At 43.8% G+C, this 144,179-nt stretch overlaps 2 protein-coding genes across 3 annotated transcripts; both read right to left on the bottom strand.

Moving 5' to 3' along the window:
- Positions 1 to 41,574: 41,574 nt before the first annotated feature.
- COG3 (component of oligomeric golgi complex 3) lies at positions 41,575 to 98,934 on the bottom strand. Its single transcript, XM_082675528.1, has 23 exons — positions 98,649 to 98,934; positions 89,940 to 90,086; positions 87,622 to 87,683; positions 86,405 to 86,570; positions 85,546 to 85,620; positions 84,336 to 84,428; positions 83,539 to 83,664; positions 82,177 to 82,257; positions 81,001 to 81,044; positions 80,407 to 80,533; positions 79,721 to 79,812; positions 78,466 to 78,605; positions 76,881 to 77,041; positions 73,995 to 74,106; positions 69,689 to 69,813; positions 66,466 to 66,555; positions 62,726 to 62,846; positions 59,872 to 59,960; positions 59,628 to 59,762; positions 53,730 to 53,805; positions 49,115 to 49,242; positions 48,200 to 48,298; positions 41,575 to 43,453 (listed from the first exon to the last, which is right to left on the bottom strand). Exons 1-23 carry the CDS (start codon positions 98,820 to 98,822, stop codon positions 43,424 to 43,426), a joined length of 2,493 nt encoding a protein of 830 aa, XP_082531654.1. The 5' UTR covers positions 98,823 to 98,934; the 3' UTR covers positions 41,575 to 43,423.
- Positions 98,935 to 117,046: 18,112 nt separating this feature from the next.
- On the bottom strand, positions 117,047 to 143,267 carry SLC25A30 (solute carrier family 25 member 30). 2 transcript variants are annotated; one of them, XM_082675582.1, is made up of 10 exons: positions 143,175 to 143,267; positions 131,363 to 131,484; positions 129,692 to 129,839; positions 125,740 to 125,834; positions 124,734 to 124,819; positions 122,853 to 122,948; positions 122,037 to 122,161; positions 120,627 to 120,765; positions 119,192 to 119,272; positions 117,047 to 118,256 (listed from the first exon to the last, which is right to left on the bottom strand). In XM_082675582.1, exons 2-10 carry the CDS (start codon positions 131,424 to 131,426, stop codon positions 118,215 to 118,217), a joined length of 876 nt encoding a protein of 291 aa, XP_082531708.1. In that variant the 5' UTR covers positions 131,427 to 131,484; positions 143,175 to 143,267; the 3' UTR covers positions 117,047 to 118,214. The 2 variants fall into 2 exon arrangements, with proteins under 2 accessions (XP_082531708.1, XP_082531709.1); XM_082675583.1 differs by lacking the exon at positions 119,192 to 119,272 and having other exon boundaries at positions 117,047 to 118,235.
- Between the last annotated feature and the right edge of the window lie 912 nt (positions 143,268 to 144,179).

Below are 144,179 nucleotides of genomic sequence, written 5' to 3'. Positions count from 1 at the left end.
GGCACGTGCGGTAAGGGCTGTGGATCGCTGGTATCCTTCGTTCTGCTCCCACGAGCCACCACGAGGAAAACTTAGCATGTGCAGAACAAGGAGCTTGATTCCTGGTCAGCTTTACTCCAAACACAAGCACCCGTCCAATCTTTTATTCGTATTGCAGCTGAGTTTGTTTCCTGTTCTTTCCCGGGGCCCTGCGGGGAGCCTGGGGCCTGACCTGTGTCTGTCCCTGAGCAATTCAGCTTGCCTCCCCCGAGTCCAGGTCTGGGCCTGGGGGTGCTCAGAGAGGCCCTGGATTTTCCTCACACAAGGCTGCTGAGAGACCAAACCCTCCACAAACCCCTTTGGGCAAGAAGGGTCCCACTCGTGTTTCTTTGCTAAGGCAGGGGGGATGGGAAGGGACCAGACTCAGGTCAGGTGTTTCATGGGTCCCTTGTAAATGGGAAGGCCCCCTCTTCCACATGCGTCCCCAAGGTCCCCAGGCACATGCCAGGCCCCTTCCCCGCTCTGAAGCGGCTGCAGGAGCAGGCCTGGGATCTCGGGACAGGGGCTCCTGCTTGCAGCACCTCCGCATCGCCGACGGGGCAGGGAGGTGGTGTTTGGCCAGGCAGGCTGGAGCCCCAGTCCTGCTTTCCGGGTGCTGAGGCCACAGCAGAGCTCTGGCAGGCACCCCAGAAGCCCTGCAACGTCCCAGCCTGGGGCACGCGTGGCAAGGAGGGTGCTGGGCAAGTGTACATGAGCATGGAAATGACCAGAGCGGCCCTCCATGACCTTAAGTATAATCCCTGTGTTTGTCAACAGCTTTGATTTGTCAAAGTCCATCCATGGGGACCTGCGTTATCTCCTTGGGTCCCCGTGGGCACCTGCTGAGTAAGGTAGGACAGGCATTATCCCACCAGAAGGAGAAGGAAACTGAGCCCCGGGGGGTCTCCTGATGTGGCCTTGAGGCCTGGAGCAGGGCAAGGATTGACACTTGCCTAAAAAGCTCCCCCTTCTCCACTAGTTGTTGAGCCCTGTGGTCACTTGACCTGAGACCAGAGCATCTTGCCACTTGCCCCCGGGGCCCCTTGCTAGTGGCGCATCCTGAGAACACAGCTGCTCTGCCCCAGCCCGCAGGCTGGCACGGACCCTCCCCCGGGTCCCCTCGAAGTGGCACAGATCTGCCTGGCACTCCCAGCAACGCTGAAGGGAGAACAGCTTTCTGGCTAGAGCAAGTTACCTCCTCTTCTCTTCCTCAACTCTTTGCCCCCAGCCTCAGACTGCGGCCCCTCTGCCCCCCACCTCCGATCCCCGCATCAGGAAACACTGACCCCGACAGGGAACAGGCCCGTCTCATGAAGGGCCACTGAACTTCTCATTCTCCCTCTACGAACGACAGCCAACACTGCCCACTCTCGTTTTGTCCTCACCTGTGCGGACCTGGGGGAGGGGGTACAATTACCGAAAAGGTGCGGGAACCGAGGCACAGAGAAGTTAGGTTGGCTCACCCAAGGTTACTCCACTCTAGCGCAAGAGCCAACACTTCAGCTCGGACCGCCTGACACCAAAGTCTAGGTTCTTTCTGCCGCCACAGTCTCTGCCCACTGACAGGCCGGGCATCTCCCCTCAGGCCTGTCTCTGCCAATTGGGCCAGTTTCCACGAGATGACTTCAGGGCCGAAAGCCCCTCTCACCCCTCTGAATCACAGGTTCTTGTCCCAGTTAAAAGGCAGAGATTCCTGAGGAAGGACACGATGTAGGTCGGGGTGCTGGGTCACCCCTTTTGATCCTGAGCTCCCGGGTAGCAGGGCCTGCGCCTCACACCCAGCGCCCTGTCATCAGACCCCGCGGAAACCTTTCTCGAAGATGGCGGTGTGTGCAGTGGGCAGACTAGCGGGGACAGACGTCGGTGCTTGGTTTGAAGCGGCTGCTGATTTTTTCCGCTCTGCCTGAGGCAGCTCTGAGGCAAGAAGGACGACTGGAATGAGCAGGGTGGTGAGCCAGCAGGGACACAGAATGTTCTGGAAGGTTAGACTGTCCGGCACGGAGGCCTGGCCCATTGACTGGCCTTTGAAGGCACCCCCAGAGCCTGTCACTCTAAGTGAAGCTGCGCTTGGCACCCAGAATGGCACACAGGCCTATTTTCCACGGTCCACAAGGTGGTCCCTTCCAACCGGTGACAGTCACCACCAGGGACAGGCCGAAGTCCGCGGGGACTGGGAAGCAGCCGCCGCCACCACAACCTCCCCACAGGCCACAGCTCTGGGTTCCTAACCCGACCCCTGTCTGGAGGTGGACCGACCCTTGCTCCCCTCTGCTGCTGGCGTCCCTCGGGTGACCACCTTCTTTGCTGTCCCTCCTCCCACCCCCTGAACCTGCCAGCAGCCAGCTTCTCCTCAGTGACACGATGCCGTCTACATCCTCGGTGAAGCGCGATGGAGAGTTCCTGGGCTTGCAGGACAAGAGCACGCAGACGGAGTGGAGCTGTGAAAGCCGGCAGGGTAAGGGACCCCACAGCCGGCATCCACCTCGCGGCCGGGCTCCTGGGGGCTTGGGGAGATGTGGCCTTGCGGGCGTTCCGTGGATGTGGAATATGGAGGCTGGAGTAGTGGCCATTGGGCTGATGATGCATATACTGCTTCCTGTGCCACCCTAACCCTGGGACCCCCTTCCTCATCCCAGACCTCCCTCAGAGAAAGAGCATCTGCAAAGTGCTAAGACAAACACCTTCTGTGATCTTCCCCTTGTCCCTTCATTAGTTTTCCTGTTCTTTTTTTTTTTTTTTTTTTTTTGCAGTACGCAGGCCTCTCACTGCTGTGGCCTCTCCCGTTGTGGGGCACAGGCTCCGGACGCGCAGGCTCAGCGGCCATGGCTCATGGGCCCAGCCGTCCGTGGCATGTGGGATCCTCCCGGGCCGGGACACGAACCCGCGTCCCCTGCATCGGCAGGCGGACTCTCAACCACTGCGCCACCAGGGAAGCCCAGTTTTCCTGTTCTTGTTCTATATGAACACAGGCCCTATTTCCCTTGGGGACACAGGCCATTTCCTTCCCAGATTACAGGCTGGTTCCCTGAGGAGAGAGGCCATCTCCGAACAATCACATGGTGAAGGGACTGGGACCCACCCAGACTCTCCATCTCAGCGTGCAGTCAAAGCCAGCCCTGGTTCAGAACGAGCCAGGACCATCCGCAGGGGGAACTTCTGTGGCCACAACTAGGAGACACTCAAGAGACAGCTGGGCAAGACTGCACTGAGGATCTTAATCCTCTGCCCAACGAAGCCCAAAGGTTCCTCGCCCTAGGATCCTGGGGGTGCAACACTGAATGGCATTTCTCGCCATTATCAATAATTTAAACCCAGCCTTAGTGAGACTGACCATCACAGATTCACACATGCGTTTCACATCTGTAGTCATGGCAGCGGTAAATTAGATTCCCGACCAGCACCTCGCTCCCCTGCCCCCATCCGTGCCTGCTACATTTTGTAGCTCAGATGTGGTTAAATGAAATTAAGAGTCAGAAACCCTACGAGGGAGAATGGAGTGGCAGAGGCAGGCCCACACAAGCCAGGAGTTCCATGGTGCCGGCTGCCAGCACGTGACGAGGAGTGTTTTACAGGCTAAATCGGTTCATGTGGGATTTTTATTAGTGTGTGTGCTCCGATGGAGCCCTGAAAACAGGAACCATTTCAGAGTCAGTAAGTATGACAGCTGGAAAAAATCTGAGCGTTTATCTAAATATTCATAAGCAGGATCTCGAAGTCATTTACTGGGTAATCGCCTGAAAAGTGCCAATGCTAAGCTTGAAAGGATGTGGGAGAGGAGAAAGAGATAGGAGAAGCCTGGGGTGTGGGAAGGGAGTCACCAGAGCCTGTTCGTACCACTATGCGCCCACCTCCAGAGAGAGACCCTCCGGAAATCACCGCTTCATTTGCCGTGTTCGTTCATGATCCTTTTGGTCCCCAAGCTTCATTTCCAGAGCCAGTCACGTCTGGATCTAATTTAGGTTTTAAGCACTCTGCTTAAAACCGGGTTCCTGAGCACGGTGGATGCAAAAGAGAATCTGCTTTTAGCCCAGGGCAGAAGCCACCCATCCACTTGTTGGAGAAACACAGTCAATCAAGGCAAAAGCAATTCAAAGTGCTGACTGAGGGCCCCCAGGAGTGAGCGGAGGTGAGAGTGTTAGCAGTGTTACTCCTCTGGGTCCAGGACTGTGCATCCCCAGCACACGGTGCCCGTAAAGACGCAGATTCCCAGGCTTTCTTATCACCATCCCTGCCTCGGCCTTAACGAGATCCCAGAGGATTCCAGGCACAGGAGTGGTGGAGAACCAGAGAACCTCTAGGATAGAACAGATTTCATGGGTGCTAGTTTCCTATTTCTAAAGCATTTTTTATTACGGGACTATTCAATTCCAGTGCGCCAGAAACAGCATTTTACATGGACTCTACAAACAGCACTTTGAACCAAATATGGAGGTGTAACACCCAGATAAATAAATCCTTGAAACGTATTACTACAGAGAGTGGCAGGTCTGACATGGAAGGAAGGCTAAAGGCACCAGGAATGTCTCGTGGCTCGTGTGAGGAAGCAGGTGGAAGGCCAGAAAGACTAGTTATGGCCTCAGGTGTCCACCCAGCCAAGCACAAAGCAGGGTCATGAACAAAGTACACCAGAAATTCTAACACAGAGCATTATAACCCTGCTTGTAGGAATCCTCAAGACTTGGCGTCCTGCACACAGTAAGCGCCTGTAAATATTTGTCACATACTTGCGGAACTGCTGCTGAATCCTCAGCAGGCTCAAGATCAGCCATGGTGATGAGAAGGTAGATGATGAAGAGACAGTCTTGGTTAGAAAGGAGCTGTGGGGCTTCCCTGGTGGCGCAGTGGTTGAGAGTCCACCTGCCGATGCAGGGGACGCGGGTTCGTGCCCCGGTCCAGGAAGATCCCACATACCACAGAGCGGCTGGGCCCATGAGCCATGGCTGCTGAGCCTGTGCGTCCGGAGCCTGTGCTCCACAACGGGAGAGGCCACAGCAGTGAGAGGCCCGCGTACCGCAAAAAAAAAAAAAAAAAAAAAAAGTGCCAAGTAGTGTTTGCACAGAGTTCCTTTCAGTGGACTCGGATTTTGAAAGATCACATGCAGAGGTTAAAAAAGATACGATTGTTACCTACGATAAAAGTAGGAAAATGTCTCGAACTTTGAGAAAAGTGTCAGGAGAGCAGAAGTCCAGGGTAAATGTATTCTTACCAAAAAGTAATAATAATAATACTGCAGGCAGCAACAAAAGAAGGGGGGCCCTTTTCAAATATGATTCGGGCAAAAAGTAGATCAAGGCACACAGAGCCACTGTTTAGTGCCTGCTGAGGAACGAGTCAAAGAAAATCATGTTCTTCCACCGCTACTGAATTCTGACTTCTCTGTGAAAGAAGATGATCTTCAGATTGAAAAGGGTACAGCAAAGTTAGGCAAGAAATAGCAGACACCGGGAGGGCTTCCCTGGTGGCGCAGTGGTTGAGAATCCGCCTGCTAATGCAGGGGACACGGGTTCAAGCCCTGGTCTGGGAGGATCCCACATGCCACGGAGCACCTGGGCCCGTGAGCCACAAGTAATGAGCCTGCGCGTCTGGAGCCTGTGCTCCGCAACAAGAGAGGCCGCGATAGTGACAGGCCCGCGCACCGCGATGAAGAGTGGCCCCCACTCGCCGCAACTAGAGAAAGCTCTCACACAGAAACGAAGACCCAACATAGCAATAATTAATTAATTAATTAATTAACTCCTACCCCCAACATCGAAAAAAAAAAAGAAATAGCAGACACCAAAGATTGGTGAGAAGATCAGAAAAGAATGGTAACTGCTGTGTCCTGACCGAGATAAAGTCTACCCCAGAATATCTACAGAGAGAGAAAAGTTTAATCATGTTTATGGTTTTTGAAGAACTGGGGAAATGAGTCTGTGACCAATCTGGGGCAAATAACTGAGAGCAAAATGACCACAAGGAACCAGCATAGGATCAATAAGAACAGATCAAGTAATACTGGCTTTTAGGTCACTTTTTGACAAGGTTATTAGATCAGGGAACCGTGGAATTTGGAGGCCCGAATTCCAAAACACATTTCTTTTCCAAAGCCTTCCTCATGTTCCTATGGACGACATAGACAAATACCAGGTAGATGCTAGTGCAAGACAATGGCATGATCGCTATTGAATAACCATCCAGAGATACTGTTTAAGGATCAGAGGCAACCCAATTTCCAGTCAGGAGCCACAGGGCTCTGTCCAGTCTGTATCCACAGACTCGGATACAGATGTAGGAGGAATATTTATATCTGTACATGAGTGGCAGCTGTTGGGTGATGCCAATAATGTGATCAGATTCTAAAAGTTCTTGACAGGCAGAAACATTGGATCAGGACTGGCTAGATACAACAGAATGGTAATTTAGATTAGACCCTGCTCTTACGCCCACAAAAACAGGATGGAGAAGGACAAGGGGGGAATGCCCTGTCTATTGTAGATGATTTACTCAACCACAGGCTCAATAAGTCAATGGTATGACTGGTGTGACTACCAGAATAGTTAATATAACCAAGAACAATTAAAAGGTTATGTAGAGGGAGACGGGTCCTGCTCTAGCCTGCACTGCAGAAGCAACCCTGGGGCCGCTGTTCACTTCGGGGGATCCCACACTCTATGAGGGTTAGAGGCAGACTGGCCGGGGCTCGAGGAGAGGGTGGTGTTAGGCCAACCTGGAGACCACATCGTACAAAGAACTGCTGAAGCAAATGAGGGCGTTAAGTCTGGAAGACACGTGACTCTGAGACAGGATAACTGCCTTCAACTACCTGATGATCTGACACACAAAACCAAGACCTGACCTCTCCATCTGCACGGAAGGGCTAGAACAGGGCCAGCTTGAGGAAAATTAGTTAAGAAATAGACGTGATTCCCAACAGTCGGAGCCATTTATGGTAGGATGCGCGTCCTTCGAAGTTGGAGAGCTCCCTGGCTGTGGAGGGCTCGGGCTCAGCTGAGGCACTGGCAGCACTGATCCTGCCCAGGTGGGGAGGCTTCTCATCACAGACCGAGCTCAGATCCTGCCGCTCCCATGAGAGGGGAGGGGGCAGCTTGCCTCTGCTTCCTTGCCATTAGGAATGGAGTGTGTGTGTGTGTGTGTCTGTGTGTCTGTGTGTGTCTGTGTGTGTGTGCACGTGCGCACCCACGCATGTGTTTGGGAGTAGGGATAGGGACAGGTAGGGGTGAGGGAGCAAAAAGGAGCAGGGATCACAAAATTCTAGAAAATATAAAACATGGGTAACCAAGAACTTTACAGAAGTTCTCAAAAACCACAGTAGCCTCTCGTGGCATAACCCAGTGCATCTGTACTCGCCAGCCCCCACGCTTCCCCGCCAGCCCCCGTCATGCACCTCTCCGGGAGCTCTTGAAAACAGAACACCAGAGATGCCCACTTCCTACAGCGACAGGCAGATGCCATTATGAGTCTACACGGCCTTGAGGCCACTTGGCTCTATGGTTCCTGCAGCTCTTCCTCCTACAGAAGGAGGAATATCCCTAAGGTCTCCCCTCAATCCCAGCCATCCTCTCTGTCCTGGGACCAGAGAAGAAGAACACCGAGGGCCCACATTTCCCAGTCACTGTTCACTGCAGCCCCAGAGTAAGTCAGCAAAGCTAAGAGGAGGAGGCTGGCAGAGGGAGCGTCCAGCAGACGCCAGCAGTGCCCTCCAGCCCGTTTTCTCCTCTATGGATCAGCCTTGGGTGCCAAGAAAGAACCTCAGACCCTAAGCGTCCAACATGAACCCCCTGGAAAGTATAAGGCTGAAATTGTTAACGGCCACCCTCTTCTGTCTTTTAACAGTACCTTTAAAATCAAAATCTCAAACAGAGGAAGACTCAACAACGATGCTAACCCCCTTAAAGTCTGATTCACAAGGTATCATTTTAATTTTATAGTTCTACGATGATTTTAAATGACTCCCGGAGGGTACGAATCCATCTTTGAGATGGGAAGAAGCACAGAATTAGCACACCCTGAGCCAGAGAGAGTCCTCTTCTGACCATTGTAGATTACGGTAGCCTTCATTAAGGCCAGTGGCCAAGGCATTATTTCTAGAACGTGGTGTCAGGGGTCAAGGCTCAGGGAAGAAACTTGGCCAAAGGGTAAAATGCTTTTAATTTTGAATTAAAATTGAGTTTTGAAAGGGGAGGAAATAATATCTACCACTGGAGTTAGGAGGGGAGATAATGGATTATCCATACTCAGTTCATTCCGTGACATGTACTGTGCATCTACTGATATTTACTGTATACCTACTGTGTACTGGGCAGTAGTCTGTCCATCTTTATATGGACAAAGCCATCCTACCCTCTCAGAACTTAAACTCTAGTGGGAAAGATGAACTATGAACAGACGGAGGGGAATCAACGTGTGCTGGGCATAAGCTACAGGCCTCCAACCGCTGACCGTCATGGGAGCCTGTTACCCTACAATACGCAGTCTCCACCCTGGTCTCCCAGACATTTAAGGGTTAACAGTTCACCGAACCACATCCTATTCATCATTTTTCCTATTTGTTTTCAGCCTTTGTTCCCACTGAAGAACCGGAAAAGGCAGGAAATGGTGAGAGTCCCACATAACCTATCCAAAGATCCCTGCTCCCCGCAGAGCAGCCGGGGCTGGGGATAGCGCCCTGGGCGGGTGGGTGCCTTGCTGGTCCAGCTGGTGCCGAGTCCTAGAGAGGACCGAGGGACATGCTGGGCACACAGTCCCTGAACCTATATATGTTTCTCTGTCCTTAACTGTAAAAGGGAGCTAGAACAAGAAACAGAGAGAGGGTCTCGGGAGCGAGACAGAATGACTTGGGAACGGCCCAGAGGTCCATCTCTCTACTCAAGCTCTGTATAGGGACGCCCACATTTAAAGAGGGTCCAGTCGGTCAGTTGCTAGGTTCCCTGAAGTCTGGTCAGCAGGGCTTGACTGGGATGCATGGGCCCCTCCAGACAGACTCATTCGATGGTAGCTTGATAGGGAATGAATTAGAGCCCCTCAGATGGTACCCTTAAAGCCTGATTAAATTTTTATTAAGGAGGGCATAGTTGAATTCTATGAAGGGGAAGGACGGGGGAGAAGCCTTTTGGCGGCAGAATCCCAACCTGCACACATCACTCCACAAAAGCCCTGCGATTAACCAGACCCATCCTATTAGAAACAACGTAGGGATGAGGACGTGCTTGCTGTCTGTCAGCATGGGGGCGGGGGAAGAGGGGAGAATCAGGGTTACCTACACAGGTGGCTTATCAAACTCCTCCCAACTCTAGACTATAAAATTTTCTTCATCTTATTTCATTTCCGGGGTGGGGGGCGGTTGGGGTAGAGCACTGCTGCTCGGACTTTAATGTGCAGAGCGATCACCCGGGCATCTTGTTAAAATGCAGATTCTGATTCCGTGGATCTAAGACTGCATTTCTCACAAGCTCCTGGCAGCAGCTCGGGCCGCTGATCCACGAAGCACACTGAGTGGCTTCAGAACAGATTACAGATTTGTGCCCGTAGCAGCTGCCAGACCAGCCCATCGTTTATCCTTGATTTAAGGACAACAAGGAATTCAGTACGTGCAGGGTGGAGGAGGTGAAAACAGGACCGAGTTTCACCTGTGTGCTCTTTTCTCAGAGCCCACCCAGGGCTAGTCGCCTAATGCTTGTCCCCTCCCTTTCCTCGTTTATAACGTGGGGATCTGCCCTGCAGGGCAAATACACCGGACTCAAACATCTACCCCAATTCAGGAAGTATGCTTCTGGCAAGAAAAAAACGTTACAGGAGAGCCACTGATCGGACGGGGGAGAATTTAGATTTGTTCTTCATCAGTCCGGGACAGGCACACTCCACTTCAGGGAATGCTGTGTGCCCGGCGTTCACTGCATTAGCGCCGGTCCCCTGAGCCACCCTGAAGATAAGCCTTATGGTCCCCATTACACAGATGACGGGGCCAGGGTGCGAGGGGACTGAGTGACAAGCTGGGAGGGGCTCGAGTCCTGGGTAACAGGGCCGCCACTTAGGAACCTGGCCTGACACCTGCCCCCTCCCCCAGTCCCCCCATAAAGCAACTTCAGGGGAAGATAATGATCTCCCTAGAACAAAGGTCGTGGTTGACAGAAATCCCCAAAGGGAAGGTTAACTAGGAATAAAGCTCTCCCTGCTCATTCTGCCCCAGTTGCGGCTGTGCTCCTGCGGATTTACTGGGCGCCTCCGGACACGCAGACGGCGCCTGTTGATGTTAAGGTTACTGATTATGTGGGACCGAATGCCTCTGAACACTGCTGCTCTGTATTCATTCACTCCTGCCAACTCCCCTTCTTCCTTTGACAAACACCTACTTCTTTTTTTCCCTCGAATTAACTATCTATTATTCAATAAAGCTTACTAAAATACAGCACTCACAAATCATGGGGATTTGCTAAGCTATCAGGACCAGAGCCGGACTCCTCCATGTTGGGCCGTCACATCCTCAGAGACCCTTACGGGAGGCTCTGCCACCCGCTCTCCCCAGACCCCTGTTCTACCAGTTCCTCCATTTCTCTCCAGTGGCAACCAAACGGAGCTTCCCGAGGTTCTTGCCTGAATTCCCAAGGATTCTTGTGGGGCTTTCCCAACAAGAAGTTTTAAAACCTCTCTAGGCCGCATCCCTGGCAGACAGCCTAGCGACACACAGTGTTTTGGAATGAGCGGAAAGGGCCCGGTGCCTTTGCCAGTTGTGAGCACCCCAGCGGGGTGGTGAGTGCCTGGCGGGAAAGAACTGTGGGGGGACTCGCACCACACAGGGGCCACCGAAAGGAGGCAGGTTTCCACCAGGAACAAGCCAAGGCTGGGGTAGGAGGTCTGCAGGCAGAGAGGCCCCTGGGCCTGGTGTCAGTACAGGCAGACGCAGCTGAGTGGAGTTCTCCATCCCCCCAAGGGCCCAAAGGAGTCAGCGTTTTCATTATTGAACCAAAGTTGGGAAGAAGTGCAAAAATAACGTGCGTGTATGGAGATCACGAAGAATGCCCCTTCTCTGCCCCCCGAGGCCCAGCAGGGACACACATCAGATAGAATCGGTCGGCCCAGTGCCAAGCCGGTGGATTTTCAGGGCTCTCGGGATGGCCCAGCGTGGAGGGGCTGATGTCATCCTGAAGCTGAGACAAAGGCCACCGTAATTTCCCCGGGGGCCCAATTACTGTATGGGAGCCCTTCCCCCCAGCTCTGCCTCGGGAGCCACACCTTCCCGGGAGCAGGGACTCCAGGCCCAAGTTGTAATTATCAACTCCTCCATTCGGTCTGCACCCCGTCGACACGGGAGGTTTCCAGCCCTCTCCTGGCCCAGGGTCACCAGGCTGTGGCTGACCTTGAGAACAAAGGCATCTGCTATCTCTGAGAGATTTTTTTTTTTTTTTTTTTAGCTCACTGGCTTGGCGATTCATCTTTTAGGCTTTGATTAGCAATTACGAACCATGTGCAATTCTGGAAATGGGCAGTTTTTGACAAAACGGACGGGCGCTAGGGATATTTCTCAGGATTTCCAAGAGAAAAATCACACTCAGGATAGATCTCTCTCGGAATAAAATCTAAATTCCTTCCCATGGCCTACAAGGTCCTCGGTGAGCTGGCCCTGCCCCTTCCCATCTCCCTCCTCTCCGGGCATATTGTGCCTCTTCCAGTTTGTCAGATATGTCAACATGCTCCCACTCTCTCTCGCCTCAGGGCCTTTGCACCTCCTTTGCTCCCTGGCAGGGATGCTCTTCCCCAGCCATCTGCCTGCTCGCTCCCTTGCTTCATGCAGGACTCACTCAAATGTCACTTTGTCAGATGAATCTTCACTGGCCACCAGAAACACACACTCACTTTCTTAAGTCTGTCACTGAAACTGACCTTTTTATTCCGATTTTATTAATATCCCCAAGTCAAATTTTAAGTGATTTGATGAATTTAAAGTCTTATTGATGACATATGCATTTTTATTCAAAAGCGCAAGTGTAAATGCCATAAATCTATTTCTCTTTTTGTTTTTGTTTGTTTCTTGTTTTGGTTCCTTTTCCAAATGCCTCTCCTTTTGCTGTGCCTTCCAAAATTGAAAGCCGAGGACTCTGTCTCTAAAGAGAGCTTTTGCGATCGTACGTTAAGTGATCCCACTGGCACACTGGAAGCCGAAGACTTCGAAGCCAATGTAAGTTGGATAAAAACTGGAGAACACCTGGCTCTGAATGTCAGAGCAGAGTGGCCCACGGCCAGCCGGACACTGCCTCTTGAGCCCTGGGATTCACAGCTTCACTACACTGTTAGCACAGCCGAAGTGAGCTTTTCTTAAAACAGGCCTAAGTGTAAATGACATACGTTAAACCAAAGAGGGTCAGAAGAAAGCCAAGTATGGTACCACAAGGCCCTGCTTTCAGTAATATGAATAAAAAACCCTCAAGATTGATTTTGAAGGCAGCAAAGCTAAAAACAAATCATGTAAGCTACCTAGATACCTAGATATCAAGGCAAATCGTCCTTTGCAGAAACCCTATGTAAAAATGAAGTTGGGACTGCCCTGGTGGTGCAGTGGTTAAGAATCCGCCTGCCCGTGCAGGGGACATGGATTCGAGCCCTGGTCCCGGAAGATCCCACATGCCGTGGAGCAACTAAGCCCGTGAGCCACTACTACTGAGCCCACAAGCCACAACTACTGAGCCCGCATGCCTAGAGCCCGTGCTCCGCAACAAGAGAAGCCACCAAAATGAGAAGCCCGCACACCGCAACTAGAGAAAGCCCACACGCAGCAGCAAAGACCAAACACAGCCAAAAAAAAATGACGTTGGATTCTGGAAAGGTGGACTAAATGTAATTTTCCCACTAAGTACAGCTTAAAACCCTATACATTATATATAAAACAAACACAAGAAGCTTCTAAAAGACGGAGAGAAGAAGGCAGACTGGCTAGGGACCTTGGGACCCAAGGAACGACATGGCGGTGAGTTTCCTGAGTTTTCTTTTTGCTTCATTTACCCCTGACTGGGTGCTCAAAAGACAGTGACCAGAAACCCCAACAAGCACAAACAAAAGCCCCAAGAAAAGCCTGCTGTCTTCAACTAAAGGACCAGGCCTGGGGCAGCCCAGCAGGGCAGAAACTTTGGACAACAGCGTCTGCAGTGCAGACACCGCAACAAAGAGCAGTGGAGCATCTCCCCCAAATCTGAGTCCTGCTCCCACACTCTTCAGAGGGGCACAGAACCAGCCCCGGAAGTTTAATAGCTGTCCTTTCCGAGTTGTATCCAATAACCAGAGACACCATGGGAAGTCCCAATTGTCTGAATAAGCCTTACATCTACAGCATGTTGCATTGTCTTTACTGCACAATATATATATATATTTTTTTTTTTGCAGTACGCGGGCCTCTCACTGTTGTGGCCTCTCCCGTTGCGGAGCACAGGCTCCGGACGCGCAGGCTCAGTGGCCATGGCTCACGGGCCCAGCCGCTCCGCAGCATGTGGGATCTTCCCAGACCGGGGCACGAACCGTGTCCCCTGCATCGGCAGGCGGACTCAACCACTGTGACACCAGGGAAGCCCTACTGCACAATATTTTGCCTGCCTGTACAGGCTTGTGGCTCTAATTTCCTGCGTCAACTTACCTCTGACACTTCCAATGCATGTTGATTCAGGTTATACATCCTTTCCCCTACAACTAACAAACTTTCTCAGGACTGTAGGTATTAACTACAATCACAAGAATGAAATCTTGTGTCCCTGGAACTCAAGATTAAGCAGATACATTTTTCTAAACTTATAAAAGAAAAGGGGGGGGGGAAAAACCCCTAGGCATTTATACAGTTTTTGCTTTTATTTTAATTGGAAAAATTCTCTGGTCTCAGTTCCTATTTAGCCCTAAATTCCTTACTTTCCACACATGCTCCTATACACATTATATGAATAAGAACTGCTTTTCAAATATTGAAATACCATGTCAAAGGGAGGAAAAAAGATTACTTGAACTTTGATTCACCGCACTGGATTTACTAAGACAGGAAAGTAAGCTCAGGCATTTTAGAAAGATTTTTCAGCAAGAGTTGAAATTGAAAGGAATTGTTTTAATTAGACACAAATTACTTGGAAACCTTCAGCGCGCCTGTCAATTGAGGTTCTGCTGTGTCTGGCGGAGCTGCAGCCACAGGCAGAGGGAACATCTCCCACGGAGCTGTGCAAGGTTCTGGATGAGACCAGACGCTGGGAGGGTTCCGTGCGACAGGCGGCCTGTGCAGGGGAGCCCTGGTCACAAGCACCACTCCTTGCCGCCTCAGGGGCTTTGCCATCTCAGGGGCTTTGCCATCTCAGGGGCTTTGCCCAGGTGACAAAGTAAGGCAAAGAGTTAGGGGGATACTTTCCCCCTTGCTGTCTGTACCACTCTGCTTCCAAGGATCGATGCTTAGGAGGATAATGAGGCAGCACCCACGGCCCAGCTAGTGGCAATCTGCGGATAGGCAGCTGTCCAGCCGGGGAAGCACTGCTTCTCTAAGCAATGCCATAGGCGGCCGCTGCGGACACATGGGGCCAGCGAGCAGGACAGAAGGAATGGAGTCAACGCCACATGGCACCTGCAGCTGGGCGGGGGACACCACAAGCCACTGGGAGAGGCGGCTGAGGCCCCTGGATTCGGATGCGGCTATCACCCTAGACTTCGGTTATTCTGACAATTCAACCTCTTGGCCGCTCTGAGTTCCCTATACATGTCTGAATTGTTTGTAGGATACACGCGTGCATCACACACCTGCTGCGCAAACGCTCTTGGTTGGAAAAACCAGAGACTCACCCAGGAGCAGTCACAGGGCATGGGAGAAGTCATCACTTGGGGGCCCAAGACCCCTACCGTGACCATAAGGATAGCTCTCCAGAGGCTGGGGAAGCAAACGGGATGAGCCTCCGAGGAGGGCACATGCGCTGGAGCGGGGTAGCACAGCCTGGTTGGGACGAGAACTTCGACCAGGCCCCGCCAGCGGGAACCATATCTTCCGGTGAACAAATCATGGAATCCAAAGGGCTGGTGAGAGACCACTGGCCTGGGCCAGCAGGCCATCACTCCACCTCAAGGGAGGGATGGTCAACAGTGAAGAACTTAGAGGCAGAGGTAGCCACACCAGAGCCTTCACCTCAGCCTGCCCTGAAGCACTGACTCATTCCCGTATGAAAAGATAAACTGAAGCCTATTAAAAATTTGAAGCGGGCTTCCCTGGTGGCGCAGCGGTTGAGAGTCCGCCTGCCGATGCAGGGGATGCGGGTTTGTGCCCCGGTCCGGGAAGATCCCACATGCCGCAGAGAGGCTAGGCCCGTGAGCCATGGCCGCTGAGCCTGCGCGTCCGGAGCCTGTGCTCCGCAACGGGAGAGGCCAGAACAGTGAGAGGCCCGCGTACCGCACAAAAAAAAAAAAAATGTGAAGAGTTTATTTGAGCCTGTGTGGATCCAAATCGGGCAGCACCAAACCGGAAGTGGTTAAGAGCCCTCCACCAACAGGAGCTGGGGAGAGACTTACAGGGAAAATGCAGAAGCAAAGCAAGGAAGTTATTGATTGGCCGCAGCTTAAAGCCTGCTGCTTCTGATTGGTTGTCCTCGGGTTTTGATTTCCTAACCTTGAGGCATTTATGGCCTTAGGCTTTGGTTTGCTTACTTAGGGCACCACGGCCTTACAGCCTCTTCAGTCTGATGGCCGCCGTGTTTCATTAACTGAACACCAGCAATGCGGAAAGGAGCACGCAGAGGCTGGGAGTCACACAAGGCAGACCTGAGACGCCCCAGCTTTTCCCCAACCTAGAAAACCCAGCCAATCACAAGCTCCATTCTTGTATCTGCCCCAGGTCGCATGCAACTTCGGATCTGTGGTCTTCCACTTACGATAGAAGGCTTGTAAGTGAATGGCAGACTGCACATCATCAGATGCAGAACAACCACCATAACAACCTCGACCTGTAGGTGAGCAGGGCAACATGACAGACCCAGGGTTCTCCTGGACGGCAAGTCAAACTTCACCTTCGACCAAAAGGGATCCAAAAGAAGAAACTCTTGTGAGGACCCACCTATGGGTCAGTCCTGGTTAGCAGCATGGACTTGGGATAGAATGATCAAATTTACAAAAATAAAAAAGGAGCTTGCAATGTCATTACTTTGGAAGAATCTTTAAAGGTAGAATCATCCTCTACAAGAACGTGCTAGGTGCTACCCTGCTTTCCTGAAGACTGTTATCCTTCACAATGAATAAATAACCAACCACTGAGAGCTTGGCCATTCCTGGAACTCAAAAAGGCTGTTATGCTCTTAAGGCATGGAAGCACTTTTACGTTCTAGAGCCATCTCTACATTTGTCAGAAGAGGGTAATTTTATGCTCTCAAACGATTTCTTGGTATGCTACTATTTAAAAAGAATTCTTGAGGGAATTGGAGAACGAGAAGAGGGTGTGACCGTAATGGAAATAGTCTTTGGAACCAATCTTGCTAGCCACCCTACTGTTCCCACTGCTTTTCTTTTTCGAATAACATGTTGCAATCTCCTCTGGCAGCTTAGAGAGTCACAAAAGTGATCATTAACTAACTGTTAATTCCCATTTTCTGGCTACTTCATTCTGTGGTCCTTTTGCAGGTTGTGACCACCTCCTATCAGTCAGTGTTCGGGACCATGCTCAGAGAAATGGCGGCTAGCAGTGAACTGGAGGAGGATATTAACATTCCCCTGACCCGTCATCTGGAGAGAGAGACCAGAAGGAAACTGGGAATTCTGTAAGTGACTGGAGAGATGGAGCTATCGGTCAGTAGGTGCAGGTAGGCCAGTGGTAGCAGCAGGGAAAGTGTAAATTGGGTCATCAGAGAATAGAGTAAGGCCAGGGTTGGACAGGTCCCCTGAGTCAAAGGGCAGGCACAAGCCATGCACAAGGACAAGGGTAAGATTAGGGGTCAAGGGGACAGGATGGTCCAGCTGCCTGCCAAAACTCAGGAGCAAAGAAATCTATGAGCAGGGGATGTGCAGGATAGGATCAAAGATGGGCAGTGACAGATGCTGGAAATCCAGGGCAGGAAAAGTCTTGAAGGGACCGTGAATTGTACGCAAGTCTGGGAAGCAAGGTTCAGACCCCTGGGCCTTTGAAGTGAGGGGACAATGGAGGATCAAGTTCATGTTCCCTGAGGGGGAAAAGCCCTGAGCCTCACTGCCCTGGGATTCATGGCAAGAGCCCCTGTTGGGAATGGGGAATGATAAGTTTATTGCAGACTGCTGCTGGCACCCAATCTTTCTAGTTGGCATGACTCCAGGTCTCAAAATGTTCCAGAACCCTGTTTGTACATCCAGACTGGGGTACATGGAAGCCTGGACTTTCACTTATCCAGCTGTCAGAAACCTTGATGAACAAGGTACATGGTCAGACATCCAGGAGGTCTATGGCAGACTCCCCAGCAGTGGTTGAGGATGAGGCTGTGAGGATGGGGTGCCCTGCATAACCTCCTTGGTGAATGGAGACTCTCACAAAAATCAGGGAGAGACTGACTGCCAGCAACTTCTGCTCTGGGCTCAGTAGAGTCCTAGGGCCAGAGAACCCTAAGGCTTCTCTAGGAAAAGGGAAGGCAGAATACACAATGCAAAACACAAAGAACATCCAAGCTTTCACATCCTCATACAGCGGCAAAAAACAAATCCCAAATAACATCCCTGTAAGGTACCCTCTCTCATATGTTACATTTTCTCCCCTTCTTTCCCATTTAAGCCTATAACGGAGGCTCATTCTAACCTAATTGCACTCAATGAATATTTCATGAGCACCTCCTGTGTGCCGGTCTGTACAGTAGTGTGTAACCCAGTCTCTACCACTGAGGAGCTAGCTAGTAAGGATTCCACTAGCTTGCAAAGGTGGGCAAAGAGCTAAGGGAGGAAACTTCCCCAAAGGGCCCTGGATGCCTCTGGCTGGATCCCCTCACTGGAATTTAACTCTTGTATGCACATGGCATCGTGCTCTCAGCCGGCCGGACAGGCTTCACCCCACCCCCTCCTCCGTCCTTACTCTTTCACAGGTGACGGTAGGCAAGGTAACTGCTTCAATTCCATTCAAAGTGCTTGCAAATAAATAACACTTGGTACAAATGGGCCACGAAGAGCTCATTCTCCAGTTCCGCAATTGCTCCTAAAGTACAAAGAGCAAACCTCTATTTTCCCCCAGACAAAAGAGTCCAGCCCTTTCCAGCAAAGGGTATGAGCTTCCTAAGGCTGCTTGGGGTTAAATTATTATGCTCTCTTCAAGGACTCTGAACTGAGAACTTAAAATCTGTCTTGTCAAAGGCCTTTCTCTCTGATCCAATTAAGCCTGGGAGGCTCACTCCTTCCGGCAGATTCCCTTCCAAAAGGGCTCTGATCTGAGAACCAGGAAAGGCAGCTGCCTCTGGAGACCACCCTTATTTGGAAGTAAAACAGTCCAAGCCACTTTAATGCCAGGATGACTCCCTTCGTCTATTGACATGAGAGGGGGGTTGAGGGCGTGATCATTTTGAAGAGCTGTGCCTTAATGTGGCTTTCATGATAAGTCATTTTTGAGTGAGTGTATTTGAAATTTTCCTACTAAATGCGAAGGGGTTTCAGGTGGCTCTGTCCGGTTCGCAGACAATGCTGTTTCTCTAAGCTATTTCCAAACAGCCTTCGCTGAAACAGGCACAAGCCGCAGGGAAAGCAAGCTGCACGAGCTTAACTCACAGAGCCAGCCGTGCATTTGGGCCTCCCAGCCCTGGCCTCGCTCCCAGGAGGACCCCACTGAATTCATTTTGAAAGGTCTGGGGGTCAGCTCAGGGGCCCAAGTTGAAGGCCAGTCAGAGGCCAGGAGGGACGCACAGCACCATGTGCTGGCCCTTAATTCCTGAGTACAGACTGGAAGAAAGCTGGGTCTGAAGGCAGAGCCTTCCAGCCCGCCCTCCACCTATGAAAAGGCTGAGCAGGCCCTAGCACGGTCTACGGTGCAGCATGACATGGAAACATGAATCCAGTCTCAGCTTCTAAAGATGAGTCACGTTCCTTTTAGGCTGAAGAAAAATTTTGGAAAATATAAGGAAACAATCCTCTGGATTATGAAGAAACGTGAAAGTAAGAACCCTCTCCCACCTTCCACCCCCGCTGCCCGGCTCTCCTGGGTGCGTCTCGCTGTCTCCCACCTTCTGCCGTGTCCGTAAATGCTTGTTTCCTCACCCGAGCATCTACTGGGCTAATACGGTCTCAGCTGCTGGGGATAAAACACAGAGCAAGCCAGACAAAGGATAAACCTCGAGGGGTTCATCCTTTGATTGTGCTGGGGGTGAGAGGGAGGGCAGGAGGTGAAGACAGCCAAGAAATCAGGGAATTTGCACATAAAACGGTTGATGGTATGGTTGGAGGGGTATACTATGGGACCACACAAGAAGGGATCTGACCTAGATTTGCCTGGGGGGGGGCGGTGTCCAAGAAGTCATTAACACAAAGTTTAAGAAAGAGCCCCTTTACCAGATACTGAAGGCATTTGAGGTCCAGCTGTTAAGTTGTGCCAATCATGGAGGTTGCCCGTTTTTTGGGTCTAATCAAAAAGCCTAAGAGCCTAAGCCATCAGGCTACTTAATTCAGAAACTCAAAACCACCACATGGAACATCTTTCAGACGACCAGATCCAACTAACGTAGAAATGGCAGCAACACCCACGGCAGACACACCTAATCAATCATGGTGCTTTTTCTTGCTGAGCCAGGACGCAGCCCCAGGTTCCGTCTCAAGGAAGAGCTCCTGTCCCCATACCAGTGTAGGCCCCTGACCTAACTCCTATGGAATAACTGCTGCGGGCCAGTTATCGGATTCAAATTAATCTTCAAAACCATGTGAAGATGGGTAAAGAAACTTAGGCCAAGAGAATAAGTGACTTCCCTGAGATCACCCAGCTATTGTGTGGGCATGAACCACACTCAGGCCCAAGACCCCTCAGGTCAGACCCAGGGCTCATCTCCATGACATGTTCAATGAGCAACAAAAGGCAAGCGTGTCTGGGGAAGTAAAGGGCCTTCTGAGCCTGAGTCTCGTGTCCCCATTGGAGTTAGAAGGCAGGCAGAAGAAGGAATGACCACCTTCAGTTTCTAGAGCGGGCAGGCCTACCTCCCACCAAGACTCACACAATGGGGTACCCCCCAAACAAGGAGGGGGTTTCAGATGTTCAACAGCCAGAAACACAACAAATGCCTGTTATTATTTCTGTTCCCTTTGGGCCAAAGACACCTGTGTCTTTCACTCCTTGGCAAGGCACACAGTAGGCACTCAATAAGTGTTTTTGAAATGGATGCAGGTATGCATGAGTTTTTCCTCCTTTTGGGAAATGAAGGCCTTTCAGGATACTCTACGTCACATGCCCCGGGTAGGACTTCTAACTGGAGAGTGAAATTCGACATGACCGGATTCCCCATTTGTGCCTCACCATCACCCCTCACCCCTGCCCCACTCCCTGCTCCTCTGAACACCTGAGGCCTACAAGGTTTGAGCTTTTTATGCAGAAAAGCAACACATTTCTAATTGATAAGAGGCATCCCCTCCGTGTTCAGGTTGTAGCCAGTCCCAAAGAAATCCCGCAGCCTCCTTTGAGATACAAACTCATTTCCTTCCAGGATCCAGACCACTATCTGACACCCCAGGCACACAGCCCCACGTCTCTGAACTCTCCGATTTCCAAGCCAAGGCTGGCGTCGCAGGCACATGACCTGCAGGCACACAGGTCCTCACACTTAAGGCCCTGCGCTTGCTTTTAAGGCTCTGCTGTCACTGTCTCGAAATCCTTAACAATTTTAGAACAAGGATCCCTGCATTTTCATTTTGCACGGAGACCCTCAGATTAGGTAGCCTCTCCTATTCAGAGACAGCTCGCCTGGTGAAAAGAAGGCGATCACTACACAGCTCGTGTCATGAGCCATCAGAATCCACAGCTCCCCGTGTGGAGGACACAGGCCTGTTGCCCTTCTATGGGGCAGCGGGCTCCGTGCCGCATCATTTCAGAGTAACCTGATGGGTCTCTGCAGGCAGCATGATCCCACTTTAAGAAAACTGAGGCTCAGAAAGGCAGCCTAAAGCCTCCCCGCTAATAGAGACAGAGCTGGATAAACGGCACAAACCAGAAACTCCATGATTTTAGCATTCTGACAGGAGAAAAACATAAGCACGTCCATGTCCTCTTTTATCATTACAGTTCAGAAATGCTTTATATTAATTTCTAATTGATACTCAGAAACAGCAGCTGGGCTCACATCTGCGTTTTCCCCGGACAAATCATTTCCACTCTGGAAGCAAGCACTGGAGGAGGACTCCTCGGAGGGAGACTGAGGTCCGCTTCCAAGCTTCCCACAAAGGTCTTTTATTGACTCTGCCCCCGCCCACCTCTCTTTCACTTTCCTGAGGAAAAGCTCCCCCTGTGAGCTCTAATGAGCGGCCCCTTTAGTTCCTCAGGTGCACACAGGTGTGGTTCTCCTTCCCCACCCCCACCTCTCCATCCTCACTGACACCACCTCAGACACCCTCATCTCCCTAGTGTCCCTGACTCCTATCCTCTCCTTTCTCAGTCCTTTCTCCATATTGTTTCCAGCAAAATCTTTTAAAAACTCTTCATTGGCCCTCCACTGCCTCCAGGAAAATCCCACATTCCCCATGTGGCTTAGAAGGCCCTTACTTTTTCCTCTCCAGACACACTGGCTTTTTGGTTATTCATCAGGGCCAGGCATCCCTGCCACAGGGCCTTTGGACGTGCTGTCCTCTGCCTAGAGCACTCTTCATTCCAATACCCTTGTAATTTGCTCCCTCACTTTATTCAGGTCTCTGCTTAAATGTTACTTTCTCAGAAACAGTTTCCTTGGCTACCCTTTACAAACCAGTGCACACGCTTGCACGTGCGCGCACGCGCGCACACACACACACACACATCATTTTCCATCCTTCTCACCTGCTTAATGTTTCTTCAGGGCACTCCTAGCCACTGGCACGTGAAGTTTTTATCTGTTCACTTGTTTAACACCATCTCCGCTACTAGAACAGGCAGCAGGGAATGTGGCATCCCCGATACCTAGGACAGTTTCTGGCACATGAGTACACAACAGATATCTACTGAGTGAATAAAGGAATGCTCTAGCCCTGCCTGCCTCTCCTGAGTCGCCTGTCATCACTAAGCCGGTCCCAGACCAGCCTTCAACCATGTCATGCTTACACTAGGAATTCTGCCTGGCACACTAGAGAAAACTTCCACCAGGAGTGTCCTCGACCGCCAGGCCTGGATACGGTCCCTGTGAGCTCTCATGGTGGTAGATTACATACCAATCCTCTGTGTTGGTTCGCAACCTCGGGGTCCCCCGGGTGAAATTCGAAATTAGCCCCCGTAAGCAGAGGGCAAGGAGAGACCGAAGAAAGAGGCAGCCCGCTCCAGATTGGTAGGTGGCAGGTTTAATAAGTAAGAGAACTTAACATTCGACGCTTGTCTTGGACGGCGCAAGACTTGCAGATTTCCACCCCCGCCCACGAGAACCTTAAAGTTTAGATGGAGGCCTTACCTGGCTTCAGGCACGTATCCCTCCAGATGGGCTCAACAGCACACTGCTCGCAACGCTGCGTCCTTGAAAAGGGCTCGCACTGTGGGAACCGTGGGCAGAACGTACATTCCAAGGACGGGGAGGGGCTGGGGAGCCTTCCATTGCCCCGGCCAGCTCGCTGGTCGAGAGGCGGTCACGTTCTCTCCGAGACCTCCTCCAACACTGTGTTGGCCCCAGTGGTGGGACAACCAACCTCTCTTAACTGACCTCCCCCAAACCTAGTAGCCGAGGGAACCGAGCCCTCTTCCGGGGAAGAGCGTCCTGACTGATACCGACCGCGCCGGAAGCTCCTCCTACCACTGCGCCCCCTGGTGGTCGGACACCCACCAAGGGTCCCTGGGAGCGGGGATTGTTCCCCCGGTGGTCCTTACGGGTTTACTCCCCAAATTCAATTGTTATAAAAATGGACCAAAATGAAGATAAAAAGAAACTTGCTGTTGCTGCGAAAACTAAGTGCAATACTTTTAAGATGACTTAATAAGAAAATAGCTTGAAAAAAACTGCTTTGAACAAGATGTGGACCAAACATACACAGAAGATTGGGGCATATACAGAAATTTTTTTGAAGTCTACAATTCTGCACTCAGACTATGTAGAAATTGCCAAAACTGAAAGTTACAGATAATAAATTATGAATGGGGTTTAAGCAAAAATGACCACAGAGCCCTGCACTTAAAAATGATGTGTTGGGGCTTCCCTGGTGGCGCAGTGGTTGAGAGTCCGCCTGCCGATGCAGGGGACGCGGGTTCGTGCCCCGGTCCGGGAAGATCCCACATGCCACGGAGCGGCTGGGCCCGTGAGCCATGGCCGCTGAGCCTGCCCGTCCGGAGCCTGTGCTCCGCAACGGGAGAGGCCACAGCAGTGAGAGGCCCGCGTAACGCAAAAAAAAAAAAAAAAAAAAAAAAATGATGTGTTAGTACACATTTCTGTTTTAAGTTAAAACAAGCATGTTTCCTTTTTTTTTAATGACTCCCCACTTTAGCCTATTTTTTCCCCATTAACAGAATCAGCAGCCACACTTGTTACTGGCATGTGGCTGGTGTGTCACCCCTCACATCCCCAAGCCTGGACCGGGTGGTCTTCACCGTGGTGTCTGGCATCTGGCACTAAGCTGGCACATCATAGGCCCCTGATAAATGTCTGCTGAATGAATGAATGAAAAAAATAAGAGAGCTTGGGGAAATATGGCCAATATCCCAAATCCTCAAGCTCTCTTTGGTGCCCTGAGAGAAACAGATCTAAGTTTTCTTTCTCTTTTCTACCGAAGACTTACCTAACCAAAGGGCTACGGAGACTACTTTCACATTCGATGCATGTAATCTACCACCACAAGATGAGTCTGAGAAGGTAGTCAAACAATCTCGTCGTCTCGTCCGCCGTAAGAAGACGTTAGAAATACACACAGGCTGGATAAAGAGCAAGATTAAGGTAAGTGTGGCAGTTGGTGTTTGCACTTTGCACAGGGCTTTTTTTTTTTTTGGCCCAGGTAAGACACATACACACACCATCAGGGAGCTGTCAGGACCAATACACAACATGAATACAAACAAGAAAAATACGTCCCATGTATAGAGGCACTCCTGAGTGTATGGGTTATCACAGACTCACTAGGACTTGTACTAGGGGTTGTTGAGACTCTTCTCCTTGTAGGGCCTACGTTAAGCAATTGGGTGGGGTTGGGAGTAGAGGAAAGGAAACATATATTATAATATATAGGTCCCTCCCCTAACAAATTTAAAATCTATATCGAAAAAGCAATCACAGAGGGACTTCCCTGGTGGTGCAGTGGTTAAGAATCCGCCTGCTAATGCAGGGGTCACAGGTTCGAGCCCTGGTCCGGGAAGATCCCGCATGCCGCGGAGCAACTAAGCCTGTGCGCCTGTATGCCACAACTACTGAAGCCCATGTGCCTAGAGCCCCATTCCCCACTCTGTCCTTCCCTGGAGCTTTTGTTCCTGGAGCATCTGTCTCCCAACCAATTTTAAATGTCCTTCCTGCAGCCAGGGGGAAGGTCCTCCCCGAGATCTCTAAGCAAAGGATCCTGCCTAACCCACCATTCACGTACGCTGCCCAAAAGGCCCATGAGGAGTGGGACATTTGGTTGTTTTTTGTTTTTACAAAGGGGCAATAAATTCCAAGTAGTTTGCTGAGTCAGGTAGCACTGTTTATAAGTGTGTGCTGGTGTTCAGGCAAAATCCAGCCCAGCCAGCATCTCTGCAGCAGTCAGGGAGAGATCACAGACAGACAGGAGCCAGGGAGAGCTCAGGGGCAGACAGAGAGACAGCAGTAGGGAGAACTCACAGACAGACGGCAGCTGTCTCATAGCTCAGGGTCCTGCCTATAAGGCACTGTTTTCCCTCTAGTAGAACTGAAGGAAGGCCAGAGATGTAGTCTCTTCTCTATTAACTTTTAGCTCTTAACCTCATACTTTGTCCCCAAGCCAGTAGTGATGAGATTTGGGCTTTTAGATGGGCTATTTATGATATATTTCCCAGTGAGAGAAAATGTGACAACTCTACCTCTGTGTCAGAGATTTTTCTTTGCCCACGGTGTCCTTATCATTAGGAAAATGTCATTCCATGACACGTGAATTTGACAAGAAGGAAGCATCTTGAGAAATTCCGGCTTTCAGGTGGCTTTTGAAAATAAGACCTAAAATACAAAATCCTCTCCCGTGAACATTATCTAGAAGCTTCTTACGAGCTATCAATAAGGAAGAAACCAACCATGGATATCCTTATAAAGCACTTTTTTTAGGTTTAAAAAAAAAGAGAGAGAGAGCAGAGATTTGCAGAGTAAATGTGCCAGGTGGCTGGGAGCTTAATGGCTAGAGTCAGTGTGTTTCCATGGGGGTGGGGGGGAAGGGATGGGAGGCAGACTGTGGGAGTCTGGCTCCCCTCTCACTGGATAGGCTTGTGTAAGTCAGGTAGCCTCTCTTAAACATGGATTAATGACAGTGTCTCCTCCATTGGGTCACTGTGTCATGGAAGTAAAGTGCTGAGCGCAGTGCTGGGTAGGGACAAGAGCCAGTTCCAGGATTATCATCATCACCTCACAGAGAGATTCCTGGGCATTTAAAGGCCTCACCCTGCAGAGCCCATAGCAGCTCCTCAACCAGCTGCCCCTCTTTCTTTCATTGTTTCGGATTTTGGCATCCTGTTGTGAGCTCTCTTGAACAAAGGATTCTTCAACTGTTAAAATTAAGAGCTCGAAAACCACTGATGTGACATCTATTTAGAGTAACACGGGACACAAGATGACTTCAAAAGGCGTCCTGCTACAAACACCTGGGAAACTTAGACAAAATGTTAAAAGAATCCTTTGAAACGCAGAGTGTATAAGAAAGTGCGGGAGATAATACCAGAAATAGAAACTGGAAAACGAGAAGAGTGAGAGCGAGAAGAGTGTGGGTGAGGTGGGTGTGTCCTGGTGGAGGGGAGGGGTGGGAAGCAGAAGAACTGTCCTGATACCCAAGGGCTTGGGTTTTAATGCCTGATGGGGACACGAGGGAGTTGGAGGACAGGCATCCTTCTCAAGCACAAGTGAAACAGCTACAATAAGTGATGACACACTCGGCCACAAAACAAGTCACAGAAAACACTAAAGAGCTGATGCCATATAGACTCTGCTCTCTTAACCCGGTGGATTTTAATTGGTAATAATAACATAGCCAAAAGCAACTGGTACATGTGCAAATTTTAAAACACTCTTGTAAATAACCTGTGTGTCAAAGAGGAAATCATATCGAAAATTTGAAAGGAGTCAGAATGAAATAAAAGGTAAGTATCTACACTTGGAAGAAAGAGCTAAAACAGTATTTTGAGAGAAATGTTATAGCTTTAAATGCTTATATTAAAGAAGAGGAGGAAGAGGATTGTGAAGAAGAAGAAGAAAGATGGAAATCGACGAGCTCAATGTTCAATTCAAGGAATTAGAAGAAAAATAGACTAATATAGAAGACCCACAGAAAGAAGACGTGTGTAGAAAATAATGATAGGAACAGAAATTGATACACTAGAAAGCAAAGAAATAGAATAAACAAACCAAAAGTCTGGCTCTTTAAAAAGACTAGTAAAACAGGCAAATCTCCAGGCAACGTTGATCCAGAAAAACAAAAAAGAAAAGGTATAAATACTATAAAGAATGAAGACAGGGCTTCCCTGGTGGCGCAGTGGTTGAAAGTCTGCCTGCCGATGCAGGGGACACGGGTTCGAGCCCTGGTCCGGGAAGATCCCACATGCTGCGGAGCAACTAAGCCCCTGCGCTACAGCTACTGAGCCTGCGCTCTAGAGCCCGCGAGCCACAACTACTGAGCCCATGTGCCACAACTACTGAAGCCCGTGCGCCTGGAGCCCATGCTCTGCAACAAGAGAAGCCGCCTTAGTGAGAAGCCTGCGCACCACAACGAAGAGTAGCCCCCGCTCACCGCAACTAGAGAAAGCCTACACGCAGCAACAAAGACCCAACACAGCCAAAAATAAATAATGAATAAATTTTAAAAAATAAAATAAAATCTGCACACACACGTGCACAGAGCAATCCATCTCAGCCTGCTTGTCACATAGACAGGTAAACCCACCTGGAATCCCCAGCAAGTTGGTCGTGGTTATGGGTGGGGGAGTGATGGGTGGGTGGCACATGGGAATCAGAGAGTAAGTAGACTGATCTCAAGCCTTCTAGTGACAACACCATGCTCTGATTAGGGACAATCAGCCCCTGCGAACTTTTCACAGGCTTGTCTCTTCTTCCTAGGTACATCAAGGTGATGCAAAAATCATTCTCTACCCCAGTGAGATTGTCTTCCAAATTCTCTTTCCTGATGGATCAGGCCAGATATAGTATCCACTGGAGTGCAGGGACACATATGATGTCTGAAAAGTCTGTGATTCGGGGCCGGGGCATGGGTTTTACTGGGGTCTGCGTCCTCCGCAGGGCTCTGCCCTCTCCAGGGGACCCCAAGGGACTACTTGTGCCTTAACCATCTCCCAGTTATCCATCAGGACACCTGGCTATGCTCATCCTCAGTATAAAAGAGGGAAAGTTCACATACATCATTCTGGAAGACAGTGAAAATATGTGTGTCCGGGCCCTTATCAACAACTCTGGCCATGCCACCTTCTATGATGAAAATGGAAACATCTGGTAAGCTTGGGTCATGAGTCTTAAACACCCCTCCCCGAGAAGAAGCAGTGTGATTAAGGTTTTGATTCCCAGTCTGCACAGCTGTCCTCTCTCTGGGTAAGCCTCTCTTTCTGTCTCTCATTCACTTATGAATTCATTCATCCGACTCACACATGGGGAGATGGGTATCATGATGGGCCAGTAAGACAGGTCCCTGACCTCAGATGACACACTATCCTTTTTGCACCACTGCTTCCCCGCCAGGAAATAGCAATCACGGACCCAGTAAGGTGGGACCCTTTTGGTTTCAGCTCTCTATATCATTTAAGAATCAAACTTCATGAGAATTACCTTAGAAAGACCCAGTGACCCTCTGTTCCAGGTGCCTCTAAGAGGAGGGTATGGTGAGTGCATTGGAGGGGCGTGTATTGTATTTTAAAAACATAACTTCTAAATATTTCATTGTAACTAACTTAGTTGTTATGTTCCCATTTCTGGTAATGGTGGGAAACCTCATCTTACCAATTCCAGGTAATTCAGTCACTTCAGAATTTTTCTCCACCTCTTTGGTTTAAGAACTCTGTCTTTTCAGGATTTCTCCCTTGCCTTCTGCTCTAATTGGTCATGGAGTGGGAAATGCATATTGTCTTGAACCAACTTTATACTTCTTGATAGTCAAGGCCAAAATTTTTTTAATTCCAAAAAAAGATTTTCATTCTCAGGCCTTGGTTTTTAAGAATATTTTCTCTGCTATGAGGTTTTTCAATACCATTTCCTAGTTGACTACTTTGTTCTCAGGGGTATCTGCCCTTCCTGGAGGGCACTTTGTATAGAAATTGATGTCTGAAATACTACAAAGCTACAGTAATCAAAACAGTGTGGTATTGGCACAAAAACAGACATATGGATCAATGGAACAGAATAGAGAGCCCAGAAATAAACCCACACACCTATGGTCAATTAATCTTCAACAAAGGAGGCAAGAATATACAATGGAGAAAAGACAGTCTCTTCAGCAAGTGGTGTTGGGAAAGCTGGACAGCCTCATGTAAATCAATGAAGTTAGAACACACCTTCACACCATACACAAAAATAAACTCAAAATGGCTTAAAGACCTATATATAAGACATGACACCACAAAACTCCTAGAAGAGAACATAGGCAAAACATTCTCTGACATAAATCATAGCAATATTTTCTTAGATCAGCCTCCCAAGGCAAAAGAAATAAAAGCCAAAATAAACAAATGGGACCTAATCAAACTTATAAGCCTTTGCACAGCAAAGGAAACCATCAACAAAACGAAATGACAGCCTACAGACTGGGAGAAAATACCTGCAAATGATGCAACCGACAAGGGCTTAATATCTAAAATATACAAACAGCTCATAAAACTCAATATCAAAAAAATAAACAACCCAATCAAAAGAAGAAGACTTAAATAGACATTTCTGTAAAGAAGACATGCAGATGGCCAATAGGCACATGAAAAGATGCTCAACATCACTAATTATTAGAGAAATGCAAATCAAAACTACAATGAGGTATCACCTCACACCAGTCAGAATGGCCATCATTAAAAAATCTACAAACAGTAAATGCTGGAGAGGGTGTGGAGAAAAGGGAACCCTCCTGCACTGTTGGTGGGAATGTACACTGGTGCAGCCACTATGGAGAACAGTATGGAGGTTCCTTAAGAAACTAAAAATAGAGCTACCATATGAGTCAGCAATCCTGCTCCTGGGCATATACCCTGAGAAAACCATAATTCAAAAAGAAATATATAGCCCAATGTTCATAGCAGCACTGTTTACAATAGCCAAGACATGGAAGCAAACCAAGTGCCCATCAACAGATGAACAGATAAAGAAGATGTGTCATATTTACACAATGGAATATTACTCAGACATAGAAAAGAATGAAATAATTCCATCTGCAGCAACATGGATGGACCTAGAGATTATCATACCAAGTGAAGTAAGTCAGAGAAAGACAAATATTATATGATATCACTTATATATGGAATCTAAAAAATAATACAAATGAATTTATTTACAAGACAGAAACAGACCAAAAAAACAAACTTATGGTTACCAAAGGGGAAAGGGTAGGGGGAGAGACAAATTAGGAGTACTGTATTAACAGATACACACTACTATATATAAAACAGATAAACAACAAGGATTTACTGTGTAGCCCAAGGAACTATATTCAATATCTTGTAATAACCTATAATGGAAAAGAATCTGAAAATATATATATAAAACGGAATCACTTTGCTATACACCTGAAACTAACACAATATTGTAAATCAACTCTACGTCAATGAAAAAAATTTTTTTAAAGAAGGGAATTGATGTCTAAAAGGGGGAAGAAAGTACTAGATACAAGAAGCATCTGGGAGTGGGGACCAGAAACTCAGTCAATTATCTCCAATAGCATCTGCTACATACAGTAGGGCCTCTTCTCCCTAACGACACTTAAATTTTATGGCCACAAGAGACCTAGGGAAAATCTACTTTCACATTCTTATTGAGGAAACTTAGGGACAGAGAAAATGATGAGTCGTTCGCCCCAAGCCATACATAAAATCAGAGGTGAGCAGTTTTATGGAATTTTGACCCAGCCTGAAGTAAAGCATTCTTTTAAATTATCAAATAAAGTTTGCAAGACAAACAACATCTTATCCCAGCGCATCAAAACCCAAGGGGAACGATGGTGCTCAGAGCTGGGGAATGGCTGCCCCCCGCCTTGAGATTCTGATTCTGTAGGTCTGGGGCGGGGCCTGGAGATCTGCATTCTTTAAAAGCTTCCCAGGGGATTGTAGGGGTTGGCTGGTGCTGGAGCCCAGGCCGGTGTGCCCACCCGTCTCCCAGGGCTGTGGCACCCACTCGGGGCTGTAAGATAAAGACAGGGGACTCCGAGGCAATACATCCCATCCCCTCCAGGGGGCGGCTGCTGTGTGACACCACAGACCGTTCCTGGGACTCCAGGACAGCCTCAACTCCATGAGGAAATGGGCCCAGAGGTCCTGTCCTGGGGGAGATCAGTGACCAGTGGTTCAACCTCTCTTCCTCTGGGCAGCCCAGCTTCCAGGCCCAGGCACTCGCCTCGTGGTCCCCTCCTGGCCCAGGAGCCCCTAACTTCTCATCTCCCGTCTCTTTCCTTGGGACCTGCAGACCTCTTGCCTTGGAAGTTTTTCGGAGATTGTGTTGACCCCTTCACAGCTCCTGATTCTCCAGAGTGGGAGACATACCTCCCTTTCTAACCCTGGACTCCTCCCTCACGGGGAAACTGGGCCGCTTACAACCAAGAGGCTGTGGGATGTTGAAAGAGAATCGGTTCTGCTCAGAGTGCGCCCCGAAAATCTTAGCAAGGGGCCCGGGCAGCATCCTGCCCCCAGGGCCACAGGCCAGGGCCCGGGCCCCCGAGGGCCTCCGCTCTCACCCGCCGCCCATCAGGGGCCCCCATGGCAGGAGAGCCTCCACAGACGTGTCACTGTTGCTTTTTCTTGCCCTTCCTTCTTGCTGCTGGCCGGGCAGACTGAGTGGGAGAAGAGAAGCGCTCCCACTCCGACTACCCCGACAGGGCTCGGCTGCTCTGCGCACAGGCCGGGAGGCCCCAGGCGGCTGCCCCGCGCTCAGCTGTAAGCAGTTCATTGCCAAGGCTTTCTTACTGCCTCTCCCAAGGGCAGCTGCATCTTCTCTCTCTGGGTCAAGCTCTCATCTCATTTGACTTCAACCAAAGTGGCTCCACGGATGGCATTTCAGGCATCAGAGACCTGGATGGGAGAGGGACTGTTCCTGTGTAAAGCCTCACACCCATCACACCTGAAAGTTCACACCATGGGTCAGAGCTCCCCAAGCTGCTTCCGCCCGCAGGGGTGGTGGCACCCGAGAAGACTGTTCCCACCGCAGAGGGACTCAGCCCCTGACGGACTTCACGGTCAGAACTGCAGGCCCCTCGTCACTGGGAGAGAGATCCTGTGGCAAAGGCACTCCAAGCCATTTGGGAACATTCAGCTGCTGCACCAGGGCCCCGCCGACCCTCATCACTGCGGGGAATCCCACCTCTCCCCTGGTCCAGCCCCGCCTCCATTCCTCCTTCGCATCACAGGCCCTGGGAAGGATGGAGCGCCAAGCTGATTGGAGGACTGAATACTTCTCGGGTCATTTTTTGATCCCATCTCCTCAGGGAAGACAGAAGGCATGGCTGAAGTTTGCCGGCTGTGTGGAAGCTAAGCATCACCTCCACCCTCCAGACCCACGCTTGAGGAACCGCAGACCAGGCCTCCCTCCAGAGCTCAGGGTCCCACACAGCAAGGGCCCCAGACCTGCCTAAACTCGGGGTCTCTGGTGGTGGGTCCCGCCAGCTCCACAGTTTGGGTCTTTACACCCCCTGAGAAGAAGCCTTCAATTTCACACCATTCCTGGGTGTTCTAGACGCCAATTTCTTGAGGGAGGCTTAGCCCAGAACTGGATACGTCCAGGCTGAGACAGATCCTAACGCTGGGAAATGGGGAGGGCCTCGTGCAAAAATTCTGATGGGAGCCTTCAAAGGGTTAGAAGCTAGCGGGTATCCGCTCCCCTGCAGAGTGAAAGAAGACTCCTCTTTGCCCTCTCCATCAATGATAATAAGGAGATCCTAATGTTCAACGACTTACTGCTTTGTACAGGCACTTAATCCTCACAAATACCCTATGAGTAAAGCACTGTTATTATCTGCATTTTACTGAGGCACAGAGAGGTTAAGTAACTGGCCCAAGGTCACACAGCTTGCAAATGGCAGAGCCGAGCTATGAACCTAGAAACTCTGGCTCCAGAGCCCAGGTTTTTAATACATTACATGCATCACAGCCTCTTGTCAAGGTAAAGAGGGATGTGGTTGGACAGGCTGGGCCCCATGGTGAAGGGACTTAATAGTTTGCACTCGGCTCGATGGGCAGTGGGAAGCAACAGGAGGACCTAGCTCTGGGGAGTGACCAGAAGAAGTTCTCCTTATTGGAAGTGAACAAGGCAGCCGTTAGCAGGCCTGAGCCGGCCTCTCCCTCCCAGCGTCCTACAAGGCCCCTGAACACCCCAGACGAGGCCTGACAGGTGGTCTGAGTAATCCGGGCTCCCCCAAACCCTACCTTCTCCTGACTAACCCAGGTCCCAGATTCTCTTCCCTTCTGCATTTGACTCCCGAGAGAAGTTGCTACCCATCAGCACCAATTCTCAAGACGGCCCCGGTGGGATTCAAAAAGCAGAAGCCAGGGCAGAGGGCTATGGTGGGCTTGAAATGCCAGGAAGGGACGGCTCAAAGGAGAGCAGGGCCTGGGCTGAAAGAGGGAGGAGCCCACCACCCCTCGCTCACCCACAGCTGTTTCCGCGGGCGCCAGGCGCAGTGCGGGGCAGGGGCCACCCGGGAGCCAGACAGAGGTGGACCCTTCCCTCCAGACCACAAGTTACATTTCCATTTTAGTGGGACGGACGGATGATAAGCAAACCCAGTCGATTCTCATTATTCGAGATAGTTCTGTTCTATAAGGTCTGCAGAACATGAACTAGCAAACCCTGAACCATTGCTCCCAGGGGAAAGATGCAAATGCACACATTTCACATAGAGTCACAAACACGCACAGAGCACTGAAGGATTTGAGTTGCCTGATGTGCACATTCCCAGCTGCTTTGCCTTCTTAATTCAGCTCTTGACGAGGGAACCAGAGGATGGAGCCAGGAGGAGCAGGGCACGTGGCACCAGCAGCTTCAGTTCTGGGGCCGCCGGCTGGAATCTACCAGGATGGGTTGTTTCTAGTATGTACGGTTATCTATGTGATATATACACACACCTATTTCCCCAGGGAGCAGTGGTTCAGTATTCGCTAACTCTGTGTTTGAGGCAACTTTACAGAACCCAACTACACCAAATAAAGGGAATCAATGTGTATTAGTAAATCATAGGAAGGAAATTAACAAAGAGATGGAGATAGTCATATCGGGACTCAGGGGGCTTCAGGAAGGGCCTCTCTGAGGAGGTGACATTTAAGCTGGGGCTTACAGCATAAGCAGGAGGGAACCACGCCAAGCAGGGTGGGGAGACCTCTCCAGGCAGAGGGAACAGCACGGCAAGGCCATGAGGAGTTCGAGAGCATGTATGACCCGGGAACCGAAAGGAGCAATTGGGTGTGAGGGGCCAGGAGCACCAGAGGAGGCTGAACATGGACAGGCCAGGGCCAAAGGGCTGCACCTAGATGGGTTCACCTCCTTGTTGGCATTTCTCCCACCTGCCAAGGCCCCACGTTGGGGGGAAAGAGCACGGGTGGGAGGGGAGGAAGGAGGGGCAGGCTTGCACCCCTGGGAGAGGCTGTGCCCTCGCCCCCGGGGCCCAGTGCTGTGGCTGCCTGATGCCTTCTTGGTCTAGGTTGAACCTGAGCCCAAACCTGGGATACTACTTCACCAGAGACAAGTACCAGAAGGCCTGGAACTGGTGGGATCTGAACCTCCACATCCATGCACCCCCCATCCAGCCCATCTCCTTGAAAATCAACCAGTACATCAAGGTACAAATAAGGAGCCAGGATAAGATCATCTTCCGCTTCATCCACAAGAAGCAGCACATTTGCTTAAACCTAGGCACCAAGTACAAGGTAAGGTCTCAACTCCCCACGTCTCCTGCCAGGTGGGGAACTACCTGCACGCAGCCACTGCTGGCTTGAACTGGTCCATGCCCAGGCCTCCAGGCCATGTTTTTCAACACTCCAACTCCTAGGGAAATGAGGCCCCCTTCCCTGACCTGATGCTTGACCATATACAAAGCAATCATTTAACTTCCGAACACTTATCACTTAACATAAGATTCGGAGCTGAGGAAACTGACATTCGCATACCAGCCAGACCCAGACAGGCTCCAAGGGAGCCCCAGATGGATGTGGGGCTCGTAGGCAGACACCGTGAGGGCCTCACTCTCCTGCTGTGCTAGGGAAGCCAAGGGGAGAAGCTGGACGCCCCCAGGAGGGCACAGCCTTTGGAAGGCAGGTCACACCAGGGCCCAGCAGCTGGCCACCCTTTGGTTTGGGGTCAGGTTGGGATGTGGCCACGGGCACAGGCCAAGTGCGTGTCTTGGGGAAGCAGCAGCAAGGTTGCTGGTGGTAGGGCTGGGTTCACAGATTCGCCCTGGAGAGTGACGTTTCCAGGGAAGGTTCAGTCATGGCCACAGGGTCCTAATCCTGACGCGGGGGGAGCTTGGCGCCCAGGTAGCATTAATCCTCACGAGCCGCCTGTGAATTCCCACAGTACATTACCCCGGCAGTGCTGAGCGAAATGAAGAAGGAAGCAGTCCTGGAGATGGAATTCAGTTCAACGGCTCGGAAGATCCAGATCCTTCTAGGGAAAATGAGGACGATCCTGAGTACACTGACCACCTCTGATTTGGAATGCTTCATACAGGGCAGCAAGATCTCACCAACAAGACAATATGAGTTGGAGGAGGAACTCTCATCTTCCAAGCTGGGGCAGTCACCAAATTGTGCTGCTTCGGCACGTGCTGAATGTTCCCGGGAGGTGGAGGTGTCCAAAGCCCCGAGGAAACCCCCAAAGCCCTAGTTCATATCTTGTGGGAGCTGGTTTGTAATTTGGGACCTATCACAGCTCCTTGATTTGGAGAAAAAAAAAAAAGTTTTTCAGGGGCAGAGAGGGGCTGACAGAGTCTGTGGCTGGGCACAGAAGAGACTTAATCATGCGCCCTGCCAGCATTAGAAGCCAATTGTTTCAGCAGACAATACATGTCAACACCTGTCCCGCTTGCTTCTACTGCACATGAATGCAGAGGTTCTTTTGTGACTTTCCCATGCTTGGGTTGACTCAGGACACAGACTATCTCAAAGCCTAGCTCTGCCCACTGCTGGCTGTGTGACCTTGGGCAAGTAGCTCTCTGCCTCAGTTTTGTCATCTGTAAAATGGGTCTAGAAATAGTAGCTTCATAAACACCCCCGCCAAGACAGAGGGACGCCCAGTCAGCAAAGCAGCACCAGCCTGCAGCCAGTCCCCCAAACCAGGAGCCCAAAAGGACCCACACTTAAACTCTCTTCAATAGCTGGGCCCCTTTTGGTCACTGGTTACAGTCACCAACTCAAATAGGTAAAGCAAAATGGGAAACGTGTAATCTGGATGGAAGATGCAATGGGTCTCAGAAAGGACTGGCACGTGGGAGGGCCCCAGGAGCCAGGAAGACTTTCGTTGTCAGCTCTGCGACACCGGTCTTGTTCCAAAGACAGGTTTTTATTTTTTTATTTTTTATTTTTTTGCGGTACGCGGGCCTCTCACTGTTGTGGCCTCTCCTGTTGCGGAGCACAGGCTCTGGACGCGCAGGCTCAGCGGCCATGGCTCACGGGCCCAGCCGCTCCGCAGCATGTGGGATCTTCCCGGACCGGAGCACGAACCCATGTCCCCTGCATCGGCAGGCGGACTCCCAACCACTGCGCCACCAGGGAAGCCCAAAGACGTGTTTTCTATGCATCTCAGTTCACATGGCTTTGTCTCCTGGTCTTTCTCAAAAGATCCCAGTGGTCTCTATTGGCCTGGCTTGATCAGGAGGCCACCCTTGGTGTGATCCACTGTGGTAAGGGAGGGTGGGGTTATGTCTTAGGCTCCTAGTCGATGTCAAGCATGGAGAGGGGCAGTAGTTTCTAGAAAAGGGGGACTCAGGAGCTGGGCAATCCCCGATAGCGTGCCTTTTATATGTCCCTGGGACACTGCAAACTTCCCAGGATGGCCTCAACTACAGCCTGAACCAAGAGTACAGGAAACACCTCCTTCCCGGCTCAGCCTAGCAATTAGCCAGCTCATCCCAGCTGTGAACAGACAGCCCAGCCCCACCTTCGCGGCCCCGCTCTCCAGCCGATCCCACACTGCGCTCACCAAAGTCCTGTCCTCACCCCAAATCCCGACAACTGCGCGCCTGGGGTGGGACCAGGGTGGTCAGGCTGGCAGTAGTGGGGTGTCTCACGGTCACTTCCCCCGTGTGACTATCACACCTTGTTGGCAAGCAGCATCATCAGCTAAGACAACAGGTACTTTGTTGCCAGGTAGTGACCGCTGGGGAGCAGACCGTCACAGGCCACACAGTGCTTGGGTTGACTCAGGACACAGCCATTCTAGGGACCTTGTTAGTTTACACCTCCGCTGGCGTGGGCAGAGGTCCCTTCTCTTACCAGGCCCTGGAGACAAGAAGCTCCGGAGTCGCGTCTCGCAGCAAACAAATCCTCCCGAGCCTGCGTGCATCTCAGAGCCCCGACGTTCCTCCCACGTGTGCCCGGGAAGCAGACAGCCCTGGTGGGGGTCTTGGTGCCACCACCCGCCAGCTGTGCGACCTTGGCCATGGCAGTGAGCCCCTCTGGGACTCCGTTTCCTCCTCTGGAACAGGAGGGCAACCACCAACACACCTTGCAGAGTTAGAGTGAGAATGAAAGCAGGTGGCGTCAGTGAAGCGCTCAGCGTGCCGCTGCACAGGTGTGGGCACTTTATTATCATCTGTCAGTGCCTCTCCCTGGTCTTTCTCCTTCCACAAAACCTGAAGACATGACTCACCCCATTAACACGGAGACTGTCAGCAGGTGGCCTCACAGAGGCATTGTGCTCGGTCAGCTCCCTGTTTTAAATATTCTATTGCCAACGTGTATTTCACGTCGATTTTAGGCATTTCCAGCCTCTCTTGTAGCTGCTGCTCTGTTCGAGTGTTATCACCGGCCGGACACAATTACCCAGCACCCAGGGACTGTTTCATAAGGAAAAGGGAGTTACCTCACAGATTGTGAAGGAAGTAGCGAAAGTAGCCAGATGACCGGGAACTATAAAAATCCGGCCCCCATCCTCTGTATTAGTTTGCTAGAGCTGCTGTAACAAAAAGGACCACACACTGGGTGGCTTACACAACAAAAATGTATCATCTCACAGTTCTGGAAGCCCTAAGTCCAAGATCAAGAGCGTGGGAAGGATGTGGCCCAGGCCCGTCTCCCAGCTTCTAGTAGTTCCTTTGTCTTTGGCAGTTTTCACATGGTGCTCTCCCTGTGTGCACGTCCCTGTATCAAATTTCCCCTTTTTATATGAACACCAGTCATACTGGATGAGGGGCCCACCCAACTCCAGTATCTTAACCAATTGCCCCTGCAACAAGCTGGTTCACAAGACGCTTCCTGCTTGGATACCAGGAAAACTCACTAGAGAGCAAGTACCACCAGACACCCCCCGACACACATACGGCTGCCAGCGCAGTGTAGGAAGCAAAACCCACACCAGAAACGGAAAGAGACGCCCTTCCCCTGTGCCTTGCAGCGTGGCGCCAGCACCCTACCGAGCCTAACTTTGCACCAGCTGGCAATGGAGAAATGTTCTCAGGGTCCAGCTCCAGAATCTCAAAGCAGGGCCCGAAAGGGTGGATTTGGAGCTGAGGGGCACTATATCGATAACTGGCACAGAGAATCTTCCTCCTCCCTGCCCCGGCACTCAGTGAAGCATGGAAAAATCACACACACACACACACACACACACACACACACACACACACACACACACACACACACACACACACACACACACACACACACACACACACACACACACACACACACACACACACGAAGTCAGCTTGGCCAAGATGAGAGCAGTTGCAGTGATGCCAAGTCTAGGACACTGCCACAGCAGTGGACCGACACTTTCTGCTTTGAAAAAATAAAAACCTGCATCTGTAATGCTTCCTGTTCTCCTTCCTCTGGTCCTCCTGCTTCTGGTCTGTCCCCTGCACTCCCATTTCCTTCCAATAAAGCCCTTTTCTGCTCAAGTTCGACATGATGCCTTCTGTCGCTTACACTCAAGGACCCTGAGAGATACAAAGGATGAGTAGTAAGGAGACAAGTGTGGGCAGATAGATATGCAGGAGCCTGAACAGCCCGTGTGCATCAGGAGGTGAAAGTTTTAGCAAAGGGGAAGGAGAGTGGTAATAAGACTAGGTTCCTGGGGACTTCCCTGGTGGTCCAGAGGCCAAGACTCCACACTCCCAATGCAGGGGGCCTGGGTTCGATCCCTAGTCAGGGCACTAGATCCCATATGCTGCAACTAAGAGTTCACATGCTGCAACTAAAGATCCCGCACATGGCAACAAAGATCCCACGTGCCACAACTAAGACCTGATACAGCCAAATAAATAAATATTAAAAAAAAAAAACAAGTTCAGGTTCTTGTAGTAAAGATACTCCAATATTCCCAGCAAGGAATATTGAAAACGAGGGCCTTGACCCAGGGCAATGGCATTGGAAATAGCAGAGGGGAGGAAATAGAGGCGGGCAGGAGGGGGTAGAGAACAGGCAGGACTTGGTAGGAATGGGATGGGGAAGGGAAGGCTGTGTGACTTGGGCCCAAGTGGATTCTTTCAACAGATACTGAGCATCTACCTCAGGCACTGTTCTAGGCACTAGGTATACAGCTGTAAACACAGCAAAGCTCCTCCCCCGGGTAGCTTACAATCCAGACTGGGGGAGTCAGAAAAAATAAAAACAAGTAGGGACTTCCCTGGTGGCCAAGTGGCTAAGACTCTTCACTCCCAATGCAGAGGGCCCGGGTTCGATCCCTGGTCAGGGAACCAAGAGTTTGCATGCTGCAACTAAGACCCGGCCTAGCCAAAAAAAAAAAAAAACCAAGTAAGTAAAAGACATCATTTGTTGGTATGAACACAACTAAGCCCGGTGAGGGGATTGCAAGTGCTAGGAATTGGGGGTTGCTGTATATATCACAGGGTTCTGCAACCTTGCCACCATCCACATTTTGGAGTGGATAATTACGTGTAGTGGGAGGCTAGCCTGTGCATATTTGGCAGTTCTAGTTGCTTCTACCAACTAGAAGCCAGTAATACCCCCCCCACACCAGTCATGACAACCAAAAATGTCTACAGGCGTTGCCAAACGCACCCTTGGTGGCAGGGGGCAGGGGTCATCCCTTGTTGAGAACTACTGTTGCAGATCACATTTGGGTTGTTTTGTCGTTTTCTGGCCCAGCATCTATCTGTCTTGGCAAATGTTCCACGTACTTGAAAAGAATGCCTTCTGCAGACTCTGGTCCATTCTATAAGGAGTCCACACATTATTTAAAAAAAAAAAAAAAAGTCATTGCCATGAAAACAAGCAAACAAAAACTTTACGAGTTGTCTCAATTAAAAGAGACTAAAGAGATGGAACAATCAAGTTAACACGTATGAACTTGGAAAAGAAAAAGCTATGAAACATTTTGGGGAACAATCGAGGAAAGTGGAATATGGGCTACACAGTAGATATTACTGATTTTTTTTTTCTTTTAGGTGTGATAATGGTATTAGGGTTACTGTTTGGAGATGGATGCTGAAGTATTTAGGGGTAAAATGTCATGATGCCTGCAACTTACTTCAAACAGTTCAGCAAATGAGTGTGTGTCTAAGCAATGATAATTAAAACGCACCTGACTGGGAATTCCCTGGTGGTCCAGTGGTTAGGACTCGGTTTTACTGCCAGGGCCCAGGTTCAATTCCTGGTAGGGGAACTAAGATCCTGCAAGCCGTGTGGCACTGCCAATCAATCAATCAATCAATAAACTCACCTGATTAATAAAAGTGTAAAAGAGCCCAATCCTGTAAGAAAAGTTATTTTAGAATATACATAGAAAAAAATCGGGAAGCTATATGCCAAACATTTAACAGCAGTTTACCTTTCAAGGTTCATTTATGGAAGACTTTCACATTTTATGTTGAAATGCAAACACTACAGAAATGTCTAATAGTGAACATATTTTGATAACCAGGAAAAATGTTTTTAACCCCCCCAATACGTATTTATTGGATGACTATTTAATGGATGCCATTATACCAAGTTTCCAGCAGCTGTCTCCTTTCTATGGGGGTTGGGTGCTGAGGAAGAGCAGACAGACAAGCTAGTGGAGGAACCACCACCAGAAGAAAAGCACGCCAGAAAGGAATCGATGAAGTTCCTCTTTTCTGAGAAGTAACCTTCTCTCCACCAACACACCCCCAGTTCCTTTAATAAATGGACTCTTTGTTTTTTTGGGGGTTTTTGTTTTTTGGGTTTTTTTGTGGTACGCGGGCCTCTCACTGTTGTGGCCTCTCCCGTTGTGGAGCACAGGCTCCGGACGCGCAGGCTCAGCGACCATGGCTCACGGGCCCAGCCGCTCCACGGCATGTGGGATCTTCCTGGACCAGGGCATGAACCCGTGTCCCCTGCATCAGCAGGGGGACTCCCAACCACTGCGCCACGAGGGAAGCTCTAAATGGACCCTTTTTAAAAACTAAGGTTGACTATTCTTTCTTCCTTGTAAGGTAACAGCAGAAGAGAATTTAAAGATATGGGGTTGTGGAAATACAAATTTGTTTTTATTGTGACTTCAATAATACTAAATTTCAGCACAACTATTTGTGCTGATAGTACTCAGGAAACTGGCAGTTTTGCAAATAAAGAAAAATTATCTGTCACCTAATGAAGCATTAAGATGCTTCAAAATGTCTTTCCACAATAATCATCTTGCCAAAAGAATCCACACAGTACAAGTAAAACCGGGGAAATCGGAATAACGTTGGTGGAGGGTAACACTGTCAATATCCTGCTTGTGACACATGTTATTGTTCTGCAAGATGACACCATTGGGAGAAATCGGGTAAAGGTACACAGGATCGCTCTGTATTATTTCTCACAACTGCATGTGAATCTACAAGTTATCTTTAATTTCAATTTAAAAAAATTTTTAAAGAATCCACACACGTAACAGACCAATGAAGACAAAAAGTAGGAAGCAAAAATCTTTATTTTTTAAAAAATTCACATTAAAAACAGCAAATTCTAGCCAAATAATATAAAGCATTTTAAATTAATTATTTGAAAGTATGTACACTCTGTATAAGTAAACACTTGAAACTGTACAGATTTAAACAGTCATTTAGCAAACAAGTTGGATCACTATCACCTACTCAGCACTTTTGTAAGGTGTTTGTTTCAGAAATAAAAGACTCAAAACACAAGAACGAGTGCTATCAAATACTTTCATCCTTAAGAACACGCTCTGCTCTGTACATCAAATTAAATCAGTCAAGTATTGTACGATAATCGTGCCCTCATTTCTCTGGAAAGGCTATTTAAAAATCAAATGTACATATAATATACAAAACTGGATTGTACAGTTTATTTCATTAAACACATATTTAAAATAGTAAGTGGAAGTAAATATAATCTTCCTAATTCATTCATTTCCTGTTGAAGAGTGAATATGGACCCTCTTTACCTTCTACCTTCCCAAAATAGAGAGTATGAAGCTCTAACGAGCAACATCCATCACCAAGTTAAACTGAGCTGAAAACAAGTGACCTGTTTAAAATGACAGACATCAGGATATGTAACCCATCTACACATGGCGGGAGTCTGCTTGAAGCGGATGAGAAATGCTACAGTCTCACAGAATGAGGTCTGCTGGCTACATTCCAGAACCCCTGTCAGCATTCTATCTCTAAACTAGTGTCTGAATAACTCAAAATTCATTGTGAACCAAAGAGCAGGTTACATTTACTATAACATCAGAGGCAAAACCAATCCAATCAGGAAACGTATTTGTAGGAAAACTCAGAGATGCGCATAATTTTTTTGATGATCGCTGCTATCGTGTGGTTGATGTTAAGGGATGGGTGGTCTTCGTCATCCTCGTCTCTGAGTGAAATGTATCCTGCTGTCGCAGGGTACAGATCCACAAGGCAGGCTCACGGCACAGCCACCATGAAGGTACAGGACGTGAAAATGTTCACTTTTCAAAGAACTACGGAAACGGAAGGCAGTGTGCAGAAAGCTGGTAACCCTAACCTTCGTGCACAAGATACACTATTCATCAGGCTTCCTCTCCTCCTTTATGTGCCAGACAGAAGACGCCAAAATTGGTACTTCCCCCTCACGGACACTGCCTACTGTACCATGAAGATTCTCATGAAAGATACGGCACGTTTCTACCATGAGGACGCTGCAGCTACCTGCCTACTTTTGAACACTCTGCACCTAAGCAATTCATGGAGTACAGATCCAGGGACCTTACACCTTGAAACTACCTCACATCAAACACACAGAAAGATAACACGCTGAATTCCCAGGAAAGCAGAACATGTTCTCAGAAGCACCCAATCTATCCCAAACTAAACTTCAAAGTGACAGGAGAAACATTACATTAAATAGGGTGTAGAAATAACATTTCTGGAAATAAAAAAATAGTCACTGTGGAATGCTCAGTGGTTAAAAGTGCAGTGTTTCACGCTTCAACAAACCTTTCCCTTAGAAGCTTTCTAATTAGCTGTATTTCTGTAAAGTTCTTTGCACTGTTTATTGTAATCTATTTTCATTGCACATTTTTCTTAAGAACCATTTCACTGCGTGCCCACCATAGCTTCCTCTTAAAACCTTACACTGCTTGTGACCATTTAAATGAGGCAGTAATCAGCGCTCATAGATTATAGCTTATCTTTGGCATTTTGATGTTTTCAAAAGAAAAACACAAATCACGTCACACTTTGCTTCCACTTCATTCTGCGGTCAGCCCTGAGCAGCCCTGTGGTTCTAGGGAAGCCCCTCGCACAATTCCCCGGTGTCCTGCAGGCCGTGGGACTTGGCAGCCGGCTCCTGCCGGACCGGCCATTTACGCACACAGCCCGACAGGCCTGGTTATTTAGAAACTGACAGTAGGAGGTTCAGCTGAAAAGCAAAGAGAAAGGCCTTGTTAGTTCTGCTGTGGAATACCATACTCAAGATAAGTTGTTTAGATCCTCAAAAAAGAATGAGAGGAAATGTCTGATTTTTAAGAGACCAGTAAACATGGCTGTAAGGTATAAACTGGACCTGCGGTGCTGATTCCAGAAGCAGCCCCGGGCGCTGTGCATCGTCGGGGCCTGTGGGAGGTATCGCCGAACCTGGGCCCTCAAAATTCATTAAGAATCCAATCAGGAAGACAGAAAAGAACTACATACCAACACTAACGAGAGACAGAAATGGCTCTAAATAACCGACTTCACCTGCCTCTATGCAGAGTGTGTTTCGCGGAGAGTTGTAAGTAAGCTGAACTCTCTAAATGACTCTTAACTGCACAAGAATAGGCACGGCAGGTGAGCTTCACCTCATATGCTAACCCGGACCAGGAGCCCCCTGTCCCTTCTGTAAAGGAGCGCGAGACCCAGAGCCAGCCCGGGGAAAACCAGAGAAATCGCCACTGCGACAGGAGGGGCTGGAAGCATGTTCTCTGCAAATCTGTCACCCTGGCTTGGAGAGACTTGCGGCTAGATGAGCCTGGCAGTGCGCCCTTCTATACAGTAGGGTTTTGGTAATCAAAATAATCACCCCCTAATCTCGTCTATAAATGTGTACTTCCAGTGAGAGGGACACAAAATCACCTCTGTGTTTTTCCTGCCAAAAATACAAAACCTGAATCTAATCATGAGGAAACAGACAACACCAAACACTCTACAAAATAACTGGCCCGACAAGGTCAAGAAAGCCCAAAAAGGCTGTGGAACTGCTCCAGGTTTAAAGAAACTAAAGGGATGTGACACCTGAAAGCAACACTTGGACTGGATCCTGGACTGGGGAAAATAATTTGAATATGGATGGAGGATTAGGTAATAGTATCAATGTTACATTTCCTGTTTTGATCATTGTGCAGCGTGTAGGGTAAGAGAATTCCTTGTTCTGGTTCCTACTCTATGAGCCTGTGGCCAAGTGACTCAGTCAGCAGTCAGTATTATCAGCTGTTGTTACTAACTAGAAAATGTTAACGGTTCTGAAAGAGGAACAGTGAGCATGATGGTCTCTATTAGTGCTTTTCTTTTCTTTTAATTTTATTTCTGGCTGCCCTGGGTCTTCGTTGCTGTACACGGGCTTTCTCTAGTTGCAGCCAGCGGGGGCTACTCTTCGTTGCGGTGCCCGGGCTTCTCATTGCGGTGGCTTCTCTTGTTGCGGAGCACGGGCTCTAGCCATGTGGGCTTCAGTAGCTGTGGCACGCGGGCTCAGTAGTTGTGGCTCTCGGGCTCCAGAGCGCAGGCTCAGTAGTTGTAGCGCACGGGCTTAGTTGCTCCGCGGCATGTGGGATCTTCCCGGACCAGGGCTCAAACCCATGTCCCCCGCATTGGCAGGCGGATTCTTAACCACTGCACCACCAGGGAAGTCCCTCTATTAGTGTTTTTCAAACTCTCGGCTGCAAGCCATTGGTAGATCATGAAAATAATTTAGTGGTTCATCAACAGGAGAAAGAAGAAAAGCAAAGCAACTGAGCTGCACATAGTGTGTGTGATTATTATAAAACTTTTAAGTTACAGACACACGTACACACGCTAAACCACATATCTCACTGGCAGGAGTCAAGTGGGAGTCCAGTAACTCTGCATGTTCTCAGCCGGACCGCTGCCTCTCCTCCATCAGAGCTGTTCTCCTCACACCTTTATCCATGCTTACGTCACCCACCACAAGAAGCCCAGGCCTCCCAAGTCATTCCTCTACTACCTCAAGGCTCTTTTCCCACCTCATGGCCCACCTCTCTGAAGTCCTGAAGCCCTGCCCCCCAGCCCTTTGCCAGGACAAGCTTCCCCTGCAGCCTTCTCCAGTGATGGGTGTTTCTCATCCACATGCCTGGAACCACTGGGCCTGGAGGCAGGATCAGAGTCCCCTCTGTTCCTCACTGTCATTTCCAGACCATTCTCCTTCCCTCTCCCAGCACCTCGCCCCAGCTTTGGTTTTCATCGTATCAGACCATGCCACGCTTCACTCCTCCATCTACAACCCCTCCGCCATCACCCAGCCCTGCACTTCCTGCAGATCTCAGAGCGCTATCACCCTTTCCTAAAACTACTCCTGTAGGACTTCTTGGTGGTTTCAGCATCCAGATAGCTCACCCTTCCAGGCTTAGCCTCAGCTCCTCTCCTCCAATGACCTCATCTTCCACCAACCACGTCAGCTACTCAGGCCGCGGGCACATCCCAGCCCCATCACTACCTCTAACTGCAACCCCTCCGCAGTCCCATCGTCAAGTAGCTCACTCTTTGATCGCCACAACCCATCTTCCCAGCTCAGCTTCCCTCTCACATTCCAACGCCAATGACCGTCTGACTCGACCAGGACCTGGAAGCCACGGTTCCTCCCCACTCCCTTCCCTCAGCTCCCTCGCTTGAGTTCCACGGCAATCACTACAGCCACTCCCTTCTTTAACTCTCCCGCCCTCATCCGCCCCTGCCTTGTCCCTCCTGGCAAAAGCAGAGCCCTGACACAACCCTCCAGCAACTCCACGGCTACACTCATGCAACTGACGAGGACTGGAGGAAAAAAAACATGAGACAACTATGCTGAATGCTTTTTCTTGGATTCATAACCGGCCACTGAACTCAACCGAACCTTCCTGCGGAATCTTCAGCACCTCCTCACTTTCAGTGGTGACCCTGCTTCCTGTTCCCCCCACAAGCGCAAAGCAGTCAGAGGAGAGCTTCCGCGAGCGCCCATCACGCGTGCCAGCTCCCTGCACGTGCGCCCACACGCTCGGCCTTCACTCCTCTCTCCACGCTGAACCCTGCAGGCCCCTGACAAAGGCCCCACTCTCCAACTGCCCCTGCGATCACATCCCCCCTTCTCTTCTCAAGGACATTTTCCCAGCAGCAATTTTTCCCTCTCTTTAGATCTTCCCCACGAATATACAAACATACATTTCCCCTATCTTTAAAAAAAAAGGATGAACGGATAATCCAATAACAAATAAAAATAGCTATCTAAAAGGGGAGAGAGGGAAAAAGCTGGAGGGACTGGAAAGGGAAGCAAGACTTCTCCAAATTTACCTTGTTCCATAATTCTGACTTGGGAATCATGTAAACATTTTACATAAAAACAAAATTAAATCAAAACGAGCGGAAAAAAATCTCTAAATATTGAAAATAAACTAACTACATGTCAAGTTAGTGGTATAATCACATAGAATATAATTGCTTCAAATGACTTATAAAAAAGTATCCTGACTGGGGCGTCCCTGGTGGCGCAGTGGTTAAGAATCCGCCTGCTGATGCAGGAAACACAGGTTCGAGCCCTGGTCCGGGAAGATCCCACATGCCGCGGAGCAACTAACCCATGCACCACAACTACTGAGCCTGCGCTCTAGAGCCCGTGAGTCACAACTACTGAAGCCCGTGCTCTGCAACAAGAGAAGCCACTGCAAGGAGAAGCCTGCGCACCACAACGAAGAGTAGCCCCTGCTCGCCACAACTAGAAAAAGCCCACATGCAGCAATGAAGACCCAACGCAGCCAAAAATTAATTTTTAAAAAAGAAGTATCCTGACTGTCTACAACCCTAGAACTACAGAGAAATCATTTTAAAATATGACCCATAGAGCCATACAAAGAAATTCATACAGCCATGAGAAAGAATGAAGTTCTGATACAAGCCACAACGTGAATGCACCTTAAAAACATTATGCTAAGCCAGTGACGAAAGGCCACGTACTGTACGATTCCATTTAATGCACTGTCCAGAATAGGCAAATCCACAGAGACAAAGGTAGGTTAGTAGAAGACGGGGAATGAAGAATCTGCTAACAGGTAGGGGGTTTCTTTGTTGAGGGGATGAAAGTGTTCTGAAATTAGATAGTGGTGACGGTGCCAGGACTTACTGAATATACTAAAAACCACTGAATTGCCTACTTTAAAAGGGTGAATTTTATGGTATCTGAATTATATCACAATTTAAAAATGACCCCATTTCTTCTCCAGCTACCACCCCATCTTTTCTCTCCCCATGAAGTAAAACTTCTCAAAAGACTTACCACACGCACGGCCTCCAGTCTCTCTCCCCGTGGGCTCCACCCACAGCAATCGGGCTCTCACTAACCTTACCACTCTCCCCCAGTCTCTCTCTCTAGTCCTTACCCTACTAAACTCCTCAACTAATCTTAAAACCGGAAATAAAATACCCTCCATAGCACCAACCTACTTCTACTCAATAAAAGCCTGCCGACTGAATTGAATAAATGAATGATAATAAACACAGGCTGCGCTCTCTATTTAGTTTTTTTAATTTAGGAAGAAGAGAGAAAACAGAAACACTTCTAACATCTATTCTTATCCCTAAAACACTTCTTGTTTTTCATCTAAAACATGGGCCTCCTATCATACATACTGCAAACAAAATTATTCAGCAATCTAAGTACCACTGTTTGAGTCTCCCACAAACAGTTCATTCACCTTCAACACAGCAACCTTCAATACCAGAAAGCACTGAAAAGCAGCTGAAAATTCTAACGCCAGCACTAAATATGCGAGAAAGCAATTCAGAGCTTAACTCTTGCTCATCAGAACAAAACAACGTACCATTTTTAAAAGTACAACTAAAACACAGTTACTCAAAGACATTACGTACTCAAGTAAAATAACTAAAAGGTTATAAAAGTAACAAGGATCTTCAGACTTTGGATTACCTGTTCCATAGAAGGACAAGCAATGATCTGGACATCTTCAGGGCTGAACTCTTCCTTTAACAAGACATGGAACTTCTGGAAGACTTGCTGAATATTATTCTTAGAAAGAAGAAGAGGCAATCATTATTACATGAGTCACTGAAAACATATTCAGTCTTCTTAAATATGAATAACTAAGCAAGTTAAATCTTGCTATGTGCCAAAACAAGTGGAGGAAATGTATCTCCTAGGGCATTACCAAAGACGTTCAATTTGCATTAATATTTCACATGCAAGCACTACCTGTCTAAGACTTATCAGATAATACTTACTGGAAAAACTAAACTCTAGCAAGCCTTGTCCCCCGCAGAGAACAGTAACAGTCTTCTGCAGCAACTTCTTCCACAGGAGATAATAAAGTTCCCAAACACATAAAATGTACTTTAAAAATCAACCAACGCCTTGGGTAAAGATGTGAGCTCAACACAGAGCTGGAAGCTATGAGTACTAAATTTGCTCTGACATTTAATCCCTCCATGGCCGCTGCAAGCCATTTATTTCCGCTACTCACCAGTAAAATGGGACATAATTCCTGAAATGCTGTTCTTTCACAAGTGCTGGGCCCCATCTCATGTGAGGGTCTGATTACTTATTTATTCATTTACTGATTTCTACTTTTAGGTAGAAATTACCCTTGTGCCACAGGTAACCATAAGGAAATTAAGACAAAATGAGGGCTGGGGGCGAGGTCGGGGAGATATAATCAGACAGATGCATGCTTTGTAAGTCTTTCAAGAATCACAGTGCTTTTTAGTCAACTGTACTAGAATAGTAGACCAACATTTCAAAATGTTTACAGGAAGAGGAAAATGGTACACAAGGCAAGAATACTCCAAGAGACGGGCCAACATTCAAAGAGATGATCATGACACTCACCCTAACTGGCTTAAACAGGACGAACTCAGTATCTTTATTGGATAGGTACAATGACATACTTCTCAACGTCAGGGGCAGCTTTGCTTTTATTGTCTTGTAGGCACTTGCCACAAGGTCACTGACTTTTGCTGGAAAGAAATTAACCTCCTTAGTATCACAAATAAAAACAGAAGAAACATTTCCATTTTAATTCAGAGGGGAATAAAAGGAGAGAAAAATAGCAAAAGAAGACTCTACTTCTCCAAAGAATTTCTTTCCCTTTTCTTATTTATTTATCAAGTTTAATCACAAGCCCTATAAACATTCATTAAGTACCTACTGTATACAAAATTCTAACCCCATGGGCTAAACAACAAAAGAATCCTGCCCCCCACCCCACCCCCAGCCATGGCTCAGGACATTCATAGGGATAGTAATATGGTGCCTTCGGCATTTGGAGATAAGGTGTAAGGTGAAATAAAAGGTCATTTGCAGAGAAGCACTAGTAAGAATTACTTCGTAAGGATTTGTAGAACTGACTCACAGTAAGAGATGCTCCCTATCTTATGAGATCATTCAGAAAATACCCACACATATTTAATGGGAACTAAAAATCCATTTGTTACGTTCTTATATTGTATTATCAGAAAAGGAAAAGAATTCCAGAAAATTGTAACTGAAATAATTAGTAGCCCAGGTGTAGTGTCTGAAAAGAAGTACAAATGGAAAAGAAGAGTCGTAATCTGTATGAAGTATCTAAAAGAGAAAATTACCTAGAAAGCTATCAAAGAAAAGACTGATTAATAATTTTAAAGATGCTTGACCTCACTCATAATTAAAGAAACGCATATTAAAACAACTGAAATATTTCAGATTGGTAAAAATTACCAAGGTTGTGAATATCCACACTTGGCAGGGGTGTGGGGAAACAGGCACCCTCATCCACTGTTGACGGGAGTATAAACTGTTCACCATCTTGGAAGGGATATTAGGCAATGTCTAGCAAAACTGAAAATATACACACTCTTTCACTTAACATTTCTACTGCTAGAAATTTGCCTTATGGACATATTTACAAAATACCAAGATATGTGTGTTTATTAAGAGTGTAAGGAAAAACAAACTAAAAATAATTTAAATATCTATTAATAGAATTATTAAAGAAATTATGCTTTAGTGATATATTCTACAGGTCCATTAAATAGAATGGGTACAGCTGGATATGCTGGTATAGAAAGGGCTCCAAGATACAGAATAAGTGGTTTAAAACAAAAGAAAAAAAAAAAGTAAGGGATATTTTGTAAGCAGATAGGGTAAGAGGCCCCTGAAGAAGGAACACCAGGACTGGCTTTCTTAACGTAAGAGAAGCCATTTTGGCCTAAACCATTCTGTGATCTCAGCCTGGCCACAATGCTTGTCCTTTAACAGGTCTCAGTAATTGATGACCTTAAGGGAAGTGAGGGAATGCAGGAACACAGGAAAAGTAATAAGAAACAATAGGTCGGTAATGAAACAGCCCTAGCTCCTCCTCAAGGGATACAGAGAACAATCGGATGCACGTCTTTGAGCTCTGCAGGAACGAAGGCCCCCGTTCGGGTGGAGGATGGAACGATGCCGTTGACCACCGTGACTTCAATTAACTAAAGCTTGGATCCTGTCAACCATTGCCCCGGTTCAATGCTGAATTCTCCTCTCTTCAAGCCCCTTCATGAATACATGTACCCTTAGCTTAAATTTCCCCAATTCTGCCATTCAGGGAGACACTGCTCTGGGAAAGACCCCCGGCGTTCTCCTTCCTCGCTGCTAGTAATAAATCCTTCCTCCTCCCACTCTTTGCCTTGGTTGTGTCTTTTGGCTCAATACCCACCAAGAGGCAAACGCGTTTTTTCAGGTAACAATAGTATAATCTTATTTGTATAACACGTTTCAAGTCCATATATACTAGAATACACATAATTTTGGGAAAGCCGCCATTAATAGTGGTTACCTTTGAGAGAACTAGTTTAGAGGTGGAGAATAGAATTCTCATTTTATACCTTTCCACAGTTCAAATTTTATACCATGTTAAAAAAATTTTTTTAATTGAGGAGGGTTATGTAAGAGCAGGGTGAGAAACTGCCAGTGCTCTCAAGAAGAAAGAACAAACAATCCAAGAATCCCTTATTTTTCATAGACAGATGAAAGCTCCTTTGAGACAATGAAGTCCACGGGCTCTGGTCCTATAGTCACTAACACACTTCAGGGATCACTGGTCAGTCTTCAGAGCCCAGTTTTATGTGGAGCCTTGTAAATAAAGTATCCTAATTCTTAAAAAGGTATATTTCCCAGAGTAATTAACAAATTGGCATCCTAACTATAACTCAATCTCGTGAGTTTAGCATGGAATGACCCCAAGAAGGTGATCAAGTCTGCATGAACCACTAACCCCGGGTTCTGGGGGCCCAAGATAAGTTTCTAGACTGTCCCTGGTGCTCCCACCCCAAAGACTTAAAAATCTTTGACATTTAAGTGTGGGCTTCTCGTATTACAGATCAAGAAAAAGCAACTCCATAGCTCCTTGAGGCTAAATGAGACGGAAGATACAACAACTAGGTAAACTGAAGTGTCACTGCTCCATTTGCCAGGATCTCCTCACTTAGAAAGAAACAAAATGTTTTAAATGACAAAACAGCAAGCCCTATTTCATCTAGTCTTTCTGTCAGTTTCCTTTCATCTACTCCTGCTTTACTAATGACAATTCTAGTAATACTTAAGAGCACAATACACCTAACACTAGGAGATCTATCAGGACTCCACTTGAGAAAATGACAGCGCCTATTTTGAGAAGAGAATCTTCCCAAAGGGGAAAGAAAATACATTAATTACGCATCAAGCCCCTGGGCTTAGCTGTACTAGCTATACTTATGACAATTTGGTGGTTTCTACCTATTTTAAGAGAGATTTATTGCACCCAAGAGTTTCATTTACATTAACGTTCAAAATAAAATCAGGTCCTATTTCTAAATAAGCTCTGTAAATGACAAACCTTGAGCCAATAGCCCAATTAATCCAAAGATGATTAGAATTCCTTCTAGAATCAGTGCTGAGTTACAGCCTGACAAGCCTGCTCCTGACCCTGAGGGGTCAGAACAAGTGATTACCACCAGGCTCACTATGGTTAGAATTTCCAGTATTGTCAGTAAAAGACTCTGGTTTTCTGTCTCTTGACAGAATATACTACTGCATGAAGGATGCTCTCTGTCCTTTAGTAAGATGGCAAAGATTTCAATCTCATATACAACACAAAGGTTTAAAATAATAAAGTCAGTATAATATTCACTGTCTCCATCACAGTAAACAAAAGGCCTAAAGCATGTCACAAAGTTTATTTGCAAAATAAAGCAAATCAATGCAAATCTATATTGACATCATCGAAGTTCACATGACAAATTTTTGAAATAAAATCCTGCCTTCCATTCAAATACCAGTGATAATTCTCTATGCTTACAAATCTTCCTAGGAGATACATAGCTACTCTTACAACTTCTTTGTTCTACTTCAACTTCAAGTTAACCTGAGGCACTAATAAAAATAACTGAAAATTTTAGAATGGCCTCAATTCTTTTTCCCAGAAGAAATAAATACCTGACAGACATGCATTCTTTCATTATGGGAAACCAATCACGTTAAAAACCTAATTCCAGTTTTGGGTGCCTGTAGACAGTCAATTTTTTATGGATGCTAAACCAGAATCATTCTTTGAATCTCTCTCACTATGAGCAAAAAGCTTCCTACCAACTTGGACACAGCTCATCCATAATTAAAACACTGATTCTTTCGGCATCTTGCCCTTCTTAGTTTCAAAGGATCTCTATCACAATATGGGCCAGGGAATGGCCAGAAGTATCAATCTAACAAAATGATTTATTCTGGTTTAATGACAACTTAAAATGTCACAACATGAACCAAAAATAACCCACAAAACTAGTCGTGATTTTCAATGTCTAATGTTAAAGAGGGAAAAAAACACCTTCTAGCACAAAAAAATTTACATTTAGGAAAGAGTTAAGACTGGAAACAGCTCCAGCACTTCTGCCAATCAGTGATAGAGCCTGCCAATTCCTAAATGACACCACAGTTTTATAATTTTTTTCAAACACTCTAAAACATTAAAGAGGATGTAACTTGCTTAAAATGTAATGTCCAACATTTCTTCATATAATACTTGGGAACAGTAGCATTCTCTCCATTAATTTCATACTACCAAACACAGTATTTTCACTCTAAGACAATGAAAATCAAGTGTACAGAAACCATCACACTCAAAGCATTTCCATCTAAGCCATATTTTATTTTTAACTGTGTGTGTGTGTGTATGTATATGTATGTATTGATGTATGTATGCATGTGTGTGTGTGTGTGTGTGTGTGTGTGTGTGTGTATTTTAATTCTTCCTTTCTTGGGATGCTTGTTGAAATGCAAGTCGTGTTGGCTCAATTAAGACCTGTCAGCTCCAAAATGAATCTTGCGTTAACCTAAACCACAGCAGGAAAGTAGGAAGTAGGAAACCAACTTCAAGCTGTCGGAGCACGGCTATATAAATGCAAATTAACTGACATCCTAAAAAAAGAAATCCCAAACAGTAAAACGTGGGTACCTGGTTGAGCCCAAGGCTGCTGAGAGAGAGTATACTTGGGTCCTCCCTGACTGGCCATTGTGTTTAGTGCTGAAACCTAGTAGAGGGGACAAAAGGAAAAAAGTTTCATTTCACTGATGACAAATTAAACTAGTTCTGCTCTCATAATATACACCATTTGAACATATGAAAGCATAATGATAATCAAATGTGCAGCCCTAAAAGAAAATGCATCATATCTCATAGTCCTTTACAACCAATAAAATATTTTAGCAAAACTTCTGTGATTTCGAGGCATACACTGTTTTGCAAAAAGAAAACCATACCAATGTCCTGAGGCATTCAGCCTGAAACATTTCAGGGTAGGAAGACAAAAATGAAGACCAAGAGAAACGTCAACACAAAACAGTCCTCTCTTTCAGTGGACTGTTAGGTTAACATTAAATTACTATCGTATGTTATTAGAAAAATGTCACAGCAGTTGGACAAAATCTCCTTTATATACCTAGAGGGTCCTTTCCTTCGTTACAGGCAGAGAGAATGTTATTTAAAAAAAAAGATTTTCAGATAGCATCAAAAAGCACATTTGACTAGCCAGTGTTCTAGGTACAAGAATTGGATGCCCACCCTCTATTCACCTCTCAGCATCAGTACAGAGAAGCAAAACCATACATTTAGCTTTCGGACAAGAATGTTCTTAAGATGGCAAATTACGGTGCGGCTAGGCTGCAGCTAGGGAGTGTGAAGGACAGAAATGCACAAAACAGCTGTAAAAAATGGACTGCTAGGTGCCAACGGTCCAGGCCATAACATGTTGGCCTCAGCAGATAGTCTCATTAGAAAAACCTGAACACCAACTTTTTAGATTTCTCATAAAGAAGGCCACACAAATACTTAGGCAGAGGATGGGCACAGACAGGATATAATGTTAACTCAGGCCTCTTCAGCCCTCTCTCTATTTCTACCGAGTTCATATTCCTGGACCACTCTAGGCCTTTGCTCATGTTGCCATGTAGATAAAATCACCCCTTTCCACTGTCACTCAATTCCTCTCTACGTCTTTACTTTTTATTGTGAGATGCAGCTTTTAAAAGTGAGTCATAGGGGCTTCCCTGGTGGTGCAGTGGTTGAGAGTCCGCCTGCCGATGCAGGGGACACGGGTTCGTGCCCCGGTCTGGGAAGATCCCACATGCCGCGGAGCGGCTGGGCCCATGAGCCATGGCCGCTGAGCCTGCACGTCCGGAGCCTGTGCTCCGCAACGGGAGAGACCACAACAGTGAGAAGCCCGTGTACCACAAAAAAAAAAAAAACAAAAACAAAAGTGAGTCATACATACGATTATAGGTTAGACAATGCTAAAGAAAAACATGTTCATGTTTAGTGTATATTATCCCAAATATTTCCCAACGTAAATATATAAACATGCTAATGTGTCTACATTTACAAAAGTAGGAACACAGTGCTCTAAAAACTTTTTTCTCCACTTAAATCTAAATCCTGGACATTTTTCTGTATCTAATTGTTATGCTTTAATAGTAATGGCTGGCTGTATGCCACTGATTGTTCCAGAATTTAACCAATTTCATAAAGACATATATTGTATATAACTATTTTTATACTAAAAGCAAATACAAACTTGTATACTCATCTCTATTTACTACCTAGATAATATACTTATCTTTAAGTTAAACCTCAAGGAGAATTTTCTTCAGAAGTTTTCCCCAATTAGCCCCATCGTTTTTAAAACCCTACAGGATGAAGACAGACCCATTGTCTCATAATGACATTGCTGTATACATCTTAATGTTTACATATTTTCCATCTTGATTTCCCATTAGGTTAAAACTCCTTGTGAACAGAAATTAAATTTATAGGTCAAATTCTATTACACACACTATGCTGAGGAAAAAAAATTAATTTGTAGTGTTGCTGAGGAAATTAATAACACTTCAGAGGGAACATTAAGAATAAACTTGCAATACTTTAGCAAACTGCTTGAGAGGAATACAAGTCTGAGTTTTTAGCATAAACTGGTCCCACAAGGGGAAACACTTTTAGCTTAGCTATAAACATGAAATTATACTTCCTTTAAAATGCTTTCATTCAGATTTTTTGCAAAAGCAAAATCTTCACTGCAAATCTGTCACATTTTACTATAAAATAACACTTCTTCAAGCACTGACGATGTATGTTTATATATATAAAATCATCTTTCGGTCCCCATAATAACCTTAAGTAGGGAGGAAGGATGCAATAGCTATCTCCACTGTAGAGATTAGAAACTGAGGCTTGGAGAAGCTAAGTGACCACTACCATCCCAGTCAGGAGGTGCAGAGCTCAGCTTTCCTGCCTCGAAATGCTATGCTCTTTCTACTACACCCAAGACGATTCCAAGCCCTACTTAAGAGTTTGTTTCAAGCAATATTTAGTACAATAAAATTCTAGGACATAAAAAAAGTATCGACAGTTTTTTAGTTTTAGAAAATAACTGACCCAAATGTTTTGATATGAACCGCCACCCCCAACACTTAGAGAACAGTATTACACTCCCTAGGGCCATTCAAATACTGAGAGAAAAGATTATTTTTCAAGGAGCAAGAAACAAGGCAATAGTTCTTCTAGAACCATTTTCTTGTTCTCAAGAAATTTCATTATTTTATAAAATAAAATTTTATAATTTTATTGTTCTCAAGAAATTTCATTAACTGCATCTCAAAAAAGAGAGCTCAAGGAAGGAGCTACATAAACAAAAAAGCCAATTTACAACAGGTGAAAGGGGACCAGAATCACACCTGGAGTCTTCAGGCTCAATAAACAAGTCTTCTGACAACCTAAGAACGTTCTCTATACACTCTCACAGCTTGTTTTATTAGGCAAACCTATATATATTTTAAAAATCAGTCCAAACTTAGAAACAAGCTGAGGACATTATGTTGATGAAGCTTACATCCAAATAGCAAATACTGAGACCTACAAGCATACATCCAAATGAAAGATGAAATACTCTTTCCTTTCTGTATCTATGGATACTGCTTTTCCTGTGATCATTTATCAAGGTACAAGAACTGGCTGCCTTACAATGCCAATTATAATAAAAGGGGTATAAGATTCTGCACTTGCACAATTACCTTTAAAGAAAATTATTTTAAGGTTTTAAAATCATTTACTCTGTCTCTGCTATTCAGAATACTAGTAACATTGACCCGGTGAAACGTGAAAAATGTTTGGTCCACAAACTCTAAGAAATAATGTCTTAAATGATCACGTATATCTGTATGAACTCTAGTGCTTACAATGCACGTGTGCGTGCTTGTGCGTGTGTGTGCATATATATCTTTACCTCTGACCCACTCTATGCCAACAGGACAGGGGAAGAAACCTAAATTTGGAATAAGATAACATAAAAGGGATGCCGGGTCCTCTAAGCCGTAGTATCTACTAAAGATGCTCACTGAACAGTAAGGAGCAGTGAGGGACCAGGGTTGTAAAAGGAAACATGAGGCAACTGTGAATAATCTGAGTAAGGTCAACATAGAGTGAGCAGATAGAGGCGGGTGAGGGAGAACGGCAGGGCCTTTCCCTCTCCCAGTCCCATACTGAGAGAAGTATAAAAAGAGGTGCATGAACAGCTATACAGGGGTCCCTGCTACAGACGTGTAGCATGTCCATGGAGGGCCATTACATAATTCAGACTTGGAATACATATTTTCTACATAAACCTCTAATTTTTAAAGAATGTTCGTAGTGTCCAGAATCTTCCAAATGCCCAGAGTTATACCAGATTTACCAAATTTATACTAAGGTCAACTTGGACAACTACCATCAGTGAATTTTCATTCTCTTGACTTCTAGGAAAACTGTGCTTTTCTAGAAAAAACCCTTTAATGGCAGATTTCATTATAACCAACTTGCTTATATCAGAAGGTTCGTTCTGCTGCTCTGTTATTGCAAAATATTAATCTACAGTATTTCCCACCAGTGGGTGCTCTCCCCAAAATACTACAATCTACAAACTAGTTTTCCATGAGGACAATTTCAGTAAAAACTATGATGACTGGTTTGTAACTTACAAAATATCCATACTTGCACCATTTTTTTTTAATCAAAAAGCTGGGAGAAAACATTTACACCACCCTCCTTTTATATTTCTGTGGTGGGGAAAAACACACACACACACATTCCAAATACTTGATGAATGGGCTAAAAGCCACTAAACAAGTAATATACCTCAATGATAAATAATAGTTTAACACTTCTATATTTGCTTTTTTGGTATCATTTCTTACTTTCAAAAACTAATATCTTCTGTCTTTATCACAGGACCCAGCAACAAGTTACCAATGTCTCCCCAGTTAAGACTCAGATAAGTAAATTTGAGAAAGAGGGCTGTCATATTTTTATTCTTTTTTATGTTATGTTATATGTCCTCTAACACAAGTCTGGACAGACAGTAGAGGCTTAATAAATGAAAGTTCACTTCAAGACTTCTTAAAGATCTTTATGAGGTAAGTCCTTAGTAACAACACTTAGGTTTTTTTAAAAAATGATTATGTTGCAACAGGAAAAGTCAAAACTGCCATGATCTGATTTTGCCTTTGCTGGCATTTGCCAGTTGATGGATTCTAGCTAGGAGACAGAGAAATAGATTATTAAAAATCCATATGTCTGGTAATTAACAATGCAATGATATAAAATCTTCAATTCTCAATTATCTACACAAAATGAAAGGGAAAAATAGTATGTAAAACAAAGAGGAAAATAAATCACCCATTTAAGTAACAGGAAACCCTGATAGACAGGACTGTGATTACTGCCACGCAGGTCCTAATCCAGGAAAAGTGAGAGTCCCAGACCACATGCAGGTCCCTACAATGTGGATAAAGAGAACAGAGCTAACCAGAGGTCTGCTATAACTAACTTTGCAATATTTGCACACTTTCTCTTAAAACTGAAAAACTCTGCAAGCATACCTAAAAGTCCAAACCAAAAAGCTTCCATAATAGGGAACACGGTGATTTCTTAGACAGAATCATTAAGACATGGGTTTACTGTCTTTTTCTTTTTTTAAAAAAATAAATTTATTTTATTTATTTATTTTTGGCTGTGTTGGGTCTTCAGTGCTGCGTGCGGGCTTTTTCTAGTTGTGGCGAGCGGGGGCTACTCTTCGTTGCGGTGCGTGGGCTTCTCATTGCGGTGGCTTCTCTTGTTGCGGAGCACGGGCTCTAGGCGCGCGGGCTTCAGTAGTTGCGGCACGCGGACTCAGTAGTTGTGGCTCACGGGCTCTAGAGAGCAAGTTCAGTAGTTGTGGCGCACGGGCTTAGTTGCTCCGCGGCATGTGGGATCTTCCGGGACCAGGGCTCGAACCCGTGTCCCCTGCATTGTCAGGCGGATTCTTAACCACTGCGCCACCCCTACTGTTTCCTTCTGCCAAGGTTTTCATAAGAGGGTAATTCAAAATGCAATCTAGGGGCTTCCCTGGTGGCGCAGTGGTTAAGAATCCGCCTGACAATGCAGGGGACACGGGTTCGAGCCCTGGTCCCGGAAGATCCCACATGCCGCGGAGCAACTAAGCCCGTGCGCCACAACTACTGAACTTGCTCTCTAGAGCCCGTGAGCCACAACTACTGAGTCCACGTGCTGCAACTACTGAAGCCCGCGCGCCTAGAGCCCGTGCTCCGCAACAAGAGAAGCCACCGCAATGAGAAGCCCACGCACCGCAACGAAGAGTAGCCCCCGCTCGCCACAACTAGAAAAAGCCCGCACGCAGCACTGAAGACCCAACACAGCCAAAAATAAATAAATTAATTAATTAAATAAATTAAAAATGGATTTCTATTAAAAAAACAAACAAACAAAAAGAAAACAAAATGCAATCTAGGGAAGAATTCACAATTACCCAATATGCACCAAGGTCTATACCTTTGTCAGGAACTCCTCCAGCTGCTCTACGAACAGCTTGGTCTGTTGTTGAATAAACTGCTCACAGGCCGATTTCAGATGACGGTCTACATCTTTTTTAGAGTCAAGATAATGTTCTCTTATCTCAGGAGTACCCTTAAAGAGAAGATGACAGTTTCCTCCTGTTTTTATGTGCCTAGAAATTACCAGACATGTAAAAAATATCGTTTATCTCCCACCACCAAGAAAACAGACTCCTTCTCACCTCCAACAAGAACTCTATCAAGGCATTGTTGCTATTCAGCCTAAAAAATCTTGGAACAGTCATAGGATTCAGGATTTTAAATGCTGCATCTGTGAAACAAAATTACTCATCCAGTGAACATGTACAGTTTCAACAAGAAGCCAAGTTCCTATTTCAGTGTGTAAACATATACTAGTTCTCTTATTACCACAGAGCAAGAGGGGTTTCATTTCCACCAAGTCACCTCCACGAGTGGATAAGGTTAGTGCCAACAACGGCTACAGCACTCACACACAATTATCTTCTAGAACTCAGAATTGCAAAATGACTATTAATCACAATTATTCATTTATAGAAAAAAAGAAAAAGGATAAATGGTAATCAATACCTTAAAATTTCACTGCTTTACTTTTATGATGCTAAATAGGTTTTTTAAGAAAAATTCATATACTTACCCAGCTTCCTTTGTTTAAGATCTGGCTGGCACAGAAATTTATTCATTTGAAGCAGAGAATAAACTAATGTGTCAGCCAGAAGAAAAACACCAAAAGGACATATTTACCCCTTAACCTCCAGACTAATTAGAGTCTTTGCAAAGTACAAATAGGTCTCATTGATGTTCAAATGCAATAAGGTATAACGTTAGTCATGAGAGGTTAGAGGCTTAAAAGTAAAGATAGCAAGTATTATTAAGTGATAGTCAGAAAAGATCATTTCTTTGCTTTGCCTTGGCAGGCTGGAGAAAGCAAAGCATGAAATGCTTCCAACCCTGGTTTTACAAGAACACACCAGACTGTACTCCCTGCCTTGATCCTGATCTTACTGGGAAAACAAAACACAAACAACACACCTCTCTATCAGATTCAGAGTAAAGCTTTAGTAAATGACTCTTTGTTTCTGCTGTCTTTTCTGTAAGAAACCTGAACAACTGTAGGTGATCATATGGCAGGATTACATAACCCTCATAAGGTTTTAGGGAAAACATACTTTATACCAAAATTTGCCAAAATTTTAGAGTATTTCATTTTCTCACACCTCAGTGGATCTGTAGTAGAACGAAGCAACAAATTATGAATTAGAAAAAATACAAAAGAAAATAGATCAGCCCTGCTTCGTCCCATTACTTAATAAAGTAAGGACTATCAGCGCCTGGCATTCCTCAAGGTTAAGGCACTATTTCCACATGTCACACTGAAAGGAAAGCAGGAAATCAACCAGAATGGCTGCACGATGGCAGCCTCTGATGAGAATAAACTAAAAAATTTATGCATTCTGTAAGGGCAAAAGCCAGAAAATCTGGCTGCTGTTTAAAAACAAAATTACAAAGTATATGAATAACATACAGGCTTACTATCTAAATACTAGCAGAGGGCTTCCCTGGTGGCGCAGTGGTTAGGAATCCGCCTGCCGACGCAGGGGACACGGGCTCGAGCCCTGGTCCAGGAAGATCCCACATGCCGCGGAGCAACTAAGGCCGTGCGCCACAACTACTGAGCCTGTGCTCTAGAGCCTGCCAGTCACACCTACTGAAGCCCACGTGCCTAGAGCCCATGCTCCGCAACGAGAGAAGCCACCGCAGTGAGAAGGCCGCGCACCACAACAAAGAGTAGCCCCCGCTCGCCACAACTGGAGGAAGCCCGTGCGCAGCAACGAAGACCCAATGCAGCCAAAAATAAATAAATAAATAAATGTCACCAGAACCAAAAGGTATTCCCTGTGGTGAAAAGGAGAATGCATTAGGAAGAGAAAAAGAATAAGCTGTTTTAATATGACTCATGATGAGACGACTTGGCTCTCAGGTGAGTTAAATCAAGTCCGCTATTTTATAAACACAGTCATTAGGAAAGTAAGAACCTGCTCCTCTTGGAAATCCTATTATGTGGAGTTCCTCTAAACCACAGAATACAGAAAGTAATTTGAATGGCTATGAATTTTCTCAATTCCCCCAATACATAAACGAGAAATTCATTCATTCCATAAACAGACGGCTTAAGGTGTTAGAGCTTAATTCTCTTGGAAATGGTTAAGAAAAGATAAAGTTTAGATAAATTTGTAAGTAATTAAAGGAGATGGATATTTATGGTATATCCTTAACTGTTTAAGATCAACATCTTAGAAAATAACTACTTTGATCTTTTAGAAATCATCACTTGTTAATTCAGTCAGAAACGAACCACCAGGATGGATGAATCACCTTTCCCAAGATGATTCCATGTCTATTACCAACTCAAAGGCCCTATCTACATGATTACTTAACAACCAATTGATTTAATAATAATACAACTTGAGTTTATTTAAGCACCTTAAGCTTACAAAAGCACTTTAATATGTATTTTCATTTATTTTCACTCTTAATGATATTGATACTCTGGTGAAAGCATCTCGACAAGCGGATTCTGCTTGTTTTACACAGGGTAGGGAAGCTAAAACACACATTTAAGATCACAAGAGCCAGGAAATGATGGGCCAGGCACAGAACCTGACTCAGACTCTTAGGTAAGTACTCTTCCTATTTTACCCAGCTGGCTGTCTCAGTTTCTATGAACTAACAAACTCAACGCAATGTTTAAAATCACTCCAATTAGCTGACACTCTTAGGTAGTTATTATAGTGATTTTTCACTTTTTAACTCGTTATGGTAATATGTGGCAGAGTCTAAGAGAGGCAATCCTCTTTTGCAAGCTGAGATGCTCAGATATAGCTCTCTCCATAAAGAAGATCCAGCGAGTTAGATGTAGCTAGGATGCTGACAGGCAACACGCCTAGCAAGCAGAGCATGCATGCAAATTGCAGATGAACATACGACAAACCTATAACCTGTGCTGACACATCAGGTCCAGCACACCCAACTGTGCCAGCCAGGACAACGGAGTACCTCTAGTTTTCTTGAGGTCCAGGGAAATTTCCTTAATGGTGAATTCAGTGTGAAATGGAGCGATCTGTTCACGGAGAATCAAAAGATGCTTTATTAAGAAAAGCTGTCCATCAATCTGAGTCTAAATTGAAAGACAGAAAAATGGATATTATCACAGGTGAAATAAAAATAGGCGCACATAAAACACATGTTATTAATCAACATTCATCTATCTAGGTCTATGGCCCTTAGCCTAACTATATGGTACCAATACTCCTTTGTTGTGCGATGAACTCTTCCCATATTTCCATGTTAGAATTATCTGGAAAAATCTTGCTTCAAACTCTTACTAACTCTATCACCTGTTCTATTTAGTAAACCCAAGGAAGTAAATCAGACAAAAAGGTTGTAAAGCAACGCATTTAGAAAGAGAAGGCAAATCTACTCTAACCTGGTGCAGAAATAGAAGAAACCACGTGGTCCAGTATCAGCACAGAGCAGGAATTAAAAGCTCCAAGTACGAGCACGACTCTGATCTCCCAGGGCTTCCTAGTTTCTCTCAGGAACCTGGCTTTCACTGTTTGGTCAGAGTGGTTTCAATACACAGAGTATCAGAAATACTCATATTTATATAGAAGTACAAAAGGAGCCTCCAAATGCAAAATGATTTGGGGTTACCATTTTGGATTATCCGGCCAGCAACAGAGCACTGACTGCGTACACCCCGGAGAGGCCCTGCATTTCCTTCTACCCTCTCAGGACTCATCCACAAGAGTCTTGTGAATCAAGCTTAGTTCTCAAGCTCCGATCCAGTCCCAAAATAGTGAATAATCATGGATGGCCCTCATTTCAGAAAAGAGTCTGTATATTAAGAAAAGCTAGGCTATGTTTGCTCCTTCTTGCTGTTACTCAAGACGCAATCTTACTTTGAAAATATTTTTAATGAAATTATACTGCATTAGGAAAAGAATAAAGTTGTCCTTCAGTAAGCAATACAGGCATACCTCAGAGACATTACGGGTTTGCTTCCAGACCACTGCAATAAAGTAATTATCACAACAAAGCTAGTCACATGAATTTTTTTGGTTTCCCAGTGCATATAAAAGTTACATTTAGGGCTTCCCTGGTGGCGCAGTGGTTAAGAATCCACCTGCCAATGCAGGGGACACGGGTTCGAGCCCTGGCCCGGGAAGATCCCACATGCCGCAGAGCAACTAAGCCCGTGCGCCACAACTACTGAGCCTGCGCTCTAGAGCCGGTGAGCCACAACTCCTGAGCCCGTGCACCTACCCGTGCTCTGCAACAAGAGAAGCCACTGCAATGAGAAGCCCATGCACCACAACTAACAGTAGCCCCTGCTCACCACAACCAGAGAAAGCCCACGTGCAGCAACGAACACCCAATGCAGCCAAAAATAAATAAATTTATTTTTTTTTTAAAAAGTTACATTTACACCATACTGTAGTCTATTATGTGTGCAATAGCATTGTCTAAAAAAACAATGTACATAACTTAATTTTAAAATACTTTATTGCTAAAAATGCTAGCCATCTTTAGCAATAAAGTATTTTTAAATAACTATCGTCTGAGCCTTCAACAAGTCGTAACCTTTTTGCAGTAGTAACATCAGAGATCACAGATCACCATAATATAATAATGAAATCTGAAATATTGAGAGACTTAACTAAATGTGATACAGACACACTAAATAAGCATATGCTGTTGGAAAAATGGTGCCAATAGACTTGTGCAATGCAGGGTCGCCACAAACCTTCAATTTGTAAAGAACAAAAACACCCTGCAGTATCTGTGAAGTGCAATGAAGCGAAGCACAATGAGGAGGTGCGCCTGTATAAACTTTAAAGAGGTTCTTAAAGTGACTCTCCTCTGTTCTCTCTCCCTGCCTCCCTCCCTCCTAAATAAACACAGAATCAACATGGAAGTGCGATTTCTTTGATGGAAGCTCACTGTGCTCTGGGACACAGAACGTTAGCTAAGTAGGAAAAGCTACACATTTTGAATGCTCGCTCTATTTTCAAAAGGACTAACAGCTCCAATGGAGAAAACGGTATAATATAGATTGAATTTACTGAAGCCGTTGTGATCCAGCTTTGTGTTAGTTTACTGATATACTAGGTACTCGATTTAAGTATGTAAGAAGAATTTCTTGCCCTAAGAAATTCTCTAAGACATTAAGCCATTTTCATTGACCACTTTTTTAAAAGTTGAAAGGCAGAAAGCATAAACTCAGTCATGAAAATAAATTAGCTAATTCTTACCAAATTGAGGGCTTCCTCATACACACTTAAGCACCTTATAATATGAAGGAAACTGAGTTAATAAAAGAGAATAGCCTTACAGGCAATGAGGGCAAAAGACTGAATAATCAGAAGGCTTTTCACTCCCCCCTTTAAAAAGAGGACAGTGGTACAAGAGGACATAAGTATATGAACTTTTTTTTTCAATTAGGTCATTTTTTTCCTCTGATAATCTAAGAAATTATCACTGTAAAAAATGTGGAAAGTAAAGGAAGTGTAAGGAAAAGAAAGAAAAAATCATCTATAGTCACCCAAAAACTTTCACCGTTACTTTTTTTTTAACACATATGTTCATTACATAAAGTCATAGTGTATATCTGATTTGTATCCTGTGCTTTTTTTTGCCTTAATATATTTAAGTTAAATTTTATTATTTCATTTTTTTAAATTTAATGTCTGTGTAATATTCCACTATATGGAATATACCACAATTTACTTAACCATTTCCCTAATATTAGACAAGCGTTTCCTAATTCTACCTACCATACCATAAAAAAATGTGAGAGCTCAGACTTGGAAATACTTTTTAAACTTCAACCTGTCTGTCTATAACTTAACTTTTCATTCTCTTCTAGTCCCCCTGTCAAAATTTCATTTCAACTCTCGATTTCATGAATGGGAGCATATGGTGGTCACAAAGATAGAGCTTTTCTATGGTCCCAAATTCTTTTGTGAGATTTCTGTTTTTTGGTTTTAATTTATCTAAAGTCTTGAAGTTAGAAACCAAGTTTATAAACCTGGAAGTCCAGAAAGGTTCACAGGTTTGAAAACTCCCAGCAGCTATGAAATTCTGGCTGGACACACCCCAGACAGCTTCCTCCCTGTAGGTGGCAACATGTATTCTAAGTGGAGAGCAAGGTAGAGCAGCACTCCGAACAAGACCTTCTGAAAAAAGTCTCAGGGGCCGTGGGAGAAGCACACGTCAACAGCCTTCAGCCCCAGACCCCTTCTTCTCGATTAAAAACTCTTAAGTTACAAAATCATGGCAACTACTTCTAGTCACATAACCCACAGGCCACAACTGCCTGTCTTCCAAACTGACTGGCTGATTCCCTCCAAGTGAGGCCATTCAACTCTTTAAAATGTCATTGCAGGGATGATTATAAATTGCTACATTTCCTTGAAAACACTGTTTTGGTATTTCGAGGAAACAGCAGTCCAGTACCTCCCAGTTGCTAAGGCTAGAACAAGAAACCTTCATCCTGTAGAATTTATAACCTAAGTATCACTTCTGGCACTTTAGCAAAGCTGGCACTCTCATATAGAGCAGTCTTTATTGAGCACTAAAGTGAAGTACTAGCTTCTCTCAAAGGGCCTCAAAATTAAATCATATTAAACAAATCCTACTGCCAAAATGGCTTTAAATTTCTGTGCCTGTAAATTAATGCTGCATCCCACAATATTACTATAGGCGATAAGATTTCATCTAACACTCCATCAAACCTTCTTTTTGCTGATAGACTCTGATGCTCCAAGTAACGACTGAACGCAGGCCGCCAAGGCTTCTTGTGATAATCCTTGGAATACTGCCCTCTGGTGAAATAAAAGAGAAACATCACCTTGCAGCACTTCAAAAACAGAAAAAAGGAAAATCATAGGCTCTGAGTACAGCCTGCTTGCCCTCATCTGACGGATTAATTTATTACTACCAGTATTCCTCCTGGAGTTTCCTATTCCCATGCAACCTTTCTAGACCAGCACATAGTTTCCTAATTTGCATCTCCCAAAACACTCATGTGAACCTTCCACAATATTTCCTGAGCACCTATTTCATGCAGCTCTGTGCTAGATGCTGGAAGTACAGTGGTAGGTTCACAAGGCAGATGTGATTCTGACCTCATGGAGCCCTCACTCCAGCATGATCTCATGTTACAGGCTGTTTTTTAGATACATAAAACCAACTTTATAACAAGGCCTCGGTAGGAATTCCCTGGCAGTCCAGTGGTTAGGACTCAGAGCTTCCACTCCCTGGTCAGGGAACTAAGATCCCGCATGCCACGTAGCACGGCCAAAAAAAAAAAAAAAGCCTCAGTAAATCCACTTCTAAAAATGCACCCCAAGTAAAATCAGTACTGTATTCTAAGATTCATGCACATGGCTCTTCATCACAATATTATTTAAAACAGCAAAAAAACCTGGAAATAACTTAAATGTTCAATGATAGGAGGCTGACAAATAAAATACTAGTAAATCTAAATTATAGAACACTGTGCATGAAATCAAAGAATGCTAAATAGGAGGTGGTGCAATTCTTATAAAACATAATTAAGTAAAAACAAAATCAGGTTACAAAATAGAATGTGAAGCATGATTAATTTAATTCTGCCATTTCTATATCTTCCTAGAGGTGTGGGATGTTGGTCTCAGAAGGGACTCCTGTCAGTTCCCTTGGAACTGATGGATGGGTAGGAGCAAAATTTTTATTATTAGGCCCTGTTCTGGGCTCTGGGCTCATACCTGATGCTTTATTCTCTTTTTGTTCCGCTTCCCTAACTTCTGTTTCTCGTGAGGCTACTGTATAGTAAGAAGAGATGAGGGCTGCCTCTTGCTAGGAAGACCGAATATGCGCAGCTTAGATTGAGGCCCTCTCTCCTGCTCAGCCTTGATGGGGTTTTCATTGGATTTGTCTCTCCTCACCTTTGATTGGTAAGATAGAGAGGGAGAAGATTTGGATGTAAGCTAGGTGAAAATGTAATGGGCAGGCCTAGGGCAGACAGGCAGAGTAACGTCCTTGGGCCCACCTCCTGTGGCTAAAGTTCCTGTTAAGCACCTAAGAGGCTTCACCAGGGTCTGTGATGACAATGGGTTCTATGTGGAATGTGGCTCTGCATTATTTCCCTTGGGATCCTGGCTCCACTGTAGGAAGTTTCTGAATCCCAACCTAACACCATCATTCAATACACCTCCTGGGGGGACCTGGGGAAGAAAAACTGCCAATGTCCAAACCCCCCTCTGGAAGAGATCTCAGCAGCTGGGCAGAAGGCTGAGACATCTAATTCTGCAGAGGTGATCTGGCCTCACCCCTAAAAGTCCCAGAACTGAGCAAAAGGCACTTTCTGGTTGAATTTCAAAATCTCCAAGCACAAACTCCAGTAACGATGCAGTTTAAAACAGACACCAAGTCGTGAGCACTCTAATGAACGAATGAGTCAACTGTGCAACTTTGCTCAGGCCCGAGGACTCTGAGGTACAGCGCATCTCAGAGTGGGCGGAGATATACATGTACCCTTCTGAACCATATTCTTAAGAAACAGTGGCATCTGGACAATTCATTACATGACCATTATATTTAATCACTTCTCTCTATATGCTGTTTCAGTTGTAACAATCAAATTAATTTTTTAAAAGTGAATTAGGGAATTCCCTGGCAGTCCAGTGGTTAGGACTCCGTGCTCTCACTGCTGTGGCCCGTGTTCAACCCCTGGTCGGGGAACTAGGATCCCACAAGCCGTGCGGCATGGCCAAAAAAACAAAACAAAACAAACAAACATATAAAAGTGAATTAAAATCACTGATTTTTATAAACTATTTTGGGTTTAACACTGACAATAAATGAATGTAGACAAATCTGATCATTCAGGGATTGATACTCATATCTTTAAGCTGGAATGCTTACAATAAACGTTACCTAAAATAAATGCACAGTATAAGTATAAGGGTACTGCTGATTTTAGCAAATAATTAGAATTAGTCCAGGGTTAGAAACATGTAGTCCGACAACTACTTGTTAAGGAAGCTGATTTAAACTGAGTGCGAAACTAAAGTAGTTGCATTTAGTACTAAATGTATATTATACCCATGTGACACTGGACATAACCTTTCTGCATCTCTTTTTCTTCATCTATAAACTAAGACAGATGAATTAATCAGTAGTTTTAGCCATAGACGCCTATAAGAAACGATAAAAGCTATAGGTCTTTTCCTCAGAAAGACACAAATACAAACATACAGACAAAATTTTACACACAACTTCAAGGTGTTCACAGACTACCCAAAGCCCATTAGAGCAGCGGTCCCCAACCTTTTTGGCACCAGGGACCGGTTTCGTGGAAGACACTTTTTCCACGGATGGGATCGGGGGTTGGTGGTTCAGGCAGTAATGGGAGCGATGGAGAGCGGCAGATGAAGCTTCACTTGCTGGCCCGCTCAACCTCCTGCTGTGCGGCCCCGTTTCTAACAGGCCACGGACAGGTACCAGTCCCGGTCCATGGCCCGGGGGCTGCGGACCCCTGCATCAGAGGATTCTGAGGGTCTACAGAATGCTCAGGTTAAGAATCTCTAAATTAGGGGGCTTCCCTGGTGGCGCAGTGGTTGAGAGTCCGCCTGCCAATGCAGGGGACGCGGGTTCGTGCCCCGGTCCAGGAAGATCCCACATACCGCGGAGCGGCTGGGCCCGTGAGCCATGGCCGCTGAGCCTGCGCGTCCGGAGCCTGTGCTCCACAACAGGAGAGGCCACAACAGTGAGAGGCCCGTGTACCGCAAAGAAAAAAAAGAATCTCTAAATTAGATTGATCTTAAAGTTATCTCTGTATCTAAAAATCTTATTATTCTCATCTAATACCAAACAAAATATATTATATCAAGATCTTAAAATTTAAATTAAACAAATATTTTAAGTGAAAGAGCACGCAATTTACAGTAAAGATATAAGAATTTACACACGTACATCTATACATCTGTACAATTTGGAGAGACAGACGAGAGTTCGTCGAACTGTAGGATACCACATTCCATGAAGATCTGCTGGAGAAATTGTGGTCTGTGCTCTAGGACTGAGAGATTCGGTTGAACCTAAAATCCCAAATGGAGAAGAAGACATTTCACACACGGAGGTCTGTCTTATTTGCATAGCAATTATAAACTGTTAGTTCTCACTAGCTATCAATGGCTGGAGGTATCCATTTTCTCTAGCCTCGCCTTTCATCGAGAATGCCAAAGGGAACCTAAATCAGTGACAGGTGAGATTTAACACACTGAGAACGCACGTGACTACACACATATGTACACTCCAGCCTCACGCATTCAGCCCAAGTTGCTCTCTCCGAACTGTGATCGATAATCTTCATGGACTACATGAGCAGTATACACATACTGGAGAACACCATGCAGCCAATAAAAAGGAGACAGGTCTAGATGCCGTCACGTGGAAGCAAGCGGGAGGTGGGGGAGTGACAAGAAAACAAAGCACGTTAAGCAGGAAGATTAATCGAAGCCGGTCTGCCTGACAGCCTGCCTTCCATGTGCTCAACTCCGTCACTTATAGGCCTACTTAGTGTATGTAATTCCCAAGTGACCAGAGCTGAGTGCCCTTCCCCCCACCCGCCCCACCCAAAAGGTAGCCCCAGCAAGCATGAGGAGGAGCATGGGGGGCGGTGCCTGAGCAGAGACACGTCTGTAAGGGATGCACCATCACTCTGGTGGAGGGACCAGAGTTCACACGAGCCAGGAAAGTGCAGCTGGGACCATACTTTGGGACAAGAGGGGATACTGAAATATGGACTGGGTATTAGAGCACATCAGGAAACATTACTAAATTTTTTAGTGCAATGATGGTTTCTGGTTCTGTGAAAGATGCCCTTTTTTTTTTTTTGGAGAGGTGCTGAAATACTCAAAGGTAAAGTGGCAATGATGACAATAACTTACTTTAAAATGATTAGCAAAAATATATACATAATACGATAAAATCTTAAGTATTGAATCTGGGTGGTGGGCACAGGGGTTCATTGCAACATTGTTTATTTGAAATTTTTTTAATAATAAAAGAAGAAAAGTAAAGCCAAGCAAAACAGAATTCCTTTTTTAAAAAAAGAGCTAGAGGGAATTCCCCTGGCAGTCCAGTGATTAGGACTCTGTGCTTCCACTGCAGGGGGCCCAGGTTTGATCCCTGGTGAGGGGAACCAAGACCCCACAGGCCATGTGGTGTGGCCAAAATTTTTAAAAATTTAAAAAGAGCTAGATCTGCATATGCTCAGAAGGAGAACTGCTGCTTGCAGAGTGGATTTATGCAGGAAAGGGCAGAGGGCAATGCTGAGGGCTGGTGCTTTCACTTCATGGTTCTGTAAGCTTAGTTCTTTTTCAAAAGCATATAATACTTGTAGAATTTTAAAAAGCTCTTCCATAAGGCCTTACTTTAAACTAAGATACCTATGTTATAAAAAAATTTCTTAAGGAAAAAGAATAAACTGGACAAATTATATCACGGAATACTCAGGAGGTTAAGTATCCTTAGTTGTGCTAAGAATGAGGATATCTGCGGGATTCCTCCTTCAAAATAAAGAGCCAAAAGGGTAAAGAGCCAAAAGGGTACTCCCAAATTAAAGTTTAGTGCAATAAATGTATTTATGTAGTTCAAAGTCAGAAGTCAACTTACTTGTTCATTTTTTCACTCTCCTGAGAAGAAGAGTTAATAGCTAAAATAGCTGACTGGGGAGAGTTTATTTACACAGCAAGTCGCCAGGTAAGGTGCCTACTGGCTGCCTCTTCTGAAGAGCTGAGCAAACCCGGTAGCAGGGCTTCTGCATCGGCTCCCGCCGTGGGCCCCCACCACCCTCCCTCTGCAAACCTGCCGCTGCCCTCACTTCTCCATGCAGAGAACAAGGCCCATGCGTTCTGAAGACACTCATCGTCGGCCTCCTCACACCGTGGGCCCTCCACCAACTTGACCTGACACTACTCCCATGACATGAACATCACATCACTTGAAGGCCTCACTTCAGAGCAATCTCATTTTCTCACTTCTGACATACCCTGGAAGCAGGAGAAGTGATTACACTCGTTCTTTTCTTTTTTGCTCCCCTTGCCACCAGACTCAGAGCCTTGCTTCCCATCCCAAATTCCATGTCTATTCTGAACAGCGTTGACAACCTTAGGGATGACCCATATGGTTATCCTTGCCCGTCTCAACTCCAAAGACCTTCACTTCCATCCCTGCACCCCCTACTCCAGACACAGTTTCTTATGACTTTCTTTCAGAATTGCTTTCTACAGACCTTCTTATACTCCAAACTATTCCACCTCTTAATCATGAAAACTCAGCATCCCACCCTCTAACCACGATATCCTCCCATTTCCTATTTCTCACCTCTTTACTCAAATCACTCTGCCGACCCCTCCTCCTCTGGCTTAATCACACCCTCTGACCCCTCTGGCTGTCCTTCCCCTGTCGGCCCAGCGCACCCCCTCCCTCCATCTGCTCCTAAGACTCTCTCCCCAGACTTCTGTTACTGTCACTCTACTCTCTGTCCTGGCTGATCTCATACAAGTCCGAAGCATCAAGGGTCCTCACTCTTTACCTCTGAATCAGCTGCCCCTTTATAGCTCTAGAGCTAGTGCTGTCCAAGAGGACTCTTATGTGAATCATAAATGTGACACATTAAAACGCCACATTAAAAAAGGTAAAACTAGTGGAACTACTTTGAATATATTTTATTTAACCTAACAGATCAAAAATCTCATTATTTTAACATAAAATCAATATAAAAATTACTAATAAGATACTTTTTATTCTTTATTTCATACTAAGTCTTTGAAATCTGTTGCGTATTTACACACAGCACATTCGGACTAGCCACATTTCACATGCTCTATGGCTCCCGTATTGGACAGCGTAACTCTAGATCCATTTAATACAGATCTCTCGGTTGTTCCACATGGACCTTACTCAATCTTCCTTAGCCCCCATATCTAGTGCGTCACCAAATTCTACTGATTCACACTTCTAACTATATCCCTCATCTATACACTTCTCTCCATTCCCCCCCATCAACGCCCTGGTTCAAACCACCTTTACCTTTCAGATGGAAAAACACAACAACATCCTAACCAGTCTCCACAGCTCTACCAACAACACCTTAATGTAATGTCAGGCATGAGTTAACGAATAAGCTTTACTGGGGAAAGGTACAAGGCCAGGGCTGGTAAGACAAATGTACTCTAGTCTCTCCAGTAACTCTTCAGGCGGCTAACCAGACCAAGATGTGTATTAGGACACGGCATGGGTTCTATTCCAGAGGAGGAAATTTCAGCTCCCTATGGTCTCTCTTCCTATAGGGCAGGCGTGATAAAACAGCTTTGTCAGATGGGGAATACTGAGGCTGTTGGGCAGTCTGGATTTGGGGTGTCAACTGTTACAGAGCTGACTCAGAATAAACTGATGATGCACTAAGCCTGGGGATTCGGGGGCAGCTGGGGCTCTTTAAAGCCCATGGAGTTACAGTACCCCCGACTCCCAGTCGGTCCCACATGGAGCTGAGTCTGAGTGTCACTCTTACAGCTGAGGGGTGAGGAGAAGGGGTGCCCTACTTCTCATCTAGCCTGTTGTCTAGATAACTCATCAGTTATCCAGGGTGACTCTTGGACAATTTTGTTCCTTGCCTAACAGGTACCCTAGTCCAAGCTATCCCATACGTTTCTGTCAATTTTTTTACCCGAGTCCTAGGCACTCAATACATTTTTAAAAATGCAAATCTGATGGTACAATTAGGTAGAATTTCATGAGATTATCACCTGACACCTATCACAAGCTGGCCCGTTTTGCCTGCTCCTTCCTGCAGGAACCGGTACCCAAACTCAGCAAACCACCTGACATCCCCAAAGCAACCATGGTCTTCCATTCCTGTATGCCGTCCTCCATGCGATTCTATCTTAAAACAACCTTATTTCACCTGACTCTCTCATACTCATCAACACTACAGCTTTCAGATTCCACACCTCTCACTGAATCAGCCTTCCTGCACTCAAAGTTCATCCCTCTTCACAATTCTGATGCCCTTTTCCCGTGGTCCAAGAGTGCCCTGTGCCTACCTTTATCCTGTCATCCCTGAATTACACCTGTGGCTTGCCAATCTCCCCCTGCTAAAGTGTGGGCTCCTCAAAGGCACAAGCTGTTTTTCTTGCCTGAGACATGACAAGTCCTCAAAAAAAGTTTATTAAATGAATGAATAAAAGCTGGAAGTTAAAACATCATGACATACCAGATTTTGTTAGATTATTAGGAGGCTCTGCTTCTTCTAACTGAACATCTGAAAACAAAGCTTCTGAAGGTGGCACCTTCTTCTGCTCATCTTTTAAACTCTGTGCAATTTGCTGTATAAAGAAATCAGAAGGAACATTAAAGTGTAATTTTCAGCTGTGTTTAGCAATATGAACATTCTTTCTATAAGGTAAAAAAATATATACTAATTAATGGATAAACGAACTAATGAACTATGCCAAAACAACACATGGAGATGAAAAAGTTAAATTGGTATAGAGTGTCTCTATTCTCATAAAGGCATACATAGCCTTTTCTGAACCACTAATTTCAGAACGATTACAAGGTATCTGCTGAAGAGAGTCAAATATACAAGGCTCAGATTAGAAGCTTAATTTTCAATTTTACATTTAGAAACAAAGTATTCATATTTAAGACCGGGTACATTCTAGATGTCAGAAATGCTTTTATCAAGGAGTTGGCAAACTCAAACTACAGGTTTTCTCTTTATGTGAGAACAGCTACAGTTTGTTATTTTTTAAGCAGATTTTTAAAAATTATCTTATGGACTGAGACTATTTACCTCTTTTTCACTATCTAAAGAATATCATCAAATATACACAGGTCACTAACTACTAAGTTGGCAATGAAAATCCTACTTATTTACATTGGTTATAAAGGTGGAAATATACAGAAATGAAGGCCTAACACAGCAGTCCCCAACCTTTTGGCACCAGGGACCAGTTTCGTGGAAGACACTTTTTCCACAGATGCGGGGGAGGGTGGCTCAGGCAGTAATGCGAGAGATGGGGAGCAGCTGTAAATACAGATGAGGCTTCGCTTGCTCACCCGCCACTCACCTCCTGCTGTGCGGCCTGGTTCCTAACAGGCCATGGATGGGTTGGGGACCCCTGGCCTAACAGACACCCACCTACTGCCAAAAAGAATAGCCAGAGAACTGTTTAGGAGACAGGCTCTGTATCAGTCAGGCCCGTCCTTTCATTCTGCAAACAGAAACCAGAAAGTATAGCTAATCCCTAAATGGCACACAGATGTCACAGCCAGATCACCTTAAATCCCTGACCTTCACCAAAAGAAAAACAAAGCAAATAGATTTACTGGAAGCAGTACACTTAAAACAAGAGGTCGGGCTTCCCTGGTGGCGCAGTGGTTGAGAGTCCGCCTGCCGATGCAGGGTACACGGTTTCGTGCCCCGGTCCGGGAAGATCCCACATGCCGCGGAGCGGCTGGGCCCGTGAGCCATGGCCGCTGAGCCTGCGCATCCGGAGCCTGTGCCCCGCAACGGGAGAGGCCACAACAGTGAGAGGCCCGCGTACCACAAAAAAAAAAAAAAAAAAAGAATCCACCTGCCAATGCAGGGGACACGGGCTCGATCCCTGGTCTGGGAAGACCCCACATGCTGCGGAACAACTAAGCCCGTGCGCCACAACTACTGAGCCTGCATGCCGCAACTACTGAAGCATGCGTGCCTAGAACCCATGCTCTGCAACAAGAGAAGCCACTGCAATGAGAAGCCTGCACACAGCAATGAAGAGTAGCCCCTGCTCACCTCAACCAGAGAAAGCCTGTGCGCAGCAACGAAGACCCAAGGCAGCCAATAAATAAATAAATAAACAAATTTTAAAAAATAATAAAAAGAAAACACTCAGGATACTGGCCATGTGTTGACTAAATAAACATACCAAATGTATCACTAAATTAAACTGGGAGGGGGTATATAGTAAACTCAATCACCTAACATCCTATCAGACAGCACTATTAAAACAGGTATCCTATCTAGAATGTAAAAACTGATACAAAGGAGACAAGGAAAGGAGGGGAGGAAGGGGAGAGAGCACAACTCCCTAGATCAGGCTGAGAAACACCTGTTTATACCAGTCTGCCCAAGAAGCTGGAGCTGCTGAAGGCCCCCACCAAGAAGAAGGGGGCAGCCTCCTCCTCCACCAAGATACCTTCCTAAGGATACAGCCCCAGCAGAGGCCATCTCTGCAGACCCCTCCTCTGTGCTCAGACCTGTGCAGGTGACCCCATAGGGAGGAGGGATATGCTCCCCAGAGCCTGGGGTTGTGCCTCAAACTTTACTGTGGGTCTGGCCCATGGGCAGGTGATCAGCAGGTCTGAAATGCACTGACTGGTTGGCTTCCCAGGGTGCCAAGAACTCAGTATAGGCCAAGGCCGGGAGGATGCCTTCACCAAGTTCCTGTGTTCCCCCCTCACCCTTCCCATATCCAGTCTTCACTGGCTTAACCTGGAGCAATAAACCTGATTTTGTCATTCAAAAAAATTAATAAACAAATAAAAAGAATTTCCAGGTTCTAATTCTGTTTAAGCACTAATACCCTATGCATTATTTTAACTCTGTACAGCACTCAAAGAAAATGAAGATACATATGTAACTGAAAGATTAGTGAGATGTACCTAAGTCTTCAAACCATAAACTGGACACCAGCACTGTGTAATTTTGAGGAGACAACCACCAGAGTTTTTAATGAGAGAAGACGACACATGGTTATGTGACCATCAACTCTGGTGGCTTATATGTTATTAATCCTCTTCTATGCCACTTACCAAAAAAAAGAGAAATCATAGAAAGCACTAATTCTATTTAAAAATTGAGAAGACACGCTTCCTGGAAAAGGACAGAAAACCGAATCAAATGTTTATAAAATACAACTTGAAGGAGGGACAATCTAACAAATTATATCTGTTCAGTTTTTTTAAATTTTTATTTCCTATGATTTCATGGCAAGTTTATCTTGATTTTTGCATCCTGAATGAGAATTAAAAAGAAAAATCCTATTTTCACCAGTATAAAATATCCAAAAGTTGTGTGGGGTAGGGGAAAGATCAAATAAGAAGACCCTACCTCCATCATTACTAACTTATCAGGATACGCTAGATCTCCAGGAGCTGGTTTATAGCCTGTGATGTCTGTCTGAATGTAGATGTGGGTTCGGTAGACAAGTCGCTCTTGTACATCTTCCAACATCTGCTTTACTCCAGCTGCAAATGCCCCCAACTGTTCAGCTGATAAAAAAAAAAGGTCAATCACCCATTCCTTCAGATTTAAAAAATACTTTCTTTAAACAAGCAAAAATATTACAAAATTGTCTAGTAATAGTATAAACCACTCTTGCTTCAGGGACTGGCTGTATTCTATTTTGGTATGACTTAGTGACCTTAGAAAAATTTAATAAATGTCTTCCAATTTCCTCAAATTTAAAATTGGAAAATAAATTTGCCCTTACATCTTCTTCCTGGGACTCTGTGAAATAATTTCCATTATTAATGTGAATAATAATCTTAATTTTAAAGTGCTTTGTGTTTTTTTAAAAGGTATCTCTATAGCTTCATACCAATCCTGAGAGATAGCTAAAGCAGCTTATTAATTAGGTTATCACCCCCATTTTACAGATAGAGTCCCACAGATATTAAATGACTTGTTAACATTCTCACAAAGAAAAATGAATAAAAAAATAAAATGAGGGAATTCCTCAGCGGTCCAGTGGTTAGGACTCTGCACTTTCACTGCCGAGGGCCCGAGTTCAATCCCTGGTTGGGGAACTAAGATCCCACAAGCTGCGCAGTGTGGCCAAATAAATAAATAAAATGAGATATGCGTTTGTATAGAATTTCTTCATTTCTAAGATGCCATCAATGTTAAGACACACCAGTGATTCAGTATCAGCTTTCCAAGGGCTGGGGAGTTGGAGGCATTACACACTCATATAAATATTTACATTAATTTTAAAAATCATCTTTAATTCACAGGCATTAAAATGGGAGAAAATGTACATCTTAGAATGAACTAAATGCAATAGAATAAGAAACTCGGGAAGAGTAACAAACCTATAGTGTCTCTTAAGGAATGTCAAAGTAAGGACAATAATTTCTGCCAGTAAAATGATTACCTGAAGGGTATTTTTTAAAGGTACCTAAGTATCACTAGGAAAATCATGTTTTTATGACAATCAAACCAATTGTTAAAGCATGTATTAGATGAATAAAGTAGAGCTACTCCAGAGAATTGCTTTTCTTTATTTGTAATTTCAAAAAAGATGAATTATTACTATGTATGTATGCTAAAACAATTTGTTTTTTAAATTAAGACTATGCAATACAGTCAATTACTTTATGTACTCTGGTAATAGTGTACTAGAAATACCCAACCCAAAACTGATGGTCAGTTCTCTATGGATTTCAGATGCCAGAAAGAATAGTAGCTATAATTATTTTATTACTAATTTTGCCCAGATTTAAAAATTCTTTCCCCATTATTATTTAGTCACAGAATAAGGTGCATCTTGATTCAAAAAGAGACAAGGCATCAACCCAAGTTTTAAAAATATTGTTTATATAGGGATGGGGGGGAGGTACTAATCTTTTTCAGATTCATTGAGCCATAGATATAATTAAAAAGACCTTTGAAATGATCATTTCTACTTATTTACCATTATTCTGTACATGATCTTCAAGCACCTCGTTTTTAAGAATCCCACAAAGTTCCGATAAAGTCTCTAAGTGAATAACGTGAATGATCAATGGCCTGAAGACATCATACAATGACACACACAGTTTCTCCAAAAGTTCACTAAAATGAAAGAATAAAACATGGTTATCAGCAGTAATCCTTTCAGTATTTCCTAATAGTTTAAAAGTCACCCTTGATTGCTTCCAGCCAAAAAAAAAAATATATATATATATATATATATATATATATATATGTATGTATATATATATACACACTGGAAAATAGTACGTGGGGACATTATATGATGAGAAGTGAAAGGCTGAAAGTAATTCTGTGAACTGTTTTTGCTAGAATCAATAATCAAGCTCAGAATTAATAAGCAATCCTCAACAATTAGCTGGCCCCAGCCGAGTGTCAATTTATTACAACTTGTACTTATGTCAGCAATAATTTTGTGTATGTCCTTTCAAAAACAATAAAAAATATTTCAGTAGACTTAATTTTCCTTTTATAACCTACACCACTATGAATCAAATCAAATTTTCCCCAGGAAAGATAGGTTCAAAACTCTTGAATACTTACAGACTTAGATAAACAAAACTCAAAATATTCTGAACATACACCAAGTATTTTGACAATTTTAAACATTTGAAAAGAAAAACATTAGGCTGTCTATACTCTTTATATTGTCAACAGTACTCTTCTATATATAGTATTTCATCAAAACCGTAAGATATATTTGTCTCTTCCCCTTTACAAGAGTCATAATCTTGGAATTTTTTAACAGTCAAAACCACCAATATGAAGAACCCAAAAGTGACTGACAATGGGTTTGAAAGACACTTTGAGAAAAATAAGGAAAAGGATTTTAAATAGTATCTACGTTTTTAAGTGTCCTTCATTAGTTAGAATCATAGAATTTTTTAAATAGAAGGAATTATTACACTTAGTGTAGATAAAGGGATCTAGATACCAAGATAGTTCCCTATACAGGATTCTTACTATCATAACTTACTGTCTCCATAATTATAAACAATATGAAAGCATGTTGGCCTTTAAGCTGCACATTTATTTCAAAATAAATAACCACTGTCCCATCCAACAATATTATGTTCACATACCCACAAAAGTTAAAACACTCCATAGTTAACTTTAGAATACTCCTATAATAAGCCATTACAGCCATTAGCGAATTAAATCTTAAAAACAAGAGTTAGATTCCGTGTACCACCTACTCTAATTTTGATGTTGGTTTTGTAAAAAATTCGTTATAAAGTTGGTGCTCATCCTGGCATACATGAACCATAAAGGCACAGCCACTGCGAATCTGCGGGAAACAAACACACACCATCTACAGTTAGAGACACACAACAACTCCAGCATTTATGAAATAAAGCCAACATTTTATTTACAAAGAGACTATGCATATATAATTCATAAAAAAACTCCCTGAAGAACAGAAAATGGTTTTCTGCACAGTGGAACTATCGATGATTTTTATTTTCTTCTTTATGCTTTCTAAGCTTTTGACAATGAAAATTACTCTTCTAGTTGAAAAGTATTTAAAAAAATAATCTTTATTTTTTTCTATAATCTGACTTAAAATCACACTAAACAAAAAAGCACTTCTGCAGCAAAAGCTAAGATTAATTTGTCTACATAAATCCAGAAACTTTGAAACTTCATCTTTCAAAAAACAATACTGATTTGTGAATCTTCATACTTCAAAAAATCAATCAAAATGAGAATATTTTGCCAAATTGAATGCTAATTACTAAACTAGATTTGTCATAACAGAAAGAAACATTATGTAAGTTTGTTGATATGGGGACCAAAACTTATTTACCCAAGTATAGTTTCTAGGGTATCATAACAGCTCAAAAGAAGGTTTAACATTAAACCACAACAGGCAGAAACTCACCAAGGCACAGTGGTCTCTGTTATTCTGGCTGGTTAACTCTGTTACAGTACAAGTAATACTAGGGCCCAAAAGGAGTTCCCGCTGATCAAGGTAACACTGGTGGATGTCATTTAGCAGTTGTTGGTATCTGATGAAAAGCAAATGAGATTGGAGTACTGTATAAACTTCTGATTTCAGATATGTAAATTAAATCCAATCTTAAATCCCAAAATAGGTTGCCAAACCTCCAAAGCTATATGGTTACTGCTCATTTGCCCACATTAAATACTAGAAATATTTATGTATATAAAGAAAAAACAAATCATAATGAACTACCATAACCTTTATCTTTTAAAGACAGATTTATCTTCCACAAGTAGTGATGTTACATCTACCTAAATGAGAAGGAAATCCTGCTATATGGGAAAAAGATGCCTTACAAACTCACCAAGTCAGGTCTGTGACCTTGCTCCCCAAACTGAGCTGTGTGCTACAAGAAAAGTCGTGTACAGCATGCAAGGTAATTGCTCAGAAAATATCAGGGATGTAACAGACTTGGCAAAATAGCACTTCAAGGAAGGTAATTTGGAAATTGAAGAACCTGTGGGTACTCACTCAGGTATTTTTTCAGATCGTTGTTCTATTTGTTCGATGAGAGTCTGGAATAAAGAAAAGTCCACTAACTCCATCTGTTTTAGTTATATTTTCAATTGCTTTCTGATTATAATAGTAACACAAGCTCATGTTAGAAAATCTGTGACTACAGAAAAGTTGAAACATGAAAATCACCTAAAACACAAAAAAATTAATCACAGTATTTCAGAATATTTTCTTTCAGTTTTTGTATGCACAGTTACTACATTTTTCTTTTTAAACAAAACTGGAATTATACTATATATTCCGCTTTGCAATCTGCTTTTCTTTTTTAAAGATTTTTTAAAATTTTTATTTATTTAATTTCTTTCTGGCTGAGCTGGGTCTCGTTGCTGTGCATAGGCTTTCTTCTAGTTGCAGCGAGCGGGGGCTACTCTTCGTTGAGGTGCACGGGCTTCTCATTGCGGTGGCTTCTTTTGCTGGGAGCACAGGCTCTAGGTACACGGGCTTCAGTAGTTGTGGCACACGGGCTCAGCAGTTGTGGCTTGTGGGCTCTAGAGCGCAGGCTCAGTAGTTGTGGCGTATGGGCTTAGTTGCTCCGAGGCATGTAGGATCTTCCTGGACCAGGGCTCAAACCCGTGTCTCCTGCATTAGCAGGCGGATTCTTAACCATTGAGCTGTATCTGGGATTACACTGATTTAAAATATTGCACTGGCTCTCTACTTTTCCTGAATTAGCATGACATGCAACATCCTCTGTGAGATGGTCTTTGCCATCTTTCCTTTCTTCTTTCCTATCACACCCTACTGAAAGTCTTGTGTTCCAGTCTTAAATGAGGTCCTCCCAAAATACAAGTCTTTTATGTCTCCACAACTTTCTCTATACATGCTGCTCTCTCTGTATAAAATATCCTTATCAATCCCCTCAAGTCTGCTATAAATCTACGTTTTTTTTAAGCTCAAGTATCATCTTCAACTGGAAACCTTCCCTGAGCATTCCAGGAACAGCTAGGTGTTTCCTCCTCTGTGGGCTTAAAGGACCTCAACATACACTGCTATAATGTGGAAGGACAAAGCCTATCTTTCATTCAGGTTCATTTTCCTGGTATAAACAAAGGACCTAACATACATTAGCGTTTCAAAAGGGCTGGCTAAATAAATTTCATAGCATTATCTTATTTATGTCAATAGACTTACTCTGACTTTGGGGGCAGCAGCTCGAAATTTCACATAAAATAATGTGAAGGCATTGTCTGCATTAGGTACAGATGAAGGATCCTAAAGAAACATGGGGGAGGATAGGCAAGGAAGAAAATTAGCGAACAAGTAATTATTCAGAAAATATAACACAAACCATTTCATATGGCTACTGCTTGGCCTATATACCAACCAAAAGCTTACAGAGAGAAAGATTAAATACTATTATTGCTACACATGAGAAATAATTATGTGGAGCTGTCATCTCTCTCTACTTTATAATTAAAATTTATGCTATGTTACATGAATTTTGGTGGTAAAAAGACTGAACTCAGATTCATACTCAGTCACTTTCTGAGTGTAGGACTTCGGTCAAATTACTTAACCTCTCTGAGATTCATGCATCCATTACATGGTGATAACACATATGCACAAAGGTTTTCCACAGCTCAGTTATAAAGCACTAACACACAGTAGGTACTAGTACTTATCAGGCATCAGTTTCCTAAAATAAAATTTTGCAAAATAGAAAAATTATATAGTCTGTTATGTCAGCTAAGAGCAACGTGAACGGTAAAATGCAATACAAAACTCAGCAGCTTTGAACTAAAAGCTCAAGATAGTCCATATTCTTTAGAAAGTAGGCTGAAAAAATAAAATAAATTATCTTTCAGGTTTTATTTTCTTAGGAAAGAAATGTGCTCAGTGACCATCTGATCTAGCTCCACTCTTATTTTCTAACCTAACACGCTGCTAATTTTCCACCTCGCATCTACTAAAATCTGTAATTGATTAATTTGTCTTTTTCCTTCTTTACTGATTATTTCTCCTGAACATAAGCTCCATTAGGGCAGGGATCTTGTTAGCTCCTTTCACTACTGTACAGTTCTTAGTACAATGCCAAGCATTTAGAAGGCATTCAATAAAAATACATTTGCTAAATACAGTAAATTAAATTATCCATCATTTGTAAAGAAAAATTCAAATTATCTATCATATGTAATTCTACCACTCAGACAGAACCACTTTTATTATTTTGGTGTATTTCCTCCTAATATTTTCTTTAAAAAGATAGGAAAAGAAAAAGTTAAAGTGAGAAATAGTTTGCATCTTATTTTATTATTTATCATATAGTACTGAATATTTCTCACACTGTTATATATTCTTTGAAAATAAGACTGTGACAGACATATATAATACAGGCATTTTTTCTTATTATAAATAAAATTGCAACACGTATTTATTTAACAAAAGGTAAAAAAAAAAAATTGGAGTTACTAGATACTAATCTCAGACTAACATTATGGAAAATAAATGAATTAAAAAAAACAAAAACAAAAATCACCTCACCAGTTAACTCACCCTTTTTAATAACTGACTTGTGAGGTTCTGTAGTGTGTTCACTGTATATGTCTTCATGAGGTGCAAAGCTTTAGAAAGACACTGCTTAAACTTCAGTAAATATACAGGATAATCTTTAAAATTTGGCTGTAAAGGAAAAGGAAAGATTTACAAAAATGAAGCAAACTTTTAATGAAAACCAACCTGTCCTTTATGTAAAGCTATACAGAAAGTTCAAAAGAAGATCTTATGTAGACTGTAAGCTCCTTGAAGACAAATACTATGACTGTCTTGGTCATAGCCAAATTCCCTGTGCCTGGCACAAAGCAAGGGCTCAATAAATATTTGCAGCTTTTAGCAAAATATATTTTCAGTACCCCACAGACCTCAAGGCTAATATGTGAGGCCCAACTAAGAAAAGAAAAGGAGTTGGGTGAAATAAATACAGCTATAAATCCTTGGAGGGCAGAAAGAGATGGTGATTAAACCAAGGGACGTGTCCTTTTATTTCCCCCCCCTCAAGTAATACTTTTTGTTTCCAAGGAAGTATCTATCTAGCAAAACAGTTAAGTCAACAGTCTAAAAATCACTAGTCCTTTTAGATGGGATAAAGTTGTGTCAACCAGCCGCTTTTTCTATTCCAGGGGTTGCTGCAGCAGCTGAAAGCATTTTTTACATCACTACTGACAATGACTAAGAATTTACTATAGTTTTTCTTCAAGTATATTACAGAAAGAAGTAATTAGTTTACTGCATAAGAAATGATATAATAGGGATGTTAAGATTTCTTTAAAACACACAGAAATACCATGACTTACATGAGATGATATGTATGTAATACAGTCATCTAACTTGGCCAGCATTGGTATAAATCCTTCACTATTCACAGACAGCGTGGGAGAATTCAATTTCTTCAAGGGAAAAAAAATTTTAACGTTTTAAGAGTCACCAAATATACTCAAATGCAGCCCATGTGTAACAATGCAATAAAGAAAGGACAAATTTAAAAGAATATGGATTGAATTCAGTTTACTCCTAATGACCTTTAATGGGGCTCTTCACGAATTAGCAAACATTTTATACTCCATTGCACAATGTTATATTAAAATAATACATCATGTACCTAGATTTCCCACTTTCTAGCACTTTACAACATAAATTTTCCACTTCCAAACACTGGCGACCTTCTCAAGGTTAAAAGATTAACTACCAGTTACCATGTTCAGCAGTCATACTGAAAGTAAAATATAAACAAACATATACAAGTAGTACTAATATAAGGTAATATATAATATAAACATGAGTTAATATTTAATATAATAGATTAAATGATAAATATTAAAATATATAAACCTATACAATATATACAAAAGATAAGTAAAATGACCCAATTATTTCTTATCTTGATATACAAATAGTTTGGCAATGATTTATATTTCCCATTGCATTCCACTGTTAACTGGCTACTGGTTTTATTTCTAACTCTTTCGTAAACTATAATAATTTAGATTTAATAATTTTAATAACATGATTTATATGCAGTTATTATGATTAATTTATGAGCCAGAATACAGAGAAATATAATTTACACAGAAGTCTTTACTGTGACTACCTCTTTGGGATCCAAGAATCCATTATGAGGACTATACTCTTCCTCAAACTAAACATGAGATTAGTTTAAGAAGTGTTTTAATTACTATTATAGAAGTACAACCATAGCAAGATTTAAAATGGAATATTTCTTCTTATAACCTTCACAGCTTACAAATATGATACTATTAAGAGTTAACCAACAAAGAGATTTTAATAGCAAAAATACAATTTAAGAAGAACTATTATTTAAATCACATTTGGAAATCTGAACTGGTAATGGTATGTCCATCACTCACAACAGGAATATCTTAACAAGAAGCAAACTATTAAGTTAAAATATCACTCAAGCCAATTTATAAGGTTAAAGATTATACTCAGAATGGGAAATATAAAATAAAGCCACTAATTCTAGAAAAAATAAAGAACAATGCTTACTGTGTTAATAGTTTCCAATTCATTAAAATAGGAAAGCTTTTGTTGAATGTTTTCAGCCAGATCAACAAGTTCCGACTTGAATTTTTTAAAAGAGAAAAATCAATTATTATGAGAACATAAGAATCAACACTCCAGTCTCAAAATTACATCGAGGAGATTTATACTAGACATACAGGTTTATATTAGATATATGATTTCAGAATAATGCCCAAAGATTTCTGCAGTCATGGGCTAAAATAAGCAATGATTATTACAGTAAATTACATATCTTTTTATAAAATAACAGATGATTACCTTTTTAAAAACATACAAAATATACATAGATAAAATTCTGAGATAAGTATAGTAACTTAAATATTCTATCTTTAAGTCACAAGTTTAAGTGCAACCTAGATCTGTTCATCTTTTCATAAACCCCACCATTAGTATAATGACTATGCCTTGTTTGAAAAGTGTCAATAGGGAATTCCCTAATGGTCCAGTGGTTAGGGCTCAGCGCTTTCAGTGCCAAGGACTGGGTTCAATCCCTGGTCGGGAGCTAAGATCCCGCAAGCCGCGCAGCACAGCCAAAAAAAAAAGAAAAGTCTCGCAAATGTGAATATACCCTCTTCACTCTGAAACTGTACTGAGACCTAACAGCTCAAAACATACGAAAGCTTGCCCGTGCCTCTGCTGACATAAGCTTAAAAGCAGGCTGTCACGGTAATAATTTGCATACTTAGCACAGGGCCTCATACAGAGAACTGTTCAAAATATACTTGGAGAAATAAAGGAAATTAGAATTAAATTGTATTCATTTATTTAAAAATAAAATATTAAACATAGTCAGTCACTGACACTCTCTCCTACTCCAAATTACCTGCTCTTTCAGGAGCTGTTCACAGGCTTCATGTAGGGTTCCTGTCTTATTGGACACAAAAAGATACTGTTTCTGCAATGATTCCAGATGCTGAAGAGCATTGTTGACATCATTCAATATAGCATCACACTGCTCCTGAAACCCAGACAAGTAATCCCTCATCTGTCTAGAAAACAGAACCAAAAGGGGATTGGCAATAATATTTTCCCCCAATAAGCACAGACAATAAACAACAAGGTCTCGTTTTCCTCCAAATGCTTGCATTTCAGAAGGGAAGTCTGACCTATTCAAAAAGTTTATTATATTCAGAAATATAGCAAAAACTGTCACAAACTGTTTCAGTACTTAAGAAGGAAAATGATTGAAACTATGAGCAATAAAAGGAATCAGCCTTAAAGCCATAAACTGGCTTTTCACATGTAGGACAGTAAATCATGGGCTCAACTTTCAAAGACTGGGACACCAGGCCCATCCCAAGGTAACAAGTAGGTCCATCCTTCAGGTCATGTCTGCCTTTGAGAGATGGTGTGATGTCATGGAAAGAATTTTGGACTTGGAATTGGAAGACCTGAGTCCAAGTCCCAGCTCTGCCCAAGTCTCCATGACATTAGGCAAGTATTTAATAGTTCCAGGCCTCTGTTTACTCATTTGTAAAATGGGAATAATAACACCTTTCCTTATAGAGCTGCTATGAAGATTAAATGGAATCATACATCAAAGAGCCTAACACAATGCCTAGCAATAGTAGTCACTTAATTAATGTTAAATGAATATAAATGTTCAACCCACGGTCCCCAAATCAGCTAGAAACAGTACAGTCACTTCCCCCACGCCGTCAATATACACAAACAAAACAACATAGTTCACACCCTGCCTAGTTGGCCATCCCTAAAGTCTCTTGGGTCTCTCCCTCTAAAGAAAGGCAGCAAACACCTCTTAGAGTTCCTGACAAAACTCCCACTTGATTCCAAGCCTTTCTAGAGTTATCTAAAATCAACCTCTGCCCCTCCTAACCTATTAATTACAATGTGACTTTTTTTAAAATCACACAACTTCCAGTACCAGTTGGAATGACCCACATCCTTTCTAGCTATTCTTAAAGAAAATGTTGCTGTTCAAGTTTTCTTTGTACCTTAATTTTGTTTAAAGGCACAGATAACGAAATGCTTAAGATGATCTAAGAATTAGGACAGCCAACAAATATAAGAGCCACATACCTATATTTAGTTCCTTCATCCTGATCCATCTGAGTTTGTAGCTTTGCAAACCATGAGAAAAACTGGAAAAATAGGGTATTATGTTGTCAACAAAACTAAAACAGACAAAATGAAAAGTGGTTACATGCTAAACAGCAAGTCAAAAGGGCAGACACTAAGTCTTACTGTTTGGGGCTCAGACATTTATAGCTGTAAGCCAGGAGATGACAATTTAATTGCATGGTCAGTGTCTACATTCCAGGAAAAGCAAAGTATCTTAAAAACACGGGCCATTTTCAGAGTTAAATAAGAAAGAGTATTAACACGATAATATGTAGAAATAAACATTTCTTCCTAAGAAGCTAATGCCTACCTGCTAGTTTGCCAAATTTGAGTAGGTAACATAGGGCTCTGGGTAAATATTAATGTTATCTAATAATAATTGTGAGAATATAAGCTCAGAAATAATATAAAGGAGTGGTTTAAAAACATAGCTTTTGCATCGGCCAAACCTGGGTTTGAATTCTGGTCCTACCATCAAGTTGTATACTTAAAATGAGTACATTTTATTGTATGTAAATTATAACAATGTATTAGATCTTTTTTTAATTTGATGAGAGATATGCAAGTGAAAATTTAATCCAGAAGATCTTTTTCTTTTTTTTCAAATAGTCCAAGTAAATTCACAGACATGGTGCAAGATTATCTTCTATAATTCTCAAGTGGGATTCGAAGTCAAAGGTATACTTTATTCTCTCAAGATACTACTCTTGCCAAGTACCTTGGCTTTCGTTTCCTGAACACTGATTGTGTGCCTGGTACACACTGCATTTACATGCATTATCTAATTTAATTCTCATAAAAGTCCTATAAGTATATAATTATCTCTGTTTTACACATTAGGAAACAGAGATCTGAGGAGATAAGTAATTTGCCTAAGCTCACAAAGATGGTAAGTGATAGAGGTGACCTTCAGATCCAGGCTGGTCTAACTCTAGAGCTAGAGCTCTTCATCACTTTGCAGCACTGCCTCTCTTGACTTAGTGCAGAGGTCCCCAACCTTTTTGGCACCAGGGCCCGGTTTCATGGAAGACAATTTTTCCATGGACCCAGTGGGGGGCAGGGGGGGATGGTTTTGGGATGATTCAAGTGCATTACATTTACTGTGCACTTTATTTCTATTACTATTACATTGTAATATATAATGCAATAATTATACAACTCACCATAATGCTGACAGGAGGTGGAGCTCAGGCGGTAATGTGAGCGATGGGGAGCGGCTGTAAATACAGATGAGGCTTCGCTCGCCCGCTGCTCACTTCCTGCTGTGCAGCCTGGTTCCTAACAGGTCACGGACCACTACCGGTCCATGGCCCGGGGGTTGGGGACCCCTGACTTAGTGTATATGCAATTCAGCACATTTGCTTTATGTTTCACTTGGTAAATGCCTTAGCTCTGATTCTTCTTTTTTTTTAATTGAAGTATGGTTGATGTACAGTGTTGTGTTAGTTTCAGGTGCATGGCAAAGTGATTCAGTTTTATGTGTGTGTGTGTGTGAGTGTGTGTGTGTGTGTGTGTGTGTGTGTGTATCTGTTCTTTTTCAGATTCTTTTCCCTTATAGGTCATTACAAAATATTGAGTATAGTTCTCTGTACTGTACAGTAGGTCCTTCCTCAGCTTTGATTCTTAAGAGGACAGAAAGATGAGACAGAGGAAGCAGCAGAAGAAACTACTGTACATTTAAGTTTATAGTTGGGAATAAGCAAAAACCAAGAGATTTCACATGCTAAATTTCAGAAAAATAACTATAAGCGTTCATCTAAAGAGCATATTGAGGTTTTTAAGAAAGAAATTACCTAGCAGCAAGCAGTGAGGGGTGCGGTTGGGGGGTCTGCATGTGTGCATGTGTCAACGCACATGCATGTTGGGGGACACATTAACACAGACACGTACTGGGAGAAGGTCTAAAGGGCATAAGATATCAAAACCTTAATAAATCTAAGAGTCTATCCAAACTTGGAATAGCATATTTTTATCTGTACTGCAAATAAAACTGGGCAACAGGTTCATTTAAAACACTTAAGAAATAACCACAACTAACACAAAATCAAAAATGTTCTAGAAATAGAAACAGCTTTGGGAAAGATCACTGGTATTCTCCTTACTTGGTGCAAGTAATATATCCTTCTTTCTCCAGCTCCCCCCGCCCCACCCCAAAAAAAAAGATGTCCTAGAAAGACTTTAACTACAGTTTCAAATGTTCACAACGTTTAATTAGGACCTCTGTCTTGAGACATTTAAAACAATCAAATATCCTTAGAAATAATGCCGCCATTCACCTGCTGTGCAGTTTCAATTCTTTCTTCTTCCATTTCTAAGGAGGCGAATCCCTTCAAGAGAATGTCTTCTGTAGATTCAGGCACTACTGAAGTCTGTGCAATGGGCAGCGACTGGGATGTTAAATTGCACAAGTCTTCAATTGGGAGCTTGAAAAAAAAAGAGCCACAAAGATATTCAAATAACTTGAAAATTCTCTAAACTTAACTCAAGATTGATATTCCACCTCAGGTGTTTTGAAAGAGAAAGAAATGTTTTCTGTTAAATCGTCTGATGTTAACAAGCGCCATATGATACTAACACTTAGAACCCGGTTCTCTCTATATTAAATGCTGGTCTCAAAATATAAACTTGACACCAATACCCAACCATCTGCAAAGTATGGTTTTTGAGTTACCTTTTGAAAACTGGTGGTGAATCTGTACTAATCCACACACTTTTTCCTACTGGAACTTCTTGGGAACTAGCACCAAGGCAAAGGCAAAACCTGCACGCTAATGAAAGTAGCCGGCCCTCTCCTTTATCAACACAAAAGCCTCACCTCATTAATAGAAAACAGAAAACAAATCGTACCCAAGAATCAACTACCAACAACTATATCCCCTTCTACTATTTCTACACTGTTGCCACACTTCACCCACGTCTTCTTGCTGACAAATTCTGAAATTACAACTGAAAAGAAAGAATTTCAGAATTTCCCATCAGCTTCAGAAGAGCTCACCTTGAGGCCATCAGACCTACAATACTGTCTAGTTTGCCATTACTAAAGCTATTCCAGGTGTTCATTTACCTAGGGTCATACAGACAAGCTGTTTTTGGACTTAAAAGAAAGGGAGTGTGAATGCTGGGGAAGGTAAAAGGGTGGAATTATTTCGTTTCAATCCCAGTTTATGCCCTTAAGGCATGACATCTAAGGTCCAGCAATAAAAGGCCTTAGGAAATTGCCTCCTGTCTATTTTTCTAGATACAGAAATTTCAGCTGAAGACAGTATTTTCTCTTCAAAGCTAAAATAAAATAAGCTAGATGCAAAATGCACCATCATTAACTTAGAAATACAACACTTTAAATATGGGGGGAGGGAATTCCCTGGCAGTCCAGTGGTTAGGAGTCAGTGCTTTCACTGCTGTGGGCCCAGGTTTGATCCCTGGTCTGGGAACTAAGATTCTGGGAGCAGTGCAGCATCAAAAAGAAAGAGAGAGACACACAAAAAGAGAGAGAGAAAGAAAGAGAAAAAGAAAGAAAGGAAGGAAGAAAGGAGGGGGGAGAGAGAGAAAGAGGAAGGGAGGGAGGGAGGGAAGGAGGGAGGAAGGGAGGAAGGGAGGGAGGGAGGGAGGAAGGGAGGGAGGGAGGGAGGAAGGAAGAAAGGAGAGGGGAGAGAGAGAGAAAGAGGAAGGGAGGGACGGAGGGAAGGGAGAGAGGGAGGGAGGGAGGGAGGGAGGGAGGGAGGAAGGAAGGAAGGAAGGAAGCGAGGGAGGGAGGGAGTTTTGTGTCTGGGTTAAAGTGGGGCTGCACCTTCGGGCGCAGTAAAGCACATCACAGTGCGGCCTGGTTTGAACCCTGCTCACTTAATAAGCGTGTTACAATGGGCAAATCACATAATGCTTCTAAATCTCTATTTCTTCTCTGTAAAACAGGAATTACATTATCTGTATCATGAGGCCATTGTGAAATGAAGAAAACACAGGTGTAAGAAAACAGGCTCCTTGGACCACTGGGAAGCTGCAGACAGAAAAAAAGTGTTCAGAAAGGTCCTCAATCTGCTTTCTCCCAGGAGGGTCCTGGATGTACAGAGATACGTCTTACTAAGGGCATCATTGTTCAACATAAACTCTTCCTGAATGGTGACACAATCCCTGAAGAGAAAAGGACTGTTGGGCAGGAAGAATTAAGTTTCTGAAATCTGATGAGAATCTATCTTGACTCTAACGTGTCACCAGCAACTGTGTGCTGCCACCAGAGGTTCTGAGGACAGAGGAAGCTGAGCTGAGCTAAGCCTACCTGCTCACGCTCTGTGCGAGTTACCAACAACAAGCTGTCTCCTCGGAGACAATGCTACGTGTGTTTAGCGTAATGCCTGCCAAATAATACACACGATCAACCGGAGCCGCTTCTATTTATCATATTACTATTCCTACTTATTAGCAGTAACAAAGTAAATTTGTTTCTTTTAATTTATTTATTTTTATTGAAGTATAGTTGATTTACAATGTTGTGTTAGTTTCTTGTGTACAGCAGAGTGATTCAGAAATATGTGTGTGTGTATATATATATATATATATATATTCTTTTTCAGATTCTTTTCCATTATAGGTTATTACAAGATATTGAATATAGTTCCCTGTGCTACACAGTAAATCCTTGTTGTTTATCTATTTTATATATAGTAGTTTGTACCTATTAGTCCCAAACTCCTTATTTATCCCTCCCCCACTTTCACCTTTGGTAACCATAAGTTTGTTTTCTATGTCTGTGAGTCTGTTTCTGTTTTGTAAATAAGTATTTGTACCACTTTTTAGATTCCACATATAAGTGATATCATATGATATTTCTCTTTCTCTGTCTGACTGACTTAGTATGATAATCTCTAGGTCCATCCATGTTGCTGCAAATGGAATTATTTTCTTCTTTTTTATGGCTGAGTAATTGTATATATGTGCCACATCTTCTTTATCCATTCCTCTGTCGATGGACACTTAGGTTGCTTCCATGTCTTGGCTATTGTAAATAGAGCTGCTCTGAATGTTGGGATGCATGTATCTTTTCAAAGCAGAGTTTTCTCCTGATACATGCCCAGGAGTGGGATTGTTGGATCAAATGGTAACTCTATTTTTAGTCTTTTAAGGAACCCCCATACTGTTTTGCATAGTGTCTGCACCAATTTACATTCCCATCAACAGTGTAGGAGGGTTCCCTTTTTACAGTAAGTAAATTTACAAATCAGAATCTATACTGCTTCTTGGGAACAGAATCGTCTAAGTTACCTTTACAAAATTATAGTTTATTAGTAGTAAAATTTAGTTATATATGAACAGATAATGACAAAATTCAAACACATAATTCTATCAGCACTGTTTACCTGATACCTAAGGAGGAAAAGGGAGAGAGACATGGATCAGGTACAGATTTGAAAAATACACCAGAAAGCACATGGAGACTAGGCTAAAAGAATGCTAGACAGAGTGTTGCTTGCACCTTAATAATAAGAAAAAGACAAATAGTCTACAAAATCAGGTTCTTGAAGCCATCAGAGAGTTGAGGTTCCAGAGTAACTAAGTAGCTTAAAATCTAGAAAAAGATGGGTATCTCCAGGCAGAGACAGAGTGAGAGCACGGGCTTACCGTGGCAGATTATGGAAAAAGAGATGACAAATGCCACACAAGTAGGTAAGAATTAGGCTAAAATTTCTTTCAAATTACTAAATGGTACAGGACGGGTGAGTACAGAATGCTTGGAAGTCACAGACACAAGGGGAATTTGCACCCACTCACATGGTCTTCACGGACCTCCACCAGGTGCTCATGAGAAAGAATGAGGACTGGTGGTGCAGGCTTAGAAGAGGAGGGGCCTGGGGAAAGTGGGGCACAAAGCCCCATCCAGACCCTTCTCCCCAGTGGAACAAAATCTTAAGACACTGAAAAAAGGGCAGCAAGCGCGATCAACCCTAGGGCACAGGGGAGAACACACTACAGCCGGGGAAAGGGAAAAGAAAACAACCATTACCCCTGGAGGAGAGGCAAGAAGGAACCCAAGACCCAGAACATCAGAGGTCTCCTACTGCCGGAGGAGGGCAGAGTCAGTAAGAAACTCCACCCCTGAGTCCCAGGGGCAAAGGCCTGCCTAAGACTGAGACTGGACGCAGATGATAGAAAACTCCCACCTACCACCACCAGGCTATAGAGCGCCAGCAATGCTCTCCTGTGGGAGGGGCAAGAGCACAGACACCCTCTGAGACACAGGCGCACAGCACACCAAAAGCTGAGGGTTGAGAAGGAAGGTTAAGAAGACCCTGCAGTAGCCCAGCCCCAATGCTAGGCAAAAAGTAATGAAAGAGAAGTCTGAAGCCAGTGGTAAACTAAAGGCAACCAGAACAAAAACAAAACACAAATCTAGCCCACTAACCCAAACCTCCACACTAATGACCTAACAGAGTAAGTGCATTCATTTCCAGGCATTCACGCTATTTCCCTCATTCTCAAATGTCCTGCATACAACGTACAGTATTTGACCAAAAGTTACATTAAACAGCAAGGAAAATAACCCAACTCATTGTCAAGAAACGAAGCACTCAACAGAGCCAGACTCAAGAGATGATCTGGATATTGGAACTATATAACTGTGACTAATATGTCAAAGGCTCTGGTATGAAATATAAATAAAATGAATGAACAGATGCAGAAGTTAAGCAGAAAGATAAAAACTATACATGTCCAACAGAAATGCTGGAAATAACCATTATTGTAACAGGTGAAGAATACCTGCCATAGACTCATCAGTACACTCAACACAGCTAAGGAAAGAATCAGTGAACTTGAAGACAGGTCAATAAAAATCACCCAAAATTAAACATAAAGAAGAAACAGAGTGGACAAATAAAAACTGAACACAACATCCAAGAACTGTGGGATGGTATAAAATGATCTAATATATGTGTAATCTGAATCTCAAAATAAGAAGAGAGAGAGAGAACAGGGTAGAAGAAATATTTAAAGAGATAATAGTTGAGAAGTTTCCAAAAATAATGAAAGACACAATGCTACAATTCTGAACTCAGAAAATCCCAAGCAGAATGCACATGCATGTGTGCGTGTGCACACACACACACCACCCCTAGACACATCACATTCAAACTCAGAGAGAAAATCAAAAGTCATAGAGAAAACCTTAAGGCAGTCAGAGAGAAAAAGATACATTATATACAGGGGAACAAAAATAAGAATTAAAGCAGACTTATCAGAAATCAGGGGACTTCCCTGGTGGTCCAGTGGGTAAGACTCCGAGCTCCCAATGCAGGGGGCCTGGGTTCGATCCCTGGTCGGGGAACTAAATCCCACATGCATGCCACAACTAAGAGTTCACATACCACAACCAAGAAGTTCGCATGCCACAACTAAGACCTGGCACAGCCAAAATGAATAAATAATTTTTTTTAAGCTGCTTTTTAAAAGCTTATGAGGGAGTTCCCTTGTGGTCTAGTGGTTAGGACTCGGTGCTTTCACTGCTATGGCCTGGGTTTAATTCCTGGTCGGAGAAATGAGATCCCGCAAGCCACTCAGCGTAGCCAGAATAAAAATAAAAAAAAATTAAAAAAATAAAAGCTTATGAGAAGATGCCCCCATTAGGTACATTTGCCCAGCTGTCTTCTTTTCTCAAAGCACCTGGAAGAGAATGGCAAATCAAGAAGGGTGTGTTGCAGGGAGATCAGCTCGGTGCTTTGTGACCGCCTAGAGGGGTGGGATAGGGAGACACAAAAGGGAGGGGATATGGGGATACATGTTTATGCATAGCTGATTCACCGTGTTATACAGCAGAAACTAACACACCATTGTAAAGCAATTATACTCCAATAAAGATGTTAAAAAAATAAAATAATATAATATAAATGGTAGAACTATTTTAAAAAAAGGGTGTGCTGGTGTCACAAACTTTCCTGTTCTGACTACTCTTTCACTCCTGAAGAGATGTTGACTGAATACCTCTGGCTTACTCGCACTGTCCTGGCTTCCAGATGGAGCAGACATTTACCACCAGAAAGAGAAGAGCAGAGACCTAGGCTCCTGGTTGGTCCTGGATAGCTACTGTACAGCTTACACAAATGGGGACACTAACATATTAAATACTAACTACAATAAACTATCAAGCCTTGCCTGACCAGCTGAGCAGCTCCAGGAAAAAACAAGCAAATATACCTTTCTCTCCCAAACTTTACTTCTTGCACAGTTCTGGGTTGGAGAAAATCACTTCTGTAATCAATCTAATAAATTCATTCCCTAAATGAAACCTGACGTTACCTACTCTGTTTGGAGCAAATCATTGAAGAGGTATAGATGGAGTCTCAGAATCTTCCTCCAGGCACCTAACCTCTTCTTTTCTTACCTTTGGTCTGAGTGACACCTACACAGTACCAGCTCAGCGTCGTAACATTCTAATCTATTCTTTTAAGGTAATAATCATTTGGGGAGAAAAGCACATGAATAATATAATACTGGCAGGTAGCTTGCTGTGTGCACTTTATATACTTCATTTAGTTCTCACAACTCCCTGTGACGCAAGTACTATTATAATCCCCATTTTATAAAGAAGAAAACAGGTTCAGAGAAGTTAAGTAGCATGTCTAAGGCCACACAAACTTTAGGAAAACAACAACTGTAACAGTAAATTACAGGTAAATTTCAGGATAAATTATCTCAGCATTTTATCAAGAATTACTAAACTCAGCAGAAAGAAAAAGGCCCTCACTACTAAAAAAATTTGCCCTGGCTACAAGAAACCAGTCTACTTAATATTCTACTGCAAATTTTCTTATCTAACACCAGATAAAAAGGTATATAAGGCTAGTTCTCCTAAATAAAAAGGAAAGCTATAAACAGCTTCATGATATTTGCTCAGAGGTAGCTGGCCTCTTGCTATTCAACTAACTTGCCCAGTTCCAGTTGCTCAGGATGTAACTTATCTCCTGAAAATTGTGAAACACTACAGAAAACCCTTTACAGGTTTTTATTTTGGTCAGACCAAATAAAAATTGAGGCATTCTTTCTCAGTGCCAGTGTTAAAAGAGTGGTAACGGATAAAAAATTCAATTCCAAAGTCTTCCCACCAGACATATAAAGGAAAAAGAGGGCTGTCGAAAGCTGAAGAGCAATGAGAAATTCCCCCTCAAAGATTCCAGGATGGATAAATAACAGGCTGGTATTTCATTCTCACAGCAATCCAATGCCAAGGCTGCATGTACCAGAAGACCTTCACTGAACCCTTGAACTTGGCAAGCTCATCCCCTACCCAGGGCTTTGCACTGCTTTTTCCTCCAGCTGGAAGGTTATTTCTCTAGTCTTTGCAAGACTGGCTTCTTGTTTTCCATCATGAGCTCTTGCCTTAGGTGGTTACTTTCTTAGAAAGGCCTTCCCTCTTTATCTAAAAGGGCACACCTCATTCCCTGGTGTCATACCATCCTCTTTGATTTTCCTTATATCCTGGATGACTGTCTGAACTTACCTTCTTTGTTCTTTTTCACATGCTCATAATCACCATAATTATGTCAGCTCCTTCAGGCTAGGAATCTTGTTTTTATCTTTCTGTTCCCCCATTCCTAGCCCCGGGTAGGCACATAATATATGTTAAATGACTGCATGGGGCTAATGGTAGGTATTATGTTGCATAAATATCAAATAATGGGGTGAAAATGAAGAGATCTCTTTTACTTCACTCCAAACCCTTTCCTTCATGCTCAGTGGGAATAGTAATATTTTATGGCCCAAGACATTAAAAATAAAATGGGTTACTTTGCTTATGGAATACATTCACCACAGGTACTGTGATGCCCAAGCACCTTGCTTTGGTGAGAGGCCTAATCAATTATAAACAGACAAATATTTATAGAGCAAACAACTTCTATTGCCCAGAGCATAAAAGACTCTGATAGCCACGCCAAAACAAATTTCCAACTGCTTCCTCATTTATTTCAAACACACTTCCAGCACAGAATCCTAGAGGTGGACAGAGAAACCCAAGAAAGAACACCTGTACTTTATGGCAGAGTGTGCAACGGCGAAAAGTGGCGAGAACTTTCAAACCAAAGTTCTTAACCTCTGAAGTGTGAGGGCAGAAAAAGTTTAAGTCTCTAAACTCAGTCTGCCTTTGGACACAACCGTGTAAAGAGAATGCTTCCAACATCAAAAGTAACCATCAGTGCTAATAAAATAATAACCGCCTAAACCTAGCCCTCAAAACTAGAAGAAGTCTGTCAAACATCTGACTACTCATAAAATGTACTTCTTGCTATTATAACTAATTGAATTGAATCACACAAGCAGTATCAGGGATAATATCCCAATGGCAATTAGGATTAAAAACGTTGACACTAAAACCGACAACCAGCATTATCTAATAGTGTACTGACCCAGCTTTCAAAGAAAAATTTTTATTGCTTTGCTATAAGTCAAATATAAATCGGATGTCCCACAACCTGCACTTGATCGAGAGTTCATTGCTCAATGTGCGATGAATGAAGCTGTCACCCGGAATCAACTTTGGTTTCCCCAAGGGCCCCTATGGAAAAAGGAAGCTGGGCTATTCATTAAGGTGGTAAACAAATACCAACAGGAGGCTGCGCTGAAGTAAAGCACTTCGGGTTCAGTGTCTTCCCCTTCCGGGAGAGGGTGGGCAGCAGGACTATGCCTCGCTAACACCAGGGACACCCGGGGCAAGATGCCCGGGGCAAGGCTCCCGAACAACCGCCCCACGCCGCAGGGGGCGGGCTGGGTGCCGGCGGCCAGCAGCCGCTGGACGCCCCCGCAGCCGTCCCCACGCCGGAGGGGAGAGTCGGCGGTCTGGGACAACGTAAGGCCTGACAGTCCGGGAAGGTGAGGGGCCTCTCCCACCGGAGCCGACACTGTGATGGGGAGGAGAGGAGAGACCCTGGCCAAGGGTCTGCAAGGTCGGGGTCCGCCGGCGCGCCCGCGGAGTACCCCAGCCCAGCTCCCGCCCGTCACCTCACCTCGGCGGGTACGGGCAGGTCCTCGGCCGCCGCCTTCAACTCCAGCACCGAGTCCGTCTGCCGGTCGGTCAGTGGCGCTGTCGTGTCCGGTCTCCCATCCCAAAGAGCCAGCTTCTCCCGAGCGTCCCGCTCCGCCGCCGCCTCCGGCTGCAGTAGCAGCGCCGCCTCCGCCATTGCCGCCGCCCCAGCGGCCCGCAGCAGCAGGGGGGAGGTGGGAACCCCGACAGAGAGATGTCCGGGGCACTTCCGGGAGAACCGGGTCTTCCAGCACTGCACCGGCGGCGGGGCGGGGTGAACCGGAATACCCTGACCCCGGAAACGCTTCCCCTCGCGTGGGCGGGACTGAGGCCAGGACTGACGTGGCTTTAAACGGGGTACAAGTATTTCCGGTTGGGATGTAAACAGAGAGGGCGAAGGATATAGGCCCTAACGGAAATAGACATGCCCCTACCAGAAGTCCCTTCCTCAACATCAATAACTTTATTGTTAATATTGTTACTGACAACTGTGTTCAGTGACCCTGCCGGCAGGGGCCTTCGTGAGCCGCGGCATCTACCGCTTCTTTCTGCTCACAGCCTGGTAGTCTGGGTTAGGTGTGTGGACTGATTTTCGTGTTGACATGTTGCCAGTTTTCACAACTTTTCAAACATCAATAATTCCGCTGTTAGAAATCTAATTTATGAAAACACATAAAAACTCAAAGATTTATATATATCAAACATCATAAATAGTATCAAATAACCACCTGAACGTCCAACATTGAAGAACTGGATCAATAATTCATGGCACAGACGTGTAATTGGAATACTGTTCTGCCATTTAAATCATGTTGTAGATTTCAACAACAAAATAAATAATGATTGTATTGGGTCATAACCTGTAGAATAAATACCCATGAGTCCATATTGATATAAATAAATGACTGAATAAATAAATAGGGGAGAAGAGACAACTCCACCTTACTGAAGAATTCCAATCAATAAATGTAGAAAGAATGAGGGGAAAGAAATCATTAAGGATACTACAGTAATGACTATAGCAGGCAAAATCTAAGGATGGATGCTAAAATTAGTGGGTGCAAGTCTGAGGAGAAACAGAAATTTGCATGGCATCTCTCCAAGATATTTATTAATGGGGGGAGGGGAGGGCGGCTGTTAACTTTACAGTGGAGAAACCTGGAAGACATCCCCCCTTAACCAAATGATCAAGGTCAGCATCATCACCATGAAACTCCTAATATATCAAGAAGCACACAATATTTCTTTTGTGATATTCTTGCCAGAAATGCAAAACCACATTCTAATTATGAGAAAACATCAAACAAATTCAAATTGATGGACATCCTACAAAACAATTCACGAGTACTCTTCAAAAGTGTCAAAGTCAAAAAAAAAAAGTGTCGAAGTCATAAAAGACAAGGAAAGACCGAGGAAATGTTACATTTTGGGAATGAGGGAGACATGACAAGTAGATGCAATGTGGGAGCCTGGATTGGATCTTGGGTCAGAAAAGGGAGAACTATAGAATAAAATATAGATATCCAAATAAGGTCTACAGTTTAGACGATAGTAGTGTACCAAAGTTAATTTCCCAGTTTTGATTGTTGTATATGATATAGTTATGTAAGATGATAACATGAGGGGAAGCTGGATGAAGGCCATATCTGAATTCTGTAATACTTTTACAGCTTTTCTAAAGTCTAAAATTATCTCAAAGTCAAGAGTTAAAATTCTCATGTTGTAGAAAGTATTTATCTCTTTGGAGAAATGATATAATTAAGAAGAATGAAACAGTGTATCATCCTATTGACCAAAGGAAACACTTCCAAAATATTCATAGATGGTTAGAATTACTAATAATTATTTTCTTCCTTTTCTTTTTTTTTTTCAATGAGTTTTGCATCTAAGCATAAGGGTGTTTGTTTGTTTTAATTGGTATACCTAAAACACACTTCCTCCTTTTCAGGCCAGGCTGATTCCAAAAATCTCAGAAATGAAGTTTATCCTGTTGAGTTTTGTGATGATAATTCTTCACGAAATATCATCCTTCAAGGGCCAAATATAAGCATCTTCTCTCACAAATGTGCTTCTACTGCAGATATTCCTAAACCTATAATCATGCTACTTTCTTCTAAACATTATGTTTAATTTCTTAAAATATTTTTACCAACTGGTGATTCATGATGCTAAAGGGATGCAGTGTAGGTCATGGCACTCACAGAAAAGATTTGGGACAAGGCTGAATGTCTAATCAGCTGCTGTGAGGGCAAATGAAGGGAGAGAAGGGTAGATATTCAACACAATAATGCCTGGACTATTCCTGAATTGAAGAACTGGAGCTAAGGGAGGTCAGCAAAGATCCAGCAGTCACCAGCTGGCCCTGCAGGGTGTGGAAGAGACAACAGCAATGAAGCAGTAAGTGCATTGTTCCTGGGGTGTTTTCATTGCAGAACACTAGCATAGAAGTATATATATTTAAACGATGCACTTGTTGCTCAAAATACAGTGGAAAGGGTAGTATACAATATGCTGAACTCTGCTTCAGACTCTAGGGCTCTTCTGTATGGACAAATACTATCTAGTGTGCCCCATCCCCAGAAGTAGTACAAATTTCCTATAATGGATCCACTTTTATACTCTGTATTACAAGTCAAATTTCTTCCTGTTTCCAGCTGGTGATTAGCTTATTCCCAGAAGCACTAGATGTCATGACAAACACAACTGCAGCTTTAATTTTCTACTGTAATTTTTTTTTGACCACACCTCATGGCTTCAAGGATTCTCAGTTCCTCGACCAGGGATTGAACCTGGGTCATGGTGGTGAAAGCGCCAAATTCTAACCACTAGACCACCAGGGAACTCCCTCTACTGTCATTTTTAACAATATTATTTATTTGATTCAAGTATTTATAAGTGTTCCCATAGAAATGTTCAAGTTGATATAGTAAACACTCATATAGCATGTATCTGTACATATGCATGTACATATAAGGCACACATGTATTCATATCGTGTGTGCATGAAAAAAGAGAGAGAGAGAGAAATGAGCAGACAGGATTACATAGGCTATCTCGGGAAAAGGACGAAGATGAGGTCAGAGGAGTCTCATCCCCAAGTGATCAAGGTCCCATATCATAGTAGATGACATTTTGTTTGTAAGGTGTTATTCAGATTTCCCTCTTGATCTCTTGATTGAAACCCTGTAAGGCAGGTTATTCTCCCATTTAGATTTAAGCAAATGAAACACAGGATGATGAAGTGAGACATCAAAAACATTTGGGAAGGTGAAGGAAAAGACCACTTTTCTACACTCTTTCTAGAGGGAAACTTGCCAACACCTATCAAATCACAGGCTAGACACAGGGAGATCAGCTTGGTGGTTTGTGACCACCTAGAGGGGTGGGATAGGGAGGGTGCGAGGGAGGGAGACGCAAGAGGGAAGAGATATGGGAACATATGTATATGTATAACTGATTCACTTTGTTATAAAGCAGAAACTAACACACCATTGTAAAGCAATTATACTCCAATAAAGATGTTAAAAAAAACCCCAAAAACACAGGCTAGAGAAATGGAGAAAGGATAGCTCTTTGATCCAGCAATTCTGTACCTGAGAATCTATCCTAGAGAAATTTACATATTAAAAAAAATAGTACCTGCACAGGATAGTTTGCAATGGAGAAAAAGTGGACACAACCTAAATGTTTTTCAATGGGGAAATGGTTTAGTTTCTATTATTTATTACTACCTAACAAACTAACCCCAAAATCATGCCCTAAAGGAACCACCACGTTGTTCTTATCTTTCATAATCTTGCAGGTCAGGAATTTCTAGAGGGCACATCAGAAAAGACTCCTCCCTGCTCACCATGTCTGGAGCCACAGCTGGGGAAACACAAATGGCTGCAGGCTGGACAGCTGGGGTCTGGCTGTGCATCTCTGCATCCTCGTGAAGTCTCAGAGCTGGTCCACTGGGTCTCTGAAGTGTGAAGACCTCAGAGTATTTGGATGTGGCTCAGGGCTCGAAGAGATGGTTCCCACTTCTGCCCTTGCATCAGAAGTCACAGAAGGTCATTTCTGCTGCACTCCACCAAGCGAGTCGCTATAGTCAGGCCAGATTCAAGGGGAAGGATTGACTCTTCTTAATGCAGGGAGTAGTTAAGAATGGGCAGCTTTTTTTTTTTTTCAGGCTGCGCTGCCTGGGTTGCAGGATCTTAGTTCCCCAACGAGGGACTGAACCTGTACCCTCGGCAGTGAAAGTACGGAGTCCCCATCACTGGACCACCAGGGAATTCCCTAATTTGTGTTTTAATGTTACATTAAGAATGCATAATGTTTTACAACGTATGTGCAACTATTATTGCAGACCTGTCATAAACAGAAAACTTTGCTTGTGGGATATATTAAAAAATATATCTTGTGAGGATAGATAGATAATCTTGCAATAGTTTGAGGAGCCTTTCAGAAAAGGGTAGAGGAAAGCTTTCCTGACAGGGATTTGTGACTGTCTGCTGACATTAAGAACATGAGTTTAGGGCTTCCCTGGTGGCGCAGTGGTTGAGAATCTGCCTGCCAATGCAGGGAACACGGGTTCGAGCCCTGGTCTGGGAGGATCCCACATGCCGTGGAGCAACTGAGCCTGTGAGCCACACTACTGAGCCTGTGCATCTGGAGCTTCTGCTCTGCAACAAGAGAGGCCGCGACAGTGAGAGGCCCGTACACCGCGATGAAGAGTGGCCCCCACTCGCCGCAACTAGAGAAAGCCCTCGCACAGAAACGAAGACCCAACACAGCCATAAATAAATAAATAAATAAATAAATAAATAAAAATTAAAAAAAAAGAACATGAGTGTAAACATCACAGGAGCCTGGAAACTGAGCAACAGCTGGGCCAACTGTAGAGGAAAGAAAGGAAAGCTAGAGGCACAGAGGACTTCAGGGGATTGACCAAGTGTTGGAAACCACTCCACTGGCCTCTGCTGGTATTAATTCCCCACTTGGTGCTCATTCAGCTTGCGAACCCCTGCCAGGAACCAGAAGGTTACACTTACAGAACATGTAAATGAACATGTACTAGCAGTAAATCTAAGATAAACAAACCCTGACACCAGGTCTGAAGTGGTTCCCCCCTCCTCCCGAAGTAGGTTCCCCCCTCCTTCCTTCTCCTCTTGGCTGGGATGAAGGGAGAGGAGGTATCTGTCACCTTTGGAGGTCTCCTGGGGGGAAGACAGGGTTTCCAGACTTCTGTTTTAAAACTAACAGTCTGGTATATTAGGGGTGTTTTGTTTTTGATGAATAAAAACAAAACCACCAAAAAGCAAAAACATCTCTCTTCTTTTTCAAATTAAATAGCTTTCACGATTATGTCATGACATAACAGGCATTCCCCCGGAATAACCTAGATCTTGCATTTAAAAATTTTCATTTGCAGGTTTTTATCAGGTGTGGCTGGCATTTTGTTGAATCCAACCGACAGCTTTCAACAGGGGAAGGAGGAGAAAAAAATGTTCTGAACTTTTTCCTTCCATTTCTCTCACTTCCTTACTGGGATGTGAGCCTCAGGACCAGGGCTGCCATGGTTTCTGTGGCCTTGGGTCCTAGCCTCCCTCCCGCCGCCCTTCCCCAAGTGTGAGCATTTGTGTTTGGCGGCTCCGGGAGGACATGGGGGCCGCTGATGATAGGCAGGCGCCAGGTGCTAGTGGGCCTGTGGCCAGCTCACCACACCACCGCAACAGCCCCGCAGAGCCCCAGTCCTTTCCGGGCCGGAGCTGCGACTCGGGCCCCACCTACCTGGGAACAGGCTGCTGGGGGTCACTCCTGTCCCTGTCGCAGAAGGCAGATCCCAGGCAGCCGTGACCCGGCTCCCCGCTGGAGAACGCAGACAGCAGTCAGCACCCTGGCCTAGGGCCTCTTTGGTTTATTCGTTCCACAAGTGATGGTTGGGCTGAATTGTTCATATCCATGAGGCCGGCCCCAGGGTCAGCGGTCCAGGGTGCTCACCAGCCTTTGCCTATCCTCGTGTTGGTGCTGACAACAGTGTTTAACAGCCCGGCCCCGGAGCCCAACCACCCAAGGATGTGTACCCTGCTTACCTTCCCCAGGTGAACATGGGCAACTAGAAACTCTGTGCCTGTGTCCTGATGTGAAAATGTGCACTGAATAAAATAATAAAAGTACTTGCCCTTTGGACGTGTGGTGAGGATAGCACAAGATGATCTGTGTGAAAGCCCTAGAATGACACAGGGTGGGTGCTCAGTAAGGTACTGGAGAGGAAGAGAGTGGGGAGAAGAGGGAGAGAGTTAGGAGAAACTTTCAAGTAGTTTAGATTTTAATCCCTCTGGAATTCTGCAGCCTGATCTTCCAAAGTCTCTAGGACTTGAGTGCAGCTGTACCTCTGCCTGTGCGGATCTTTAAAAAACATCAAGCACGTTCCAAGGACAACTTCCTCAGCTGCTTTCCAACCATTTTTCTGTGCCACACCCCAGACGATTGGATCCACTGCCAGCAGCTCCAGGGGTCTATTTCCACCTGGTTCTCAGGTGGGGTGGGGCTCCAGATGAAGTTCGCTGGATTGAGAAGCCCTGATTCTGATGACACACCACCTTCCCCAGGCCCCATAAGGAATCGCTGTCATACAGCAGGGACATCCAAAGCGTGTGCCTTGTGTCTGAGCCAACAACAGTTAAGGAGACCCCTTTCTACTCTTCCATGGGGTCAGAGCAGCTAGAAGCAGCTTTGTGGTGATCTTGACAGTCTCCAGCTAGGGTCACAGTGACTCCAGGCTTTATCCCCAGGGAACAAATAGCACAAACCAGTGGCTGGCTGTGTTCCCAAATAAGGGCTCTTTGACCTTTTAAGAAGAGAATTCAGAACTGGCAAAGAATCTAAAGATCATATAATCAAACCTTTCATTCCGCAGATGAGCAAACTGAGGCATACAGAGAGGAGATGACGAGATGACCAGTCCAAAGTCCTACAGGTGGTTAATGTTAAAGTTAGGACTAGAACTTAGACAAGCTGACTTCTGGGGCTGAGGCTCTTTGTACGACCCCAGGGTTCTCCCAAGTTGAGTAACGCACAAAGCCCTTTTAAAAAACTGTAGATCGGGCTTCCCTGGTGGCACAGCGGTTGAGAGTCTGCCTGCTGATGCAGGGGACACGGGTTCGTGCCCCGGTCCGGGAAGATCCCACATGCCGCGGAGCGGCTGGGCCCGTGAGCCATGGCCGCTGAGCCTGCGCGTCCGGAGCCTGTGCTCCGCAACGGGAGAGGCCACAACAGTGAGAGGCCTGCGTACAGCAAAAAAAAAAAAAAAAAAAAAAAAAACTGCAGATCCCCAATGTTGATGTAAATATATTATGTTGCTCAAGTATAAAAAGAAAACTTGACCTAAGCTTTGTATGTTTACATTAAAATGGATTTATAAGTTACATATCACTAGAAGTATAAAACCAATATTCAAATTAACGAGGTGGATGATACTGTCTTGCTGGAAAACGAAATTGCTGTTGGCAGCACGAAGATGGTGCTGACTGCTACCACACAGCTGCTTTGGGGTTCACGCACTTATGTTACACCGGTAACACGCTCAATCCCCTGACATTCGAATCACCAGGAAGCCTTCACTCAGGCTGTATCCCTAACATCATTTTGCCTTTAATGGGCTTGTACATACCATTTGCATATAGATCAATCCCTGTTCTTCTTTAATAGCTTAATTAAAATAGTCTAAATACACACATCAGGAGGGTGGTGGGGTGAAGGTGAAATCACGTGGCAATCCTAAGACAATCATGTCGATGATTCAGAAAAAAAAAAATATATATATATATATATGTTAAGTATATGAAATGAAAATACATACTTAAAAAACTGTCCACAGGCTCTGGTTTTAGAAATGCCGCACATTACATCCTGCTACCCTAAAGGCATAGAAAGATAGTCGTGAAACTTCCCTATTACCTTCTGTAAATGTCCCCAGAGCCATAACTTTGCTTCTTAAGACTTCATCTATTAATGTCTTAGCATAGGCCTGTGAGGGACTTCTCTGGTGGTCCAGTGGGTAAGACTCCGAGCTCCCAGTGCAGGGGGCCTGGGTTCAATCCCTGGTCAGGGAACTAGATCCCGCATGCATGCCGCAACTAAGAAGTCCGCATGCTGCAAGTAAAAGATCCCGCATGCCACAATGAAGACCCCACGTGCCGCAACTAAGACCAGCAAAAATAAACAAATAAATAATAAATATTTAAAAAAAAAAGAATAGGCCTGTGGAAAAAATACCCTAAGGGACAAGAGGCAATGATGTTCCAGGTCAGGGATGGAAGGAGAAAGCAGAGGAGATGGAGATCGGGATCCCAAGACCTCCTTCCAGTGCGTACTTCAAGTCTCACCTCAGTCAGTCTCACTCAATTTTAACTCAGGAGGAAGTTGGTGAATATTATTACTATTATCTTTATTTAATGAGTGAAGAACTGAATCCCAGGAAGGTTTGTGACCTTTTCAGGATAATGGTTAGTAAAGGGCAGACATGTCATCGGAACCAGGATTCCTGACAAGACTTTCTCTTTCTCCTTTACACTAATATTATGTAAGGGAGTCACATGAAGATGGACATTTAAACCCATTAGTGCTTTTCTGTAATAGGGCATTTTAGCAAGCATGAGCCCCGAGGGTGAGCATTACAGGCTTGAAGGAATGCCTCTAAGAGGAAAAGGCTTGAAGCTTTGACAGGTTCTGTTCTACTATAAGGCAGGAGTAGTTCAAGCGCCAAAACACTAAATCATAGCATCGATGAGGAGGAAAGATAAAACATCAGGCTTCTCCCATCATGCTCCATTTCACTTCATTGCTTACAATGAAGTCCCAAAATGAAATGATTTAAAAGAGAAAAATTCTTATGCCACCTGCATGTCTGCAACTCCCTCCTGAATTTTCAGAGCATGTTAATTTGAAATTGCTGAATTTCTTCATGTCCGATCCTCCAACTTATTACCAGAATCACTGCTCCTGGTGTTGGTTTTTATAGTTTCATCAAGTATTTGAAGATGTTTCCCTTTTCAAATTACTTCCTTGCTTACTTACTGTATCAATTTCTCATTCACACATCAGTGAACTGCATAAATCACTTTAAATCTTGACAATTTATTTAAATAGTACGTTGGGCTCTATTTCGTAACAGAAGAATTGCTTCCTTAGATCAGACAAATGGTCCCTCAGCTTACAATTTAGGATATTTTGAATCAAGGCATATTTTGAAGAAAGGCATAATTACCTGTCAAGATTTCAACCTCAAAAAGCTTTGAACTGCATTTTTGCTAGTAAGAAAATGAAAAGAAATGGAATAAAAAGCATTATTACATTACGGTGATAAAAATAAACACTGGCAACATTGGTAAAACATCTTTGGAAACATCATTAGCTTTATAATATTCATTTTTTTACTTCTTCTTTGGGATTCTTTCAAAAATGATAATCTTAAATATATATATATATATATATATTTTTTTTTTTTTTTTGGTGGTGGTACGCGGGCCTCTCACTGTTGTGGCCTCTCCCGTTGCAGAGCACAGGCTCCGGACGCGCAGGCTCAGCGGCCATGACTCACGGGCCCAGCCGCTCCACAGCATGTGGGATCCTCCCGGACCGGGGCACGAGCCCGTGTTCCCTGCATCGGCAGGCGGACTCTCAACCACTGCGCCACCAGGGAAGCCCTTAAATATTTTTTTTAAAAAGCTTCAGACTCTGCAGTTAAGCTTACCCTCCAGAGCTCCCCTCCAGATCAGGTTGAAAGCAGAACTTAACACCACATTCCCGTGCAGCAACTTCTCCATCCCTATCTTGCTTCCTTCCCTCCCTTCCTCCCTTCCTTCCTTCCCACCCTCAATAAATCATGAGTACACACACACACACACACACACACACAAAATAAATTAAGTTAAAAAAAATAAAAAAGCTTTATGCAGAAAGCTGTTCATCATAGGCTACTAACAAACATTTATAAGCAATTTACATACAGAACTATGGTAAATTTGTTTCATGGCCTACTAAGACAGTGATTTTAAATTGTTTAAATTTTACTGGTATTTTTGTTTTTATATATTTTTAAATGAGTATGTGTTACTTATAATGATGGCATATATTAATTATTCCTATATATTTTTATGTTGTTGGCATGTAGCCAACATAGCATTAGGGATATCAAAACATAACCAATTACCCATTTATTCATTAGCTCATCCACTTATCGAAATCTTTGGTGTGTACTTACTAGGTGCCATGTGGTGTGCTGGTTTGAGTCTTCAAAACTAAATAAGAACATTTCGTGCCTTCAAGAAGCTTACAATCTAGTAAGACAAGCCGACAAATGCTGGAAAGTATATTACGATTTGAGGTGCAGTCCCACTGGAATAAGCATAATTACATATTACAGAAAGCACAGAAGAAAAACATTGAATCCATTCTTGGAAGATCAGGGTAGGTGTCCTAGAGGAAGGGACCTCTAAGCACAGTGTCTGGCATATAGTCAATGCTCAATAAATGTATTTTGAATGAATTGGCATCTGAAGGAAAATAGGACAAAGAAGGAGAAACCCTTTTAAGCTAGAGGGAAACAGGTGAGCTAAGGCCTAGAATTGAGAATATACCACATTTTTAGGAAGTCAAAAATTTTACAATATGGCTGGAATTTGGAGTTGCAGGTGGAAAGGTGATGAGACAGGAAGCCAAAGAAGTAAGTAGTGACGAGACCAGGAAACCCCTGGGCGCCATGCTAAGGAGGCTGGCCTCTACACTGAGGAGACTGGGTAGAGAGGACACTGTCAGATTGGCTGCAGAAAGGTCCTTGATAGGATGACGTGTGTATTGACAGGCCAGACCAGAGGTGTGGACATAGAGTGGAGGCTGTTTCAGCATCTAGAAGGCCTGAACTCAGGAGTGTTAATGGAGATGGTGCAAGGAGGATGAACAGAAGAGATATTAAGATAAAATCCACAGGGCTTGAGGTTTACTTGAATTGAAATAAAATGCCCAGAGAGGGGTCAGGGTGTCTGGCAGCAAATGGAAGTGGTGTGGGATAGACAGACAGCATCAAGCATGAGCCGTTCCTAAAGGCATGAGTACGGGGCTCAGGCTCCCACGGCAGGTAGTTCTCCTGCATTACTGCCTTGCCCTCAAACCACACCTATGGCATCACTGGGATTTCCCTATGGCCAGCTGACAGAGGAGGAAAAAACTTAGCCTGGTTTATAGATGGTTCTGAACAATATATAGGTACCAACCAGGAGTGGACTGCTGCAGTGTGCCACCTCCAGTTAGGAGTGTCACTGGAAAATAACTGGGAGGGAAAGAAAATCTGACCACTCAGACTTCAAACAGTACCTCTGTACTACCAGGGCTGGAAGTCTTGGATCTATGACCATGGTCAAGGTGGTGAGTCTCCATTACCCCCCCAGAGTTACTACATCTACACCCTGCTCTATGCTTTGGGGTGATGGCTCCTTGAATGTGGATTGGATTACTCAGGTCTCTTTACTTTCTATTTTCCAGTTGGATTATTCAGTGAAAATAGCGGCAGGAAATTGGAGAGGGAGAGAGAACAGGGTATTTTTTCATGCTCTCCCTGTTTCTCTGCTGTGTCACTGGCCATAGCTGTGTCCTTCTATGATCCCAGTTCCAGCCCAATGGCCCCTCCTCCACAACTGCAACTTGCACTAGGCTCTGGTGACTTGATTTCCTAGCCTTGCCTCTTAAACAACCAACGTACCAAAGAAGGCACAAGGGAAATTAGAAATTCTTAGAGATAAATGAAAGTGAAACACAACTTTACAACTTAAGCACCTAGAAAAAGAAGAACGAACTAAATCCAAAGCTAGCAGAATGAAGGAAATAATAAAGATTAGAGCAGAGATAGATTAAATAGAGAATGGAGAAAATAAATGAAACCAAAACTTGGTTCTCTGAAAAGATTAACGAAATTCACAAACCTTTAGCTAGATGGACTAAGAAAAGAAACAGAGGACTAAAATTACTAAAATCAAAAATGAAAATAGGGACATTACTACCAATTCTACAGAAATAAAAATGATTATAAGAGACTACTATGAATAATGGTACATCAGCAAATTGGATAATCTAGATGAAATGGACAAATTCCTAGAAACAGAAAACCTACCAAGACTAAGTCAGGAAGAAATAGAAAATCTGAATAGACCTATTACTAGTAAGGAGATTGAATCAGTAATTTAAAAATCTCCTAACAGGACTTCCCTGGTGGTCCAGGCGTTAAGAGTCCACCTTCCAATGCAGGGTATGTGGGTTCGATCCCTGGTTGGGGAGCTAAGATCCCACATGCCTTAGGAAAACTAAGCCCGGGTGCCACAACTACTGAGCACATGGGCCACAAGAGAGCCCACACGCTCTGGATCCCGTGCGCCACAACTAGAGAGAAGCCCACGTGCTGCAACGAGGAGCCCAAGCACCACAACGAAGATCCTGCCTGCCGCAACTAAGACCCAACGCAGCCAAAAAAAAAAAAAAAAAGAAATATTAAAAAAAAGGAAATGACTAGAGGGATTAATAAATTTAAAATAACAAGTGAAGAACTTGAGTAGACATTTCTGCATAGAAGATACACAAATGGCCATTAAGAACAGCAAAAGATGCTCAACATCACTAATTATTAGGGAAATGCAAATCAGAACTACAATGCGATACCACCTCACATCCTTCAGGATGGTTACTATCAAATAGCAAACAAGTGTTAGCAAGGATGTAGAGGAAGTGGAACCCTTACGCACCACTGGTGAGAATGTAAACCAGTACAATCGGTGTGGAAAACAGTATGCAGCTCCTCAAAAAATTAAAAATAGAATTACCGTATGACCCAGCAATTCCACTTCTGGGTATATGATCAAAAGGACTGAAAGCAGAGTCTCAAAGAGATATTCATACACTCATATTTACAGCAGCATTATTTACAACAGCTAAAACATGCAAACAGCCCAAGTGTCCACCAACGGATGAATGAATAAGCAAACTGTGGCATAAAGGTATAACAGAATTATTATTCAGCCTTAAATAAAAGGAAATTCTGCAATACGCTAAAACATGGATGAACCCTGAGGACATCCTAGAGACTGAAAGTAGAATGGGAGTTGCCAGGGGCTGGGAGGAGGAGAGAAAACGGGGACTTCTTATTTAATGAATATAGAGTTCAGTCCCACAAGATGAAAAGTTATGGGGATGGACGGTGGTGCACTTAATGTCACAAAACTGTACACTTAAAAATGGTTAAAATGGTAAATTTTTTTTTTTTTTTTTTTTTGCTGTACGCGGGCCTCTCACTGTTGTGGCCTCTCCCGTTGCGGAGCACAGGCTCCAGACGGGCAGGCTCAGCGGCCATGGCTCACGGGCCCAGCCGCTCCGCGGCATATGGGATCTTCCCGGACCGGGGCATGAACCCGTGTCCCCTGCATCGGCAGGCGGACTCTCAACCGCTGCGCCACCAGGGAAGCCCTAAAATGGTAAATTTTTAAATGAATATCTTACCACAATTTAAAAAAAATTAATATCAGCCTGAACTGAACACTAGCTGACAGAGATTTTGAGTGTCGTAAGAGAAACTGGGTAAATAAAGCAGTCAGTAGGAAATACTACATGCAGTGATCTCAACCCAATTCTCAGACTCCTTGGTGACCTTAAGATCACATTTATTACATAAGAATCCCAGAAGTAATGAGCAAATCTTAGTAAGTTGCTTCCATTTAACACGGCAAGTATTTTTGGTATTATCTACTCTGCGCAAATTATTATGCTAAAAAAGCACAAAGCAGTGCAGCAAATTAAAAAAGTGATGAAGGAATTCCCTGGCGGTCCAGTGGTTAGGACTCTGCACTTCCACTGCGGGGGGGCACGGGTTCGATCCCTGGTCGGGGAACTAAGATTCCGCATGCTGCACAGGCCAAAAAAAGAGGTTAAATAGTGATGCAATTCAAGATAAAACAGTTTTTGGATGTTCGTAACCCAGGCATTAACTGTAAGATGCAGACTCCTTTTAAGTCTAGAATCATTGGAACTCTCACACATACATTCAGTGGACAGAGGTAATAGCTTATATTTAGTCAGCTTCTCTTTCCGTAAAGAATTGTGGGGTGTTTCAGAAATATATTTGCAAGATTATAATTGATGAAGCAAAACCTCTTAAATGAAAATGTAGTTGTCACTCTACCACATGATGCAATGAAAACAAATATAATTTGAAAATCAGTATGTAAGAGGGAGACTAATAATTATATAAAATACTCCAGGAGTTCGGAGGCTCAGTATGTATTCCACATGATACACCACTCTTCTAGAGGTTTCTCCTCACTGTCCAAAAAAAAAAAAGTTAAAAAACTTTTTAATTATAGAAGTATTAAGTTCATTGAGGAACTAAAGAAGTAGTTAAAAACTGAAATAAACAGCAAAAGTTTCCCATTTAAACTTTCAGCTCAATTTTATGTTTGACATTTAGTATACTTTTAGAAACACAGTATACTTAAAATATAAGTAGAATATTATATATACTGCAACTCTCACTTTCCCCCCAATTCCCTTCACTTAGATGTAACTTGGACATCTATATTCCAAGCTAGTCCTTTTTAAGATTTTGTTTTCAACAGCAGAATATCAGTTTTCAAACCAACCAATACAATTATGCATAAAGAAAATATTAATAATTTTCTATCCTGTGATGGCAAAATTTTGTGTCAATCTGACCCGGCCACAGTGCCCAGTTGTATGGCAAACACAGGTCTAGGTATTGCCATGAAGGTATTGGTAGCCCTGAATAACATCTACCATCAGCTGACTTTAAGATTTCACTCCATAATGTGCGTGTGCCTCATTCAATCAGTTAAAGGTCTTAGGAGGGAAAAACTGATTTCCCAGAGAAGGAATTCTGACTCAAGACTAAAAGAGAGGGAATTCCCTGGCAGTCCAGTTGTCAGAACTTTCACTACCGTGGCCTGGGTTCGCTCCCTGGTTGCGGGGTGGGTGGGTGGGGGGACTAAAAGTCCCACCAGCCATGCGGCACAGCCCAAAAAACAACAAAGACAAACACCTGCCTGAGTCTCCAGTCTGCTGGCCCAACTGCCCTACAGATTTTAGACTTGCCAGCCTCCACAATCACATAAGTCTATTCCGTAAAATGAATCATGTGTGGGCACACACGCTCAGCCCATTGATCTGTTTTTCCCTGGAGAACCTTAATACACAACCTTTATATCCATTCCCTCCTTACATAAGTTTATGCTTTTTTTTCCCTAAGAGATGCGTTCATGATACACCAAGAAGTTTGCATCTCAACTTTTTCCTACGTAATAGCATATCATGGACATCTTCCCAGGTCAGCAGGCTGAGACGTAACTCATTCTTCTCAAGAGCCATGTGATAAGCCACTGTATAGATTATTATTTCAGCAAGGGACATATAGACATAGGGAGTTTCCAGTTTTTTGCTCTTGGTTACATGATTTGCATCAAGCTTTCAATAAACAGATTTATCCATGCCTTTGTCTTATATTCCCATGCTTTGCTGCAGGCTGGAGATACTTGTAATCTATCAAAACTTTACCATCAGTTTTTCTCAGCTGTCCATTTAAAATTAAATAGCCTGGGACTTCCCTGGGGGCGCAATGGTTAAGAATCTGCCTGCCAACGCAGGGGACACGGGTTCGATCCCTGGTCCGGGAAGATCCCACATGCTACAGAGCAACTAAGCCTGTGCACCACAACTACTGAACCTGCGCTCTACAGCCCTCGAGCCACAACTACTGAGCCCTCGTGCCACAACTACTGAAGCCCACGCACCTAGAGCCCATGCTCCGCAACAAGAGAAGCCACCGCAATGAGAAGCCCACGCACCTCAATGAGTAGCCCCCGCTCGCCGCAACTAGAGAAAGCCCATGCGAAGCAGCAAAGAGCCAACGTGGCCAAAAAAAAAAAAAAAAGTAGCCTGGATTTCATGCTTAATGCTTCTAACAGGTGCCCTGATCCAGTGGGACATGAGTTCTCCAGGCATTTAAGGCTCCCTCTTTTTGCCAATTCTGTTTTTTCAATAGACCACTGTGTTTTAACTCAAATATTAAGACAGGCACCTTGAAAACATTTTCAAATAAAAAAATAATGAACCAGGTTTGCATTTCATTCACTGGCTGTTTTATACCAACCAGAGGTATCTCCGCCTGGCCCACAATTAACCAAGGATCCCGGCTCCGCCTCTAGCCAACACCAGATGCTAGAAGAAGGACTGAGGGGTCCTGAAATTTCAAGGCACTGATGGCGTACCACTGGTGTTCTGAATCTCCAAGGTGCCTTGCCCAGCAAGCCCACGAACCGAATTCACTGGCCTCTACTGAGGTGCAGTGTTTCATAGACTGGGAGGCCACACAGGTCTCTAGGCAATTAGTAAGATGATCCCAACAACTTCTCTAAGCAGAGAGAAATGTCTGTGGCCACTTTCACGAATGCTATTTCTACTCCAGCCTCCTGGACGCTTTGCCACTTATCTCTGTTTAAACGTTTCTATTCATCTGAAATAACCACGGGGCATTTTTTACTATTATATATCACTCCAGTTTATTAAATACTGAAACCAGTTTATGCCACATATTCCAACAATGTTTATATAAAGAGCTCAAAATATAAAGGCTTATGAAAACTTTTATAGCCTTTATATAATATACACTATTTCTAGTACATGAATAAATACGGAGAAAAGAAGCCATTTTTTATATAACAATCCGCCAACACTTAGCATCAATGATTACACAAACCCACAAGCAAACAAAAAAATCCACTTTCGTCATTTTGGTTTTCAAAGCTAAAAATCCCTTTGCCACATGTAGCGATACCCAAGGGGATGGATGACTTGTAGTCACGGCCCTGGAAACAAGGGGACCAAGTCTCCCAGTTCTTCAAGTTTCTTTCTTGGTTAGAAGCTTCAACAACTGCATTACTCTTTCAAGAAGCAGAAAAAAAATCAAAACAAGTTAAGACTCTGTTCTATAAGGTATTTAATAAACCTGCACTGAAGAAATACTATATTTTCGTCTTAAATACATGCTTACTAGGCTTCCCTGGTGGTGCAGTGGTTAAGAATCCGCCTGCCAATGCAGGGGACACGGGTTCGAGCCCTGGTCCGGGAAGATCCCACATGCTGCGGAGCAACTAAGCCCGTGCGCCACAACTACTGAGCCTGAGCTCTAGAGCCCGCGAGCTACAACTACTGAGCCCGCGTGCCACAACTATTGAAGCCCGCACACCTAGAGCCCGTGCTCCACAACAAGAGAAGCTGCCGCAATGAAAAGCCTGAGCACCACAATGAACAGTAGGCCCCGCTCACCACAACTAGAGAAAGCCCGCGCGCAGCAACGAAGACTCAACACAGCCAAAACTAAATAAATAAAATTAATAAATTTATAAAAAAACAAACAAACACACACTTACCTTTTACAGTGAGGTTTGGCTTTCCTTTCATCCTGGTATGAACATGTACATTTTTGAATAAAGTGATATAATCAATATTGCATGACATTCAATCTTTACATTGTCTTCAAAATGAACTTGCTTCTACTGTTTTAGGAATTATATGTACACTTAACATGTTTTCTACATTAAAAAAAAAAAAAGAGTGGCTCATAAAAAGTCATCCTTTAAACTCAAGGAATTCAAAAGTGAAAAAGGCTTTCTATAGAAAGCCCTTACCATATCAATGGAATGTTTTAGTAAGAAGAAGAATAATCTGCTCTCTGAAGATATGGTTCAGTACGAGGGGCGAGGCCTGAACGGGCTCAGCTCTCCAGAGTCATGTCCAGAACTGGTCAGGGAGAACTGGGCTTCCATCTGAGCCTTGAAGCAATCAACACCTACCTGCCCTTCTGACCTCCTCCTTTCTTGACTTAGCTCTTACTTTTGGAACTAAAATTCTGCTTCACAAAATCTTTTTCAAAGAAGGCAAGGTCAAGGTGACTGGGAGCAAAACTGCCCAATCCCCAAGAAAAACATGCGTGCCTTCCATCCTGCTTCAAGGGAGGAAGCAGCCCAGGGGCTGGACCCACTGGGAACCTGCATATACTGCAGAGGTGTCTGTCCTGGAGGCCACAGGGAGTATGTATTTAATGTTACTCTCAAAGGGTGGAACCGAAGGTACCCAAGTAAATATTCAATATCGTCCCTTTCCTGGGGCTGTCTTCTAGAAGGGTAAAGATCGTGGGGCTCTGAGAATCACTTTTTATTTTGAAAAGAATAAGATGAAGATGAAAAAGAAGAATGATATCCTGTCTTTAGAAGAAGGAAGACATTATATACCTCTTATCAGACTCCAGATAAACAGGCACACACACAAAAAAACACCTTTCGAATTTCAAGCAAGTATTTTCATTCCAAACTGATTAGGAAGTCCAAGACAGGAAGTATTTTGACAAATGTGACCAGAACTAAAGTAAAACCCGGGAAATCTGGGAAAAAAAATCAACTCTTTGATTCACTTGCAACATTTTGCTACAGAAAATGTAATAAAACCTTAACCTCTTTCTTGCACAAGGCTTTTAACAAACGATCTCACTCAGGAGAAGCCCATGATAAAATGACTCTCTTCCATACACACGGACCATTTATTCTGGGATGATGGCTGTATGACAGCATGATGTAAACACACTAATCCTACAAGTCAAGTAGTAGCAGCTACTATCTTCTTCACCTGACCCTCAATATCAATAGATGTTATTATCCCCATTTTACAGATTGGGAAATAGAAACTTTGCTAAAATCACAGAGCAAATTACAAACATTACTTAAGACAGAACCCAAGTAGATTAATAACACCTCCCACCAGCACAGACTTTGCCACCTTCCAAGCCAACCTATCACACCATCATGAGTTTAGATATTAATGCTTTGTAACAATTCCTCACAAAGGTCAAGTGGTCAAAGGCTTAAAAATCACGTATTATAAGTGAAAGGTCCTGCCAAAATTGGAAATTAGAAAGCAGTGCAATATTCCAGGGATCTATATCCTGCACTGTTTATACCTGGGGTATACCAGGCCTCCATGTGTGAATTTCTTCAGCAGACACGAAGCCAAAGCCCCCCCAGAAGTTCAGGAACAATAACACCCTCTTGGAGGCTCTATTCATTCCATGGTTCCGAAGAGCTTCTTTCGAACAGTCTGGGAGTCTCAGCTATGAGCTGAGATGCATCAGGAGTTATTCTCCCCTGAGGGAATCAGTCCACAGTTCCTGATCTTCATGCAAGTTTTCTTTAGCAAGAAACATGCATTTCATGTTATCTTTGATGTCGAAGGGCACTTGAATGGTAAGGACTAGTGTCTGGATGTTACAGTCTATGCCATTAAACATCTGGTGCAGAGCATCCAATGCCAGGACACAGCAATCCGAGCTAACCCAGTCTTCACCTGTTGCTCACACCTCAGAATCTGTGGCGGGCCAAGCAGTGAGAAGCAGTGGGAAAGACAGGAAGCTTCGCTATTTCAGACGTGAGCATTTTCAGCGGGATGTCTCATGCAGTCTTGACTTGTCACAAATCCAATTTCTTCAACTGCTCATATGTCACAAAGAACTGCAGGTATTAGTTAAGGCTGACATTTTATGCCATCTTAACCCTAACGCATCAAAACAGACCCACGAATAGCACACCTCCTAACAAATATTTCTGGGCAGACCACATGCCATGGACATGATTAAACATGAGGGGCTCCACCCTCAACCACCCCAAGAGATCTCCCCATTAACCTTCCCAAGATCAGCTTGGAAGAGACAGACCACAACGGAGACACATAAATCCCCTGCATCAGCTCCAAAAGCTTCTAAGATTACATCCACACTGCTAGCTTTTCTGACTTCTAGGAAGACTTCACAGAACAGTAAATTCTGTGAGAAAGAGAAAGAGCAACCTCGGGGAGTTCTCCTCTAGGGCTGCCGGTAGGCAAGCTTGCCTGGGAGGGAGGCGCAGATAAACAAGGATGGTGCAAACTGACATCCCCTGCTTTATAATTCTGTCCTTTTATTTCTAATGAACTGTCTCTTCCTTCCTGCCTCCCACTTTGGCATAGAGGGAAAAGTGCTAGTCAGCCAAGTAATTCTGGGGCTGATTCCTGTCTGTCCTTAGGCGCTCTCTGAAATAAGCATTCTAGAACATGGCTGCCAAGCCACATCCTTCCCAAGGGTGGCTAGGGACTGAAAAAATAAACAAGTAAATAAATCCTTGTCTCTCCTCTCTCGGAAATCATAAACACTCTCAGCTCCTAGAGCAGAGTCTAAAGAAAAGTTTTTATTGCTACCATTGCCTTTCAATATCACCACCATTAAGCCACGTTTCACAGTGCCTAGCAGAGACTTTATACCTCCTGAAAAAGAAACTGAATAGTTATTTCTTGAATCAGAGGAACAGAATAAGAACCTACTTCTAAATTCTAATTAATAACATGACAGTTTATATAAACAACATTCTTCAGCTGTATCTTTTTTCAGATCTACTCCAACAGAAAAGGATACAATAATATTCCAAGGACCAAGTCTCAACCAATTTGGCCAAAACCCTTTATATAGAGCAAAAAACCCTTCATTCTTCCATGTCTGTTATAAGGGAGGGGGGAAAAAAGTTAACGTCCAACTTTCCAATGTCAAATATGCATTAATAATTAGTAGCCAGACTGAACTGATACATTTTTCTTAAAAACAAAATTCTATTTGGAAGGACTATCTAAGAAATCATTGCCCACTGCCTCTCTTCTTTCTTTAAAGGTTTCTGCATAGGTGAAGACAAAGGCTCTGTACCAAACTATCCCACACCCAAAGCAAACAGCAGTTGGATAAGAAATGAGATTTAATTCCAACTAGAGTCTATTGCCTCCTTGCCATGTGGGCTTACAGCAGGTCAGAAATAAAAAAAGGAGGCAATGGCAGTAAAGACGTAATTCAGAGTACCACTATTTCATGTTGTTGGATAGATAACATTAAGTGTCTTTGCTTCATTAAAGCAATATTTGAAGTCTAGGGATGCGCCAGCATCACGCCGGTAAACAGCAACCACAAACGTGGTCCCTCATCTTTGGCTGCCGGCAACCCAGCAGGGGAGACAGTCACAAACTTTCATCCACGCAGGAACAGTAGGCCCAATTATTTAAACTGAGAATTAAGGTTAAGATTCATGTGTTCCTTTGAGAGATGTCTGAATGAAGGATGTTCATTCCAGTTTGACTCAACAGGAAGGTGATACATTCTGGAAGGAGACACAGTTCTACTACAATCACAGGAAATATGACTATTTTCTCACGCTTCACAGCAGAGCAGAGATATAAGAAAAATGAACTGTCATTTCTAAATATTCATTTAGATTTTGTATTTAAAACATTAGCCCCTGTGTGGCAAAAACTCTGTACCATCTCAAGACTTTAGAGCATCACTCGTCTTAGTTATTTTAGCCCTCAAAATTCAGATACTCCGTTGGTTAAATAAATATAAATACAAATATATATTTGGGGGCCTGTTTCACGGATTGAAGCAATCCACTAGAATGTTGAAGACTAACTTAAATAAATGTGCTTACTTCACCAGTGTCCCTTATTATTATACTAACAAGGTTTTATTATTATGTCTATACTTATTATTATAAATGTATATGATGTTTCTACCTAACATTATTCCAGGCACTGTGCTATTTTGTAGGTATGATCTCAATGATTTTTATAATAATCCTGTGATGTAGGTGCTATTATTTATTGTCTCATTTCACTTGTGAGGAAACCGAGGTGTAGAGTCTGTACCTTGACCAAAGTCACACGATTACAAATGACAGAATCACAGGTTCATCAGGCTCTAAACCCTTGTGTTTTTAAATCCTGAAAAGAAACTCTTCAGAAGGCAACGTGGAAGCCAATGAGCCACGAAAGGCATTCACAACAGCGTACAGATGGACATCCCCGCTCACCTGTAACAAGCAATCCAGGGAACCTGTGTAGCCAGGGCATCTGCCATCTCGAAGGACTCTCTGATTCATCATACGTGTTCTCACCACATCAACAGGGTTTGAGGCCAGGGCCCCCGCCAGCCCACAGGTGAAGCTTGAGCTATAAAGAAGAGATCGTTTGAAAAATAAAGTTTAATACCCCTGAGCTGCAGCCCCTACTATCAAGGGCAAGAAACAGCCTCCTCCCAAACTAGGTTAAAGTAACAGGTAACAAGATGGAATATATGAGAATGAGGCCCTTATCTAAAGCATTGTTTATACTGGCTTATAAATTCCAGCCTCGGCTAAGAATACTTTTGAGGTTCTGGAATGTCAACGAATCATAGAAACAGGAAGGAATGTCCTCCAAGGACGATCTATTTCATCTATCTATTCACCTACAAACAGGCATCAGAGTAATTTTAGCCATCTCATAACTACATTGCTCTTAGAGATCAGAGAAAAAGATTTCCTCACTGTAATGTGATGCCCACCAGGGCCCTGGGTTCTACTAAACTTTCAGTCACAAGACTACCATAGACCAGCCCTGGTATCAACTAACACAGAGTAGGGTTTCACAACTTCAGCACTACTAACATTTTGGAACAGAGAACTCTTTGTTGTGGATGTCTGTCCTGTGCACTGTAAGATGTTTAGCAGCTCGCTGGCCTCCACCCAGTAGATGTCATTAGCACATAAGAATCAGAACAGTCTCCGAAACGGCCAAATGTCATAGAAACAGAGAGTCAAAAAGTGGTTGCCAGAGCTTGGGGTTGGGAAGAAGTTGGTAAAAGCGTACAAAAATGTCAGTTATGAGATGAATAAGGTCTGAGGATCTAATGTATAACACGGTGATTATGGTTGACAACACAGTATTATATATAATTTAATTTTGCTACGAGAGTAGAATTTAAATGTTTTCACGCAGACATAAAATGATGGATGTGTTAACTAACTCGATGAGGGTAATCATTTCATAATGCATACGTGTATCTAACCATATTGTGCACTTTAAGTATCTTACAATTCTACTTGCCAATTATACCTCAATAAAGCAGAAAAATAAAAAAATATAAAAATAAAAAGCAAGAGAATGCCAAGCATGATCGTAGCTGTATAATAAAGCACATGTAATATACTTTCGTAGACATATTTGCATATGCATAGAAAACACCTGAAGGTACATAATCAAACAGTTAACAATGGCTACCTACGTAAAGCGGTAAGGACATACTTTTTCCTGGTTTACTTCCGTATTATAATTTTTCAAATATGGGAATATAATACTTTTATAATAAACTTTCTTTAAAATGTCTATAAATTTGCAGCAAAGTTCTACCCTAAGCTCATGCATACCTAAAATATTAATTTTTTTAAAATCCATAAACATACAGGAAATGGGTATACACAGTGTCTCCCATCAAGCCCGAGAGAATAAGATGCTTCTTGGTGAGGTCGTAGACCGGCAGCTCCACACCAACAACAATAGCGGCCCTCTGAGCAGTAAGGGACACACCCTGGGTAAAAATATCAATAATAACAAGTCAGACATGTCTCCCCTACAAACTATGGCCAATTTTTACATTTTCCTGCTGGTAGGTAGAAATGTAGAGTGAAAGAGTAGAAAAATGCAGACGGTAAGAAGTCAGAAACCCCAAAGTCTAATTCTGATTCTGGCACTAACTGTACGACCTTGACCAGGACGAGTCACCTCTCAGAGCTTCCGGTTTCCTTGTATGTATGGAGAGGATCGGACTGGATGACCTTTAGGGTCTAATCTATGAGATGACAGTCCCTAGAATACTAGGAAATAGCATTCCATACCAGTGCTTGCCTAACAGTCTTCACTTAAGAGCCATGAAACCATACAGATCAAAAAAATCCAATGTAACTATAACCTCTTCTCCATAAGAACTTACGGGGAAAAAAAGCAAACAAATCAAGTATTCAACCCTCACAGAATTTCTTATATATGAATTTTTCGAAAGGTACTTTAAAATCACGACATACTCCTTATGTAAAATCATGACATTTTCACTTTTACAGATTAAGAAAATTAAGGAAGAAGATCTCTTCAAGGGCAGATGTCATTCTTCTTCCTTTACTCCATTATACCATTTGGATTAAATAAAATAATAAAAATAGGAAAAATAACTTTTTTTAAAAATGGGAAGAACTAAGTCAGTTGGGTCTGTTTTTGAAGCTTACCTTCCAAAGTCCTCTTGTTCCCTCTTGCTGGTAAATGTGAATGAAGTTGCCTATCATTCCTCCTTGAAGGGAGCTATTTTGTGCTTGCATCCGAATCTAGAAATTAAAGACTAACGTGAGAAAGAAACTAGCATGTTTCTCCACAAATGCAGACTTAAAAAAAAAAAAAAAATTCAATTTGTTGTTTAGTGATCATTAAAAGAAAAAAAACTGTAATATAACTATTACTACAATGCTAGTTTAAATTTATCAGGATTGGTTCTTAGGCACTTTAGAATCAACAAAAAGCATCTAGTAGAGTCCAGTCTTGCATGCAGTAGCTCGTTAAGTGTCAAAAAGAAATTTTTTTTAAATAGTCTTTTAAAAAGGAAAGAAAATGGCATATCTCCCTCTAGGTTACTAAGTAGGAAAGAGAGAATATCATGGTTAATTCTAAAGATTTAACATAATTTATGAGTATCCAGTGTACCTGGCAGCACTAAGCATTGGTAAGCACTTTTCTTAAATTAGTTACTCCAAGCCCTATTATTTCCAACCAGCCAAACCCTAAGGTACACAGACGTGCTGGCCAAAGGATGGCTGTGTGATGTCCCTCACACTCTGTTACACAGGAACTTACAAGTGAACTTCACAACTGCCATGGAATTCACATGACCAATATTCCAACATAAAAATAATGTTTGATGTAGCTCTGCATTTTTAAGAATAAAAAGGGACTTCTCACTAAAAAACTGGTACCTTATTTTGGTTTAGGGAGCACATGCATTACCCTCTAATTCTACAGAGAACTGTTACTGCCAGGCTAACGTGAGAAAACAAAATGCAGGAACCGCCTTTCCACAGCCCTGATACAGCTTTAAGAGGTTAACAGGAGTGTGGATATTCTTCTCTAGCAATTCTACCCCAGCACAGGGTAAACTCAGGGCAAAAGGGCCTGGTCCTTCTATTCACACCGCGTGTAACTGTAGTGCACCCAACACCCTGCTGCATGCAATGTTGATGTTGTCAGAATCTCCTGTTAGACTGAAAGCTGAAGGCGGGGTCCTTGCCTGACTCACTTTTGGATTCTAAGCATATAGCACACCAACTGGTGCAAGGCAGAAGCACAGTGAATGCTGCTTAAATAATGGGGGAAAGAAAAAGAATGAGGGAAGGAAAGGAATATCTTCAGAGGGTGTGACCAATAACTCACACCTGATTTTGATTTTCTTTAATTAGTTAGTCCCTTGCCTTATTACAAAAAGGATTTAAGGAGGCTGTATCCCTGGTATTGTTGATAAAGTCATCTAATGCGTTATGTCTAATTGTAGTTATGTAAATATTTTCATTACTATTTCCTGAAATCAAATTAGTGGAAAACGTAACGCCTTCAGAAACGGTCACCAACAAGCTGCCTAGACTGCTGTAAAGCTTGCAGTCCATCTATTTTATTTTAGTTTTCATTTTTTGGCTGCGTCGTGTGGCTTTCGAGATCTTAGTTCCCGGACCAGGGACTGAACCCGCACCCTCAGCAGTGAAAGTGCCAAGTCCTAACCACTGGACCAACGGGAAATTCCCAAAAGCCCATCTATTTTAATGAACCAATAAAAACAAGGGAGATTTTCAATGAAAAATGAAATTCAAATGCATCTAAGCCTAATTTTCTTTTTTCTGGTTAATCACCAAAACCTCCAAAGTCTCCAAAAATGGGTCCTACTTGTGAGCTTATCTGTATCACTGGGAAATCCACCTAGTGCATGTTTCTGAGTCTTCACGACACTAAAACTGTAAAGATTCACACATACACAGTATATGTTACATTCACAGATTTTCATTATCTGTACGTTGATTACAATAAGAAAATGCAGCGTGTGCCTGTAAGACATAGATAGCACTGCTTACTTTCAAAACATCAGTTGGATTAGCAATGGTTGAGGATATGACTCCAGAGAGAATTCCACAGACCACATTTATCAGAAGGGTTTCATCTGCAAACAAAGACATATTATTTGATTCTTCATATGTACAGGACTCTTCATATGAGTAACTCATGTATAGGTGTAATTCACTTACACATCACTTGTTCATTTAAGAGACGAAAGAAATACATGCTTAATAAATCAAGTAATTTTCAAAGGATTAGGGATTTTGCTGGCTGAAGGGATTTTGCTCAGCAAAATTTCTTGACACCTAAAAAGGAATGTGAACTATCACGCAAGAGTAACCATGGGAATCATCATGGAAGTGAACCATAATTCACATTTGTGTGTAAGTACAAACCACTGTAATTAAGACGAGGTCGTACACCAACTGGTAGGAGAATAAAAGATACCCTCCTATGAGATAAGGTGGAGATAAAATTTTAAAGCACATCACACATATTTAATTTGAAATGTATTGAAGCACTTTTCAAACATCTTTGCTCCTGGCTCACTGCGCTCATAGAACAGTGACTAGTGCTTATCTCTTTGTAAAAAAGACAGAAACTTCTAGGGATTAAAGCAAAGTCGAATAATCAACCAGCAAGAGAACATCAGAACTCAGAGCTCTTAATACTAAGAAAATGTAGTCACTGCTTTCCTGAAAAATAGGTGATAATTCCTACGATTGTAGAGAATTTTAAGTGGGCTACAACTACAACAACATACCCTCTAGTCTGGACATTGTGGAAACAAGGACAACTCATTAAGACGTTTGTAAGATAGCTCTGTTGCCCCCCTAAATTCAGCTGATATCCGACTTGCTTATTTATATAAGCAAGTATAATTCATTTAGATTTTACACCCAACCCAAAGTTCTCCTCTACAGTAGTAAAGACACAAATAAGAAAATCGATCCCAAACCACTTGAACAAAAAGACAAACAACCTACCTCCTGTCCGTAAGTGGAAAGAGAATTCCCCACTCACCTTCCGGGCGCTCGACAAATAACCGCTTCAAGCTCTGGTAGGCGCCTATCTTGATGGTGCCATAGGAAGCCTGGCGCAACATCGCAGGAGCAATCCTGCCAAACCAATGGGCAAAGGGACAAAAAAATCTAAAAAACCACTTAAAATCCTCTAGAAGACACACATAGGAGACGTAATCATGTATCTGCCTTCCACAATCAAACTACACTAAGACAGATTTCTTAAGAGTTTAAAATCCAGCAAAAATATAGGTGGAGGACTCCCCTGGTGGTCCAGCGGTAAAGAATCCGCCTTACAATGCAGGGGACGTGGGTTCGATGCCTGGTCAGGGAACTAAGATCCCACAGGCTGTGGGGCAACTAAGCTCACGCACCTCAACTAGAGCACTAGTGCCACAACTACTGAGCTCTCGCACCTCAACTAGAGCCCGTGTGCTGCAAACTACAGAGCTCACGTGCCCTGGAGCCTGCATGCTGCAACTAGAGAGAAGCCCGTGCGCCACAACGAAAGATCCAGCGTGCCTCAACGAAGATCCTGCATGCTGCAACTAAGACCCGACGCAGCCAAAAATAAACAAACTAAATAATAAATAGGGACTTCCCTGGTGGCGCAGTAGTTGAGAGTCCGCCTGCCGATGCAGGGGACGCGGGTTCGTGCCCCGGTCCGGGAAGATCCCACATGCCGCGGAGCGGCTGGGCCCGTGAGCCGTGACCGCTAAGCCTACGCGTCCGGAGCCTGGAGAGGCCACAACAGTGAGACGCCCGCGTACCGCAAAAAAAAAAAAAGAAGCCACCGCGATGAGAACTCCACGCACTGCAATGAAGAGTAGCCCCAGCTTGCTGCAACTAGAGAAACCCCGCGCACAGCAACAAAGACCCAACACAGCCAAAAATAAATAAAAATTAAATTAAAAAAAATAAGTAATTAATTTAAAAATATTTTAAGAAAAAAGTTAAAAAAAATTTTTTTATAAAGGTGGGTTCTGGGACTTCCCTGGTGGCGCAGTGGATGGGAGTCGGCCTGCCAATGCAGGTGACATGGGTTCGATTCCTGGTCCGGGAGGATCCCACGTGCCACGGAGCGGCTCGGCCCGTGAGCCACGACTGCTGAGCTTGCGCTCTGGAGCCCGCGGGCTGCAGCTGCTGAGCCTGTGTGCCACGGCTGCTGAGGCCCGCGCACCTGGAGCCCATGCTCCGTGGCAGGAGAGGCCACCGCAATGAGAGGCCCACGCACCGCAATGAAGAGTAGCCCCGGCTCGCCACAACTAGAGAAAGCCCACACACAACCAAAAATAAATAAATAAAAATTTAAAAAAAAAAAAAAAAAGGTGGGTTCTTGGGAGTTCCCTGGCAGTCCAGTGGTTAGGACTAGGCACTCTCAATGCCAAGGGCCCAGGTTCAATCCCTGGTCGGGGAACTAAGCTCCCACAAGCCACACAGTGGAACAAAAAATAAAATATATGTATATGTGTGTGTGTGTGGTGTGTGTATATGGGTTCAGTTAAATGTGTGCAAGTTATTAGTTCCCTAAGTGATAGCTCAGCCCCTCATGTTTATCCTCAATGAAAACACACGGAGTTCTATTTGCCCATTCACATTATAATGGGAGGGCTTTCCTTTCTCAGGACAAAGCACCTGGTGAAATGTGGCCTCTGTAGGCATCCTCCAGGGTTGCTGGAGCTCATCTCCCACCTCCCTGGGGGCCCTGTTCCACTTATTCCCTCTCCCTCCTCCAGGACCCTCCCCACCCCAAAACCACCCTGTGGCATTCATACTCGCAGGCTCTCCTGCCACACTTCCCACCTCCTTCTCAGATTGCAATGCGGCTTCCTTCCACCCTCTTCATCAATAGCCCCCTCACCAAAAGGGGCCCAAGGGACATCTCTGTAGCTAAATTAAATGATGCTTTTCAATCAGCATCTTATAAAGCCTCTCTGTCTTTCCAGTATTTGCTATGGTCCACTCTTTGTCCTGCTTGCAGCCATCTCCTCCCTGAGCTGCCATAACTTCACTCTCTCCAATTCCTCTTCTTTCTCTGCACATCCTACCTCTGTCCTGAGGGGCCCAGGAGTTCTGTCCTTCCTCTCTTCTCTCACGGCTCCACACACTCCCCAGATGAGCTCATCTACTCGCATGGCTTCAACTGTCCAAAGAGTCATGACTCCTAAATTCATGTTTCCAACACTGATTCCAAGATGCATTTCCAGCTGCTTCCCAGATTTTTCAATTCACATGTCCTACACCTACCACCAGAGCAAGTGTCTCACCCAACTAATTATCCTCCCTCTCCAAACAATCCGCTCTCCTCTTCTGTGTCCTAGACCAAGGAATGGTACCTCCATCTGCACACTGGCCAGAACCAGAAAGAGACACTAGCCTGTCTCCTCCTTCCCCACCACCCCTCATGTATGAGGTCGTACACTATGTCGATCCTCTGCCCTAAACAGCCTGCCTTCTTTCTCTCCACCCCCAAGACAATTCCTCAGGTCAGATCCTTGTCTCTGCTTCCTATGTGCCAGCCTGCTTCCACTGTCACTGTCTCTCTTTCTCCCAATGGCAGGCGGGAATTTTTTACAACGCAAACCTGATCATGTCAGTCCCTCTACTCAAAACCCTTCAGTGGCTTCTGTCTGCCACAGGTATAGTAAACTCACACTTACAGGTACCGGGCAGATGCTATGAGCGCGTGAGGCGGGCTGAGTCTAATTGCACACCTACGCTATGTGAGTGCCAGAGGTTTGGTAAACCAGAGAAAGCATCCTTAACACCAGTTACTATTATCATAAGTGACCCAATGTGGGCCCAGATGTTAGCTTTCTTGAGAAGATCGAATGGTTTTTATGTTCAACTTCTCGCATTTAAAAGACTGGCTCGACTGAAAGACAAAAACCTTTGGGGACCCGTGGGTGGGAGGGCTGTGAGACATCAGTTTGGGATCTGGACCTGGTCCTTCAAGATCAGATCCAGGGCCTCTTAGTCTGGGATTGATGCCCTGCCTCAACCAGAGTCTAGTACTCGGCAGACGCCACTGTAATCCCGTTTGCACACCTGCAGTCCCCACTCAACCACAGTTCCTTCAGGGCAGGTGGCTGCTGCCGATTCCCATGTGTCCACCCAGATCCAGTCTCGCCCCTCTCCGTGCTGCTCTGTGCCGAGGCTGGCGCCATGGATGACACCACCCGGCTCCCCTGCCAGCTGATTCCAGCCAGTAGAAGATGGGAGAGAGGGAGAGAGGGAGGGAGGGAGGGGGAAGAAGCGGAGGTATTTCTTCCTCTCCCTGGGCACTAGCAAGGCATCTCTCAACAACTCCTGTTGGGTCCTTCAAGGCTCCAGCCCTAGTAGGCTCTGCTAACATCATTCCTGTCCTTGTCTCTCTGGTCCTAGGCTTGGTAACAATTTCTCATTTTGCTAGTTTCTAGGTACCTCAAAATCCTTTATTCGTTCCCTTAACCCTTAAGTAGCCCTTTCATTAATCTCCCTTCATTTAAACCACCCGAACGAACTGTTTCCTGCAGGGCCTCTGACTGACATAGGCAGGATCCCGCCTTACTCACTCTCCTATCCAGTGCCTGCAGTACACTGGTCGTTAAATGTTGGATTAAAGAAAAGCTGTTCACTGCAACTCTTACCTATGGAGAATATCATATCATTTTCATTATAGCAAAAACCTCAGTAATTCAGAATAACCCAGGGGAAGGGCTATTAAAACAAATGTAATTTTTGTATTATTATCTGTATTTGAATATAATGAAAAGTTTCACCACAACACTCGCTACATTAAAACACATATATAGAAAATAAAGTTGAAATGAAAAATGAAAAAAAAAATCAACGATTGCTACTTGCTCTTGAATACACCCCAAACTTGTATTTTTTCTCTATGAAGTCTTAGTGTGAAGTCTGTTCATTTGAAAGTTCAACACTGAAATATAAACACACGAAGGTCTACTTACCCTGAATACAGTGCTTTTAGGCCTTCCTCTCTGCCTATCCTCACTAACGCATGCAATGTTCCTCGATACCTGATTTCTTTAAAGTTTGCATCATTCTTCTGGCCTTGAATCTGGAGCCGTGTCTTGGTTAAATCAATTGGAAAAGTACCTTAAAATTTTTAAGAAGGAAACGTTTCACTTAATAGAAAGAAATTTCACTAAACAAAGGATACACAGGGATACATTACTGAGGAAACATTCAGACTATAACGTAAACTAAGAAACAGAAATGGCAGATACTCTGCAATCTTCCTATTTAAAAAAAAAATTAGGAACCAAAAGATTTTTTTAAATCTTTTTAAAAATGCATAACTGTGTTTTCTGTACATTTTTATTTATGTCCCATCTTATTCTACCTAGGATTTGAGGAGGCTGCACTGCTATCAAAAGTAGGTACATGGAATGATTTACACAAACAGGAAATCCACTTTCAAATATAAGTTACTGGGAACTCCCTGGCAGTCCTGTGGTTAGGACTCAGCACTTTCACTGCTGGGGCCTGGGTTCAACCGCTTGTTGGGGAACTTAGATCCCGCAGGCCGCGCAGTGCAGCCAAGAAATAATAATAATAATAATAATAAAATAAAAATAAAACGTAAGTTACTATTTTTCACACATGTGAAGGCTGATACGGGGTTCAACATGAACGGAGATAAATGCATTTTCTAAAGGAATTTCTCACCTGTGTGTTACAGCCTAAAAGTGACTCGGTTAATGTAGGTAAAAACGTTTAATGTAGTACCCAAGAGATAGTCCATCCAAACATATAAACCCAAACACAGTAACCTTGAGTCACTGTGTCGATGAATCTACACGGGGAGCCTAAGCCAGTGGTCGGTGGTTAATGTGCCTCAACCCCTCAGCCCAGGTCCCCACTGGCTCCTCAGGGGCAGCCTCTGTCCCAGGACAGCAGCGATTCAGCCCAACACCTGGCACTTGGCAGCATCTCAATCAACATGTGTTTTGTTTTGGTTTTGGCCACGCCACACAGCTTGTGGGATCTTAGTTCCCCAACCAGGGAATGAACCTGGGCCCTGGGGCAGTGAAAGTGCAGAGTCCTAACCCCCACCCCCCACCCCGCCGCCACCATCAATTAACATGTGCTGAATGAATGATCAGGGGAATAAACAAAGGAACTAATAGGATCTGACTGGAGCTGAGCGGATGAGGAAGTCACCAGCAGGACATGAACAACAGGCATGATTAGAACATGATGACACGATGACAGTCACTCGCCTCCGGCTCAGGAAGGCCCTGGGGCTCCCTAAACCTCTTTTAAAGCCAAATGTGTTAACAGTGATGAAGCTGGGGGAAAAGGACAAGGAGAACAGGACAGATGGCATCCAACAATGATGCATGAAACTTCCGTTTGAGCAACAGGTCCAACTGTCTCCCCACTGAACTTTCAACCCTAAACTGCTAATAAGCAGCCCAAGTCACTATTTCGTCTTAAAAGTATCGCAAAGGAAGAAAGAAATTGTGAATCCTGAGATTCAGTGTTTCATAATCTCACATTCTGTGCCTGAACTACACTCACACCGTAAGTCTTATGACACCCAACGATCACATCCATAAGTTTCAGCCTCATCACGTACAGCAGGCAGCTGACCGGCCTCGCCCTGGGCTCCTTACCGCACTCCGCTGTGATGGAGGCCAGGCCTCCGTACACGAAGGGCTTCCAGTTCAGGGCTGACATGCTCACCGCTGTCCCTTCTCCTTTGTTCACAGACGCATAGCCTCCAACAGGGTTTTTCCTGGACACAAAAGTAAGGTGTTTCAATGCTGTAACTTCTCACACAGGCAGTTTCTTCTTCTTTTTTTTTTTTTTTGTGGTACGCGGGCCTCTCACTGCCGCGGCCTCTCCCGTTGCGGAGCACAGGCTCCGGACGCGCAGGCGCAGCGGCCATGGCTCACAGGCCCAGCCGCTCGGCGGCATGTGGGATCTTCCCGGACCGGGGCACGAACCCGTGTCCCCTGCCTCGGCAGGCGGACTCTCAACCACTGCACCACCAGGGAAGCCCCAGGCAGTTTCTTCTTTAAGCTCGTGTTTCACTTGGAGTGAGCACTACCAGATGCTACCCCTGAACCCTGCCCTCACCCACACATGCACGGTTCCCAAGATGATCCTCACCTTATAAAGGAAAGCACCCCTATTTCCTAAACCCCAACTCACACCATCAGTTGCCTTAATTCTAACCCAGGCCTTAAATAAGCCGATATATTGATATCTTGATGTGCGTTGATTAGTGTAGTACAATGGAGGTGATTTTCTGGGTAGTCCATGTTATCTTAAATCTGTTCTTCACTTAATAAATATTTGCCATTTGCTTGCCACTGTCTTAGTGAGTCCCTCCCAGGAGGTACTGGAGTCTTTCAGATACACAGAAGCAGAAAAATGTTGCAACCCAGCGTCACAAGCTAAAATGATACTTACTTAAAATGACCAAAATGAACCTGTAGTTTATAAATGTTAGCTCTCTTCTCTTACTCACGTTATGTTACTAGCTGTGAGGCGGCCCGGGATGAAGGAACGAGGCAGACTATGGAGTCAGGGCCTCATCACCCCCTTCCTAGTAAACTTCCTGTTAACCTCTAGGTTTTTAAATTCTCCCTCATCATCATCATAGTTGAAGCAGCCAATACAACCAATTGGGGTAGAGTCCACACCTTTACTCATGCCTACTGTGGAAATTAAATACAAAAAAGACACTCACGGGAGGTGGAGTCAAGATAGTGGTGTGAGAAGACGCAGAGTTAGCGTCTCCCCACAACTAGTGCGCCTGCCTGGAGACTCTGACGCTCAAGGAGACGGGAGGGACCCCAAAGTGAACCAGTAGGATGTAGGGGGACTGAGGGGAGAGAAGGCGCGGAGGCCAGACAGGATCGGCGCCCCTGAGGCCAGATCAGGAGAGGCAGGCGGGAGGGACTCTCCTGGAGCAGCGGGAGAGGAGTGGAGGGCGATTGCCCCGCCCACTCAGGCCCCGGGAGCCTGCTGAGCTCCCAGGCCGGTACCCCACCCCCCACCCCCCACCCCCACCCCACCCCCGCCAAACCCCATCCAGGCCACGTGGGTCCTGGGGGCATAGGAGGGAGGCTGGGGAGATCAGGAGAGGCAGGCTGAAGAGGCCATGCAAGAGAAGCGAGAGGAGTGGAGGGTGCTTGCCCCGGCCACTCAGGCCTGGGGAGCCTGCGGGGCTCCCAGGTGAGGTCCCCTGCCCTCTGAGACCAGGGCTGGGGGGCACGCATAGGCCCCTTCTGTTCCCCACAGCCCCCCTTTTCCAGCCCTCTGCGTCCTGAGCATTGGCCCCGCCGAAACCTCGCCCTTGCTTAGGCCCCGCCTCCACAGCCAAGGACTTCCCCCACACTTGGTTTTTTCTTTTCCCTCCTCCTCTTTATTTATTATTATGGTAAAGATGCACCTTCCGGTTGTTGATTCATCTATATTTTTATTTTTATATTCTTCCTAACATGTCTGTTAGTTTCCTAGTCAAATTTTATTTTTTACTTTGGTTTTTTTTTTTTTTTGCCACCCCAGGCGGCTTGCGGGACCCTGGTTCACGAGCCCAGAGTTGGGTTGAAGCTCCTGCGGTGGGAGGTCCAAGTCTGAACCACTGGACTAACAGAGAACCTCATACCCCAGGGAATAGTCATCAGAGTGAGGTCTCAAGGAGCTCCTCATCTCAGCACCAAGACCCAGCTCTACCCAACAGCCTACAAACCCTAGTGTTGGAAGCCTCAGGCCAAACAACCACTAAGACAGGAACACAATCCCACTCATAAAAAATAAAAAAATAAAAAAAAAAAGAGACGGCAAAAATATATATCACAGATGAAGGAGCAAGGTAAAAACCTACAAGACCAAATAAATGAAGAGGAAATAGGCAAACTACCTGAAAAAGAATTCAGAGTAATGAGAGTAAAGATGATCCAGAATCTCAGAAATAGAATGGAGGCACGGATGAGAAAATACAAGAAAGTTTAACAAAGACCTAGAAGAACTAAAGAACAAACAAACAGAGATGAACAACACAATAACTGAAGTGAAAAATACACTAGAAGGAACCAATAACAGAATAACTGAGGCAGAACGAGTAAGTGAGCTGGAAGACAAAACGGTGGAAATAACTGCCAAGGAGCAGAATAAAGAAAATAGGATGAAAAGAACGGAAGACAGTCTCAGAGACCTCTGGGACAACACTAAACGCACCAACGCTGGAATATAGGGGTCCCAGAAGAAGAGAAAAAGAAAGGATCTGAGAAAATATTTGAATAGATTATAGTTGAAAACTTCCCTAACATGGGAAAGGAAATAGTCACCCAAGGCCAGGAAGCACAGAGAGTCCCATATAGGATAAACCCTAGGAAAAACACACCAAGACACATATTAATCAAACTAACAAAAATTAAATTCAAAGAAAAAATATTAAAAGCAACAAGGGAAAAACAAAAAATAACATACAAAGGAATCCCCATAAGGTTATCAGCTGATTTTTCAGAGGAAACTCTGCAGGTGAGAAGGGAGTGGCAGGATATACTTAAAGTGATGAAAGAGAAAAACCTACAACCAAGATTACTCTACCCATCAAGGATCTCATTCAGATTCAATAAAGAAGTCAAAAGCTTTTCAGACAAACAAAAGCTAAGAGAATTCAGCACCACCAAACCAGCTTTACAACAAATGCTAAAGAAACTTCTCTAAGCGGGGGAAACATAAGAGAAGAAAAAGACACACAAAACCAAACCCAAAACAATTAAGAAAATGGTAATAGGAACAAACATATCGATAATAACCTTGAATGTAAATGGATTAAATGTCCCAAAAAACACAGACTGACTGCATGGATACAAAAACAAGACCCGGAAAATTTAAGAAAACTGAAATTGTATCAAGCATCTTTTCTGACCACAATGCTATGAGACTGGAAATCAATTACAGGAAAAAAAACTGTAAAAACCACAAATACATGGAGGCTAAACAGTGTGCTACTAAATAATCGAGAGATCAGTGAAGAAATCAAGGAAATAAAAAAATACATAGAAACAAATGACAACGAAAACATGACAACCCAAAACCTATGGGACACAGCAAAAGCAGTTCTAAGAGGGAAGTTTATAGCAATTCAATCTCACCTCAAGAAACAAGAAAAATCTCAAATAAACAATCTAACCCTACACTTGAAACAACTAGAGAAAGAAGAACAAAGAAAACCCAAAGTCAGTAGAAGGAAAGAAATCATAAAGGTCAGAGCAGAAATAAATGAAACAGAAACGAAGAAAAAAGAGAAGATCAATAAAACTAAAAGCTGGTTCTTTGAGAAGATAAACAAAATTGATAAACCCTTAGCCAGACTCATCAAGAAAAAAAGGGAGAGGACACAAATCAATAAAAGTAGAAATGAAAAAGGAGAAATCACAACTGACACTGCAGAAATACAAAGGATTATAAGAGACTACTACAAACAACTATATGCCAATAAAATGGACAACCACGAAGAAATGGACAAATTCTTGGAAAGGTACAATTTTCCAGGACTGAACCAGGAAGAATTAGAAAATATAAACAGACCTATCACAAGTAATGAAATTGAAACCATAATTAAAAATCTTCCAACAAACAAAAGTCCAGGACCAGATGGCTTCACAGGCGAATTCTATCAAACATTTAGAGAAGAGCTAACACTGATCCTTCTCAAAGTCCTCCAAAAATTGCAGAGGGAGAAACACTCCCAAATTCATTCTACGAAGCCACCATCACCCTGATACCAAAACCAGAAAAAGATATCACAAAAAAAGAAAATTACATACCAATATCACTGATGAACATAGATGCAAAAATCCTCAACAAAATACTAGCAAACAGATTCCAACAGCACATTAAAAGGATCATACACCATGATCAAGTGGGATTTATCCCAGGGATGCAAGGATTCTTCAAAATACACACATCAATGTGATACACTACATTAACAAATTAAGGAATAAGAACATATGCTTTCAATAGATGCAGAAAAAGCTTTTGACAAAATTCAACACACATTTATGATAAAAACTCTCAAGAAAATGGGCACAGAGAGAAACTACCTCAACATAATAAAGGCCATATATGACACATCCACAGTAAGCATCATACTCAATGGTGAAAAACTGAAAGCATTTCCACTAAGATGAGGAACAAGACAAGGATGTCCACTCTCACCACTATTATTCAACATAGTTTTGGAAGTCCTAGCCACGGCAATCAGAGAAGAAAAAGAAATAAAAGGAATACAAATTGGAAAGGACGAAGTAAAACTGTCACTGCTTGCTGATGACATGATACTATACATAGAAAATCCTAAAGGTGCTACCAGAAAACTACTAGAACTAATCAATGGATCTGGTAAGGCTGCAGGAAACAAAATTAATGCACAGAAATCTCTGGCATTCCCATACACCAACAGCAAAAAATCAGGAAGAGAAATTAAGGAAACACTCACATTTACCACTGCAACAAAAAGAATAAAATACCTAGGAATAAACCTGCCTAAGGAGGCGAAAGAGTTGTACTCAGAAAACTATAAAACACTGATGAAAGAAATCAAAGATGACATAAACAGATGGAGAAATATACCATGTTCTTGGATTGGAAGAATCAATATTATGAAATTGACTATACTACCCAAAGCAATCTACAGATTCATTGCAATCCCTATCAAACTACCAATGGCATTTTTCACAGAATTAGAACAAAAAATTTTACAATTCATATGGAAACACAAAAGACCCCGAATAGACAAAGCAATCTTGAAAAAGAAAAATGGAGTTGGAGGAATCAGTCGCCCCAACTTCAAACTATACCACAAAGCTACAGTAATCAAGACAGTATGGTACTGGCACAAAAACAGAAATATAGATCAACGGTACAAGATAGAATGCCCATAAACCCACGCACATAGGGGAACCTAATTTACAACAAAGGAGGCAAGAACATACAATGGAGAAAAGACAGACTCTTCAATAAATGGTGCTGGGAAAACTGGACAGCTACATGTAAAAGAATGATATTAGAACACTACCTAACACCATACACAAAAATAAACTCCAAATGGATTAAAGACTTAAATTAAGACCAGACACTATAAAACTCTTAAGAGTAAAACATAGGAAAAACACTCTTTGACATAAGCCACAGCAAGATCTTTTTTGACTCACTTCCTAGAGTAATGGAAATAAAAACAAAAATAAACAAAAGGGACTTAATTAAACTTAAAAGCTTTTGCAGAGCAAAGGAAACCATAAACAAGACAAAAAGACAACCCTCAAAATGGGAGAAAGTATTTGCAAATGAAACAACAAAGGAGTAATCTACAAAATATACAAACAGCTCATAGAGCTCAATATCAAAAAAACAAACAATCCAGTTAAAAAATGGGCGGAAGACCTAAATACACATTTCACCAAGGAAGGCATACAGATGGCCAAGAGGCACATGAAAAGATGCTCAACATCACTAATTATTAAAGAAGTGCAAGTCAAAACTACAATTAGTTATCACCTCACACCAGTCGAAATAGCTATTATCAAAAAATCTAGAAACAATAAATGCTGGAAAGAGTGTGGTGAAAAGGGAACCCTCCTGCGCTGTTGGTGGGAATGTAAATTGATACAACCACTATGGAAAACAGTGCGGAGGTTCCTTAAAAAACTAAAAATACAATTACCATATGACACAGCAATCCCACCACTGGCCATATACCCTGAGAAAATCGTAATTCAAAAGGAGTCATGTACCACAATGTTCACTGCAGCACTATTTACAACAGCCAGGACATGGAACAAACCTAAATGTCCGTCGACAGATGAATGGATAAAGAAGATGTGGCACATATATACAATGGAGTGTTACTCAGCCATAAAAAGAAACAAAATTGAGTTATTTGTAGTGAGGTGGATGGACCTAGAGTCTGTCATACAGAGTGAAGTAAGTCAGAAAGAGAAAAACAAATACCATATGCTGACATATAATATGGAATCTAAAAAAAAAAAATGGTACTGATGACCTAGTTGCAGGGCAGGAATAAAGATGTAGACATAGAGAATGGACTTGAGGACACGGGGTGGGAGGGCGAAGCTGGGGCGAAGTGAGAGTAGCATCGACATATATACACTACGGAATGTAAAATAGTTGGCTGGTGGGAAGTAGCAGCACAGCACAGGAAGATCGGCTCAGTGCTTTGCGAGGACCTGGAGGGGTGGGATAGAGAAGGTGGGAGGGAGGCTCAAGAGGGAGGGGATATGGGGACACATGTATGCATATGGCTGAAGGGCTTTGTTGTCCAACAGAAACTATCACAATATTGTGAAGCAATTATACTCCAATAAAGATCTATTAAAAAAAAAAAGACACAAATGTTGCCTTCCATCCTCCTTTCCTTGTATAGGTCCTCACTCACTGTGACATATATGCACGCACCTGCCACAGCCAGGCCCCCCACATTCATTCTGTGTTCTGCAGTTTTATGCGATTTCCGTCGGCAAATCTGGCCTTGCGCCAATTAACAGGAGACACATGGAAATTAGCACACTTCTCTGTACATACTATCAACTCTAATTCTTGTCAGTTTAAAATAAAATCCTAATTTACTATAGTCATTGGCAAGCAATATGCCCAATGTTTTTACTTCCGCACGTTTGGGAGTGTTCCCAAGTCTGTATTTCCCAGGAGACCTACCACAAGTCACCACTGCCAAGAACGTCACTTCACAAGATGGCCAAGGGGCTTCCTTACACCACGAGAAAACAAAGGAACTCAAAAAGGACCCTAACAGACATACAGATACCTGTTCCTCATCTACAGACATTAACCAAATTCAGAGTGGTTACAGATGACTAAGGTAGAAGGCTCCCTGAGCATGGAACTTAAAAAATCATCATGTTTTATGTATTTCAGTACCAAAGAACAAGTCCTGCTCCCCAAAACTCATCTCACTATTAGCCTTGAAAAAGTTTAATATCTGTGCTTAATTCTTAGCCTTACTAAATTCATAACTAAGGGAACGATTAACACTATAAGTTACAGACTATAAAACACATTAATAATAAATCCAATAATTCATTACTGTCCTCAACCCATTCTTGGGTTTTGCCGAGTCCAAGTTAAAAAGCAAAACAGGGCTTCCCTGGTGGCGCAGTGGTTGAGAGTCCGCCTGCCGATGCAGGGGACACGGGTTCGTGCCCCGGTCCGGGAAGATCCCACATACCGCGGAGTGGCTAGGCACGGCCGCTGAGCCTGCGCGTCCGGAGCCTGTGCTCCGCAATGGGAGAGGCCACAACAGTGAGAGGCCCTCGTACCGCAAAAAAAAAAAAGCAAAATAACTACATAACGTTAGTGTCTGGAAGCACTGTAACTTGCCGTTACAAGTGTTCAACATAAATGATTTCAGTGGATCTCCCCTCAAGTTTGGGATAGGACAGAAAAAGAGACAAGGAAACCCAGTTTCAGGAAGGCAACTTGTCCAAGGCCACATGGCTGATGGGGCAGAAGTGGACCTCCAACCCCCAAATGCTTTGATCCCAAGCTTAGTGTTCTTTCTGCTACCACCTGAGGCTGGACATGATCAAAAAGGAGTGATGGCATTTTAATTAAGGAGAAAATATTACCAAGCACCTTGGAAAAGGTACTACTGATAAGATGTACCTTAGAAACAATGAAAATGTGCTTTAAGAGAAAAGTCTTAAGAGAAAAATATATAGTCAGAAGGTAGTCAATCTAAACAGTTATAATTAATTTTTCCAATACACAGTATACAAAGATAGTATTCGTATTTTTTCCCAAAGTTTTTTTACTGAGGTGAAATTCATGTACTGCAAAATAAACCAGGGAAGTCCCTGGCGGTCCAGTGGTTAGGACTGGGCACTTTCACTCACCGGGCCAGGGTTCAATCCCTGGTCCCCTGGTCGAGGAACTAAGATCCCACGAGCCGCACGGTACAGGCAAAAACAAACAAACAAAAATAAAATAAACCATTTTAGCAAATAATTCAGTGGCACTTAGTACATTCTAATTTTGTACAACCGCCATCTCTAGCTAGTCCCAAAATACTCCAGTACCCCAAAAGGAAACCATTAAGCAGTTCCTCTCCATTCCCCCTCCCCCTAGCCTCTATGATTCTTATTTTCTTGGCTGTGATACTATACATGCATCAAGCATCTCTGTGGAACACAAGACTCCTTATTAGTAGTTCCTAATCTGGCTGAGGAGCTTCTTAAAAGTAGACACACAGATGCCCCGGCCACTGAATGAGGGAAATCCTAAGCATCAAAGAGTCAAATAAATGATGGCCTTGGAATACGTATCACTTAAAATTAGGTAGTTGATTAGGTAGTGTTGACATTATAGCCGGTTCTTCTTGGCATTCACCTTATTTAATAGAGATTTTTTTCCCTACAGTGTATACATAAACGTATATGTACAAAATAGACACACACACACAAGATGTCCTCTAAAATGTCAGCAAAAATGTTATTCGGAATGGGATTACAACTTCTGATCTCTAATTAGAAACAAAACATTTTTTAGAAACTATGTCGTCGGGGGGCTTCCCTGGTGGGGCAGTGGTTAAGAATCCGCCTGCCAGTGCAGGGGACACAGGTTCGAGCCCTGGTCCGGGAAGATCCCACCTGCCGCGGAGCGACTAAGCCCATACACCACAACTACTGAGCCTGTGCTCTAGAGCCCTCAAGCCACAACTACTGAGCCCGTGAGCCTAGAGCCTGCGCTCCGCAACAAGACAAGCCACCGCAATGAGAAGCCCACGTACCGCAACAAAGACCCAACGCAGCAAAAAATAAATTTATTTTAAAAAAAAACAAACTATATTGTCATGTGACTTCATGCCATCTCATCCATTAACTTTCTGATTTCCTGCCAATACTTTTGCCAGTTTAAGTTTAATGAGATCTGGCTACTTTTTCTTCTGTTGGTTTTGATATTAAATTTTTAGTTAGTTATGATATTAAAACCCAGAGGTTCTGGGTTATACTCATATGAAACTACTCAAGTAGAGCTCGACCTTGTTGTGGAATTGCCTCCCAGGGTTTTGAATCACATGGGATGAAGCACACATCTATTAGTTCCTATTCAGATATTACCCCACAATAACTTATCTTCCACAAACAAGGGTCCCCCCTCCAGTATCCCTGGTTAAACTGTAAGAAAGTACAGTCTATTCACTACAATGTTTAAAAAGTTAACCAAGACGAGGGTAAATTAACTTTGGGGCTCTTCTCTTTTCCTTTCCCAAAGCTAGGACTAGCTTCCTGAGCAGTTAAGACTACCGTGCCTTCCCAGGTTACTGTTTGCAGAGTCAAATAAAGAATAAGTAAGCTGTACTGGCCAGGGCAAGCGGTGAAGGGCTTCAGTTATCTTGGGCTGAATTCTCTGTTCAGTAAACTAAACCACTTCTTCGTTTTTGAGCTCTTTGAGGGGTTCTCCTCACACACATTCCTTAACTTGCCAGCTCAATTTTTGGGAAAAATCCCAACGCTACTCAAGTGTCAAGACTAACAGGCCAACACAGTCAGGGAGATTGATGTGTCCCTTAGCGATCACTAGTGTCTGAGCAGCAGCTCAGCCTGAGACTCAGGGAAGGAAGGGCTTACAACCTGCAAAAGTTCCAGCTTCCGGCACGGAAGTGGCTATTGATCGCTTGCTACTTTGTTCTCCTCTTGGGGCCCTACCTTCTAGCCAAACTAAAACCCAGAGACCACCTCTCTGTGCTGCACTATGAACACAATACTGTCATTATTAATACCTGACATGTCAGGTACTGCTATATGTCTTCCACATGAAGGATTTTATTTAACCTTCACAAGCCTATGAAATAGGTATCATTATCTCATTTCACAATTGAGGAAAGACAGCCTGAGAGAGGGAAAGTGACTGTGCCTAGTCACACAGCTAGGAAGTACTCAAACTGAGCTCTCCCTGAGGCAAAGCTGATCCTTCCTCTATGTACTACAAAGCCAAACGCTATTTACCAAAGGCTGTTAAAAATACTGGCACAAATAATAAGAATACAATAAAAAGCGGTGGGTGGGAGGGTAGTTAATTGACATATTCAAAATACAGGTAGGGTTTTCCCGAGCGGGATGTACAAAAATTTTTATCTATTTAACAACCAAAAAAAGTGTTTTCTGAGCCGAAGTGTCTATACAAATTAAGAACTACAAAGGATTCTCCCTACACCTAAGATATATGCTAAAGTTACATTCCTCTCTACTACATTTTCTATAACAGCATTTATTTTCTCCTTACCTCATCTATACAGCTACAAAGAGAGGGAATTAAAAACAGTAATTGCTGCTGGAACTTCCGAAAGCTTTCCAAGTTTCTCTTATATAATCAATTCTGGCTAAGTTCTTTCACTTTTACTGTGCTCCCTTTTCAGTCCCTAATCTTAAACCCCAATCCAGTCTCTAAACTTCTGCGCGCTCATAAATCTTTGTTCCTCGCAGGGCTGCCTTTCATGGCTTTTTCTTATTTCTCATTCTTTTTAAAGGTACGGGGCGAAAAATAAGCTCATCAGACTAATAACACGTGGGATTTGAAGGGAATCTTAGAAATTTATCTTATTTCACGTGAATTAACTAAGTCCATGGTCACAGAGCTTGGCAGCAGCAAAGTCAAGAACAGAATTCATGCCTTTCAACTTTCCTCGCCAGAGGAGGAGGCCGAATCTCGACTCTTGCAGGGCAGTTCGACACGTTTTGCTATTCCTGCGCAGGAACAATGCCATTTCAACTGTTTTACACGAAATTACTCACACCTAGAATTACGCTAAAATCCAGAGCTGCATTAACTTTCCGAGCAAATGAATTCAACCGGTCCTTGCTAACGTGAGCCAGCCTGGTGTGTTCCAGGAACAATTCAAAGTACAGAAAGCCTTTTCCCATAGTAGGCAGCTCACGGATGCCCGGGCTGCACGCTCTTGAATGAACCGCAGGTGTGAGGGATGCAGAGGCAGGAGAAACGCACCTCGGCGGCAAGGGCACACACGCCGAGATGCCAGACGGGCCTCACGCCTGATCTCGGTGACGCTGGAAGAGAAATCACCCCCTACGCCACCGAGTGATGAGGGCCGGGAGCCGGCTCTCCTGCAGAACCGGCCCGGCCGCAGGCAGCTGCAGCCCGAGGAGCAGGGCCCACGCCGGAACCTCGCGCCCCACCGAGCCAGGCCCCGCAAACGAACCGGAGAGCAGAGGTGGCCCCTGGGTAGGGCCACCGGCGCCGGGGCTCTCCGGGACCGCGGCCGACCAGGGGGGCAGCGCCGCCGCGTTGGGGCCGGGAGTTCCGCGCCAGTGGTTCTGGACACCGGGGGGCAATGGAGGGCGGGCCGGAGCAGGGGCGACCCGGAGCAGGCGCGGAGCGGCCAGCGCGGCCCCAGCCGGGAAGTCAGACACTTACCGGGTGGCGGCTGCCCTGCACCTCCTACTCCCCAGGCGCAGCAGCAGCCGTTTCCAGCGGCCGCACGGGAACTGGAGGAAAGGTTGGGGAGCGGCGGGGTCGGCCCAAGAGCCCGCGCGCAGCCCCGCCCCGCCCTGCGCGGCCCCGCCCGCAGCCTTGGCTCCCATTGGCCGCTCCCGGCACAGGCCACGCCCAGGTCGCGCGCCCGGCAGCCGGCGGAGAGGGGCCGCAGAGGGAGTGGGCTGCGGGACTCCGGCTCGCCGCTGGCGGGGTTAGGAGCTGTCCGGACTCGGTGACGCCTCCGACGGCCTCGAGGTCAACTCTGCGGTGAAAGAGAAACTTAAGAGCCACGGAAGAGCCTTCTCAGGGTGCTGATTCTTTTTGCTCACGTGAACCTCTGCAGTCAGAAGGAAGTAAACTTTCACTCCTTTTTTTAAAAAGTCAGCTTTTTAGTGTGAAAATTTATAAACCGACTTAAGACTTAAACAGTATACCCTGCACTAAATTAAATGCTAACATTTCACAGTATTTGCGTTCTCTCTCACTGTATAGTTTTTTTATTACCCCGAACCATTGGAAAGTTGCAAACAACACTGCTTCACCCCCAAAATACCTCGGCATTAGAACATGCAAGAAATTAAATACCATTTCAGTCAAATCCAATATACTGTCCATATTTAAATTTCCTTTGTTGTCCCTAAAGGTCTCACACACACACATTTTTTTTTTCCAGTTCGAGATCTACCCAGGATTCGTTGCATTTGATTTCATGCCTCTCTGTACAAACTCCTTTAGTCTACTACCCTAGTACTAGTACTCTCACTTTAAAAAGAATCGTTTGTTAACGCAAGTTCGTGGGCGGAGGCACAGCGAGGCCAAACAAACTGAAACATCAGAGTTTGGAGCAGAGAAAAGCTTATTGCAAGGAGACAGGCGGCTCACGCCCTAAAAGCAACGAACTCCCCAAAAGGGTTTCAGCAAAGCACTTTTAAAAGCCAGGTGAGG

The sequence above is a fragment of the Grampus griseus genome, assembly GCF_964374135.1.
Source record: "Grampus griseus genome assembly, chromosome: 18".
In the NCBI taxonomy this organism is placed as follows: domain Eukaryota; kingdom Metazoa; phylum Chordata; class Mammalia; order Artiodactyla; family Delphinidae; genus Grampus; species Grampus griseus.
The sequence above is the reverse complement of the archived record's forward strand: the minus strand, read 5'-3'. Positions and strand labels throughout refer to the sequence as shown.

Coding starts and splice junctions, on each gene's coding strand:
- COG3 (XM_082675528.1), bottom strand. CDS start 98,822: ATGGCGGAGGCGGCGCTGCTACTGCAGCCGGAGGCGGCGGCGGAGCGG. Junction 77,042..78,465: donor AGATCATGTACAGAATAATG/GTAAATAAGTAG, acceptor TTTTTTTATCAG/CTGAACAGTTGGGGGCATTT. Junction 74,107..76,880: donor ATAAGTTAGTAATGATGGAG/GTAGGGTCTTCT, acceptor TTCTTTATACAG/CAAATTGCACAGAGTTTAAA.
- SLC25A30 (XM_082675582.1), bottom strand. CDS start 131,426: ATGTCAGCCCTGAACTGGAAGCCCTTCGTGTACGGAGGCCTGGCCTCC. Junction 125,835..129,691: donor CTAAAAGCACTGTATTCAGG/GTAAGTAGACCT, acceptor TTGGTTTGGCAG/GATTGCTCCTGCGATGTTGC. Junction 122,949..124,733: donor ATCCAACTGATGTTTTGAAA/GTAAGCAGTGCT, acceptor TTTAATTTCTAG/ATTCGGATGCAAGCACAAAA.